Below are 144,179 nucleotides of genomic sequence, written 5' to 3'. Positions count from 1 at the left end.
GCTCACAGGACCAAATGAGAGTCATATTGCTGATTTTAAGGCTGATTTGAATGCCTCTTTTGAGATGTCAGATTTGGGGCATTTGCATCATTATTTGGGGATACAATTTAAGCAGTGTGATGGAGGTATTGCTTTGTGTCAGACAAAGTATATTGAGACATTGTTGCGGAGATTTGGCCTTGAAGACTGCAAGCCTATTGCTACTCCAATGGAGACAGGTTTGAAGTCGAGTCTTCATGATGCTGGAGATCACTTTGATGTCACACTCTATCAGACAGCTGTTGGTTGCCTCATTTATGTATGCATTACGAGGCCGGACATTCAGTTTGCAGTCTCACAGGTGAGCAGGTTTATGCATAGCCCAGGGTCTCAGCATTGGAAGGCAGTTAAACGCATCTTTCGCTACTTGAGTGGCACCATACATCTTGGGTTGTTTTATCCCAAGGGGGGATCGTTGCCGCCAGATTTACATGCTTTTTCGGACTCAGATTGGGCTAGTTGCTATGACACAAGAGTGTCCACAAGTGGTTTTTGTTTCATGCTCGGTAGCTCATGCATATCTTGGTTGAGCAAGAAGCAACCTACTGTGGCCACTTCTAGTTGTGAAGCTGAGTACAGGAGGGTAGCTTTCACAGCTACGGTTGAGTGTGTGTGGCTCAGACGGCTTATGGCTGATTTGGGTGTTGGACAGGAGTCTGCCACCTCTATCTACACTGACAGTCAGAGCGCATTGGCAGTTGCGAGAAACCCAGTTTTTCATGCTCGCACAAAGCACATTGAGGTGCATTATCACTATGTCAGGGAGAGACTCTCAGCAGGAGAGATCAGCTTGGCCTATGTGCCAACATAGGACAACCTCGCCGATCTTTTCACAAAGGCGCTTCCTCGTGAGAAGTTCGAAGCTTTCCGCAAAGCTTTGGGCTTGCTCCCCTTTGTGGACTGATCTACTTCGGGCATGGCACTCCCCTATACATGGTTGCCAGCTCTCGTTCACACCATCACTCCCAGGGGGGATTTGTTGCCATATATATATAGGCAATGATGTGTGTGAACACACTTAGGACCGTCGGGGCACTTTTTCCCTCTTTAGGAGGTTTTTTCCCTCGGCTTGTATATACGCCCATTCTTCTAGGGCTAACTTATCTTTGTACATTGACACAATCTAATACTTTTTATGTTGTGTGCATTCTTGCTTCTTCTTCTCCAAGCTTTGTGTGCTTTCCTGCAACCCTAATTCCAACACTACTGCTCAATCTTGTTCAGACAAAAAGCCTCGTAGTAGGAAAGCAGCTATCGGCCCTAGAAAAGGCAAGGTAACATCACGTTGGATTTCTAAAATATTATTAGCAGCCTAAGGGTACTACGAAGGGAATGGGTCCCTAAACATAAGCTGAATTCCTCTGCATTGCCTATAAAATCTTGTAAGCCAAATGTTGCCACCCCAACGACAATTCAAGACCGTGGTGGTGGTAAGGGAAAGGTAACGGAGTACTCCACACCACTTCTTCCAGAGCTAGTTTGGATTCCCAAATGATATCGATCGATACCACCTAGCTCAAGAAGGGCGGAGTCACAGGAAGCTTCTAGCTCCTCATGCCATTCATACATTGATATAGAAGTTTTTGCACGCTCTACACCTACCCTTTTGTCAATAGCCACCAAGAAACCAATGAGTCTACATCTCCCCTTGTAAATGTATCGTCGGAAGCCATATCCTCCGTTCGTTCATGGGAGCGTACACTGCTATCTTTGCAACTTTGAGGGTAGCAAAGCAAATGGAATGGATGGGCAATGAGTTGTCTAAATGAATTGCCTGAATGAGTTATTTATACTGGGCAATGGAATGGACAGGTAATGATTTGTTTGAACGACTCATAGAGCTCAAGAAACTTGATGAAGTAAGGCTACACTCAGTGGTGGGCATGTATGTCAAGAAATAGAGAAGGAAAAGGTGGTTTGATGCCAACATTAAAACTAAGAGGAGGGGACCGAGTCCTAATTTATAACCTCAAGGGAAACGAAAGGAAATTAAAGAGAGGGATGGGTCCTTTTAGGATCTACAAACTCATGTCTAGAGGGGCAACATGCCTTAAGGCCCTTGATGGAGTCTAGATAGAAGGATTCCTTAATGGGAGTAAACTTAGAAAAAGTACTATGGGCCGCTTTCCTATGAACATGCCTTAAGGCCCTTGATGGAGTCTAGATAGAAGGATTCCTTAATGGGAGTAAACTTAGAAAAAGTACTATGGGCCGCTTTCCTATGAACAACTTCAAGCCATTCACAAGGCTAAAGAAAAGAGAAAACAAGAGGCTAAGATGAAGAGATGAGCCCAACGAGAAGCTAAAGCCTAGGTAGAAAAAGAAAAGCAAAGGAGAGGTATTATACTTATCCACATGGTAGAAATACATATACCAATCATGAGGAAGAAGAGGTCAAACCTACAAGGCTTTTGCCAAGACTTCCGTGTTGTGAACACACTAACCATAGCCAAACTTGCTTTATAGGATATAGGAGCATGAAGAAAATTAATGTCATATGAGGAAAAAGAGGTCAAACCCACAAGGCTTTTGCCTAGACTTCCCTATGAACACACTAACCATAGCTAAACTTGCTTTATTGGATATAGGAGCATGAAGAAACTTAATGTCATATGAGACTTGGGTCCCATCAGGAAAACTTACCCTAGATCCAACGCAAGCTCTAGTGCAAACTACCTCATGCCTTAATAATGAATGCAAAGGGATGTTAAAGCTTAAATTCCATATCAATGCTTATTCTTATGGAAGATAGTTTCTATGTTATGACTGTAGGGGCAATGCCAGAAGATATCATCCTTGGAAAGGATGGATAGCCAAACATGGCTGCAACATAGATTGGACCATCAGGATTACCATAATCAAGCTTGCGCAATGGATGGTAAATGTTCTTCTCACCAACAAAGGAGAATTGAGATAGATCTCTACTGAGATCCACAAGTTATTAATGCTATTAAAAGTAGGTCTCATCGAGCTAGTAAGTGCAATTATCCATAAAACGCACGGCCTTATCCAATAAACCCTCTCTCCACATACCATAAAACAAAAAATCAGGGAGTCACAATCTCGACCAAAGGAGGATAAGCTCTGTCAACTATCGAGAGGGCACCACAAGATGCAACAAAGGCTAGTAACCAATATTTCCAATCCCGCCACCTCACTCTCACCCCAGTCTCTCATAAAGTCCCAAAAAGGAACTAGATCAAGCAAGTGTGAGTACCAAAGGCATTGAGAAAGTCAACTTGTGTGCCCACTAAATAGCCAAATCCCAAGAATAAAAAGCCTAAAAATAGGTGTGGATTCCAAGGAAAAGTATCCCAAAAATGTTGATAAAATTGGATATGACAAGCTAGTGTAGATTCCTAAGCTAAGAAAAAAATCATACATAGAGATGGGTGATTGCAGAAAGGTCACTAAATAGCCCAAGGATTCTACCAAAGAGCCAAATCTGGGTTCCACAAAGATGTAATCCGCATGAATATGCAACCCTCCTAGAGCAACACAACAAAAGTTAACAAAGTCATCATCATGCTCAAGGACCATGCATTGATATGTCACACCAGAGCAGGTATGAAAGCCCAAAAAGAAAGATAAAGGGAAAGATAAGCTAGAGACACATGGATTGTGGAAGAGCAGGAACAATTTCAAAAGAAAATCCAAGAACTACATGGTGTCAATGTGATTGTAGATCAGCAGTACTAGTTATGGAGGAGGCTGGAAGATCTCCATAGCTATGGATAAGAGAGAGAGAGATGTAACAAAGATCAAATGATAAAGAGAGTGCGATTGCACGATGCAATGATTATAGATTTGATTGAGATATCACCATGTACATTGATTTTGTAGGCATAAAGCCTTATCTTTGACCCATTGCAATGGCACAATGACATCACCACTTACTACATACACACATAATATCTAGCCTTTAGAGGTTGTTCACACACATAACACATATAATATCTAGCCTTTAGAGGTTGTTCACACACATAACACATACTCATGCATAAGCAAGACTTTGATCCCAACAAACCCCCCCCCCTCAAGGGATTGCCTCATACTGTGTCAATGTAAGATTCCTCCCCAGCCTCTCAAAATGTCCAGCATCTTCCCCTATAATCAATCCCTCTTCAGAAATATAAAAGACCTTGTTTCTAACTGTTTTAACCTAGAGAGAGAAAATATTCTAGAGAGAGAATATTCAGATTTTTAATATTTTTGGATAGAAAATTATCTCATCTTATTAAAATAAGTTTCCCTGAAACAGAAATTCAAAAAGAACTTTCCAATGTGCAATTGGAATTAATTGGAAATGGGTATAAAGGACCTTAGCCTGAGGGTCTAGATTTTCAAAAAAATTTGGATTATGGTCTAATTAAGGTTCCTATGGGCCAATAGCATCAATCCATGTGTAGGGAGGAGATAAATCCAATTTGTAAAAGAAGATACCCAAAAATGAGTAAATGCTCACATAAGATGAAGAGTTGAAAATGTACAAGGTTTATTAGTAAAAAACTATGAGCAATATTAAAAATATGAGATATTTGGGTATAATGATTCCATTTTGACACATATGTAAGGAAGGGGAGTTATTTAAAGGCGGTGCATATTTCACATAAGATGAAGAGTTGAAAATGTACAAGGTTTATTAGTAAAAAACTATGAGCAATATTAAAAATATGAGATAATTGGGTATAATGATTCCATTTTGACACATATGTAAGGAAGGGGAGTTATTTAAAGGAGGTGCATATTTCACATAAGATGAAGAGTTGAAAATGTACAAGGTTTATTCGTAAAAAACTCTGAGCAATATTAAAAATATGAGATAATTGGGTATAATGATTCCATTTTGACACATATGTAAGGAAGGGGAGTTCTTTAAAGGAGGTGCATATTTCACGTAAGATGAAGAGTTGAAAATGTACAAGGTTTATTAGTAAAAAACTGAGCAATATTAAAAATATGAGATAATTGGGTATAATGATTCCATTTTGACACATATGTAAGGAAGGGGAGTTCTTTAAAGGAGGTGCATATTTCACATGCTTGAATGAGTTTTAAACTCATAAAAATTGAGATATTTCATCTTTCCTCTCTCCTCATTCAAGTCTAGTTCCAAAAAGTTAGCTTAACTGACCTAAAAATGGTAAAAAAATTGACCAAACTGATTTAGAAAATTCTAGAATCAGTTTGTTTGGTTAGGAGCTCAATTTTTCCTATAAATAGAAGCCTCCCCCTTGTTGAAAAATATATAGTGTTTATGCATCGTTACTCTACTCCACCTAAGCCAAGAACTGTGAATTCATTAATAATTCACTAGTTTTTCGAGCTTCCCTCTTTCTTCAATCCCCATTAGTGGCTCCATCAATATACTTAACCAATTGATTGGTTGGGGGCCTCTACCGTGAACAAAGAATCAAACAATTTGTAAGGTAAATGGTGAATTTTGATCTTTTCTATAATTCCTCAACGTTTCTCTCTTCTCAACCCCTCTCAAGCTTGAGAAGCTTAATTGGAATGGTTTTTGAATTCTATTAAAGTTAATTGATGAATGTTAGTGAAGAGTTACATAATTTGATGAATGCTATTGAAGTTAATTGATTAATGATAGTTAAGAATTACATAAATTTCCATTTATGCTTAATTCTAATGGTTTTTATGTAATTTCTCTCTCTCACTCAAGAAATGGTCATACTCATGACCCATTCTCAATCCAAATGAAGCTTTTCATAAAGCTTTTCCTTAATCCAAGATTAAGCTATGCTTGAGGCCAAATTAATGGCTTATTTCTATGCTTTTAGTTTATGTATATTGATGATTCAATCCATTATGGATTGATGATCCAATTAGAGACCATTCTAATTATTTCCTTAATGATAAGCTTTATCCCTTAGAAAAATTGAGATTTATCAGTCTTAGCAGCGGAGCTATGGTAAAATTTTTATAAAAATTACGCATAAAATAATTTCATTTGAAGCATAAAAAGAGGACTTCCTATCATATTCTAAGAGTTATCATCCTAGATTAATTGAAAGAATTTCATTGTAATCATGGAGAAATTGAATTTTTATATTATGCATAAAGGATAAGTTTTTATATCAAAAGTGTTACTTTTATCATTTTTATTTTCATGCATAATAGAAGTATGCATAATGGATAAATTTTTATATCAAAAGTGTTACTTTTATCATTTTTATTTACATGCATAGAAGTATGCATAATGGATAAATTTTTATATCAAAAGTGTTACTTTTATCATTTTTATTTTCATGCATAGAAGTATGCATAATGGATAAATTTTTATATCAAAAGTGTTACTTTTATCATTTTTATTTTCATGCATAGAAGTATGCATAATGGATAAATTTTTATATCAAAAGTGTTACTTTTATCATTTTTATTTTCATGCATAGAAGTATGCATAATGGATAAATTTTTATATCAAAAGTGTTACTTTTATCATTTTTATTTTCATGCATAGAAGTATGCATAATGGATAAATTTTTATATCAAAAGTGTTACTTTTAGCATATTGAATTTCATGCATAGGGATATGAAAAAAATGATTAATTTATTATAGAAATGTTTTTTTAAATGATTATTTTATTGTAAAAGTGTTACTTTTATCACATTTGAAATTCTTGCATAGAGGTATGCATAAAAGATGATTAAAAATGTTACTTTTATCATAATTGGATTTCATGCATAGAGTTATGTATAAAAGATATTTTTATACTAAAAGTGTGATTTTCATCATAAATAGATTTTATGCATAAATTAGATGCATAAGAGAAATTCTTTTATTCTAAAAGTGTAATTCTTACTAAATTGAATTTATGCATAAGAAGATGCATAAAAGATTGATTTTAATTCAAAAAGTATCATTCTCATCTAAATTGAATTTATGCATAAGAAGATGCATAAAAGATTGATTTTAATTCAAAAGTGTCATTCTCATCTAAAATGAATTTATGCATAGGAAGATGCATAAAAGATTGAATTTTAATTCAAAGTGTCATTCTCATTTAAAATGAATTTATGCATAGGAAGATGCATAAAAGATTGATTTTTATTTCGAAAGTGTTAGTATTCTTAAATGGAATTTATGCATAATTAGATGCGTAAAGAAATTTTATATTAAATATAATAATTCCCTTATATTCTATAAATAGATATGGAAAGGGATAGGATGCGATAAGAGATGTATGAGATGTGATAAGATGTATATGAGAAGAGTTATGATGTGATAAGATAAGTTAGGATGTGATAAGATGAGTTAAGATGTGATAAGAGACCTATGGGATGAGTTAGGATGTGATAAGATGAGTTAGATGTGATAAGAGACCTATGGGATGAGTTAGGATGTGATAAGATGAGTTAAGATGTGATAAGATGTGTATGGGATGAGAAAAGAAGTGTATGTGATGAGACAAGATGCATATGAGATGAGTTAGGATGTGATAAGATGAGTTAAGATGTGATAAGATGTGTATGGGATGAGATAAGAAGTGTATGAGATGAGATAAGATGTATATGGGTTGTGATAGGGCGAGAATGGATGTGATGCAAAAGAATAGATGTGAAGGCATATGAGGCTATATGAATGGAAATGTAGAAATGGATGAATGTATGTGGATGTAAGAATGTATGTGGATGTAAGAATGTGAAAACGGATGTATACATGTAGATGTAGATGTATGGATGTGAATGTGATTATGGATGTGGATGTATGCATGGAGATGTGGATGTATGGTTATGTATGTGGATGTGGATGTGGATGTATGAATGAGGATGTGAAAATGGATGTATGTGGATGTGGATGTATGAATGAGGATGTGAAAATGGATGTATGCATGGATGTGTATGTAGAATAATGAACGTGAATGTGTATGGAAAATAATGTGTCGTCGATATGAGTAAATGGATGAAAATGAATACACATTGAATGGAATGTAGATGAAGTAAAGTGGATTGTGGAGGGATAATGTAGAAAGACGAGAGTTCAATATAGAAACTGTATTTTATGACTATTTGTAAATGACTGTTTTATGTCAAGAATGCTGGGGAAGCATTTTGACCGTCTTGTGGATTAAGGTTATGGAGACCTAGCTGATAAAGTTGCAACTGCTGACGGAGAGTCAATGGAGGATGTCTCGCGTAGCAAGGTCGGCCGAGGTCTTGACCAGCCTCGGTTCGATTTAAATGGTGAGCTTCCGGTACGTCTCGCGTAGCAAGGTCGGCCGAGGTCTTGACCAGCCTCGGTTCGATTTAAATGGTGAGCTTCCGGTACGGTGGATTAGGGACCAAGGAAGCGGCCTATGAGTGAAGCGCTAGGTCACTTGCGAAGGATCCTAGAGGGTGCTGACCATACGGTGCTTGGGCTCTGGGTCGCTGAAGATACCCACACGTGCGTCGTGGAAGATATTAGAACAAGGAGTAAGAGTTGTTTTCTGAAACCGGGCATGGATCTGGTTGATTGACCTTGCTGGTCCTCAACGGATGAGTCCATGGCTCTTTTATATGGATCTGTGGGTTGATCTTGCTGATCTTCCACGGAGATTCCATTCTATTATATGAATATATTGCCGGTTACTATGAGCTAGGAACTATGGAAGAGGCCCCTGAGTGAACAGGTGGTGAGCGTTCTGGTTGCCAATGATGCCATAAGTATACCGATGAATGAATGACTGGAAATAAGGATTCAACCAGAGACTGAGGATTGTCATCAGTGACATAATAGTTTTATTAAAGGATTGTTTTAAAGTTAGCTGATGCTAAGAAAAAGGCAATTTCATATTGGGTGTGTAAGTGGTGTGACTAGTTTTATGTTTGCATGAACTTCCGGCTAGGGGGCCTTGGAACTCTTTTCCTTGGTACCCGGGACAAAACCTAACCAAATTCCTAATTGGATCCCATCACTACAGTGGTTGGGAGGTTGGCTAACCCATGGGACTGGATGGGGTTAGGCTGGACTGATGGATCCGTAAATTGAGACTCAATTTCTGTTATTACGATAGATAAAGTAAATCCCGGATAGTAATTGTTCTATGGATAGGAATCAACGGCTGTGCCTCTTGATGGGGAAAAAAGCGTTGATCCCAATGATCCAAGTGTAAGTTTCTTCCTTGATCCGACCGAGTATCTTTATAGGTGCAGTCGGATCAGCGTGATCAGTAATGATCTTGACTACGTTAGAGTAAAACGTTATCCTGGTGGAATCGCCCGTGCTTTCCGGGTAAGGGAAGTTTTTCCGGGTTCGGTTTTGGAAAAACCGACGGATTAGTCTCTTGTCCGGATATCCGTGGACGAGGCCCCGAGTGTGGGTCCCTGCCCCGCGCATAAAGTGCTACTTCCGCTGCTAGTACCCCGAATCCGTTGCTCGGTGGGAACAGGGATCTCACAGTCAAGGATAAATCTTCATGGTTCTAGTTTCTCATGCCAATAATGGGTTCCCAAGGGTAAAGACAAACAAAGGATTAAGTCACACACACACATACACAAAAGACATAGAGCAAATTATTACATCTCATTTTAGGGGACATCCCGGGCAGAGTACCCTACACACACATCTTGGACTAAAAGGTCCATTCATCATAACAATAGTTAGCTTTCTCTTCGAAAATCTCTTCTAGCAACATTTGCAATGATCTTCTTGGAATAACAATATTTCTCAAGATGATTGTTCTCACCACAAATACCACAAGATTTAATGCTAAAGCAATCCTTTTCCAAATGATTAATTTTACCACTCAATTTGTAGGCTTTACCTTTGGAAGATCCCTTGAACTTTGCAAACAAACCCTTGTTCAGTGGGGATAGCTTCAGTTGATCTTTGCTTCTTCTTTCTTTCTTCTTTCTGCAAGGCACTGATAATTCCTTCCAAGGTTGGATCATGTAAATTCTTCAAGGTTGTGACCGGGTTATCATATTCTTTAGGCATGCTTTTGAGAAGCACTGCCATGGCATCATCATTGGTCACTTGTGAGACTGAACTGTAGAGCTAGTTGAGTCATAAGACTCCTCATCTTGTTAACGTGAGCAGCAAGAGATTCACATGTTCTCATTTGTAGCTCAAAGAAAGTAATCTTCAAAGAAAGCTTAGAGTTTTTAGAACTAGCTCCAAACAGTAAATTAAGTTTGGCCCATGCTTCATAAGGTGATTCAAGATCAGAAACGTGATTCTCTAGCACTCTCTTGAGGTGACTTCCCTAGTAGATTCTCCTTCATTGGATGCATTAGAAGAAGTACCTTAATTGGTTTTAACCAATCCCCATAAGTTCTCTCTCATCAAGTGAAACTTGATTTTCATTTGCTGGGTGTGAAAACCTTGGCCATTGAACTTGTCTATAAGCATATGAGAGCTCATAGCCTATGAGGAGGGTCTTACCTCTTTGACTCAAAGGGTGGTGTCTATTGTCCTTACAAGATTGTCCTTACAAGATAACTAGGAGTGGAAATGCAAGAAAATGCACAAATATTTTAAAAATCCCTAGAATTTTGATGTATTGTAGAAACTTTAATTAAATACTTTTACCATTATGTTCCCAAAACCTTAAATTTGCTGATGATAAGGATGTGATCTGCCCTTGTAAAAGTCATGGTATAAAGAAATAATTGAAGATTGAACTTCATCAACTCAGCGGACCGCTTGGAGAGCTTCGAGAACTTTGATGATGGCACAGTAATTGTGATACTTCAGCACAAAATAATTGTGATGATCACGACCGCTAGACTGTTGGAAAGGAGATCATAGACCATTGCCTCGACCAAATTAGATAGCTTACATATAGCTGCACTGAACTTGTCTCACAGATCAACTCGAGATGGCAGGGTAGATAGCAATCAAGAGATGGTGCTGGATGAAGGTAGGTGAGGATGAGCAAATGGTGGTAGAACGGCATGACAAGGAGACTGACAGCAAGAGAGGGCACTAAACAGAGGTAGGTGAGGACGAGCAGATGGCAGTAGAATGGCACAGTGAGGAGCTTGACAAACTTGAGGTCGAAGAGCAATGTAAATGGAGAGCCAATCATTGAATAGTGACCCAAAGGGTGGTTGAAATCGAGGTTTAGCAAGAGAATTCATGAGTAGATGGATATGGTGGCAGAGTAAGACATGGGCGGAGTGTAGAGAGCCTAGCTCTGATACCAAATGTGATTGGCAGATCAGCGGTACCAGCTATGGAGGTTGGAAGATGTACATAGCTATGGATAAGAGAGAGAGAGATGTAGCAAAGATCAAAGGAGAGAGAGAGTGCAATTGCAATGGCACAATGATTATAAATTTGATTGATTATATCAATCCTTCAGCACGTACATTTCTTTTGTAGGCATAAAGCCTTATCTTTGACCCTTATCAGTGGTACATCAGTGTACAATTCTTTTTTTCACAAGTCAAGTCACTTGTGTTGGAGATACAAGCATAAACATTCAGTGAGTTGCCTATGCGAGATGCGATAGGGCATAAGAGTCAAGTCCAAATGGGTCAAGAGGAGCAATGGAGCTAAGTCCTTAAAAATTCAGTGAGTTGCCTATGTAGGATGCAGTAAGCTTAAGAGTCAAGTCCAAATAGGTCAAAAGGAGTAACAAAGCCAGTAGAAACAATTTTAATGAACCTCACTATCTAAAGCCCCATACCCTCTACTCATAATTCTGCTAGCATTGCATACTTAGTTAGGACGTTATTTTCAAAAGAATTTAGGTGTCAAACCTAACTAACACATGCATTAGGCACTCTTTTATTCATTGGTCTCCCAATACATGACAAAACTGTATCAAGCATGATTAGGGCACTAACACTACATGGTATGGCATTAAGCACAAAACTTGTTAAGACCCAGGCATCAGCACTTGAAAATTTGCAAGGGTAAATTATTAGACCATAACAATCTAACCCATAATCAATCCTAATTCAAGGATTTCTTGATCCAACTTCTTGGATTGCCCACGATCACGGATCAACAATCCTATTCTACAATTGCCCACAATCCTACTTCAAGAATCACCAAGTTCTCTCTTGAATTGGTCTCAACTCGACCAATGTGATCATGGAATTCAACTCCAATGATGTGACATTGTGCCACATCATCAAGTGGGTATAGAATCAAACACTGAGACACCTCAAGCTACCCTGTGCTGATAACCAAAATTGACCATGCCCCTGACTACTATTCTTGTTTCCAAGGTAGGCCCCTAACCATTATTGATATGAGGATTAGTCAAGAAGTATTGCTTTCAAACAAGGTGTATGCAAAAATATTTGGTGTTGAGGTAGCATAAACATGGGTAGATTGGGTGTTGGGAAACACCAACATTAGTAGGGTTTATGTGCAAATATTGGTGTGCTTGGGGTGGCAAAAATTGAATGCATTGCCTAATTAGTGAAACAAATAGCAACAAGCATGGTAGATCAACAGACCTTATTCCCCTTAAATGGCAATACAAAAGTACGATCGTCCGACTCACGAATCAACAAAAAGTAGGATTGAAAGACATAGGTCAATCTAGCTCATGGATTGCCTACATAGAACGATTGCCTCTACAAGGTTGGATCGTTGACTTTGTCAGATCGTTAAGCTGATTGGATCATAACGATCCTAGTGCATAGTCGTTCTACGATCCTTGAAAATAGAGAAACAATTGCAGTATGCATGCCCACTGATGCAAGATTGAGGTAGTGGTATGTGGATGTGTATGCCTTGCACCTAACTACCAATGAAGCTCTACAGAGCTAGGAAAAGTGCTGAGGTGTAGATTAAGAACTAAGTAAAATGACTATAGGCACCCCTACAAAAGGGAAAGGTAAGAAGATAACAAAAGAGAGCTAAGGGGCCCCGCCTGAACCCTATATCTCCTTGAAGCTCTTTGAAGCCAGGAGAGCTACTTGGAGGCTGAAAGCCTCAAAGCTGTGGGAAATGTGACCCCAAACTTCCAATTTTGGGATCCACCAACCTTCATGTACTATTCAATGGCTGTCCCCACACTAGAATGCTGCAAAGTGGAATTGGAGGATACACCCACTATTGCAAAAGATTGGGTTGCTACCCTTGTTTAAGGTGCCACCCTACAAGATAGACTTGGCCTGATGTTGGCAAAAACTATCCACTATTTATAGAAACCTTTGTCATATAACCCATTAGGCCCATAGAGCAATAAACGATGCATAATGAAGCTCACACAGGAACTAGTAAGGCAATCTTTCAATTCACCTATGGTCACACCAAAGAATGAGACTTCAAAAGGATAAACAAGCTAGATGGATGTAGGGCTACTCACCTGATTTAACGGAGCTCACAACAGATAATACATGTTTCATAACAGATAACACAAGCTGCACTAGGAGGATACTATATTATTGCATCTGGTCATGCCATGTAGGGTATACTACATGTATATATCTTTTTACAAGCCACATCACACACAACCTAGATGGATGTAGGGTTACTCACCTGATTTAACCAAGCTCACATGTGCCCTAATCTCCTTTAAGCAAAAGAACCGGGAAGAGTTGATCTATGCAGAGATTAAAAGGGTGTTGGCACTAAAGAACCCAAAAGACCCTTACTTGGGAATAGCACCCCTGCTCACATGGGTCATATACCAAGCCACAGACTCACTAAACCAGCTCCTGCCACCACTCATAGCCGCTAGTGCTAGTTCCCAGCAGAAGACACCCCCCAAGGATAAGAAAGACAAGAAAGATAGAAAAGACTAGGCGATGAACCACCGTGAACAACCACTACCCAAGAAGCCCAAATTTTCTATATTGATGAATAAGGTAAAATAACCTTTGAATCTGGGTCAGAGATGGAGGCCGATCCCAAGGTAGAAAAGGGTGCCTAGCAAGAAACAGAGAAAGCTAAAGACCAAATATAAGAAGGCAAGGAGGCTAAGGCTAAGGCCGAAGAATATAAACAAGCTATATTAACAGCACACCCTACCCTATAGCCTCTAACACAACCACCACTGACACAAAGTTGAGCCACCCACTATATAGTTTTCATGTAATTGCAGAGTGAAAAGCAGTTTTACAAACTTTTAGAGAATGTAGACGGCCTAGTTGTTAGTAGTTGTTGCAAATGAAGATGCAGATGCTATCGCATTGCCAAGCTTGTGTAGAAAACATTATCTATAGTACACTATAACTTTTGCAATCACACACAACAAAGATGCATATGTATGAGAAAGTCTTAAAGAAAGCATAAGATGTAGGGCAAAAATATGCACAAGAAGCCAAGACCATCCATGTGGACAGATTGTCCTTGAAGATGACATCCAAGAAGCCAAGACCATCCATGTGGACAGATTGTCCTTGAAGATGACATCCAATAGTTAAGGACAGATTGTCCTTGAAGATGACATCCAATAGTTAAGGACATAACTAGAAATAAAAGAGAAGGAGTCTTCAGAGCTCACACACAAGATAGCCCTACTAAAAGACCACTTGGACAAGTCCATATTGCTCCCTGACCTCCTATGCATGGCAACAACGAGAGCCCTAACACAATAGAATGAAACTAATAAGGTATAGCTTGGGCCTAGCTTTTATTTCCCAAGGGATGATGCTCAATGAGCCACTCTTCCTATTTTGCAATTTGCCAGATTATGCAGGCAAGTCCCCCAAGTTTTGGAGGCTCATGTAACAATGATGTTTTTCAAGGGACCCTAGCCTTGTAGATTTTTTTTTTGACTTAGATCAATCTCAGATGTACCCCTGGTCACAAACTACATTTCATGGAACCTCTTGACTTAGTAGAAGAATGCATTAAGCTTATAGCCAAAGAGTACATGACAAGAGTGCTAATGGATATGGTCATTTGCAACAAGTTAGACTTAACATGGCTAGAGGGCATGGGAAAGTAGATGACTGCAAATACTTACATAAAGCTAGTGGATATGGAGTGCCTGACATATGCACCTACAAACTTTCTATTGCTATATATCTATGTCCACTGACTGCTTAAGTTGAGTTTGCAAATCAAATAAAATGCTTGTTTCTTTGGAATTGAACATGTGGCATATCCTCAACCAATCCTGCAAGAAGAGCAGGGAGAAGTTGAAGACCTCCTCAAGGAATTGGAGCATGTAGAGAAGCACAAAGGCCCAGAAGAGTCCTACAGCTCCAAGGACGGGAAAGGCTCCAAGATAAGGACAAGGGAGATAAGAAAGCAAGGAGACAAAGAGCTAACACAAGATAAAGACAAGGAAGGCCTAGGATCGAGTGATCATAGACAAGAGCCAAAGACAAAGGAAGACACCTAGGGCCACCAACCAATTAAAGAAAATCAATCCAAAGGAAGCTATGGCCACCAAACGAAGAAAGCTACACAAGGATTGGAAAAGGCTAGGGAACACAACAAATAACCAACGAAAGGAGAACATCCTATATAGCCTCAACACGTTGAATTTGAAGACCTACCTCCTTTTATAAGCTTGGTAAGGAAGTAGCATAAACCTCAGCACTACCCCAACCAAACCACATTGAAGATCCTCATCAAGGCCTTTCCAAGAGTTATTCCCATGGAGGAATTGTGGCCATAGCCCTTCATCCCTTAGCACACACTAATATTGGAACAAGAAGAAAGTACGAGAGAGGAAATTTCGGATGAGGAGGGGGAACTGCTTAGTAACTTGAAAGTCAACCTGTTGCTTTTAGTAACTTGAAAGTCAACCTGCTGTATAAAATAAAAAGTCAAAGGTATACCATTTTCATCTACACAATAGCCCTCCACAGAGTATAGTCTCGTGAAATGCCAGATACCTAGATGGAGATGCCTTTGCTGAAGGAGTATTTAGAGTCTAGATGAAAGCAATGGAATATAGACCACATAGAATATGAAAGGGCGGGCTAACACAACCCGCTCAAAGATAACTTCTTCAGGCACCATGGAAACCAGCCAAGATGAGACTCATATGGTTTACCAGAGGCCAACAATATAGAAACATGTACCATAAGGCACCAACTCAGTAGCGAATAGATCTACAATGCATGCTAAACAAAAGGATCTAGTCGTGAGACATAAGTGACCAACCCATTTTTTATCAACTTTCCAAAGCAACCCTCTGCGTTGCTAGGTGAAGCCATCACTGAGCAATGGTGGATGCTTGAAGTCGTGACCATATTCATGGAAGACCACAAGGAGTCTGAAGACCTACATGCCGAAGTAACTTGTAAAATCTTCCACACATCGGCCATTTTCCTAAAGGTTTAATGAGATAAAGAGCTCTCGGGGGGGGGGGGGGGGTGGCACATATATCATGAAAGCAAAGTGTAGAAATTAGCCTTTGACTTTGCCACTCAACTTTGAGGTAGATTTACAGTTACTATGACCAAGTTCACTACCTCCCGTCTCATCACCAAAGGATGTTCGAGGAATGTTTTATGACAAAATTTTTCGAGTGCAGCATGTCGAAGTTCTTCTAACCTTTTTCTATCAATCCTCTTCTTTGACATGATGCCACCATCCATAACTTCTTGCTCACACTGCTCCATGTACAATGACGCTTTCGAGGACAAATGCTAGCCTAGGCAAAGGGGGGGTTGCTACTCCTTTTTGTAATCCCCACCCTAGCCTTGATGTTTCACATTGTACATGGCCAAAGGCCTACCATTGTAGCAAAAGCCAAGTATATATAAGGCTTGAGAACATGATTTGGGCACCCCATAAGCCAGCCTATATAAGGCTTGGGTTTGTAAGGAGAACATACTTTGGGCACCCCATAAGTGTGGGCGGTTAGGCAAAGACAAATTGTATATAAGTGACTTATGGGAGTGTGTAAAGAAACCTTTTAACAACACAATCTACAATTAAGCTCAAGCTTGGGAGCTCCTTTAATCTTACTCATCTTAATCTCTTCTTAATTCTTGCATACTTTCATGTTTATGTTTGTCATTAACTATGGAGACTTGATGAGTCACTTGCTTGCATATGTGAGTGTTGGACTCATCTTAATCTCTTCTTAATTCTTGCATACTTTCATGTTTATGTTTGTCATTAACTATGGAGACTTGATGAGTCACTTGCTTGCATATGTGAGTGCTTGAGTGAGTGTGTGTGTGCTTGAGGTAAGCTTGCTTGATTCTTGCTTATGATTAACTAGATGTGGAGTCTGATTGAGAGAGAGAGAGAGAGAGAGAGAGAGAGAGGAAGCTTTCTAGATTCTCCCTCATGAGTGATTATATTATAGAAGTCTAAGCATTGGTGGATTAGTAGAACTTGAGGGCTTGACCACCCTTGATGTTTCCATTCCCACGTTCAATGTGCATTCCTTCTCTAGATGGGTCATACTAATTAGTAAAGGTAATGCTTGCAGTGAAGATACAACTTCCTTGAACTTCTTTCATCTATGCTCAAGCGGTGGGTGTTTTTTTACACTCAGGTGACGAGAAATTAGCCTAGCTATTTGATGAAATGAATTGGTGTTTAACTATATTTCCAAACCATACAATACCTCCTAACCTAAGGGCCAATTTCCATGCAAGTAAAAAATCAACATAATTGACAACTAGTTGCAACTAGTAGAGGTAGCTCAAAAATTTTATATGTTGAGTTCACAATCATCATAATTGTGGGTGTTTTTGTCTTGGTCTCATATGATTATCTCTGAAGTTAGTAGTAGTATGAGTTGAGAAAAGTACGATGAAAACATGTCTAAATGTTGGTGGTCCCCCAAGTAAAGCTTAACAGGTTTTACAAGGGAAGGTGGGAAAATTAATGATTAAAAGAAAGTAAGAGGTTTTCTTAATGAATGAAAGAAAGAAAATAATAGGTTTTCTTAATGAATGAAAGAAAGAAAGTAATAGGTTTGCTTAGTGAATGAAAGAAAGTATTAGGTTTTCTTATGATGAATGAATGAAAGAAAGTATTAGGTTTGCTTAATGAATAAATGAATGAACAAAAGAAAGTATTAGGTTTGCTTAATGATATAGGGTTGAGGCATGGTTGGGAAAATGAATGAATGAAAGTATTAGGTTTGCTTAAAGATGTAGGGTTGAGGTGTGGTTCGTGAGACAGACCTAGAATTCAAAGGCTACAAAACCCTTCCAAGGGCATTTATCCTTTAAAAGAAGCGTAGAAAAGTATCACCCTTCAAAAGAAGAAGAAGATGGTGTTGAAGAAATTGCTAAACATCTGAACACTCTTTGCAATTAAAAAATATAGAATGTTACTCAAATTTGAAGATATTACTTCAATAAAGTTTTATTAGCCACAATCACTAGATTTGTGGGCATTTTTGTCTCATTTTCTTATCTCCAAAGTTTTTACTAAATGAGTTCAAAGCGCGGTGGAAACATAGTCTAAGTGTTGATGATTTCCCAAGTAAAGCCATAGCATATCTTTTTCAAGAGTTATGCTCCCAAGTGATTGAAAATGACATGTTTTGTAAGGGAAGATGGGAAAATGAATGAATGATGAAAGTATTAGGTGTGTATTAATGATATAGGGTTGAGGTGTTGTTGGTGATAGGGCTAGAATTTGAAGGCTATATGGATCCCTTTCAAGGCCATTTATTCTTTATAAGAAGGGTAGAAAAAATCAGTCTTCAAAAGAAGAAGATGATGTTTTAGAAATTCTTAAATACTCAAACACTCTTTGCAATTAAAAAATACATTTAATGCTACTCAAGTTTGAAGACATTACATCAATAAATTACTTCAATAAAGTTTAATTAGCCACAATTTTAAAATATATTTGCATGGTCTTCCAATGTCTTCACAAAGAAATGGAGGTCTAATATAGCCTTATCAGCCGTAATATAGTTGCATGGCCTTATAATGTCTTCATTCACAAAGAAATGGAGGTTTAAGATGAGCCCTTTAAATGAAAATTTGGGGTTACCATTTAAAACCAACATTTTGTGATTCACTAGTTTTAAGGTCCCTAGAGTTTACAAAAAAAACATTTTTCTCAATAAACAAGGAAACTTGAAGGTTTAAAACATTAGATGTTTTTGTTGAGAATTTAAAATTTTGCTATCTAAAACTTGTGAGTGTAGTGATAAGGAAAAAAGAGAAAAATTGATGGCTTCCAAAGGTCATACGAAGGAAAGGAAAAATATCTAGGTTTATCATAAGAAGGAAAGGAAAAATATCTAGCAAGCTCTTTAGGTTTATCCTTGCCAAAACATTTGACGAGTCATGCATTTGGCTTTCATATCCAAAAATATTCAAGCTCATGAAGATTTACAAAATGGAAAGGTTTTGGAATTCTTATGAAAGTTGGAAATTTATTTATTTTTGGTGATCGAGAAAAAATCAACCATAAGGTGATACTGAAAAAAAAAGGAAAAGAAGTTGGGATGATCATAGGACTTATACAAGAGGGGGAAATCTAAAGGCCATATGTTTATCAATTGTCCTCTTTTATCAATTGTCATATTCTAAAATCAACCTTATGGTGGTACTGAAAAAATAACAAGGAAAAGAAGTTGGGGTAATCAAAGGACTTATACACGAGGGGGAAATCTAAAGGCCATATGTTTATCAATTGTCCTCTTTTAGAGAAAGAGAAGCATGTAAAGCCTTGGATAAAATGTGATATTGACATCATTAGTAACACCGAACTATCAGAGCCATGTCATCGAATTGTCTCAAAGAAAAATTAGTATGCTCTATTCCTATTAGACATAGATATTACCTCTTCTAACACCTTATTTCTCCTAAGGTGGCTTGTGCATTGGGATTGGATACTCCGTGGCTTGCACTCCCTTGTAATCCAATAACGAACCAAATCTCCAAAGGTCATTGACAAGGTTTGTTAGGTTTCTTGGATAAGGAAGACTTTTCTATATCTCCTCTTTAAGGATGTGATGTTATTTTAGACATGCCTTGACATACAAAGCTTTGGCCCATTTTTTATGCATATAGCATAGTGGCAAAAAATTAAATGCCAGCCTATGCTATGCGACATGGTAGTCTAAAAAAATAACGAGTAACATTTTAAAAATGTGTTAGATTTTCTCAAATTAAATATAGCAATTAAATATAGTACAAGGTATTTTTGAAGCTCCTTTTAAATTTTTTTTTGGGCGTTATTTTTTAAGCTCTGTTTTTTGGTGCTATTTTCAAGTTTATGTGAATGCAAGCTAGTGTAGGGGGGCCAAGTTAGTGATGGTTAAGAAAAAATGAGTATTTTGAGGGGGGGAATCATTCGAGCACAAATTTCAATATTTTGGAGGGGTCATTTGAGCACATTTTTGGATTCACACAATCACGGTGAACTGAACGACACCCATATTGGTGGGGTCATCTTTGTTACATATCATCATACTCTATGGAGAGGCATCATTTTTTGAACGATTAAGCATGATCAAGGGCTAGATGTGTCACACCTTTTACAAATCACATAAGGAGATATACACAAAAGTGCAAGAATATGACTTTTTTTTGGATTGACACAATGAAGGTGAATTGAATGACACCCATACTGGTGGGGGTCATCTTTGTTGCATATCATTTTACTATATGGTGATGCATCATTTTTTGAACAACTAAGCATGATCACAAGGGCTAGATGTGTCACACTTTTTAGCAAATCACATAAGGACACATACACAAAAAAGTCTAAGAATATGACTTTTTTGGGAACATTATTGGGGTATGATATGTGTTGTAATTGGAACCCATCACATTATAAGCTCCTCTACCCTGTCCTTTGCAATAGTTATGCTCCCAACTAATTGGAAATGGCATGTTTTACAAGGGGAGGTGGGGAAATGAATGAATGAATGAAAGTATTAGGTGTGTAATAATGATATAGTATGGATGGTTGGTGACATGACTAGAATTTAAAGGCTATGGAACCCTTCCAAAGGGTAGTTCTCTAAAAACATTGCCCTCTCCAAAAAGAAGAAGTTTATGTTGAAGTTTGCAAGAGTTATGTTCCAAACTAATGGAAATTGCATGTTTTGCAAGGGCAGGTAAGAAAACGAATGAATGAATACAAGTATTAGGTTTGTATTAATGATATAGGATGGATGGTTGGTGACATGCCTAGAATTTGAAGGCTACGGAACCCTTCCAAGGGCGTTTATTCCCTTGGAAAAGGGTAGAAAAACATTACCCTCCTCTCCAAAAAGAAGAAGATGGTGTTGCAGTAATTGATGTATGTCGGAACATTGTTTGTAATTAAAAAGTACTACTTAAATTTTGAAGATTATACGTCAATAAAGTTTTACCAGTCGCAATTTTGAAATATAGTTGCATGGCCTTCTGATATCTTCACAAAGAACTAGAGGTTTAATATGGACCCTTCAAATGAAATTTTGGTGTTGCCTTCCAAATTCGATAGTTGGTTGGTGAGGACGGTTTTACTCCCGAGTGAATTGTCCTTCACCAAATTGGGATGGGTAGTTTTGGCCCCATTTGAACCTGGCATTTTGTTACCACCAATTTGAGGCATGTCTTAAGGCCCGGTACACACTAGTAGAGGGGCACCCGAGTTGAGTGTCTAAAGTGTGGGCATGCAAAATACACATGGGCACCCATGTTACACACTCATAACTGCCCATCCAAAAAGTTTTGTTTCACAAAAAAAGCAAAAAACTGAAAAGGGAAAAATTTGTTAGGTTGGAAAATGGGGCGCCCATCTTTGGGCAACCTTAAGTGGCTGCTCGAGATTTTGAAAAACTTGGGCAATACATGGCAGTAGGCGTCATGACTAGGATTGAAGTCTAGTATTCAACTTGGTAGTGTGTAAGGGGGGGAGTGTCTGCCAAGCCTTTTTTCGAAACTTTATTGGCTACATTAAAAATTTCTTGGCGGGCACCCTCGAGTGTGTATCCAGCCCAAGACAAGACGGTTGAAGGGCCCTAGGGTTCACAAAAACATTTTTTCTCAATAAGTAAGAAAACTTTGAGGATTAAAATTTTAGAGGTTTTTTTGTTGAGAATTTGTAGCCAAAACATAACTAAAATGCCATAATATTTGCAAATATTTACAAGTTGAGAAAATGTCCATTGCAAACTAAATAGAATGTACGAGGCAAAACAAAAATTGTTGCATGCCCAATGCCCCCATTGCATCATATAGTTTTTGCAGGACAAGATTAGGTGCTTGTAGATTGATGGTTGGGTTTGGACAAAAAAAAACCAGGGGTTGATGAAAGCGAAAACCATGTGGGTAGTAAATAGAAGCGGTTGGGAGCACACCTTCTCCACCCTCCTACAATCAATGCGTGTTAGCTGCTTGCCAACTTGCTGCCTTATTATAGCCTACGGCAGCAATCACGCTACACAATGCACACTGCACACACCCACAGTTGCTTTGTGCGCCATTAATCAGTCTTAAGCTTGTAGCGTATCGTTGTGGTGCACTGTACCTCTCTCTAATCCATCACAGCCTCTTTCTTCTGGTTAATCAATCCTCGTTAGCTCGTTTCTGTAGACAGCAGTACCCGTGATGGTGAAGGAGGGCTCTCTCTTAGCTACTGAGATCGTGCCCAATGGCTCCATGAGCTTCTCTGTACGAGTGAGGCGCCGCCTGCCTGACTTCCTGCAGTCTGTGAACCTCAAGTATGTGAAGCTGGGCTACCATTACCTCATCAGCCATGCCATCTACCTCTTGACCATCCCAGCCTTGCTGGTGGCCTTCAGTGCAGAGGTGGGCACCCTCTCCCAGCAAGACCTGTGGCAACTATGGGAGCACTTCGAGTTCAACCTCTTCAGCATTGTGGCCTGCTCTGGGGCCATCGTCTTCATAGCCACCCTCTACTTCATGTCATGCCCCAGGCCCGTCTACCTTGTGGACTTTGCCTGCTTCAAGCCCTCTGATGGGCTGAAGATATCAAGAGGTGAGTTTCTGCAGCATGCTAAGGACATGGGGAAGTTCAACGAGCAGACCTTAGAGTACATGAAGAAATTCATGGAGAGATCTGGTCTGGGCGAAGAGACCTACATGTCCAAGGCTGTGCTCTCCAACCCTCCCTGCCCTAGCATGAAAGAAGGCAGAGCTGAGGCTGAAATGGTGATGTTTGGGGCCCTTGATGAGCTCTTTCAGAAGACTAAAGTTAGACCTAAAGATGTTGGCATTCTTGTAGTTAACTGCAGTCTGTTTAACCCCACCCCCTCTCTCTCTGCCATGATTATCAATCATTACAAGATGAGAGGAAACATACTGAGCTTTAACATAGGTGGTATGGGCTGCAGTGCTGGTGTGATTGCTCTTGACCTTGCCAATGACATGCTGCAAGCGCATGGGGGTTCCTATGCTGTGGTGGTTAGCACTGAAAACATCACCATGAGCTGGTACATGGGCAACAGGAAGTCCATGCTCCTTCCCAACTGCCTGTTTAGGCTTGGTGGTGCTGCTGTGCTGCTGTCCAACAAAAGATCAGAGAGGAGAAGAGCCAAGTATCAGCTAACCAACATAGTGAGAACCCACAAAGGTGCCGATGATAGGAGCTTCAAATCTATCTACCAAGAAGAAGATGAGAACATGCAGAAGGGCTTATCTCTGTCTCCTGACCTTGTGGAAGTTGCAGGCGATGCACTGAAGACTAATATTACCACACTTGGGCCCCTTGTACTTCCTCTCTCAGAGCAATTACTGTTCATGGCGGCTTTGTTTTGCAAGAAGGTGCTCAACATGAAGGAGATGAAGCCATACATCCCTGACTTCAAGCTGGCCTTTGAGCACTTCTGCATCCATGCAGGGAGCAGACAAGTGTTGGATGAGCTGCAGAAGAACCTAGAACTATCTGAGAAGCATCTGGAGCCTTCGAGGATGACCCTCCACAGGTTTGGCAACACCTCAAGCAGCTCCATGTGGTATGAGCTTGCCTACTTGGAGGCCAAGGGGAGGGTGAAGAGAGGAGACAGGGTGTGGCAGATTGCGTTTGGCTCTGGGTTCAAGTGCAACAGTGCAGTTTGGAGGGCCATCAGAACTGTGAAGAAGCCCAAAGTGAGCCCCTGGTTAGACAGGATTGAAAGCTATCCAGTGGAAACACCCGACGTCCAGAGGATCTGAAAGGGGTAATTGTTGTGTAGCCGAGTTTGATCCAGAGGTCATGGGTTCGATCCCTGCTCGCTGCACCTGCATTAAAAAACACCATTCGCCACCCCTTGGAATCTCGAAGATAATGGGATGCTTGCATGGATAGAGTCTTTAATATTTTTCTCTCTGGTATGGTTTTGTTGGAGTCTGCTCATTATGTGTACCTACCTTTTTTTAAAAACCCTTTTAATTCGATACTGAAACATATTAGTAGTGCTGGTTGTGAGTGATCAAAGTCTTTTAATTCAAGTTTAACAGGAACTAATTTGGGCATCTTCTCGAACCCTTCGGAAGTTACTAAACGAAGTCGCCAATAGGGTGATAGAAATGTTGAATGCCCAAGAGCTATTACTTAATTACATAATTATGGATGAGTTCATTCCATTTTCCATTATCTATGGAAGACACTCCCATATCACAAACAACCAGGATATAGTGCTTGGAATTATAGGGGAGAGCAGAATCTTAAGCCATGGTTACAATAATAATGAAATATTTCAGAGCACTGGCTTTCAAGGGAATTTTAACCAATTATGCCACGGATGAATATTTTTAATCCTATCGTTAGGTATCGCAAAACTATCTTTCATTATCGAAAGAGCCCATGCATCTTGATTGGTTTCTGGTTCAAAACGGTATATCAATGGCTATATAGCAGTCCTTTCAGTCTGTGAGAATGAGTAGTCTCACTCAAATTTTAAATAATAACCCTTGAAAATATTGAACTATTGATGCGTTGCAAGGAAGAAAAATGTTTTAATACATTGATTTTGGGTACTTCCATCTTCAATAGTCAAATTGTTTCCAAAGTAGTGAAATTGAAGATTTCAATAGAAAGTGAGGCTGATGAATGGGTTATGCAGTTATATTTGTGGGAATTAATAAACGCAGGACAATAAGGGTATTTATAGACAACAGGCCTGCCCACGAAAAAGGTTGAAAGTTGTGGGCAGGCACTTTTTGATAAAGAATTGTTGGGCGACAAATACCCTTTACAAAAAATCATGGGCATGCCCATGGAAAAGGTGTCTTGCACATCGTGCTAGTCTACCCATAAGTCGTCATGATTTTGCCGCCTCGTGTTCGAAATTTCTATGCTCCTTCAAAACCTCTCTGTTTTTTGCTTGGGAGTGCATGGTGGGAGAAATAAACTATTTGCCACGCGATAGCTTGTGTGTGGAGATATGGTTTGTGCCCACGATGTGGGTTGGTTGTTACACCTGAAACTTGAGCAGTGGTGGTCGGACTCCAGCTAGCAAACACGTCGATGTTGAGGGTGCATGGGTGTGGTCACACTCTTTAAAGAAATGTTAGACGAGCGGGTGCTTGTGGTGATTTGATAGGTTGGCCAAAACTTTTTTGTGGGCTTCCACCCAAGTGTTTAAACACCCTAATTTTAACTATCTCATATTAATGAGAACGTGAGAAGGGACTTTTAGTCATCAATTGCAGTCCTTTTAGTTTGTTAATAGTCGATTATTGGTTCCCTTGACCATGACCTATAAGAATTGGGCTATCCATCGCTTTTAATCCCGCGTAATTCTAAGATCACGGTATTGAAATTTGTGTTGTCAATGTCTATGACATATTAACCATGGACAACAACACATTGTGGTTTGGTGCATGTGTTGGATGGAGTTGTAGTCCCTTGATTCTCATAGATAGTATCGTGAATCTATTCAAATTTAGTTCCTTTTGCAAAATGTGAATGTGAGTTGGCGTAGCTTGATGGAGTCACAAACAACCCAATCCGTTTAAATTCAGCTCCCTGTGTCATCTTGAAACATTAACATTGTGACAGAAACTGAATTGCTCTTACTTAGATTACAAGTTGTACCCATTCTTTCATACGTTTAGTGCCTCTAAGCACTAATTATATCTTAGCACTAATTAGTGCCTCTCATATAATTAGTGCCTCTAAGAACTAATTATATCTTCAAAAGCATACTCTGTCACTTGTTTAGTGGTATCATTTCTCTATCAATAAGGTTTGTAGTGATCTAAATGGTAGTAATCTTTTATTTCTTATCTAACAAGGAAGTGACGTGTGACAAAAACATTAAAGCAAAAAAATAAACCTTATTTTTTCCCTCTATCTTTTTAAATAGTGGGCTACTGACTCGGCTACTACTGGCCCATCTAAAACCTCGGCTATTATCCTAGCTTTAGCTAGGCAGATGGCCAAGCGTGGCTCACTCGGCTATCATCCCGTCATTGTTATTTAGCTAGCCCTCCATTGTGTTGTAGTGTTATAACGTGTCAAATCTTATATGAAACCTATTATTGACGACTATTTTAATTAAAAAACTTGTTATCATCAACTTTACATGCAAGTTCTTTTTTCATTTACAAATTTCTTGTTTTCTTAAAAATAGAAGTATAGAACTTTCGAGTAACACCCAAAAGTTTGTAGGTGTAGTGTAAAAATTTGTGAGTTTTTTGTGACTATTGGAGTGTAAACCTTTCAAAAGTATGATGGCTCTGGAAATAATCATGGATGTATTGGCCTTCTTTGTTAGGCCAAGATGAAAGATAAGCAACAAAACAAAAGCAATAAGTTTAGAGATCAAGATTCTACATTTAACACAAAAATCTACATAGAAAATACAACAAAGTAATGAAGAAATACCATTAAACGATCTGCTAAAAAAAATCATTAATATCGGAATTAGAATTCTCATTACCAACACAACAAAGAGGAGACCGAGTCGGCTTAAACTAGTTATGATCATGACCCATGAGGGCCAGGTCCATGTATTTGCATTTGTTGGGCTCTTGTTTGCTGCAATCATCTATAAATATATTACTTGTAACCTACCATGTGGCAAGCAAAGGAGAGCCCCATTTGGCAAGAAGAGGAGAGAACATAAAGGAGAAAGGAGAATGTTTTTAATTTTTATAAGTATTTTTTATACATGCCTAAATGCATTGGGGCTCACAAGGAGTTGTCACCATCGTCATTTGCTCACTAAATGAGTATATATATATATATATATATATATATATATATATATATATATATATATATATATATATATATATATATATGTATGTATGTATAGGAGAGTTTCACATTTTTGAACTTTTAAAAAGGAACGGTTCTTTTCCACAAGCCTAGATGCATTGGGGCTCACAATTAGTTGTCACCATTAAGTCATTTGCTCATTGAATGAGTTATATATATATATATATAAACACACACACACGTCCACACACGCCCACACACACACACATTAGAGAGTTTCGCATTTACTCATTTGTTTTCCCTAGCGCGCGCGCGCGCGCACACACACACACACACACATGTATTTTTAGGTATGTATATATATATAAATAGATCTCTATATATGCCAACATAAACACATGCATGTGCATGCACACAACGCACCGCACACACACACATGCACACAAAAAACACACACACAGACACAAAAAAACACATGCACACACAATCGCATGCAAGTGCACATACACAAATATGCACACTTACACGCACACACTTACTTAACCTCACACATACACATACATGCATATAAACTCACATATTTATATACACGCATACACACACTAAAATACACAAATACACGTGCACACACATCGATAGGCACACATGGATTCATAGATGCACATACACATATTTGCATGTGTACATGCATACATAGATGCACATGCACATGCCAAAGAGCTTGAGAAAGATGCAAAACCAGTCAATAAGCCTCCTTATAGGCTTTCAAAGGTTGAGCAGGAAGAGGTGGCAAAGCAAGCGGAGGAACTTTTGGAAATGGGGTTCATACAACCAAGCCAATCACCCTTCACCTCACCCATTTTGTTGGTGAAGAAGAAGGATGGATCTTATAGAATGTGCATCAAGTATAGGAATCTCAACAAGATCACTATAAAGAATCGATATCCCATTCCAAGGATTGATTATTTACTTGATGAGTTGAAAGGAGCAAAATATTTCTCCAAGATAGATCTCAAGTTCGGGTATCATCAAATAAGGATGAAAGATGGAGATGAGTTTATTAAGATGGCATTCTGGACTGAACGGGGTTTATTTCAATTCATGGTTATGCCTTTTGGATTATCAAATGCCCCAACCACATTTCAAGCTCTTATGAACAAAGTTTTGAAGCCATTTCTCTACAAATCAATTTTGGTCTTCTTTGATGACATACTTGTGTATAGCAAGTTAAGGGAAGAGCACTTGATGCATGTGGAGCAAGTGTTGAAGGTGTTGAGGGCAGAGATGGCACTTGATGCATGTGGAGCAAGTGTTGAAGGTGTTGAGGGCAGAGATGGCAATGAGCATACCGAGCACGACAATTCTATTCCTATCATCTTTCCTACAGATCATGAGGATAGTGTGCATTTGATTAGTGATGTATCCATTAGCACACTTGAGGATAGTGATACTCTGTATATAAATCATGGAGACACCTATGAACATAGGCCTGAATTACTAGTATTAGATGCATCAGGCTATTCTTTTAGGATTTATATTTGTGGAGATATCGTTGATAGGACTCCTACTATTAGTATTCACACCATTCCTGGCACTATTCGTGTGGATAAAGTTCATATATTTGGGCAATCAGGGATAGTGCATAAGAGAAGTGATGATTTCATTGATGTCAGACATCATAGTAGGATTATGCACATGGACCATTTTGTATAGATCTTGATTATTTGCATTTGATCTAGAAATCTCCTTAGATCCTATATTATTGGAGATAGATTTATCATGGGATTTAGGTCACATAGGGGAATCATTGATGGAGATAGACCATGTTTATTATGAGGATGACCTTGGAGGCCTTAGGGATGCCATAGATGATGACTTAGGAGATGCTACCATTTATCTTTCATGTGAGGATACCTCTTTATTTTTTAGTGATGATTATGATGATGGTGATGATTATATTGATATCTTAGATCATCATACACACATAAAGGGTTTTTGCACGTAGGAGGTAGTGTATAGTTTGGATCATGCCCATACACCTATTGACATAGTGAATCATGTCTTTGACATTTTGAGTGATGTTACTTGGGATGACAGCATTGGTTCACTCTTATCCTCACATGATGCGGGCCTTAAGATATGTTCTTTTGGCTCTACGGATGTCGACTCGACCCTACGTTCTTTGGAGCCAAGTCATTTTCCTTTGGATGCATTCTTTGCCATTTGAGGAGCATAGTTTTTGGATATGTGGTTCAACATTCAGATGCATCTATGCCATATTTCAGTCTTGGCCTACACGATGATTCTTTTATGCCAAGACCATTTGACATTCTGGCCAGGAGTTTCGAGCTTTTTCGGTGGATACCTTTTGTGCTAGATTTACACTGCGGTCGTGAGGATGGGCTTATGAGTTTCCCTTTTGACCCTGGAGCTACTATTTCTTTGGAGTCCACCTTTTCTTTTGATCCAAGAGCTACTACAATCTCAGCTTCGACAGTTTGGGATGTATACCATACATGTCCTTTTGATCTTGGAGGATACTCGACTAGCTTCATCATCGACAGTGGTTCCTTATTCTCTCCACTTGTACGAGATTATCGTGGGACCATTGCTTTAGATTTTGCATGCCTCGGATTTCCTTTCGTCGATCCAAGCGATTGCATAGATAGCTCATATGGGAGCCCTTTATGCTTTCCATTTGACTCTGGGGGTCATATGATTCATGTATGGGTCTTCCTCTACATCGACATTCAGTCATGGATGTGATTTTTGGCCTTTGTCCATAGCCACTTGTATATGTCTTTTCTTTGGGCACAACCACCCTTCGATTTTGAGGATGAAATCATTATAGGAGGGGATGGTTTGTAATGAAGTAGTTTTCATTACACATGCACATGGGGAATGGGGCCTAAGCACTTGGGATTAGGGACATTTACATGTGTACTTTTGGGGGGCCTTGGGCTATATTAGGTATAGGGTTCATGGACATTGTACCCTTTTTTATCATTATACTTTCATGAGTACTCTTACTCTTTTGGAGCTCTAAGCTTCCATGGTGAACTTCTTCCTCTTGAGAAGCTATGTGTGTACTCCATTATGACTGCAATTGGTGCTACTCCCTATGATGAGTGGACATGGCTTTAAATGTAGACATGCCAATACTCATGTGATAGGTGTTGTTGTGACAAAATTCAGCTAGGTGCAGTCATCTATCCCATGAAGCTTGAATGTCATAACAATAGTGTCTCAAATAGATTTCGAGCCATTTATTCACCGTCTCGATTTGGCCATCCATTTGTGGGATGATAGGTACTTGGGGTGAGTGTAGTCCCCATGGAATCAAAGACACTCTTCCAAAAATGGCTCATGAACTTGACATCCCTATCGCTTATCACTTGCTTAGGCATTCCATGCAGCCTAAAAACATGCTCCATAAATTGTTGAGCCACCATAGAAGCTATATTTGTGGGTATGAAATGAGCTACTTTTGTCAATCTATCCACTACACATAGATGCTATTCCACCCTTTCTTAGTAGTGGGAACCCGGTAATAAAATCCATGGCTACGTGTGTCCACTTCCCTTCTAGAATAGGCAATGGTTGCAACAATCTTCTCGGCAATTGGTTCGGTTCCTTGTTTTGTTGGCAAGGCAAACACTTTTGCACATATCCATGCACATCCTTCCAAATCCCTTTCCAAAAAAAAAACTCTTTCGTATCTTTTCATAGGTCTTGAACACTCCCAAATGACCCGCCATGGGCGAAGAGTGCATCTCTTGTAGGATTTTCAGCTTGAAGGATGAGTGAGGGACCAAATAGACCTCAAAATGTGGATATTCATCACATAACCCTTGCTGTAATTTTTGAAACATTGGACCAGCCATGTCATCAACCAAATACTCCTCTTGTATCTCATGAATCCAATCACGATGCACTCCCGAAATGGCATGGACAGTGTAAGCCCACATCCTAGAAAGCGCATCTGCCACCACATTGTCCTTTCCGGCCGTGTAAGAGATCTCAAAATCATAGTTTTGCAAGGTAGCAAGCCATCTCTTTTTCTTTCGAGAAAGGTTTTGTTGGGTGAGGAAGTATTGGAGAACCCGATGAGATCAGTCCTTACTTTGAAATGCCCACCATACAAATAGTGATGCCACTTCTTCTAATCTTGTGCATTCGTCCAACACCAGCCTTCACAAGAAAAATGGTAAGATATGCATGTGTGTTAACTCTGGAAAAAGTAAATGTAGCCATGGTAAGAGATCATCATCCACACTGCCATACACTGAATATGTGCTTGAGAGAGTGGTAAGAAAAGAAGCCTTCATCTTCTTAGAAAGGTGCCGACAATACAGATTATCTGAACCCTAAAAGGTGCAAGTTTATGGTGAGACAGGGTGTAATCCCAGGGCACATGGTGTCTAAAAACAAAATCTCTACAGATGAATGAAAAATTTAAGTGATCACAGAACTTGAAAGATCTGAAGCACCAAAAGCAATCTAAAGATCCATGGGTCAACCAAAGGATATTGTAGATGCTTCATGTTCATGTATTGGGAATAGCTAGACTATTATATGCCCTATTGGTATGTATTGTGAGGGCTGAGGAATTCAAAGAGTCATTCTGTAAGCTTAAGGAGGCCTTGATAATAGCTCTACTTATTAGAGCACTAAGGTGGAATGTAATCTTCCATGTATACATAAATGCATCATCTTATGCTATAGGATACATTTTATCTCAACCTAGTGAAAAGAACATGGACTTTTCTATTAGTTACATGCAAGTAGTAGACAAATAAACTATTCTAAGAAGAATTATACAGCCATAGAGAGGGAAGGCTTAACAATGGTTTATGTAATTAAGAAGTATCTCCCTTTATCTTTTTGTGAATAAATTTATATTTTTTGTAAACCATTAGGCTTTGCTTTACCTTGTGAGCAAGCCATGCACCACAGGGCAAATTACTCAATGGTCATTACTTCTTCTTGAGTTCAATTTCACGGTGTCACTTCACAAAGCAATGTTGCATGTCAGAGCTGATCACCTGTCTAGAATTTCCAATGGGGAGGGACCAACAAGGGTCGAGAATGATCTTTTAGATGTGTCTTTATTTCAAATAAGCTAAGTGCTATGGTGGAGTTATGAAATTGTTGAGTATTTGAGTAATGGACTTTCCTTATATGAGACCATGTCCCTAAGAAGAAAGCATCATTTAGTGAAAGCAGCACCCCCATACACCCTCATTCCAAGACAACTTTATAGATGAGAGAAAGATTATGTCTTAAGATTATGTGTATGTGAGGATGAGCATGCTTATATTTTAGAACAAGCTTATGTTTTAGAACAAGCTTATGCAAGAGTCACCAGAGGAGGATACTTTGGATAAGACATCACAGCCAGAAAAGTCCTATATGTAGGACTATGAGGGGGTTGACACTCCTCATCATGTACTAGAATATGTCAAAACATTATAATGAGTGCTAAAGAGTGGTTCACCCATTCCCCAATAAAAGGAATCATGTCCATAAGACCTTTTGCCAAATAGGGCATTGACTTCATAGGACCCATTAGCCCTATTGCTAGAAGCACACAAGTGTGATACATCATCATGATACTACATATTATGTGGGCTGAGATTAAGGCCATATAGTAAAAGCTGACATGAGAAAATGACCGCTAGCCCATAGTAAAAGCAAACATGAGAACGACCATTAAGTTCATTTATGAGCATATCAGTACTAGATTTGGATGTCCTTTAGAGCTAATTAGCAACCATGCTCTTTAGAGCTTTTACTATGGGGGCTAACGCTATAGTAAAAGCAGACATGAGAATGATCGTGAAGTTTATCTATGAGAACATCATCACTAGATTCAAATGTCCTTTAGAGCTAACTAGCGATCGAGGGACCAATTTACCTTATGCAGTGTGTAGAACCTCTCATCCACTTTATGGGCTTATAGAACTGTCTATAAAACTTCGACTAGGACTACACATAGAACCTAGTATTTGGACTTGATGCTATACTCCTAGTAGAATTCATGATCCCAACTTTGAGGGTAGCAAAAAGCAAATGGAATGGATGGGCAATGAGTTGTCTAAATGAATTGTTTGAATGAGTTGTTTGTACTGGCAATGGAATGGACAAGCAAGGAGTTGTCTGAATGACTCATAAAGCCCAAGAAACTTGATAAAGTAAGGCTACACTCAGTGGGTGGGCATGTATGTCAAGAAACAGAGAAGAAAAAGGTGGTTCGATGCCAACATTGAAACTAAGAGGTTTAAGGAGGGGACCTAGTTCTACTTTATAACCTCAAGAGAAACGAAAGGAAATTAAAGAGAGGGATGGGTCCTTTTAGAATCTACAAACTCATGACTAGAGGGGAAACATGCCTTGAGGCCCATGATGGAGTTTAGATAGAAGGATTCCTTAATGGGAGTAAACCTAGAAAGCACTATAGGTCGCTATCCTATGAACAACTTCAAGCCATTCACAAGGTAAAAGAAAAGAGAAAATAGGAGGCTAAGATGAAGAGACGAGCCCAACAAGAAGGTAAAGCCCGAGCAGAAAAAGAAAAGCAAAGGAGAGGTATTATACTTGTCCACATGGTAGAAATACACACCAATCATGAGGAAGAAGAGGTCAAACCTACAAGGCTTTTGCCAAGACTTCCGTGTGAACACAATAACCATAGCCAAACTTGCTTTATTGGATATAGGAGTATGAAGAAAATTAATGTCATATGAGGAAAAAGAGGCCAAACCCACAAGGCTTTTGCCTTGACTTCCCTATGAACACACTAACCATAGGCAGGCAAACTTGCTTTATTGGATATAGGAGCATGAAGAAACTTAATGTCATATGAGACTTGGGTCTCATTAGGAAAACTTACCTTGGATCCAACTCAAGCTCTAGTGCAAACTACCTTAGGCCTTAATAATTGTTACATACCCGTAACGCCGCTACGGGCGTTACCACAGGAGGGGACGGCCTCTAGCTCACCACCCAGCCATAGAGGAAGAAATGAGGATTTCCCCTCATCCCCCAGGCTATATAGTGTGTGGCTTGCCGTCCACACTAGCCTGGCCGCCCATGACTCCGCATGGGCATCCTCTCCCACTGAACCCCGGATGGCCACATCCGGGGCCATCCGGTCTGCCCCTGTCGGTCATCACAGGCATTACAGCCTACGTGACAATAATGAATGCAACGAGATGTTAAAGCTTAAATTCCATATCAATGCCTATTCCTATGGAAGATAGGTTCTATGTTATGAGCGTATGATCAATGCCGAAAGATATCATCCTTGGAAGGATGGATAGCCAAACACAGCTACAACATAGATAGGACCAGAATGTGAGCACGAAGTGCGTTTCTCTGAGCAGGGTTTGGAACATGTTTTTTTCACAATCAATCTCTCTCTATACCCTTGTCTTCTCTCTCTTGTCACCTCCTCCCTACTCCCACCTCCTACCCCTCCTCTCTACTCCCACTTCAGCTCAGCTCAGCCCAGCCCACCTCCTACCCCCTCCTCCCAGTGCAACCAACTCTCTCTCTCTCTCTCCCCCCTAGAGGTCATTTTTCAGTTCACCGGCATCAACAGAAATGCCTACATGATTTTTAGGCAAAAGAACACCATGAACTCTGTGTTGTCTAGCTTCCATTTGCGATACAATACCAGAACCAGCATGGACATTGTTGTGGACAAGATTCATGTGATCTCGTCTTGACAAAGCTATACTTTTTTCTAAACATCAAAAAACAAACCAAATTTTGAAATTTGATTTTTTTTTCATCATTTATGAAATCTATGGAAAATTAATGACTTATTCAAAATTTTATTGGATGATGGACATGAATGGAGCAACTAGCCTAGAGCGAGTACAAGTTGTTGAGAATGGTCGTAGAGGGAGAACAGAATCGGGCAAAAGCTACCCAAAACACCCTCATTGCAAGGGCTAAAAACTTAAATAGAAATTGAGGGAAAAGTAAGATTGGACAGTGCTCAAGGCATTGGCTTTACTATTGGGTATATGGCTCTTTGAAAACAAAACACCTCCTGCAGCAACAAGCTCTCAATAGCATAGGGGAAGACACTTGCATGTGATGTTGCAAGGGCCTCTTCAAAGCCACACCCACCTACATGCAAACTTGCTTGTGATGTTGTAGGTGCCATTGCCACCATTACAACCACCTAGAGGTGCAATAGCCCACCGTGATGTTGTAAACACCCTTATCAAATACAACAATCTATAGGAGGAGAGTAGATTAAGCCATTTCTTGTGCCCAATAAGGAAGAACCTAAGAGAAAAAACCTTGGCCCTTAAATAGCTACACCATATGTCCCCCCCTCTTCTAGAAGGCAGCATAAAGCTTTGAAATGTAGCCCTTAGTACAATAATGTTTTTTGTTTAGCATGTGTGTGGTCTTAACCTTAGTCGTAAAAAACATAAAATGAATTAGTACAATAATAATTTTTGTTTAGCATGTGTGTGGTCTTAACCTTAGCTGTAAAAAACATAAAATGAATTAATATATATAATATGTGGTGAGCAAATTAGCATGTACTTAGAGAGAGAGAGAGAGAGAGAGAGAGAGAGAGAGAGAGATCTCCAAACACACAGGAAGTTGGGGTGCAGGGATTTTCTAATGTAATCACACAGATCGCATCATAAAAATTCATATAATTTATGCTCATGCATACTTGCCTTGTGCTGAGGATTAAGTTTAGGACTTTCCTGATGTAATCACATGTCACATTATAAAACCTAGAAATATGCCCACATGCATATTTATCCTAGGCTCACATGCCTCATGTGTTACCAATAACACTAGAATGAGATAACATGTAAGCGACCTTAGAATCTAGGGTTTAGGTTTTTTTTGAAAGAAAGCACTTGAACTTACATTAAAAAGAAGAAAGTGTATGCTCATGTGGCATTACCCAAGACACGCTCACATTCAATTACCCTAAAAGTATGTTTCGGCTATGTCACATAGTCATATATTATTGCATATCTAGTAAGGCTCCAATGCTATATTATCCTAAGGAGGCCTTGAGAGAGAGAGAGAGAGAGAGAGTAGAACAACCTAGAAGAGAGAGAGTGTAACATGAAAGTGAGATACGGAGGGAGGGAGAGAGGGAAGGCATGTAACAGAGAGAGGGAGAGGATAGAAAGAGTTTGAGGTAGCATGAGGGTACATGTTGAAGGACGAAGAGAAATAGAGAGAGAGGTAGAGAGATAGAGTGTGTGTCTCGGGGAGAGAGAGAGAGAGAGAGAGAGAGAGAGAGAGAGAGAGAGTGTGTGTGTGTGTGTGAATATAGAGAGGAAGGGCAGAGGGAGAGAAAGGGAGAGGGAATGAGGGAATGAGAGAAAGGGATAGACAGAGCTGGAGACAGCCTAAGGGTGTATGTTGAAGGACGAAGAGAAATAGAGAGACAGGTAGAGAGAGAAAGTACGTGTAGCGGGGTGACGGCGCGCTCCGGGATGCATATATGCGCCTAGTCCACCAACTTCAGCGTCGACAGCATGGCGCCGCCTACTAACCAGAACAGCGTCGTAACCACGGCTCCAGAGCATGTCTACCCTCTTCAAGATTGCCTACTCGACCGTCGATGTGTGCGCCAACGCCGCCCGCATGTGCACCATGATGGCCCGCGCCACCAAGCTCTCCGAGGCACTCTTTCGCATAGAACCAGATCCCCGTCTCCTTGCCTTTCGACGCCTCCACACTTCGCCAGGCGTTTGCCACCCTCAACTCCTCTATCAGGGGCATCCGGACTCGCCTCGACGGCCTAGCCCGCTCCGTTAATACCATCGCCTGCATCTCCGCCGACGTCAACCAAGCCGTCGGCCCCCTCGACCCCCTCCTTCGTGCTCTTTGCACCACTGTCGGCCGCCTGGGCAGCCAGGAGGTCCATAACCTCGGTAGCCTTGCCATTGGCAATCTAATGCTTGTTGCTATGCATCAAAAGTAGAACTTCTTGGAGGAGCTGGCCCTTCTATCTTGAACTATGCTTTATGTATTTTTCACTACCTATTAGTCTTATGGTATGGGACATAAAGATTAATCCTGTCTGAAGGATTCTGATGCATAATTATGTCTATATTTATGTGTGATAATTTTCGGTGGTATGGGACACTAGAATTTATTACACATAAAATTTCTTGATATAGTGTCTATCTATCATAATTAGAGAAGATGCTAGAATTTGTATATTGTAAGACATTGATCTCCTTTGCTCGCAATAAGCAAACATGCAACTGAGGTCAGTTGCTTATCTAGGTAGAGGGATGTTACATAATGTCCACCCTTTAGCTGAAAAGGAATACTCGGATGCTACTTTGCCCTGCTAGTGAATTGGTATCATGTGTGACCCCACATTAAATACTAGTTACCTAGTGTTATTGGTATAGCTTGAGACCATGCTTGATAGGTGTATGTTGTTAAAGTGTAACAAGTAGTCCCATACTTGTGATGATCTCTAGTGCTTAAGTTATTTTTGTAAAAGTGGAAAAAAAAGCCTTATTTTGTATGCATAACTATTACTAGCTCCTTAGACTATATTTTCAATACAATTCTTAAAATACTCGTGTCCTGAAAGGAGGAGTTGCACGCACGAGGGTCGAGATTGCACCCAATAGTGTGTTCATGGTAATGTTTACTTTATCTTATGTTTTATGTTATGCTTTAATGTTGTCAATTTGATTCAAGTCTATGCTTGATTCCTTGATGTATAAGTGAGTTTGATTAATTCTTCAAGAAGTACATAAGGTCTTGTGATAGATTCTATCATGAGTTATGACCTAGGAGGGCCAAGGTCTATGTATTTGCATTTGCTGAGCCGCCCACTTGGCAAGAGAAGGAGAGAACATAAAGGAGAATGTTTTTAATTTTTATAAGTATTTTTTACACATGCCTAAATGCATTGGGGCTCACAATTAGTTGTCACCATCAAGTCATTTGTTCATTGAATGAGTATGTATATATATGTATGTATGTATATATATATATGTATGTATGTATGTATGTATATACATATATATATATATGTATGTATGTATGTATGTATATATATATGTATGTATGTATAGGAGAGTTTCACATTTTTGAACTTTTAAAAAGGAACGGTTCTTTTCCACAAGCCTAGATGCATTGGGGCTCACAATTAATTGTCACACCATCAAGTCATTTGCTCATTGAATGAGTTATATATATATATATATATATATATATATATATATATATATATATATATATATATATATAAACACACCCACACACACATTAAAGAGTTTTTAATTTGCTCATTTGTTTTCCCTAGCACGCATAGATGCACACACACACACATACATCTGTATTTATAGGTATGTATATATTATGTATATATAAATAGATCTATATGTATGCCAACATAAACACATGCATGTGTATGCACACAATGCACCGAGCACACACACATACACAAAAAAAAATACACACGAACACAAAATACACATGCACACAAATACAAAAACACCAGTTAATAATCGACGTGCCGAAGGTGGGTCTCGCCCACTATAGTGTCTGTTAGAGGTCCTCCAATGCTACCCAGCAGGTCCTTAACTCTTTGTCACTTGGAGTAAATCAAGCAATATAAGCTGATAATAAAATCAATTATAAAGAAAAAAACTTGCAATATTTAGCTGAGGTGATGAGCTCGATTTCTTGTTCCATGAGTGTGGAGGCCTCTGAGAGGAGCTCGACTGAGGCCGCGTCAACGATGTGGAAGGCGGCCTGGTTGATGAGACTACGGGCAACAAGCATTAGATTGCCAATGGCAAGGCTACCGAGGTTATGGACCTCCTGGCTGCCCAGGTGGCCCCGACAGTGGTGCAAAGAGCACGAAGGAGGGGCTCGAGGGGGCCGACGGCTTGGTTGACGTCGGCGGAGATGCATGCGATGGTATTAACGGAGCGGGCTAGGCCATCGAGGCGAGTCCGGATGCCCCTGATAGAGGAGTTGAGGGTGGCAGACGCCTGGCGAAGTGTGGAGGCGTCGAAAGGCAAGGAGACGGGGAGCGAAGCTATGGTAAAATTTTTAGAAATTAATACATAGCTCATTTTTATGCATAATGTGAAAAAGATCTGGTTCTATGGGAAAGAGTGCCTCGGAGAGCTTGCTGGCGGCGGGGGCCATCATGGTGCACATGCGGGCGGCGTTGGCGCACACATCGACGGTTGAGTAGGCAATCTTGAAGAGGGTAGACATGCTCTGGAGCCGTGGTTACGACGCTGTTTTGGTTAGTAGGCGGCGCCATGCTGTTGACGCTGAAGTTGGTGGACTAGGCGCATATATGCATCCCCAGCAGCTTGGAGCACGCCGTCACCCCGCTACACGTACTTTCTCTCTCTATTTCTCTTCGTCCTTCAACATACACCCTTAGGCTGTCTCCAGCTCTGTCTATCCCTTTCTCTCATTCCCTTTGGGAAACTAAGATGAATGAATTCTTAGAGTTAATCCAGGGGAGAAAAACTATTGAATAGTATCACCAGGAGTTTGCTCTTCTCCTCAAGTACTCACCACCGCAAGACGAAGAGCAACTCATGGCCAGGTTCATTCGAGGAATGAATGAACCTTTGGATACCCTGGTCAAGAATGCCAAGCCAGTTTCCATGGCTGAAGTAGTAAGCATGGCGAAGGACTTTGCCAAAGCCTTTATTGTTAAAGTCCCTCCAAAGCCAGCTCCCTCATCCTTTAAGAGGTTCCAAATACTGGGAAGTTCTTCCAACCTTCCGCCTCCAAAGAGACACCAAGGTCCCAACCAAAATTAGGAGATAGGAAGTTTCAGAAATGAAAGAAGACCTTTTCCTCAAATCTCTTTTTCAGGAACTCTCGCTCTTTCTAGAATGCAGAGGGAAGAGCTTCGAAGTGAAAACAGGTGTTTCGGTTGTCAAGGGTTTGGGCACCAGCTCAAGTATTGCCCAACTCCTTCTATGGGCCAAGGAAGACAAGGTCCTCGAGTTTAGAGACAGACTCCTTCGTATCAATCCAATCAGGGTCCCCCGCGCGCCAAAATCAGGGCAACCCCAGAAGAGTGCCAGCTCAGCCTGCAGCCTCCATGCAAAGTAGTCTTAGAACTCCCTCCCAGAATTGGGGAAACCAAAGAGAGAGAGTTCCAACTCAGACTACAATAGCTAGAGCCGTCACTATAGCTGAGGAAGTGGAGGAAGAAAAAGGATAGATCTATGCCACCATTGAGCATTAGGAGTAGAATCGTCAATTCTCAGTCCTCCACACTCCAGTAGAGTACTAGGGTAAGCAATTCAAGCTTTTGATGATTGACTTAGGTAGTAATCATTCTTTTATTTTCCCAGGACGTCTGCGTAAGTTAGTCCTAAATCAAAAATCAAGGAAACCTATGCAAGTGAAATTGGCCGGTGGGAAAGATTCTTTTCACACACCTTGAGGCAGCAGACCCTATTCAGTTTAATCTAGATGGGAACGTAATAGATTGCTAGTTCTTTAGAGTCCTACCCTTGGGAATCTATGATGGAATCCTTGGAATGGATTGGCTCCATAAGAATGAGGCTGCTGACATTCACTGTCACAATGCAACCATCTCTTTCCTTGACCTTCATGAGAATAAAGTTCAAGGAATTGGAATTTTCGGATCCCCAGTGCTGCAAAATTAGTCAAAGATTCTAAATTGTTAAAGGGACTCAAAAAGAGGCAAGCTATTTATGTCGTTAAGATGAATCTGGTAGACATAAAATGCAAGGCTAAAGAACCAGAGTGGTTAAGTGATTATGCCGATGTGTTCCCAGAAGAGCTGACTGAGATGCCTCCGACTTGCGAAGTAGATCATGAGATCGAGTTAACCCCCAGTAGCCCAACGTGCTTACAAAATGCCAATCCCAAAATGCATAGAACTTAAGGAGCAGTTAAGACAATTGTTAGAGCAAGTATTCGACCAACCCAGTGTTTCACCTTGGGGTGTGCCCGTTCTCTTTCAGAAGAAGAAAGATGGAACGTTGAGACTCTATATTGATTTACAGAGGATTAAACGAGTTACAATTAAAAATAAGTATCCTATCCCCAGGATTGATGAACTTTTGGATCAATTAAGTGGAACCCAAATGTTTACAAAGATAGATCTCAAACCAGGTACTACCAGATCAGAATCAAGGAACAAGACATCTTGAAGACAGCATTCAATACTCGCTATGGGCATTATGAGTTCACAGTCATGCCATTTGGATTGACTGGTGCCCCAGCGACGTTTAACTGTCTCATGCAGGATATTCTCAGAGAATACTTGGATGATTTTGTTCTTGTCTTCTTTGATGACATCTTGGTATACTCGAAGAATGCTGCAGATCTCATGAAGATCATCTGCGCCGCAAGGTCCTAGAAATCCTAAGGAAGCACCAGCTCTTTGCAAAAAAGAGCAAGTGTTCTTTCTCAGTTGACTAGGTGGAATACTTGGGATTCATAGTGTCTAAAGATGGGATTTCTCCTAACCCCGCAAAAATCCAAGCAATCGTAGGCTCTATAGTTCCTAGCTCATAGTACCCGACAGATAATCACTTATAAAAATTAAGATGGAATCCTCGTTGAAGATCACCAAGATCAGCCATAGATCCATATAAGAGAGCTATGGACTCATCTGTTGAGGACCAGCAAGGTCAACAACTAGATCCATACTCGGTTTCAGAAAACAACTCTTACTCCTTGTTCCAATATCTTCCACGACGCACGTGTGGGTATCTTCGGTGACCTAGAGCCCGAGCACCGTATGGTCAGCACCCTCTAGGATCCTTCGCAGGTCACCTAGCGCTTCACTCATAGGCCTCTTCCTTGGTCCCTCATCCACCGTACTGAGGCTGGTCAAGACCTCGGTCGACCTTGCTACATGAGACGTCCTCCATTAACTCTTCGTCACAGCAGTTGCAACTTTATCAGTTAGGTCTCCACGACCTTAATCACAAGACGGTCAAAATGCTTCCCTAGCATTCTTGACATAAAACAGTCATTTACAAACAGGTCATAAATACAGTTTCTATAATGAACTCATGTCTTTCCAGATTGTTCCACATCAATCCATATTATTTAACCCAATTCCAATTCATATGTGTATCCATTCTTGACCAGATACATCATTTTCCATCCCATCACATTAGATTCATTCACTTCACATAACATCCATTCCTATCTTTCTTAATTTACATTACGTCTCATCACATCGATTTCTCATTACATCTCATTCGTTCACATCTTATTTATTCATTCACATTCTGATTCACATATCTCATCTCATCCATTCGCTCATATCGACTTCATATCCATTCAAATACATTTTTGCATTCATTCTTCTACATACACATCCACATTCGTACATCCACATTCACATCTACATCCATACATCCATTTTCACATCCACATCCACATCCACATTCATACATCCACATTCACATCTACATCCATATATCCATTTTCACATCCACATTCATACATCCACATCTCGTCCGTTGGGAAAATCTGGTCGCAGTTTGTTTTGGAAGTATATCCATGGTGGCAAGAATGTGCATCCAATCCTCAGAGTCTTTCGGCTCTGGGAGAGGTGCAAATTCCATACTATCTCTTTTATCTTCCAATGCCTTGTTATATGTCTGGCACAAGTGTACTATTGTAGATCTAGAAGTAGTCACTGAATTTTCTCCAAAGGGTCGCCCACTCATTGGGTAGGTCTTCTAAGTGTGTAGGTTCACCTTTAGCGTTCGATTCTTTTTTCGAATATACATGTAATCCGTATCCCAATCATGGATCATTTTGGTTTCTATCGCATGAAGGGTCCTCCTAGGATATAATCGTAGGAAACTAGCTATTGACCAAAGTTCATAACAACAAAGGTGTATTGAAAACTGGTTCCGAGAAGCTTAAGAAGTATGTACCTAGCCCGAATCACGTACTTGATGATGAGCAATTGATCTCTCTAACTCAAGGCCAGATGGTACTCCAACCTGTGGAAATCCTTGACGTTCGGGAGAAGATTCACAGGAGCAGAGTCCTTAGAGAATTCTTAGTAAAGTGGAAGTTCTTCCCTCTAGAAGACGCCACCTGGGAGAAAGAAAAAGAGTTGGCGAAGGATTACCCCCACTTTGTGAGATGAGGACATCTCGCATTTTTCAAGTGGAAGAGAATATATGATTCCTCCTCAGCTTGAATATCAAATAAGCCTCTACTTCAATCCCTTGTAATCATTCTATGTTTCTGAATACAAAAAAATATCATTTTCCCTTGTTTTGCGCCAGTGAGATAAAAATTTCTAGAGAGTGGTAAATCAAAATTGGGATATTTTTGGATAAATAAATTCTACAAATATCAAAAAAAAAAATTCGTGAAACAAAAAATCAAAATAAATTTTCCAAGGTGCAATTGGAATTAATTAAAATTGATTCAGAAGACCTTAGCCTAAGGGTCCAGATTTTTGAAATTTTTTTGATTATGGTCTAATTAAGGTTCCTATGGACCAATAAGATTAATCCAAGTATTGGGACAAGATAAATCCAAAGAATAAAAGAAAATATCCAAAAATGAGTAAATGTCCACATAAGATGAAGAGTTGACCAAGTACTAGGTTTATTAGTTAAAAATTATGAAGTATTAATAAAAAATGAGATATTTTGGAGTAATCATTCATTTTTGACACATGTGTAAGGAAAAGGGAGACCTTCAAGGAGGCGCCTACTTCACATGCTTGGATGAGTTTAAAACTCAAAAATAATAGAATATTTTTATCTCTCCTCTCTCCTAGATCAAACCAAATAAAAAAGGGAGCCAAACTGGTCTAAAACTTGTCCAAATTCAGCCAAACTGAAGCTGGAAAATTCTAGAACTGAATTGGACTCAGTTAGTGGCCTCCCTCTCCTATAAATAGACCCTCATTTCCTTTGTATTATAATCTGTGAACTAAACTATGCCGATATTACTCTAAACTAAGCTTAATTTCTATTATTCTCTAAAAACCTCTACAAAATTGGAATCAAGTAAATTAGAAGGTAAAGTGTTATTAAGAGACTAAGGTTATGTAAAAGGGGAGGAGAAGAGTGTGTGTGTGAAGGGACTTAAGGTCCACTAGCTCATCTATTTAAAGGTGAAGCTAGGAGGTATTTTTTATTGAGCAAGAAATAACTTAATTTTGAAGCTTTAATGGTGAGCTTCAATGGCTTTGAAGGGAGCAGCCCTGGTTTTTTCACTGTAGCAAGGGCGTCAAGTCACCATTAGGAGTAAAAATTGAGTTGTAGCTTCTTCAGACCTTGGGCTTCAAAAGCCCTAAACCTTGACAGCTTATAATCGCCTGTATAGCCGATGAATCTGCGTACGGCATCAGCTGCACAGGGAAATGTGCGTTAGCTCACTCAGGCGGTAATGTCGCGGTAGCGAAGGAGGCTCTTCGTCGATTGGTCGTACTACGAATGTGTGCGCTCGGCTATCCTCTACATTTTTCCTGATGAAAACATGTTGAGATATTGCCTCCACGAGATGCTGGAAGGCCTCCACTGCCAGGAGGTTCAGCTCCACAAAGGAAACGATAAGAAAATTGACCTATTCTACACCACAAAGGTGACCTACTCTTGCCAAGCTCTAGATACCATGATAGAATTTCGTGGTGCTCATGCTAGATCATTGTGTGGAGAAATGCCTCCTAGCTTCACCTTTAAATAGATGCGCTAGTAGACCTTAAGTCCCTTCACACACACACCCTTCTCCTCCCCTTTTACATACCCTTAGTCTCTTAATAAGTGTGGATTATTGTCTTTTTCTTATTAAAACTCCAAATGCTTCTCTTCTCAACCCCTCTCAAGCTTGAGCTAGTGGACCTTAAGTCCCTTCACACACACACCCTTCTCCTCCCCTTTTACATAACCTTAGTCTCTTAATAAGTGTGGATTATTGTCTTTTTCTTATTAAAACTCCAAATGCTTCTCTTCTCAACCCCTCTCAAGCTTGAGAAGCTTTAATTTGAATGGCTTTTGATTACTATTGAAGTTCTTTTATGAATTGTAATAAAGAAACACATAAATTTTCATTTATGCTTAATTTTAATGGTTTTTAAGCATTTCTCTCTCTCCCCCCAAACAAAGGTCATTCCTATGACCTATTCTCAATCCAAATGAAGCTTCTCATGAAGCATTTCTCTAATCCAAAAGTAATTTCTATGCTTGTCTGATTGGAGGCCAAAATAATGGCTTTTTAATGCTTTTATGATATTTATTTCATAGAGAAATTATGAATCAATCCATAATTGGATAATGATCCAATTAGTGGTCATTCTAATCATATCAATAATATTAAACTTTATTCTTTCAATTAAATTGAGAAATATCAGTAATAGCAGAGCTATGGCAAAATTTCCATAAAATAAACACATAAAACATTTTCATTCATAATATGAAAAGAGGTCTTCCTGCCATATTCTAGAAATCATTATCCTAGATTAATTTAATGATTGTAATCATGGAGAAATTGATTTTTATGTTTATGCATAATTAGTAAATTAGGAAAAAGAGAAATTTCTAGTAATTTATTTTTATGTTAAAAGAGTAATCCCCATGACATTGGAAATCCATGTATTCCAATGATTTAGAGAAAAAAAATGGAATGCTAAAATAATGTATATTTTATGAAAGATTTTAGTTAAATTAATCTTTTTGTATAGATAAATTTTTATGAATGAAAGAGGAATTTCCACCATATTGAAATTAAAATATTTAAATAAGGAAAGTATAATTCCTAGTGCAAAGGAATAGATTTAATTTATGGAAAAGAGAATTCCCATGATAATTGGATTGCACTCATTGAAATGAGAAAAAGAAGGATTTCAAGTTTATTCAAAAAAATTAGGTATTGATATTTTAATTAAAAGATTAATTTCCATGATGTTTGAGAAAAGATGGATTTGAATTAAATTCTAATGTCAAAAGATGAATTTTCATCATAATTCTACCTAATTAATTAAGGTTGAGAATTTATGTGGGAGAAAAGGAATATCTTGGATATTTGAATTGGTGAAATCACTAAATGGATATTTACCCAAAAACTAGATGTTTAGTTGAAAGGAAACCTGGTGAACTAAACTGAATGAATTTAGTTAGACTACGTAAGGTCAGACAGTAAACCTAATTGTCCTTCTCTCAAACTGAATCAGACAAAAACTTCGTGACCAATTCCAGTTACTAAATCCAAAGAATAGACTACCAGAACTAATCTAGTTTTTTCCTGACCAATCTCACCAAGAATCTAGTTGGATAAATGGATAAAATGACGGGTAGATTACTTTCATGAGAGATCAAGAATCCTCATTATGAAACTGTGAATTATTGGAAAAAGGGTATTTGGAACCGATCTTAAACTGGAATCTCACTTGCATTGGAAACTCTGTTTTTCATTCAAAGGACTGTTTTATGCCAGAATGCTAGAGGAAGCATTTGGCTTATGTTTTTCTAAGAGGAGGTTTGTTGGAACAGCTGGCGGGGAGTCGTCAAGGGACGTCGCCCGCGACAAAGCTGTCGAGGTCTTGACCAGCCTCGATACGATTAAAATGGTGCTCTTCCGGTACGATGGGTGAGGACCGACGAAGCAGAGTGAAGTGCTAGGACACCTAAGGAGGATCCTAGAGGGTTCTGACCGGGCGATGCACGAGCTTGCGGTTGCTAGGACACCCAGGCGTACGTCGAGGAAGATATCTGATGGACAAAAAGGAAGGGTTTTTGGGAACAAAAATTTGGTACTGGATCTCGTTGGTTGGCCAGTTGGTCTTCAACGGAGAGTTCAGAGGATGCATTTTTGTAATACAATGGACTTGGAATTTTGGAAAATGATGACTCGGAAATATTATGATTTTATTCAAGGATTGTCTTAAAGCCAGTCGAATCTGTTATAAATGGTAATTTCATATTGGGTGTGTACGTGGTATGCCTATTTGATTTTTGCATGAATCGTCACACGGCTAGAGGGCCTGGGAACTCTTTTCCTCGATACCCGGGGAAAAACCCAATCAAATCTTTATAAAGGAATCCCACTAATTCAATGGTCGGGTGGTTGGCTAACCCATGGGCCAGAGGATTCCTGAGAAATAACTAGATACAATTAGTTACGTTAATCAGTTTAAATCCTGAGAAGACCTTGTTCAGTGGGAGGGGATCCCACCAATTCAGTGGGTCGGGTGGTTGGCTAACCCATGGGCCAGAGGATTCCTGAGAAATAACTAGATACAATTAGTTACGTTAATCAGTTTAAATCCTGAGAAGACCTTGTTCTGTGGGAGGGGATCATCGGCTGTGCCTCGAAGATGAAAAAAAGCGGTGATTTTGTGGACCAAGTGTAAGTATCTTCTTGATCTGACCATGTGACTTTAGGTTTGGTCAGATCAGTTTAATTTAGTCAAGACGACTCGTTAGAGTAATCTCCTAGTTAAAATATTTTTCAAGCTTCTTGGAGGAATCGCCTGTGCCTTCTGAGAGAGGGGAGTCTTCCGGGCCCGATCTCGGAGGGACCAACCCCGGGCTAGCCTCTCGTCTCGGACATCTGCAGAGGCGGGCAAGGCCCCGAGTGTGCAGGACCCCCGCCCCGCGCGGGAGGCCTGTTGAAATTAAAGCAATGTGATGAGCTATGGTGGATCAAACACTAGAATCAACATCATTAACAAAGTGATATGAGTAATTATCAAATAATTAAGATGTAATTAGTGAGTAATTAGTAAATAATTAAGATGTAATTAGTGACAAATAGCTTAATGTAGGCATGGATAATAAAAAACCAGCAAATTCTCATTAGGGCAATGCCTCAATTTATAGAGTCTACATCCAAGCTTCTAATCCCACTGATTTCTCCTTGATTCACTCCACCTCTCCCAGAATATCTCCATCTCTTTTGCTTGATTCTCTCCACCTCTTCACTTTTCCCAAAATATCTCCCAGAATATCTCCACACTTCCTAAATCTTCTCATGCTACCCTTTATTCTCTCCCAGTAGATTCTTCTCACCTTTTAACAGGTTCTTTCACATTTACACATTCTCTTTTACAGCCTCTAACCAAGGGCTTGTTCCCGCACACACCCTATTCACTTGTATATTTCAACACCTCCCCTCAAGTGAATACTCTCTAGCACACCTGGACCCTATAGCAAGTTTCCCTCTTACTTGATAGCCCGCGACCGTGCCTCAAGTCCCTAAACTCCATAGTCCTTGACACTCTCTCTCTATGTGTCCAAGGCCACTATAAGTACCCGCGACCTTGACTAAAGTGCTCACACATACATCTACCACGTGGCCTACATCATCGGTGGCTCAGAGGTGGTTTTACTTTGTTGGGGTAGGTTACATTGGGTTGTGGGGTCTCTCTCTCTCTCTCTCTCAGAAAAGACGATCCGACTCCACTTCCTTTGGAGCCTCCATGAAGTTTGCCGATGTCGTTCCTTCTCCACTGGGTTTGCTATAGCAGTCTCTTGCCATGTGTTCTGGCTTTCCACATTTGTGGCAAGTGAAGGTCCTTCCTCCTACTCTGCCTCTTCCTCATACTCGTCCTTGAGAGAATCCTCTTCGGGTGAAGAATGCTTTTTCTTCTCCTGCTGTTGAGTCAAGCCATTTCTTCTCTTTGCCTCTACTCTCTTGCTCTAGAAGAGCTGCTTCTATCTCGTGTAGCTTCAATTCAGGTACATTCTTTAGTGTTGCTACAATGTTTTCATATTCTGCTTTGTCCACACTCTTCAGAAGTACAGCTAGTGCCTCATCATCTTCTACCTTTTTGCCAATAGAGTTGCCTGCCAGCTGTTGCTTAATGCTTTTATATTTGTTCAAGTGTGTGATTAAAGGTTCACTTTCCTTCATATCTAATTTGTAGAATTGCATTAACAGATTTATCTTTGAATTTTTTGCTTGTGTGCCAAATAATTTATTGAGTTCATCCCATGCATCTTTTGCCCATTGTATCCCTGTGATGTGATGAATGATTTCATCATTTAAATTGAGTGCAATAAGTCCCAATGCTTTTTCATTCCTGCTCTTCCACTCATTTTTTCCTCTTGTCTCTGGGCATTCACCTCTTCCCTCAACTAAACCCCACAGATTTTTCCTCATGAGCAAATACATGGTTCTTGTCTGCCATGTGTAAAATTGCTCCCCATTAAATTTGGCTATTTCTTGTGCTGTACTCATGGTGATGTGAAGAGGGTCTTATCTCTTGATCCAATTTCAAGATTCAAGGGCAGTGTCTACCCTTTTACAACTCAATCTGGTGTTTATGAGATGATTACAACAAATTTATCAACATAAAATCACCAAAAATTACATTAAATCAAGGGTAACCAATTTGTACAGGATGGTTGGAGTATCAAACCAACTCCGAATTGCAATCTGAAGTTATAGGGATCTGTATTAGATACCTAATGGTTAATTTGAACCCTCAATTGTACCAAAATATAGTGATTAGTATTGATTAATCATTGATTAGCAAATTAATCTACTATTTTGTGTGCAAAAAATAGAGTATGTGGGGAGTCCAGATCTGGTGCCTTAGACTTCAAATGAGCTCAAATGCTTTCAAATCCATCAATAGAAATGAGTCTAGTAGAGGATGAAGCCAATAAACACAAGATTTGACCAAATATTGAAAGCTTAATCTCTGTTTTACCAAAGTCACCTGCAGATTTGATGAAGAGCTTGGATCTCACTGTAGACTTGATGAAATTGAATTCTATCTTCACCAGCTTGTAGAACATGCTTGAAAACCCCCGGGGCTAAGAGGAATTAGGTTGATTTGATTTGATGAAGTGAAGATCTTTGATTTGCTTCTGTAAAAAAAAGGTGCCTGAGAGAATCGCGATTTCTCCCAAACGCATCGGCGGTTTGCTACATCGTTTCGACTGGCTGGAGCACAAGGCTTATGGCTAGCTATGGTTAAAAGCAATAGGGCTAATTTTAACTGTGCAAGGAGAATGAACTCCTCCATTGGCTAGGGGTACAGAGGTGAGTTGAAAAAAAGAGGAAAAATTATAATTTTCTACTAATCCTAATTAGCAAAATAATTAGCAAGATGACGGGCTCACAAAATTATGGATTCTAGGCATGGCTCTGATACAATGTTGAAATTAGAGCAATGTGATGAGCTATGGTGGATCAAACACTAGAATCAATATCATTAACAAAGTAATTAGCAAATAGCTTAATGTAGGCATGAATAATCAAAAACCAGCAAATTTTCATTAGGGCAATGCCTCAATTTATAGAGTTTACATCCAAGCATCTAATCCCACTGATTTCTCCTTGATTCACTCCACCTCTCCCAGAATATCTCCACCTCTTTTGCTTGATTCTCTCCACCTCTTCACTTTTCCCAGAATATCTCCCAGAATATCTCCACACTTCCTAAATCTTCTCATGCTACCCTTTATTCTCTCCCAGTAGATTCTTCTCACCTTTTCACAGGTTCTTTCACATTTACACATTCTCTTTTACAGCCTCTAACAAGGGCTTGTTCCCGCACACACCCTATTCACTTGTATATTTCAACAAGGCCGACGCCGCTTCTGCCCGTCGGGCAGGAGCCCCGAAGCGGGCAGCGGGCGAGACCTCACAGAGAAAGTGTTGGATGATGGTACAATGGATTTACAGTATGTGAAGACTGAAGAGCAGGTGGCCAACATCTTTACAAAGCCACTTAGCAGGGAGAAGTTTGAGTACTTCCGTACTATGTTGGGAAGGAGTACATGGGATGAGCTTAAGGGGGAGTGTTGAGAGCTTTGATAGCCCAAGCTCATCTACATCTTCATCTATGGCAGTACATCATGAGCTTGAGAGGGGCTGTTGAAATTCAAGCTCGATGTGAGCTTGTGCTAGTTGCACTATGTGCTAGCATGTTAGGTAGTAACATGTGTGAGACATAAATGACCGTGTCTAGCTAGTCATAGTGTGTGGACAGTAGCTAGGGTTAGCTATATGTGGATAGTAGCTAGGGTTAGCTATATGTGGACACAACACAAGTAGTGTGTTGTAGCTTTTGGATTAGGGTTAGCTGTATGTGGACACAACACAAGTAGTGTGAGATGGGACATGGCTTCCCTCTATGGTTAGGGTTTGACTAATACATTAGGGTTTTCTCTTGTGTGTGTGTCTCCTCTCCCTCTACCTGTTTTTCATCACCTCACCTATAAATAGACCCTCATTCCTTTGTATTTTCATCTTTGAGCTATACCATGCCAGTATTACCCTAAAAATTAGTATATTTCTATTATCCCTTAATTTGCCTCTTCTCTTGGGAGCTTGGAGCTTCTCTCTCCTCCAACAACTCTTGATTGCTCTTCTCCTCTTGGTGGCCAAAGGATTACTTGGGGGCTTCACTTCAAAGTAAAGAATCAAGCCAATTTTAGAGGTAATCCTAATTTTTATGGTTTTTTTTCAATTATCTCAATGACTTTCTTCTTCTCAACCCCTTTAAAGCTTGAGAAGCTTTAAAAGTAACGATTCTCTCTTCAAATCAAGCTTTCCAAAGATTCATAATGTCTAATAGAATTATGTTAATCTTTTTGCTTAATTATAATGTTTTCTTTAAGAAAATCTCTCTCTTGATAAGATTAATCATCTTTATGGTGGCTAGATCCTTAGTAAAAGGATGTTTTTCAATGGTAATCTTTTGTTTCAATCTAAACTCTAGGCTTGATGAACTAGAGAATGAGAATTGATATTTTCATGATTTTAAATTAGTAAAAATGATGGTTAATTCTTTTTAGATTAATTATTGACTACAAAAAATTAGTTTAACTCATTCTAAATGGGAAGAGGATTATACCAACAATTTTGGAAATGAGAAATATTTAATTTAGTTTAATCAAGGAGAATAATCATTTATAATTATGACAAGTATACATAGTTTAATTTTAAGTTTAAAAGAAGAGTTTCTATCATATTTTCATTACAAGTTTTCATTCAATTAGAAAATTGAAAATTATCAGTAATAGCAGCGAAGCTATGGTAAATTTTTTAGGAAAAAAATATATATCTTATTTTATGCATAATACTAAAAGAGGAATCCCTACCATATTCTAGGTTTAGAGAATTTAAGGGAAAAAAAAGAATGATTTTTATCATATTCTAAAAAATACTTTTTTAGTATTTATGCATAATTATTTAATTAAGAGAAAAGAGAAAATTTTGATAAATTTATTTTTATGCATAAGAATTTAGAAGTAAAAAGAGGAATTCCCATGACATTTGAGATTCAAACATTTAAATGTTAAAAGAGGGATTTTTGAAATATTCCAAAATATGGATATTTGTATTTATTTAAAAAGAGAAATTTTCATTGTATTTAAGTAGAAAAAGGTCTAAATTCATTTTGATGTTGAAAGAAGAGTTTTCACCATAATTTCACATAGGAAATTAGGTTATACTAATGTTGAAGATTAAATTGGTGGAAAGAATATTTTAAGATATTTATATGTAGATAAATCAATAAAATGATATATACTCAAAATTGGATTATTGGAAGAAGGGTATTTTTATAAACTCCCGTTATTCTTGTATAGAATTATTTCTTAATTCTATTGTGAATGTGCTCAAGGTGGGGCAATGAAAGACAATGGTGAAAGCCATTGCAAATGTGGGCCCAACACAGAATGGATGAACTGGCGGCTCATACCAACCTCGCCATCACCCAATTGGAACTATCTTCTCCATTTGGTGAACTGGGCACGAAGTCAATACAAAACCTACAATGGGGTGCTGGCTGCATAGACCACGGGTACAAAACCTTTTTGTAGGGTGTCCACATAAAAAAAAACAAAACAAAACAAAAAAACACTACCATGGCCATATACCAACTTCAACCACAACCGTACCAACTCCAAGCCATGGCCATACCATTCTACATCTCAACTGCCACCACGACCGTACCATTCAATATTCCATTTGCCCACGACCATACCAACTCCAAGCCATAGTTGTACCATTCTTCATCTCAACTACCATGATCGTACCAACCAAAAGCCACAATCATACCATTCAATATCCCATCTATGACCGTACCAAATTTTACCATGGTCATACCAACCCAATGCTATGCCTGTACCAAACTTTGCCATGGCCATACCAAATAGAAGCATATGTTCATACCCTAGAGATGCCACACCCGTATAGCAACCTTTGCCAATCGTGTCCTTTCTGCAAACCTATAAATAGGGGTCCACCAATTCATTTTCTTCACTCTTTGATCTCTCCCTAGAAAAACTCTTGCAAATCTTTTTCTTGAGCTTGCACTTCTTGTCTCATATCCTCCACTCCATGGCAGAACACTCAAACTCCTCCCTTGAGCTCTTCCCTGTTGAGAGATGTAATCGTGGTGTTGTGTGTATGTGGGAAAGAACCCTAGAGGTGAAAGATATTGTGGCAAGATAAGAATGCCACATGTAATATTGTATGGTGTGTGAGTGTTGACCAAAAGAGTGGAAAAGGAGTTGCCACATGGATGATGGTGTAAAGTGGGATAAGGCTAGAAAGCCTATATAATTGTATGGTTCACTTGAGATATAGTGTAATAGAATTGAGTGTTGAGTGTGTAATCTCTCTCTCTCTCTCTCTCTCTTATGGAGTTCTTAGTGTGAATTAATCCACCTTAATTATGTTCTTTAATCTATATCTTTCACCACCATTATCAATCCCATTTTTGGATTGTTAATATGGTATCAGAGCTTGGGTGGGCTCTTGGTCATTGGTGAATATTTACGTATAGTTTTTCTTGGTTATGAGTTCTTTGATTAAGCATTATTTTCAGTTATATGAAAGAAAAAATATGCACACTCATATTATCATTTAGATTTGCATTTGTGAGGATTTGAGAGATTTGGAGCTGCCATTCTCAAGTTTGAGAGGAGATTTGCAACAAGGAGGTTGCATAGAAGCTACCCAAGAGTTGTAAATGGGATTTTTGCAACATGGGAAACCTGCTCATCATCATGGAAGTTGCAAATCAAGATTTCAGCATTATGAAGACTATGGAGTCTTCATCAAACATCAAGGAGAAGTTGCCAAGAGAAGATATGCTGCTGATTATGCCTCAAGAAGGTTGGTTTTGTGAGTTTTGCCTCATAAATTTTTTGAGAAGGGTTGCTATTTTGGGATGTGAATCCCTTGGTACCTTGCAATTTGGCAAGAATGTAAGGTGCATGCTTGTTCATGTAAGGTGCATGCTTGTTCATGTAAGGTGCATGCAAAGAGGCCAGGCGGCCAGCTCCATGAACAAAGTTGAGAAAATGCTAAAGCAGGAGTTGAAAACAGGTCACATAGAACAAAATCGACAGTTTTGCTGCCAGCTGGACATGGACTCATTGGAACAAAGCGTAGAGAAAAAGCGAGCACAGCAGAGAGGCAAACTTCTAATGCAGTGAATGGAGAGCAGCCGAGCAAACTATTCAAGGAAGAAAAGTGCATACGAGAAGAGCACAGAGTGCCGCATGAAAGTAGAAGTGACTGAACCAGTAGGAAACAAGAATAGGACCCGAGAGCAGTAGAGAAGCTTCTTGACATGGAAGATCACAGCCACGAATGAAGTTTAGCTATGGCGCAGTGTAGGCAGTTTGGGGAAGAAGAACAAGACTTTGAGATGCAGTCATGTGGGTCCACAATGGCCTGCAAGGGAGTGTAGGACCATGCGATTAAGACTAAGTGGGCCAGAAGAAGCAGCAACAAATGGTAGGTGCATTCAAAAAAGCTGCATGCCATTTGTTATGCAAATGACAGCCAGAGATGTATTTAAATTAGCATAGCTAGAGATGCATTTGAATCAGCATGTGCAACAAAACAAAATGTAACAAATTGATTTTCTTATTGGGCTTGACCCTTATTAAATTTAAGGGAGGATTCACACACACCTTCATTAGTTGAAAACTATGAAGAAGCATTGAAACATATTCACACACACAAATAGGAACTCAAATGTTTTTTTATTTTTAGCCAGCTTATGGGGACAACCTTGCCCGAGCCTGTGTGCTCAAAACGAGGATTTTTTTGTAATCACCCACCATGGTATAAGGGTTGCCCTGCCCGAGCTCACCAAGAAGCTCAAAATGGTTATTGTGATGTGTGCATGAGCGATGCACGTGTGAGGTGCATGCACATGGGTTGGTTCCCACCCGAACTTCTATGTTCAAATCGGACTCAGTGGTTCCCCTGTGAGCGAGTCGGCTCAAAATGGACTAGTTCTATTAAGAGATAAGTATCTCCAAAAATAGAAATTCTAATTTAGGTGATAGGAGGTCGTATTTAGAGTACTTTTACATATTTACAGTCTATGTATACTAAAAATGTGAAAAAGCAATGTGTTTCTAAAGATGGCGTGTTTGTGGCTATATATAGACATTTTTGCCTATTCTACCCGTGCTAGCTTGTAGACCAGATGCTTTCGGTTCTTTTGACTGGTTATACCACCATATTTTGAGTTTTTGTCAGATAATTATGGTTGAAACAATTTGCTGATTCTATTAGGGTCTCTACACAAGAATAACTGTAAGAAGGCAGCAAGTAACCTCAAGGTAATCCTAGAGCTTGAGATGTACATATCCCTTCATTCTTATCTAATCTCTTAGAAGAGAAGGTTAGATTGCTATGGTCTTTCAGAGGAAGAGACCAAAACTCCATAGCTTTTATTTTAAAGAAAGAATAGTATGCCTAGCCCTACTGAGAAGGCTATTTTTCCATAGACCTTCGAAAGAGAGAAAAGTCAGAGTACAAGTAAGAGGAGATAAAGCTTGGGGATGATCTGATGATTTCAATTGTAAGTGAGGGTATTAGAAGACTCTCTATTCTCATATATCAAATTTTGAAACTCTTATTATGATTTCAATTGTAAGCGAGGGTATTAGAAGACTCTCTATTCTCATATATTAAGTTTTGAAACTCTTATTATTACGAGCAAAGACAAATTTCTATAAGGTATATATATTTTTTGTTTTTCAATTATATATCATTCTTAGGGGTTGAGGTATGGCCCCGACTTCTCTATTAATTGTTAATAGTGATCTATTTGATTGATTTACTAGTTAAAGTTTGTATTCTTTTAAACAGCAGCATATGCCTTAATAAAGAATGTCTTATCTCGCAATCTCAAGTTGAAATGCTAAAATCTTTGTGAAAAGGATTGTTTTCTTAAGAAGGTAACATGGATTTTAGTCCTATGGTTTAGTTGAGTAAATGGATTGTTATCTTGGTTAGATTAAGGTACAGGTACAACTTCTCCTTGCCTTGATGCTGCCTTGTTCTTGTGTTTGTGTAGCTGGACAATGGAGATGTTTTTAGTAAGGCCCAGAGTCCACCCATGGTATCCCTCATACCATTAGGAGAATGAGGTTCGCTAATTGAGGCAAGTAATTGTGATGCTGCCTAGTTCTGAGGGCCTAGGCTAGTGCGGTGAATTAGCCCACCCTAGTGTGTAAACATCCCTATGAGGGAGCAGGAGGATCGAGCGACGGAGCCTGGGGGGGGGCGACAGGCTGGCTTGAGTCCTTGCCGGGGCGACCGACGATGAGGTGTATAGTCCCGTAGGGTTTTGCCCAACATGTAGAGGAGGCTAGAAGGTCAAATTCTAGATCATCGACGGTATAAAGGAAAAGAATAAGAGAGCCGGTTTGGCTTGTATGGAATCGATTCATGTATAAACTTTTTTTATAATTCTTGTCTTTGGCATTATTGTATTGTGGAAAAAGGCTGTTTTAACAAACCTTGTGTGAAAAGGGTCTTAATTAAGGAGCATATTTATTTATGTCAAACAAACAGTGTGGTAGAATTAATTAGAAAATAAATTGACACGTGAGTAGGGTGGAAAGTGGGAGGATGGAATGCCCCAATGGCACCATCCTATTGTATTGTGGAAAAAGGCTGTTTTAACAAACCTTGTGTTAAAATTGTCTTAATTAAGGAACATGTTTATTTATATCAAACAGTGTGGTAGAATTAATTAGAAAACAAATTGATGCGTGAGTAGGGTGGAAAGTGGGAGGATGGAATGCCCCAACGGCACCATCCTATGAACAGGTGGACCCGATTAATCGGGTAGCTTTCCAACAGATTAAGTGAAAGCCCTATGCTAGATAAATAGATTCACGAGCAACCCTATTCTAGGAGACTAGGCAGTGAGTGGCTGTGCCTTGCATGGATGAGGAAAAAAGCATTGTCTCTCTAGGAATCAAGATTAGTAGTTGCCCAAATTATGATCAATTACCCTACGGGTAATTACACTTTTAGAAGACCACGCTCCCCCTGGTGGGATAGGACTAGGTCTTACCTACAAATCGTATCCTTGAATCTTTACATGGTCAAGGTGTCGACGAGTAGGGAATTTTCTCCAAGCTAAGACTTAGTAGACTATCTTAAGTGTTTCCTATTGTTAGGATGTTATGACTAGCTTGAGGGCTAATCAACGTGCATGTGCCGTTAACATCATTGCCCGCACAGCAGGGAAATCTAACCATACCATGATAGAATCTTCAAGAGGAACAATGGATATTTCAGTTTTTGTTTCAGCTTCAAATCCCATTTTGGTTTCATATTCCCATTCACTCTCATCCTCTTTTTGTCTCTCAGCATTTTTAATAGTATCCAATGTGTACAATGGTACACTCGGTCCTCTGATAATTCTAACTGAGGTCTATTTGGAAACTTGCAAATCCCATACAGTCCCGTTTTATGTAGCTCTTGATGTCTTTGTATAGCTCATTTCACCTTGTTCAGAGCCTTTGGTTGTATGGCAAGATTCCCTAATCATGTATTTGCAATGGGACCCCAGTGAGTGAGTGTGGAGGGATTCTACCAACTTGATTAAAATCATGCCTTTCTTTAGTTATATTGTGTGGAATATCACACATCTTGTCCTAAGACACATTTAGAGAGTCCCTACTCTTAGACCTCATTGGGAGGCTTATGGTATCACACGTGACATTCAGAGGACTTTTTGGAGGATATTGTGGCATTCTTACAAGAGGATAGAGATATCCTCCTTTATCTTTCTCTTTCTACTTGATGGCCTTGCCAACAACTAGTGGAGATTGGTCATCAATGTTAGCCCAACATGCTTGAGATGTGAAAGAGCTTTAGAGATAATCTACCATTGCTTCACGCTTTGGATTGTGATAGAATCTCTCCCTAGAAGGATGAGAAAGGATAATTTCTTTTGGTGCTATCATTTGGCTAACACCATCGGCCCACAACTCAGGTATGACAAGAATGTCAAGGATCTGGTCATTATGATCAATCAGAGAGTTTATTGTCGGTGCTGTCTTAAGGACATGCCGCCGAAGTCATAATACCTTCCCTAAACATAGAGGTTGAACGTCATATGGGAAATCATTACTAGTAATTTAGCACATTTGGAAGGTTAGATGCATTGAGGCCATTAAGGGAGATTTGGCTTACGAGTCACACTGCAATTGCAATATTTGGAGTGATATCCACACCCTCATTTGCAGGTTTATGAGTCACAGTGCATTTGCAAGATTTGGAGTGATATCATCCACACACTCATGGGCACCTAGGGATCTTCGAGGAGTATGGAGAGAAAGTGTGGCTAATTTATGAGAGAGTGAGAATTATAACATTTTTTTCACTCCCACTCATATGGGGCCTTCTTGGTAGCACATGTAGTGGATTGGTTGAGATTTCCCCCTTGTTTGGTTTGAAATCTCCCTCTTGTATATTTTTTCATACTTAATAGAAGCCTCTTTTTTCAGGAAAAAGAAGAAGAAAAAAGCCATAAAGGGTGAAAGAGGTCTTTCTCCATAAGAAATCTGGTGGCTCTCTAGACCTCAAGGACTGTTGATTACTCGGAAACCCAATCCATTTGTGATTATGTGGTCCCTTATTGCTTGTAGTACGGCACCACATGCTATTGTCAAAGTGGAAAAATACATGAGTTACGCTAGATTTACATTATACACTTTGCAAAGCTGCTAGGTTTGAATGTGCTTATGTGTGATGACATCATATGTGAATGCACATGGAGGGAATCTTGGAGTGTAGAAAATCAAGGTTGCTAGCTAAGCTCCTAGCAAAGAGCCATGCAGGAGGTTGGAGCCAAGTAAGAGGATACCTCAATGGTGATCCAAGAAGGCAACATGCATGTGATTATATTTCCCCATGTGCAAATGAGACCATGGATGGAAGGTTATTAGCCTAGTACTGGTCCAAGGAGGCCACATGCCTATGATTATGTTTCCCTATGTGAAAATGAGAGCATGGAAGGAAGGTTACTAGTACAACTGATGAAAAAACTTTAGTAGTGAGTAGGTTAGAGAAGCATTATAGCACCTTGTAGCTCATTCTTAGAGATCAATATAAAACCGAGCACTTGAAGACGTGGCATGTGTGCTCAAACATGTCCACTTGATATTGTCCAAGCGGGGGGCTTTTTTTGGCAAGCATTTTCTAGTAAGCGCTTTTTTGGGAATTGGGCGAGTGGACTCCCAAAAGATACCCTCCCCCCTCTATGAAGAGAGAGAGGGGCAAAGACAGTTGAAGAGAGCAATATGACATAATTATTTGAGAGCCCAAGGGATTCACTCTTAGAAAACTTATGATATCACGTGAGTGTACAAGAGGGGGGTTTTTTGAAATGAGGCATAAGCTTAAAAGGTAGCGGCGGTAAGGCCATGTATTTAGGTGAATACTAAATCTTAAATTTAAGTTAGGGGGGGAGGGGGCCCCGAGGTGGATGGGGAGAGATATAGCAACATTAAGGATATGTCATAAGTACTTTTGTGATGAATATAGTTGTATAAAACTCTTGCAATGTTTTGGTAGCATTCTAGCAATACTTTTAGCAATGAAATGTTAGAGAAAAAATCTAGATATAAGGAAGGGGGGGTGACATAGTCATTTTTAAAGGTATCTTTATAATCTTAAATAGGGAGGCATTACCATCTTATGGGCATCATGTATAGGGGGTTTTCTTGAGGTTCATGCATGCAAGTGACATACCCCTTTATTGTGAGTGAATCCCCCAGGTTTGGCAGGGAGAGGGTGATAGAGAGCCGGAGGGAGTGAAAATAGAAAAACATGACAACATTACATCCTCTACATCAAGGTCATTGCTTTAAACTGAAAATAAAACCAAGTTCATTCACGTGTACAACTTCCAAATACGGAAATGTGAAAACCATTATCTTTACTACTATGGGCCTCGCTTGTCCTCCATGGTGTAGGCACACAGTAAGTGGACGGTGTTCGCCACCACTTTGGCCTTAACTTGAGAAATAACATCATTATTTCTAGGAAGTGGTAAGGATGTGAGACCTTTCCATGCTTGTGCACCATCTATGGTCTTCTTCTTGACCTCCACATTGGTGGCCTCCCTTTGGATATGCGTAGCAACAACTTCAATGCTAATATTTGATGAGGCCATCACAAAACAAAATGAAGGAGGGGTGGTGTACTCTACTAACGTTGGCTTGGTGGCAATGGTGTATAACAAAGTGCTTTGGAGCTTACCTCTATATTTATAGTAGTGGGAGAGATGCACTCTACTTTTTCAACAAACAAAATAAAAAACAATATCTGTGTTTTTTAATGTTAATAATAAAGGCATCTTTCCTCGAATTTCTACACCACAATAATAAAGTCATCTTTTGAACTTGTTTGGGAAAGAGCGAGTATTGGAGCCCCTTCACCCTCTGTCTTCTCTCCTCTTGTTGTGCAGGACTTAAAATCGATGAATGCTCATAATGTGAATACCATTCATCAAATACATGACAACATTCTACAAGATCGGACCTTCTTGAAAATGAACAACCCATAGCGAGAGGGGGAAGAGGGAGGGAGGGAGGAGAAAGACATTGCACAATTGAACTCTCTACAATGAGGTTACTTCCACAAAGGTTACATAGGTCCCAAAATACTATAGGTTAACTGATTATCCATGCATTCAATTGTCTAAATTAGGGTAGGTTCTATTACGAGACAAGGCATTGTAAAGCTCAAGGTTGGAGTGGCTTAAGCCTAACACACGTAAATAAATGAAGTACAAGTGCTTGCATGCAAGATACGGCTTCTTCTTGGATTCTCTATCTACAAAATCTGGACATGTACAACATGGTTTGGCTTTCACATGCACATCAAATTTTTCCATGAATAGACATTGGTGGGCCTCCATATCCTCCTCTTTCATTTCACATGTCACAATCGTTAGAAGATCCTGCATGTTGCGTGAAAACTCTAGTCATTTAAGAGGTAACACAATTGACCAAATCCAACTATCTAAATACTCTACATTGGTAATATGCTACCTTGGATCATACACATGACAAGCCATGGTAACCCAATCTGATGTTCATCGGGTCTGGTCCAACTGTATCCATGCATGTCGTAGGTTGCCAGAGCCGGTCCGTTGCATTCGATTCACCAAATCCAACCCCAAAGTGGGTCACATGGTGGATATATTAAAAGCATATCACTTCTCACCTGAGGAACCTTGACCCAGAAACCTGCTTCCGTGGAAGAAGCCGTAATAAGTGCACTCTTGCTTCAGCTTCAGAAGTGTATCCAAGCTAAAGCTCTCCTTTGCAAGCCCTTGCCCTGACCTCCAAAACCTAAAAATCAAATTGTTCAAATATCATAATTTACTTATCTAGATTTTAATAAATATTTTACACAAACATAATTCCCCAATCATATTAGTCTATAGCTGTTTCCACTAGTGGTCCCATCTCCTTTGCAATGTTGATGAACTCTTGTTTCCCAATGAAATGTGGGAAACCACCTTCTTGCACTAGTGCTGCCATTACGATTTCTGCCACACACATTTGTACCTTCCTTGCCCCAGCATTGTGATCTACCCCTAGCACCCTAGACACCATTTGTCTTGTCCTATCAGTTAGTGCCTTTGATGTGCCTGACTATACATTGTGTTGATGGAAACTGATGTGTATCATTAATCTACTCATCATCTCGTCGGAGGGTAACACATGATAGATGTAGCAATTTCATGTAGCAATACACATCATTGGCACTGAGAAGTAATGTCAAAGGAGCCTTCTAGATGCATTGCTACACTCCTCTCCAGCGGTTGGTGACTTTAGCATGCTTCCAGTAAAATGTGATGTATTTGACACCCTGTGGTTCTTTAAACGCAGGAAAAGTTCATTCACACACTTCAAACTACCTAGGCAATGACTTCTCGACATACTCTAGAGAAGGAAGTGTTAGAGGTTTGCATCTTTGACCACCAGTGGGGATCATACTTATGCTCCATGGAGTCCATTCCTGAGCATGTTCCCATGGAGTCCATTCCTGAGCATGTTCCCATGGTTGCTGGGAACTTAAATGCAATATCACCATTATATTGCCTAGGAATCTCCACGGCCTTGATAATCTCTTTGACATTCAACAAAATATTTGTTAATGTGTTTCCCTTTTTCATGCTCCAAAGGTATTCCAAAATGCTTTTACCATCTCCTCTTGCAATAGTGGATGAGCCAGATGCATAAGTTTTGTTGTTATCTTGAAAGGGGATGCATAAATCTATCACATTAATCTAAGTTAGAAGACCTTTGGGCAGGCTGTCTAAGATGGCTGTTGGTTGTCCATTTGAGTTCAACAAATCATCAAGTAATTGGCTGAAAAAGAGAGTCCTCAAGTATATAGAACTCCTCCCCCTTATGATTAGAGGTTGCCTCAAGAGAGATATGCAACTCTTGGGACCCAATATTTACTAGGGCTTACAATTCATAGAATGAGTGGGGAACTACTTGTTCTTGTAAAAACTTTGCACTCAAGAACTCGTCCATTGGTTAAAACTCAGCTTCTTCTTAGAAGACGTGAATGTGATTATACAGCTCATTGTAAAGAGGAACAAAAAAGAACTACACAAGAACAAGAAAGAATGACACAAACAACAGATACCAAGTACAAAAGTATTGAATGGTGATTAACACCCTTAAATAAGTTGGCCATTTTTACTTCGATCGTTTTAAAATAATTAATGTTTTTGGGAAAAATATTAATCTTAAAAAAATATTAATTTCAAAAAATAGCATCCCTATATTCTCTCCCCTCTTCTCTCTCCATCACTCCTCTCTCCTCTTCTCTCTCCATCACTCCTCTCTCTCTCTCTCTCTCTCTCTCTCTCTCTCTCTCTCTCTCTCCCTCCTCTCTCCCTCCTCTCTCCCCTCTTCTCTCTCCCTCCCAACACTCTTTCTCCTTCATCTCCCTCCTCTTTCTCTCCTATCTCTCCCTCATCATGGTTTACAAGAACATCAAGAAGCCTAAACATCATTAAGCTATAAAAAATTTGATAAGTACATTGAAGAAGTTGGAACTATGAAGTAGCGCCAGCATTATTACTACATTGAAGAAATTGGCATTATGAAGTAGCACCATCATTATTACTACATTCAATACTTAGGAAACATACTCATTAGGCTCTACGATGCGCAATCATTGATTGGGACGAATTCCTAATTAGTTGCTCGTTCTCTTTGTTGATGACTCTATATGCCCTCCAATAATAAGCAATTGCACTTCATATTCTGAGCTCGAATATATCTATCATCATTGCAAGGCTTTTCTCCCTTTTCTTTGATTATTTGCTTTAATTCCCATATCTCTCTACCTTGGTAAGTCGGGATTATTTGAGTCCTTGTACATCTCATCAAGCACCATGTATCCTTGAAAGATGATACACTCCATGGTTAGCTCCTCTGACCTTGACAAAAGCACAAGAGAGCGGTGACACATAGGGTGGCGTGAAGACACGTTTAAGATTGAGGGGAGGCGTGTAGAAGGAAAAGATAGAGGGCATGTTGACGGGGGAGAGGTGGGGCACGAGTGTTGTGCATTGATGGAGGAGAGGTGGGGCGCAAGGCACATTGACGGAGGATAGGGAGGGGAGGGGGCGCTTGGGTAGATGGATTACAAAGGATTTTGTAAGCCCTCCACAAGCCACGCAATGTGGCATGTATGCCACAAGCCACACCACTTAGCTTGTCACACACACAAGGTGATTGACCTATGGCACACCATGTGGGTGGCCTGCGTGCCACAAACCACGCCACATGGACTATGGCATGCAGCGCTGCCATATGGACTGTACAATCCATGTGGTTTGCCATGTGTAATGCACATGGACAAGTATTACACATGGCAACCACGTGGACTGCGTAGTCCATGTGGCAATCACGTGGTCTACGCAGTCCATGTGGCTTGCCATGTGTAATGCACGTGGACAAGTACTACATGTGGTGCCAAATCAATGGCGCTATTTGTAATCCTTGGCCACATGCATTACACGCGGCAAGCCACGTGTGATGCACACACCTGAGCATTACACATGGCTTGCTATGTGGACTGCACAGTCCACGTGGCAAGCCATATATAATGCTCAGGTGCGGGCATTACATGTGGCTTGTCGTGTGGCGTGTGCTATGTACCACACACATGGAACAAGCCGCGTGCTATGCCACATGGCATGGCTTATGTGTCGCATGGCCTGCATGGCTGTCCAATGGCTTTAAAGCCATTGGACAGCCAGCGGCTCACAAAGACCTTTGTGAGCCCTCTGCCCAAGCCCCCCCTCTCTCAACGATGTCATTCCCCTTAAAGCCTTCTCCCCTTAAAGCCCTCTCACCCCTCAACTCCTCCTAGTATTCATAGCATTCTTGGTAGCATTCGTGTGGATAGAGTTCATGAATTTGAGCAGTTAGGGATAGTGCATGAGAGTAGTGATGATTTTTATGTGGTTAGACCTCATAAGAGAGGCAAGATTGTGCATATGGATCTAGATAGCTTTGTATTTGATCTAGATATTTTTCTAGATATAGTGACTAGAGAGGTTGACCTATCTTGGGATATAGGTTACACATAGATTCCATTGATGGACACAGACCATGATCATGATGATGACTTTAGAGATTTTGAGGATGACAAGGTTAGTGATTTGATGGATGATGCCACTTTCATCTCATGTGTGGATACACTATCTAGTATCAGTATTCAGTGATGATGATGATGCTTATGGTGATCCTCTTGATCATGCCTTTACTTTGGAGGACCACAAATATGCATAGAGTTTCACACATGAGGGCATGTTATACATTTTTAGATCATGCATATACACACATTGATGTAGTGGATCATGCCTTAGATGATTCGAGCTATGCTATAGTGGATGATGGCATTAGTTCACATGAGTTCTTACATGATGTCGACTTTGAGATGTGTTTCTATGATTGTCTACATGACCCTAGTTTCTTTAGAGCCAGGGGACATTCATCTTTGGGTGCATCATATGCCACTTGGGATATATGGTAGATGATTATATGGCATACCATATGGTCACGAGGATGGGATTATGAGCTAATCCTCAAACTTGAGCTTTACTTTTGACCTAGGAGCTATTGTCACATTGTATTTGAGGGTCCGTGATGTATACTTCATTTATCAATTTGACCCAAGAGGACTCATACATGGTCTCGTTATTGACATTGGCTTCTTGCACTTCCCTTTTGACCCTAGGGGATATTCAGCTATTTCCATCATCGACAGTGATCTCTTACACTTTCCTTTTGATCTAGGTGGGAGATTGCTTAGCTTCATCATCAACGGGAGGCCCTCATCCTTTCCATTTAACCCTAGGGGTCATACTACTCATGTTGTAGTATTTGGGCCTTCCATGAAAAGTGACTTAGTCATGATTTTTGTTTTTCATATGTAGCCTTTTGTATATATTTTATTTTTGCATGACCACCCTTTGATTTCAAGGAAGAAATCATTATAAGGGGATGGTTTGTAATGAAGAAGCAACAACTTTAGATTAGGTCTAGGACCTTGGTCATAGGCTCAAGTATAAAAGGGGGCTCATAGACCACTATTGTATTGTTTTGACATCTTTTGATATTTGGTCATCTTGTCTCTTGGAGCCTCATGGCTATTATACCTTGGCTTATGGAAGGCTATTTCCATCCTTTGGTGAAAGGCTAAATCACTTAGGCATCATGGCTATTTGTATGAGATTATCTCCTTAAACTTGTATTAATCCATGATTATTATCCCAATTTCAGCTTCATGATCACTCCATTCAAGATGAGCAATCAATATACTGTTGTAAAAGACTTGATTGGGGCTGATGCACATGAGCAGGTGCTTACACAGAATACAAGTTAGTCCTCTCGCAATGGGTATGTTGATAGACCATGGAGGAGTGGAAGGCTATGTCAAAAAATCAATCTTATAGGTTTAGGAAGGGCATCACATAAATGTAAAGAGAAGGTTGATGAGTCTCTTGGTATGCCAAGAGACTCATCAACCTAGTGCATTCATATGTTGGTGGGCTAGTGGCTCAGAGAAGAGCCTTGATGAGGAGTTTAGGATTTTAGGACACCTAGTGCAAGGCTAAGGGAGCATAAGGACACCAAGGATAGATCTAGGAGCATGCTAGTCAAGTAGGGTAAAAAAACCCTATTCAGAGATTGACGTATGATGGTTATGTAGCTCACCATTAAGCATACATAGCAAAGGTTGTGCGGGAGGTTGAACCATATGTTTTAAGGATGTTATTGGGGACGTGGATATTGGGAGAAAGCCATGGATGAAGAAATGGCTACATTAGATGCAAATAAGACATAGGAATCATTGTGTTTGCTTGAGGGTGAAAAAGGCTATTGGATGTAAGTGGGTCTATAAGGTGAAGAAAAACTCAGATGGAAGCATTAGTAGATACAAGGTGAGATTGGTTGCCCCACAAAGGTTATGCTCAGACCTACCACATTGGTTATGAAGGAGACATTCAGCCCCATTGTCAAGATGCCAACTATGAGAGCTATTATTGCAGTGGTGGCTACATCAAAAGGTTGGATTTTGTATCAGATGGATGTAAAGTATGTGTTCTTGCATGGTGAGTTGCAAGAAGAAGTCTATATTTGGACTAGCCACTTGGTTATGAGGATTTGAGTCACCCAGATTATATGTGCAGGCTACATAAAGCTTGTATGGCTTGAAGCAGTAGACACTGAGAGCATAGCAGGATAAGATTGCACAATATCACCACCATTAACCTTCATATGGCAGATATTGATTATTCACTCTATGGCTTGAAGCAGTAGACACTGAGAGCATAGCATGATAAGATTGCACAATATCTTATCACCATTAACCTTCATATGGCAGATATTGATTATTCACTCTATGTGCAAAAAAGTGATAAGGGGATTGTGGTCTCTTCACCATCTATGTGAATGACTTGATTGTTAGGGATGATAATGAAGAGGAAGTTGAGAATATAAAGGATCTTCTCAAGAAGAAGTTTGACATGAAGCATTAAGGTGAGTTGAGATACTTTCTTGGCATTGAGGTCATTAGGACGCCTAGGGGCATATGGCTATCATAGAGACAACATGCATTAGACATGTCCAAATATGGTATAGCTGGCTATAAGCCCATTTTTGTACTATTGGATCAGAATGGCAAGCTGACTGAAAACACAAGTGAGATTTTGGAGAATGCCACTATGTATAGGACGATAGTGAGTATCTTGCTCTACATGATGATCACCAAGCCAAACATGAACTATACAGTTGGATTGGAGAGCAAGTTTATGTAGGTTCCTCGAAAGACACATTTGGATAGTGTGAGGTGCACAACACTATGCTATGTGAGGCCCACAGTGGATTATGGTCTCTTCTATGAGGTTGGTATATAGTTGCAGAGGTGTATGGATACACTGATACAAATTGCACTGGTAGCATCCTGGATAGAAAATCTACCAATAGGTTTATGTTTTTTTTTGGGAGTGGTGATGTTACATGGAGAAACAAGAAGAAGCCCCAATAGTTACCTTATCAAGTACAAAGGCAAAGTACATGGGTGTTGTGATGGCAACATGTGAGGTAGCTTGGTTATGTAAGCTACTTGGAGATTTGGGGCTTCATGTGGACGTGTAGATTGTTGTCATCTATTGTGATAACCTTAGTAGCGTACAATTGGCCAGGAACCCAATGTTTCATACATGAACCAAACACATAGAGGTCCATTTTCACCTCATTAGAGAGAAGGTCTTGGTAGGAGATGTTAATCTCATGTATGTCAGCACAAAGGAGCAAGTAGTTGAGATTTTCACCAAGGCCTTGGGAGAAGAGAAACTTTATAGATTCCACACTATGCTTGGAGTTTTGGAGATGGAGTTGAGCTTGAGGGGGTGTTGAGATGTCAAGATTAACACAAGAGCTGACACTCATGATGTGCACGGGTGACCGTTCCACCTTTACATAACTAGCACATTTGGTAGCTAACACAATGGTTCTTTTCCAGTGATTCTATAAATGGACATAATCAAGTTTGAGAGAAGAAGAAAATATTTTTCTCTAGCCGAGGGCACTTTGCGATCCTAACAATGCTTTCTGGTAGGTCTCACTTATATTTCACTATCACTACTATTATCATTATGGCTAGTTAATGGGTGCTCATTTCTTTCATTTACAATCGAGTTAGAGCATACTTATTTTGCTAGCTCACCTATTTAGCATGTTCACATTATAGGGGACGGCTTGTACATAGTACTCTAATACTTATGTAGGTTTTACTCTAGTACTTATGTTGGTTTTCTCTAGTACTTGTACATAGTACTCTAGTACTTATTTTGGTTTTACTTATCTTTTGTATACCCTTTTTAAGAGAAACAAGAAGAAGAAGATTTCAACCTTCCATCTTTGTGTGTGTGTTATCCATTATTGTGAGAGTGTGTGTGTGTTCTTGCAAGATCTCTCTTTCTCCTCCCCCAATATTTTGAATGATTATGTCCTAGTTTTCTTTGATGATATTTTGGTGTATTCTAAGGATATGAGTGAACATAAAACACATGGAGAGAAAATACATATTCTTCACATATGAGGTAGAATATCTGGATTTTGTTGTCTCCAAGATGATATATTTTTTGATATTGTCAAAGTTCAAGTAATAATAGATTTGCCAGTGCCTAAGACTCTTAAAGAAATCTCGGTTTGTAACTTAGTTACAGGAAACACAAAGTAGTCTTGGGAATTAAAATTTCAGAAACTACTCATCTGGAACCCAAAACAGGTCATGTAAGATATGAAAATCTATCTCCCAAAATTTTTAAAGAATTATTAGACCATAAAATTAATTAAAAAAGTCACGAGGACGCGTGGATGTTCTCACATAATAAACACACGTGCATGGGAACTTGGGCTCATACCCATGGACATGACAATAGTAGAAATGTGGAAACTACCATAGGATATTTAAAAAAATAGTTATAGAATTCACCACCATCAAAACAAAGAAGTATTAGTAAATGGATTATGGTTTTTTAAATAGATTGGGTTGAAAGGTGCATATAAGCACATGGTAAATATGGTCTAATTTAGACATATGGCCCTTACAAGAGGTTAAATTCAAGGGGGAGGTGTCATGCACCTAAGTGTGGGAGCCCGAATGAGGGAAATAGTAAACCACATGAGCCTTATTAAGAGAGAAAGGGACCTCATATTTAATTTTTTCTTATAAATTAAGCCTAAACTGAAACTTTAAAGCACTTTTTCCATTTGAACAATAGGGTGTGGCCGTTGCTCGAGCTCCTATGATGGTGCTTCTTTTTTGTCTGCTGCTGCTGCTGCTAAGATTGTTTAGAAGTCAATGACGTCTATAAGTTGAATACTCCCTTTGCACACCAATGTAGGTTGCTCCTCGCCTCTCTGGGTGCTACTTTTGACTGTAGCTCCTTAGCTTCTCATTCCATAGTAGCTCTTCTTTAGCTAGTGATGAACATGATCTTGTTGTTAGTAGTGGCTACTCCCCAACACTATCATCAAAAGTATTAGTGGTGGACTATACCGACACGATAAAATAGTCAAGGCAAACATTAGACTGGATGGATCCCCACCATCAATGCCTTAAGTAGATATACGGGAACGCTGACACACACACACACACACACACACACACACACATGCGTGCACACTAAGTTAGAGTTGAGAGAAAAGGCGAACATAGTAAGAGAGAGTTAATCAATATAGCTGAATTGTATCATGTTGATAACGTTACAAATGTGCACTTGAATTGTATTATGTTAATAAGGTTACAATGTTTGCTCATTCACCTAGTGGATGCCACTAACTAGATGAACTACTAGGCACAATATATAAGAATGCATAATTGCTCAAGAATGTTAGTGCTCAAAGAATAGCTGACTCAATACGTAAATGCTCTTGAGAAGTCCATGCTTTTACAATTAGCTTGACTATTACAATTAAGAATCTATGTTAACCAAAACGTACTACCTTGCATAAGAGAGGGAGAGAAGAAGAGAATGAAGCCATGTAAGGATCTATTTGGAGACTTACATTTAGCCAACCCTAATGAGGGTTAACTCCCCTATGTGACACCGCTAGGGGCTCACTCCACCACCACTTGTGTCACCCAAGTGGAGATCCACAAGCTAGGAAATGAGCAAAGAAGGGAGCTATAGAGAGCTCTACCTCCACTCAATGCCAATGTGCATGAAAGAGGGATCTTGAGAGGAAGACAAGAGAAGGGAGAGGAGAAGAGAAGCTAGACTAACACCATCCACTCCATCAAGCATTCACAAACACAAGCATGCAACCATAACCGAGAGAGAGAGAGAGAGAGAGAGCAAGACTCAATTGAGACAAATGGGATTGTCCCTTTTCATATTCCATAAAATCATTTATACATGAGCTCACTTTTTACAATGGCCAACTGCCCATTGTAAAAATCCGCTTCCTAGCTCTATGTACATCTAGCTCACAATGACCAAAATTACACAAGCTGTAAGCTCGGTCATCCCATATATATTTTATCAATAAGTGTTTAGAGCAGTTAAAAAATGGTAGATTACAAGAAGAAGTGAAAGATCCCTGCCCCCTCCGCGCAACGAATTCGGGGGTGCTAGCAGTGGAAGTAGCACTTCTTGCGCACAGGGACAGAGCCTCTCACTCGGGCCCTTGCCCCACGGATATCCGGACAAGAGACTAATCCCTCGATTCTTCCAAACCTGGAAAAACTTCCCTCGCTAAGAAAGTACAGGTGATTCAAGGATATTTTTTATTCTAACGTAGTCAAGGTCATCTCACTAACCAAACTGATCCGACCGAACCTGTAAGTCACATGGTCAGATCAAGGAAAAGACTTGCACTTGGATCATAGAAACCAACACTTTTTTCCTCATCAAGAGGCACAGCCGTTGATTCTTTTCCATAGAACAAGGACTATCCGAGATTTACTTCATCTATCATACCATAAAAGAATTGAGTCTCATTTTAGGGATCCATCAATCCAGCCTAACCCCATCCAGCCCCATGGGTTAGCCAACCGCCCAACCACTGTAGTGATAGATTCCATTTAGAAATTTGGTTATGTTTTGTCCCGGGTACCAGGGAAAAGAGTTCCCAGGTCCCCTAGCCGGTGCTTCATGCAAACTTCAAGATAGTCACACCACTTACACACCTAATATGAAATTGCCTGTTTCACAGATTCAGCTAACTTTAAAACAATCTTTTAATGAAATTGCCAGTTTCACAGATTCAGCTAACTTTAAAACAATCTTTTAATGAAATTGCTTGTTTCACAGATTCAGCTAACTTTAAAACAATCTTTTAATGAAATCATAGTATCATTGATCATAATCCTCCAAAATATCCGGTTGAATTCTAGTTTCCAATCATTCCTTCATCGGTGTACCTATGGCATCATTGGCAACCAAAACGCTCACCACTTGTCCACTCAGGGGCCTTTTCAATAGTTCCTAGCTCATAGTACCTGAAAATATATTCACCTATAAAAATCTAGATGGACTCTCCATTGAAGATCAGCAAGATCAACCAACAAATCCATATAAAAGAGCCATGGACTCATCTGTTGAGGACCAACAAGGTCATCAACCAGATCCATACCCGAATTTAGAAAACAACTCTTACTCCTTGTTCCAATATCTTCCTTGACGCACGCGTGAGTATCTTCAGTGACCCAAAGCCCAAGCACAGTCATTTAAAAACAGGTCATATACAGTTTCTATAATGAACTCTTAATCCACATTACTTAATCCAAGTCAAATCATATGTATTCCCATCGTCCTTCATCCCTCCAATCACATCATTTTCCATCTCATCACATCTTTCCACATTTATACTCATCACATCTCATCCACTCGCATCTACCCATATCCATATCCATATCCACATCTCATCACATCTCATCGATTCATATCTACCGATCCACATCACATCACATCCATTTCATCTCATATTTCATTCATTCACATCTATCCTGATTCACATCCCATCCATTCACATCACATCTCATTCATTCACATCTATCCCGATTCACATCACATCACATCCATTCACATCACATATCATCCATTCACATCTATCCTGATTCACATCACATCCATTTCATCTCATCGATTCATATCTACCGATCCACATCACATCACATCCATTTCATCTCATATTTCATTCATTCACATCTATCCTGATTCACATCCCATCACATCTCATCCATTCACATCACATCTCATTCATTCACATCTATCCCGATTCACATCACATCACATCCATTCACATCACATATCATCCATTCACATCTATCCCAATTTATATCATATCACATCACATCCATTTCACATCACATCTTACCCATTCACACTTATCCCGACTCACATCCATTCACATTCATCACATTCATTGTATCCCCATTCCATCACATACATTCTATCCACCTTACATCACGTCTCCATCTATCCACATCATCATATCCCATTCATTCCATCCACTTTACATCACATCCATATCATATCTCATTCATACACATCCCATCTCATTCATCCACATCCATCCAATCATTCACATGCACGACTATCCACATCTATCCATACATTCATATCTATCACTTCACATCCACATATATTCACATCACATTCTTTCACATACACATCCACATCCATTGACTTCCCATCTCACTCTTTCACATATCCTCTCATCTCATCATTCACATCCACATCCATTTACTTCACATCTCATCCATATTCATTTTCATCACACCACATCCTATCACATCCCATTCACATCTTATCACATTCATTCTTATCCTATCGCATCCTATTTACATCTTATCACATCTATTCACATCCTATCACATCCCATTTACATCGTATCACATCCATTCATATCCTATTGCATCTCATTTATATCTTATTACATCCATTCACATCCTATCGCATCCCATTTACATCTTATCACATCCATTCACATCCTATCGCATCCCATTCACATCTTATTCCCATTTACATCTTATCACATCCATTCACATCCTATCGCATCCCATTTACATCTTATCACATCCATTCACATCCTATCGCATCCCATTCACATCTTATTCCCATTTAGTAGCTGTTCCTACTTCAATACCGATAATGGGACTTTTTCTAAATTTTTGCCAATTGTTTGGCTTAGATAAAGGTTCTTTTTCTTGACGACTATTTCCATATTCTTTCTCAATTTCTCAAATGAATTATATTCAATATTCCTCTTTTGAATAAAAGAATTCATGGGATTTACAAAAATCAATTCTACCCATATTTCCACTTTTGATAAATATTCATAAATTGAATTATACTAAAAATTTCTCTTTTTTCCATTTAATTTCTTGGATCTAAAATATCATGGGAATTCCTCTTTTTACATTTAGATGCTTGAGTTCTAAATGTCATGGGAATTCCTCTTTTATCATCAAATAAATTTATCTAAAAATCTTCTTTTCTTTAATAAAAATATTCAATATTCTAAATATACCAAGAATTTCTCTTTTTCCATTTAAATGATTGCATTCCAAATATGATGGATATTCCTCTTTCATCATTTAAATTTATACGTGCATAAGATAATTTTAACTAAAATTTATTTTAAAAATTAAATAAAAATATCCATTAATCCTAATATGACAAGAATTCTACTTTTTCCATTTAAATGATTGAATTTCAAATATGATGGGAATTCCTCTTTTATCATTTAAATTTATTCATGAATAAAATAATTTATCTAAAATTCTTCTTTAATTTTTAAATAAAATATCCATTATTTAAATATTCTAACTTTTCTCTTTCTCCATTGGAATACATGGATCTCCATTATCATGGGAATCCCTTTTTTATCATAAAAATAAAATTACTAAAAATTTCTCTTTTTCTCTAATTAACTATTTATACATAAATATTAAAAATTAGTTTTTCCATGGATATGACGAGAATTATTCATTTAACATAGGATGACTAATCCTAGAATAAGGTAGGAAGTCCCTTTTCACATTATGCATAAAAATGATTTATGTGTGAATTTTCAAAAATTTTACCATAGCTCCGTTGTTATTACTGATAATTTTCAATATTTTCTAAAAGAATAAGACTTAATAATAGGATTATGATAGAGTAACTACCATTTGGACCAATATCCAATTTATGGACTTAATTCCTAAGTTTACCATAATTTATGTAACATTAAAGCATAAAAAAGCCATCTCTTTGGCCTCTAGCTTTGACTAGCATAGAGTTTGATTTTAGAATTAGGAATTACTCCATGAGAAGCATCATTTGAATTGAGATTTGGTAATAGGAATGACCATTCTTTGGGGGAGAGAGAGATATACGTAAAAAAACATCCTAAATTAAGCATAAATGTAAACTTTATGTGATTAATCATTAAAATTCATTAGAGAGCTTCATTTGCATTGAAAAACTATTCAATTGAATACTTCTCAAGCTTGAGAGGGGTTGAGAAGTGGAAAACATTTAGAAGATTAAGAAAAAACCATAAAGTAACACCTTACCTCTTGTTTTGCTTGATTCTCTATTCTTAGGATAGGCCCCCAACCAATCAATTGGTTAGTATGTTGAGGAAATCTCCAAGGAAGGTTAAAGAGAGAGAGAGAAGCTCCAATCTCTCGAAATTGTAGAGGATTTTTAGGGGATAATAGAAAATATACTTATTTTAAGGTAATACTGGCATGGTCTAGTTCACAGATGAGAATACAAAAGAACGAGGGTCTATTTATAGGTGAGGGAGGCCACTAAGTGAGTCCAACTAAGTTCTAGAATTTTCTAGCTTCAGTTTGGTTGAATTTGAGCAAGATTTAGACCAGTTTGGCTCCCTTTTTTATTTGGTTGAGCCAGGAGAGAGGAGAGATAAAAATATCTTAATATTTTTGGGTTTAAAACTCATTCACATGTATGAAATAGGCACCTCCTTGAAGGCTCCCCCTTTTCTTACCAAGGTGTCAAAATTATATGATTACTCCAAAATATCTCATTTTTTTAGTAATATTTCATAATTTTTAACTAATAAATCTTGTACTCAGTCAACTCTTCATCTTATGTGGGCATTTACTCATTTTTGGGTATTTTATTTTATTCATTGGATTTATCTCATCCCAACACTTGGATTAATCTTATTGGCCCATAGGAACCTTAATTGGACCATAATCCAAAATTTTTAGAAAATCTTGACCCTTAGGCTAAGGTCTTTTAAATCTTTTTTAATTGACTCCTAATGCACCTTGGAAAATTTATTTTAATTTTTTGTTTCAAGGAAACATGTTTTTGATATTTGTAGAGTTTATATATCAAAAAATATCTCAATATTGAATTACCACTCTCTAGAAATATTTATCTCAATAGGCAAAAACAAAGAAAAATAATATTTTCTTGTATTCAGAAACAGGGAATGATTACAGGGGATTGAAGTAAAGCTTATTCATTATTCAGGCTGAGGAGGAATCTTACATCCTCTCCCACTTGAAAAACGCAATATGTCCTCATCTCGCAGGTGGAGTATGATCTCTTTCATCATCTTCTTCTTCTTCAATTGCTTCCAGTGTTACTACCTTGGAAGTGGACGGCCGATTTGGGAACATCTCTCTTCGACCTGCCCTATTCTAAGGCGGAGGTCTTGCATTACTTTGGATTGAAACTGCGGGTTGGTTAGAGAGTCTACCTCTGGGATTTCCCTAATTTTTGCGGAAAGAAACCTGATTACTCTGGAAGGAAGGAGCTAGAGTCTGGAATCTTGGTCCCTGATTTCCCCACCCCGAAAACCTTGATCCAAAAGGAGTTGGGCAATCCATACTGCAATGTCCAAAACCTTGACGGTTATAGCATTTCACTTCCTTGTTCAAGGGTGGAACTTCTAAAGTTGAATTCCAGGGGATTGAGTTCCAGGAAAGGGACCTTTCTTCCATTTTGGAACTTTCCATATTCTGAGCTTGACCTTGTTGTCTCTTAGGCGGTGGAAGGTTGGAATCACCTTCTGGAGCTGGAAATCTTTTGAAAGATGATGGTGCTGGCTTCGACGGGACCTTGACATCAAAGGCCTTGGCAAAATCCTTCGCCATCTGCACTACTTCGGCCATGGAAACTGGCTTGGCATTCTTCACTAGGATATTCAAAGGTTTGTTTAGTCCCTGAATGAACCTAGCCAACCATCAGCTGTTCTTCATCTAGTGGTGGCAAGTATTTGAGGAGGAGAGCGAACGCTTGGTGATACACTTCAATAGTTCTGCTCCCCTTGGTTAACTCTAAGAACTCGTTCATCTTGGTTTCCAAAAAACCGGGAGGACATAATCTCTTCCTTAAATTTTGAGATCATTCCATGTCTGAGTGTTCCGATCCAGACGGTTTGTCTCGCATTGGTTCCTCCATGCCACTTTGGCTGTTTCTACTATCTTCAGCCTTGCAAGAGCTATTTTGCTCTTTTTATTTTACCCGGTGACATCGAAGTACTCTTCCATTGCTTCGATCCACTTCTAGGTTTTCCCCTTCACCCTTGAAAGGTCCAGGTTGCGATCTATGAAGAGTTTTACGAACATCCAAGTTGAGCTCTTCCTCATCGAGTTGGGGGTTATCATTCCTACCACGACGACCTTGATCCATGACCCTATCAATACGAAAATTCTTTTAAGTCCTTTTATTTATAATTCAAATAGGACTTTAGATCTAATTGATTCTGGGGTTCTTTAGATTGGTCAGTTTCCCACAGAATCTTGGGATAAAGATCCCTTCTAATAGAAGAACATACAGAACTCATTATCAAAGAATAATTCATTCATATTCTTAACATAGTAATGGTCCATCAGACTGTAAATTTCATCTGAACATTCCTCCACAGGAATTTCAGTTATGCAGGTTTTCAATTTGTCATCCCTTAACTAGAGTCATTGTCAAGGTCAACAGTAGCAATCTATCAGCACAATCCACTAATCTCATAGTGATTTGCTGAAGTCACAATCATCATTCGAGTTATTATCATCATCACTAGGATTCATCCCATTCATTCTCATTATGGCTTTGTTAAACTTATCTTCTTTCAACAAGAATCCAAGAATCATTATCTTCTTTCAACTAGAATTCAAGAATCATTATCTTTCAATCAGAATCCAATTTAACTCATCAATTCTCAACCAAAATTATAAAATAATATCAATCAGCATTCGAATTCATCATCTGGATAGCATTTTTGCTTATAATTTCAAGGTCTTAGATTTACTCGTATATACTGCTAGTAAAAAGCTGCACTTATACCCTCCATATATGCGGGTAGTCACGGTCCTTGGAATTATAAGGTAAATACCATCATGTACGGGCCTCAAGCAAGTTAGGGATTCCATACAATTACGGTACTTCCATATGAAGACCCAATTACAAATTTATGAATCTACATTCTGAATATCAATTTGTATGAATTTCATCACACAATTATAATCTTTTACTGGTACTTCATAAATTTTTGACATTTTTGGTTTTTTGGTTGATCCACTTTAGCCAATTTGCTTTGATACCAACTCAAAGATCCCTGCCCCCTCCGTGCAATGAATTCGGGGGTGCTAGCAGCAGCGAAAGTAGCACTTCTTGTGCGGGTCAGAGCCTCTCACTCGGGGCCTTGCCCACAGATATTCGGACAAGAGACTAATCCCTCAGCTCTTTCAAAACCAAACCCAGAAAAACTTCCCTCGCCCAATAAGCACGGGCGATTCCTCCAAGATATTTTTTATTCTAATGTAGTCAAGGTCATCAATAACCAAACTGATCCGACCAAACCCTTAAGTCACATGGTCAGATCAAGGAAAAGACTTGCACTTGGATCATAGAGACCAACGCTTTTTCCTCATCGAGAGGCATAGCCATTGATTCTTTTCCATAGAACAAGGATTGTCCGGGATTTACTTCATCTATCGTACCATAACAGAATCGAGTCTCATATAAGAAATCCGTCAGTCCAGCCTAACCCCATCTAGTCCCATGGGTTAGCCAACTGCCCAACCACTCTAGTGATAGAATCCGTTTAGGAATTTGGTTATGTTTTGTCCCAGGTACCAGGAAAAAGAGTTCCCAGGGGCCGTAGCCGCCGCTTCATGCAAACTTCAAGTGCAAACTTCAAGATAGTCACACCACTAACACACCCAATATGAAATTACCTGTTTTACAGATTCAGCTAACTTTAAAACAATCTTTCAATGAAATCATAGTATCACTGATCATAATACTCCAAAATATCGGATTGAATTCTAGTTTCAATTCATTCCTTCATCGGTGCACCTATGGCATCATTGGCAACCAAAATGCTCACCACCTGTCCACTCAGGGGCCTTTTCAATAGTTCCTAGCTCATAGTACGCGAAAATATATTTACTTATAAAAATCCAAATGGACTCTCCATTGAAGATCAGCAAGATCAACCAACAGATCCATATAAAAGAGCCATGGACTCATCCGTTGAGGACCAGCAAGGTCAATCAACCAGATCCATACCCAAATTCAGAAAACAACTCTTACTCCTTATTCCAATATCTTCCTCGACGCATGCGTGGGTATCTTCGGTGACCTAGAGCCCGAGAACCATATGGTCAGCACCCTCTAGGATCCTTCGTAGGTCACCTAGCGCTTCACTCATAGGCCGCTTCCTTGGTCCCTCATCCACCATACCGGAAGCTCACCATTTAAATCGAACCAAGGCTAGTCAAGACCTCGGTCGACTGTGCTACGCGAGACGTCCTCCGTTGACTCTCTGTCAGGTGTTGCAACTTTATCACTTAGGTCTCCACAACCTCATTCACAAGACGGTCAAAATGCTTCCTGAGCATTCTTGACATAAAACAATTATTTAAAAACAGGCCATATAAGTGATTATCTGCCGGGTACTATGAGCTAGGAACTATAGAAAAGGCCCCTGAGTGAACAAGTGGTGAGCGTTCTGGATGCCAATGATGCCATAGATACTCTGATGAAGGAATGATTGGAAATTAAGATTCAACCGGATACTTGGAAGTTTATGATCAGTAACACTAATTTCTTTAAATGACTGAATTAAATACATTTGAATCTAGGAAAAAGGAAATTTCATATTGGGTATGTAAGTGGTGTGACTGGAGTTAAATTTGCTTGAAAATCTGGCTAGGGGGCCTGGGAACTCTTTTCCCTAGTACCCGGGACAAAACCTAACCAAATTCCTAATTGGATCCCATCACTACAGTGGTTGGGGAGTTGGCTAACCCGTGGGACTGGATGGGCTGGACTGATGGATCCGTAAATCGAGACTCAATTTCTGTTTAGTTCGATAGATGAAGTAAATCCCAGACAAAAATTATTCTATGGAAAAGAATCAATGGTTGTGCCTCTCAATGAGGAAAAAAGTTTTGGTCTATATGATCCAAGTATAGTCTTTTTCCCTCATCTGACTATGGGACTTACGGGTTCGGTCAGATGAACTCAGTTAGTTAAGGCTTTTGACTGTGTTAGGGAAAAGTTATCCTGGTGGAATCGCTCGTGCTTTCCGGGCAAAGGAAGTTTTTCCAGGTTCGGTTTTGTAAAAACCGATGGATTAGTCTCTCTTGTCCGGATATCCGTGGGCGAGGCCTCGAGTGACCCTGCCCCGCGCAAGAAGTGCTACTTCCTCTGCTAGCACCCCTGAAATTGTTGCGCGGTGGGGACAGGAATCCTTACATGGGGTTTTGTATAGATTCTTATAAAAAAATGCCTTCCATTGTGCTTCCTCCTCAATAGCTTTATGATGGGAATTAGCCACAATCTCCTCTGTGTTTAGGCCCAAGCCGGCGGATTGGGATGAAATCTTCTCTTGTGGCTTTGGTTCTGGGTGATGGCGCTTTGGGGTGAAGAGGTAGGTGAGGATTGGGAGGGTGGAGGAGACTGGCACTACATCAGGCCCCTGTAGCTAAATTGCCTTGGGGAGTTTGTCCCATATCTGGGAACATGGTACACCACCTTGGTTAGTAGGGACGTGGCCACGACATTTCCTTGGGGGTTGGCATAGATGGAATGCAACTCCCTATGCAGGTATTCTACCTAGTTAACGGGTGTGGGCCCTGGTGGACCCTTGCTAGTGTGGAGAGGCTGCACTCGCTGAATCTATATGTCCATCGGGTTATGAGCAAAAAGGATAGGGCCCTGGCTCTTATGTGATTTTGGCCCATTCCACCCCATCCTTGGTGGTGCTACCTTGGAAGATGCTCTGCGAGTTAGATGTGTGGCATTGGTGAGATGCATGTAAGAGGCTGTTCCATCATTGAGAGGTGCAAGACATCTCAAACTGCGTCAAGACTTAGGTGGACGGTTTGGGTCTGTCCCCTGTGGCATCCAGAACCTGTCTAGTTGCGGCATTGGCATCATAGGTATCTATGAAATAGAGGAAATTGAAAAGGTCTGGGCCGCAAGGTTCCAAGGTTGGTAGCCCGCCAAGCCCAATCTACTCCAGGCAAGTGATTGCTAGATTGGCAACATCTCGATAACAAGGCCCTGTGTAGTAAAGGAGCTTGTGCTCCACCTTATGATTGTTCTTCATAAGGCTGTGGACAGTGTGTCCACCACTGACCTGCTTCATCAAATTCTCCCCGAGGTGGGACAACTGTGTGGGATGCTAGCCATACTCCTCAAAGCGCCCCCCAACTGGGCACTTCTTCTTTCGGGGAGTATGGGGGAATGTTAACAATCCAAAAATGGGATTGATCATGGTGACAGACATAGATTAAGTAACATAATTAAGGTGGATTAAACCACACTAAGAACTCCATAAGAGAGAGAAAGAGAGAGAGAGAGATTGCACACTCAACACTCAATTCTATTGCACTATATCTCAAGTGAACCATACAATGATACAGGCTTTCTAGCCTTATCCCACTTTACACATCATCATCCATGTGGCAACTCCTTTTCCACTCTTTTGGTCAACACTCACACACCATACAATATTACATGTGGCATTCTTATCTTGCCACAATATCTTTCACCTCTAGGGTTCTTTCCCACATACACACAACACCACGATTACATCTCTCAACACCCCCTCTTAATCGAGGTGTTCCACAACTCACCCACCATCACCCATATCAATGTAGCATTGCACAACCGCAATCGCTACCTCTCAACATTTGGAGCTAATATTTTTATTCTAACACTTTCATAATGTTTCTAGCCTTATCATCTCACTCTTCTCTAAGGCATTCTCTTTCCTTCTTGAAATCTATATTAAAAGAGACACATACATGGCTTGGGAGAGACCTTATAAATTTTGTAAGGGAATTATCGAATTCCTCATGTGCTTTTTCAATCGCATAATTTGTGCAATCTGTCTCTAATGACTCTTGTGTAGAGAGTATGTCTTTCTCTTCAAGGGGGAAGCGATACTCCTAAAGTTTTTGTATTATGGTTAATTCTTTAGGATTAGCATTATGAGGTTCAATCACAATCGGTGATCCTATATGACACTCGACCATGCTAAGCATGCTCTCCTAAGCTTGCTTTTTACATTCCACATATGTCATGTGATCATGATTTTCAATTTGGAGTAATTGGGCGAGTTCTAGTTTCTTGATTGGTCTGTGAGGTGCACCTAGTGCCGAATCAAAACTTGTTTCATCCTCACTTAGCGATGTACTAGAACTTGTTTCATCTTTTGACTTTCTTTAGATCGTTAGGCTTTCATTATGTTTGCCCATGTGATGAGAACGAATTTTCTTTCGGGATTTTGTATTATTTGCATACATATGAGTGGTGTGGTTTGTGTGGTAGCCTTTGAGGTGGATGCTTCTGCATCGTGTGTAGCTTTTGGCTCTTTTGGGGTTATATCCTCTACAATCTCTTTTTCCTTGTCCTTTATTTCAGCTTTGGTTTTGATAATTTATTTTCCCTTGTCCTTCTTGGGTCTAGAAGGTTTTGCTTTTTATTTTGGTTCTTGTTTAAAGCATGTTCCTCTACCCATTTCGAAGTATTTACTTTTGCATTCTTTTTTGCTATTTCTCATGCCTTGGCTTGTAAGCATGTAAGCACATTCAAGGGTACCATGGACAATTTCCCAATTTGTACACTCAAGATGTTAAGAGTTATATTTTGTGAGACAAGTTACACTGAAGCAACTCGCTTTGGGCAATCTTGGAACTTGTGGATCAATGCCACATCGTTCACACATGGGTTGCAAAGTGTCAATGACTATGGACATGGAAGTATTCCAAACTGTGCAGTCTGCCACTTTGTGAGGTCCATGACAATAGAAACGTTGAAGTATTTGCTTAACTTCTTCTTGAGCGGTTTCTACCTTTTGGACTGTTTCTGTTTGGTGCACAGGAGATGGAGGTTTTGAGTTAATTGTTAATGAATTGGGACATATGGTTGTGTTATGACTAAAGGAGTTTTGCAATATATGTAGTATAAAAAAACAGGTGCCTTGTATGCACAATGGGATTGGGATGGTCGTAGTGAATACAAGGCATTTCGCTCATCCCTTGAAGAGGCATTAAGGATGTTTGGTTTTGAAGGATCTCATCCTCTCTTAGAGATGTTGGTTATAAGCTTTTAAGCAAGGCTACATAGAATTCAAGGAATGACAACTCCGAGATCAATTTTTTGTTAGCCATTGCTTCACTTGGTTTAGATAAGGAACATCTCGTATCATGATCATCTTTCATCATGTTGTCATCTAACCGTATTGCTTCTTTATAACATTGATCAAACGTTTCCGGATTGGATACAATGATCAAGTTGTGCAAGCTGTTATTCTTTAAGCCCATCATGAAACATGTCTTCAATTGAGAATCGTTTAGTTTCTCCCATGGCTCACATCGTGAGTCCAAGAGTTTTATTTGAAGGATAAAATCCCGAATGGTTTCATTCTGTTTTCGCTTAATTGAATAGAGTTATGTCGCTGCACTCCACTGATCGCCATGGATAAAGACGTTTGTCAAGGTCCTGAAGTTTGTCTTGATAGCCAGCATCAATGTGATGAACCATCGACTAGCCTTTCCCACTAAGCATAGGTTCAACGCATTTACCTTGGTGGGGCAGTTTGGATTTTGGATTTCCAAAGGCTTCACATCTTTGTTCAAACATTTAAATGAATTTAATAGGATCAGTTGTTCCATCATATTTGCCCATAATTTTTGAGATCTATATGACCGTGTTTTTGTATGAGTCACTAAGGTCATGACTGAGTCCTCTTGTGGTAGGTAGGGACTTCACTTAGTCCTTGGGCAACCCCCCTTCCTAGATTAGTCAATATATCGAAGGTGTGGGAATCTAAGGGTTGCATAGGGTTGGTACCTAGCATGTCTAAAGGCTTAGGACTTATGATAGTGCTAGGCAAGGGACCAAATCCTGGTGGGATTGAAGTGACATGGGGTGTAAATCTCGATGACACTCTTGTTGTTGGCATGGTGAATGGTATTGGGAGGTGCATTTGTAGCATGGATTTCAATGGCTCAAAGATGTTAGCCATTGGGTTCAGTGAGGGTGTTGGCCCACGTAGTCCCTCTATCGTTGCTATGTCTAATGCCGCCAATTACTCCTTATTAATGAGCAAGCACACGTGTTTTTTTTTGGCTTCTTATAATTTATGACAGCCTGTTACAACCCATTATTATAGCCTCAGGAGACCTCGCGTACCCTATGTGAATCAAACGAGTGTCCATTTGGCCAAATTAACTGACGCTACACGGACGTGAATGACCTGAGATATTCTTCGGAAAAAGTGCATGCTATTAGCTTCCCAAATGGAAGAGGAGGTCCTAAAACCTATTTTCCATCAGTGTCTCAAGATGAAATTTTTTTTCGAGATTTTTTTCCCTGTTTCGTAGCCCAATTTTGAAGGTGTTCTAAAAGGAATTTGAAAAAACTCTATATGAGAGTTGTAGTATTTTTGGAGTACTACAACTTTGTCTCTCTGAGTCTTTTGTGATTTTGTCGTTTAGACCCTTAAAAAGTAGCCCAAATATATTCGCAGTCCTTTTCGCACTGTTTTGGGTGATTTTTAGTGCTTGAGGATTGTTTTTTGCCTCAATTTTTGGGTTAAATTTTGAGGCTACTGGTCGGAGGCCAAAATGATGGATTTTTTCTTCAGACACTTAGTCCCAATTTCGAAGAGCTCGATGCCGGCTTTCTGATGAGCACTAGAGCGCCTTCAACGGATTCACGATTTCGAAGATACGAGCCTCCAAATAGGACTTTTTTTATATAAAAAATTTATCAACGGACCCCTCCAAATAGGACTTTTTTTATATAAAAAATTTTATCGACAGACCCCTCCAAATAGGACTTTTTTTATATAAAAATTTTATTGACGAACCCCTTTTCATGTTGTGCAATAGCAGGGCGTAGTTCACATTGTGAAACACACTTCACATAATAAAGAATTGAATTTGATTTTTTTTTGTGTTTTGTTTGTGCGTGAGGACTTAAGGCATGAGACCCTTAAGCTTTTTTTTCGCGCGTGAGGCCTTAAGGCATCACCAACTCATGACTACCAGGCGTAAGTACCCCAGGAATCACCCTGCCATACAAACCTAACTGAAATAATCATAGGTGGCCTCAAACATACGTCATATACCGCACGTATTAATATTTATAGTGGTGTCACCCACGATATTAACCTAGCCGGCATGACGTAAGAGTAATCTAGGCATCCCCAAATTACTCTCGAGGGGATAAATAATATTTTTCTAGAGCTGTTTTTTTTTCGCAAGCATGAGGCCTTAAGGCATGAGACCCGTAAGGCATGAGCCATTTTTTTCCGGCGCGTGAGGCCTTAAGGTGTGAGACCTTCAAGGCATGAGACCTTTAAGGCATGAGCCTTTTTTTTTAAAGAGAGTCTAGAGGAAAATTTGAATTTCCTTGTTTGGGGGAGGGGGAGGAAGGGGGTATGAATTTCCTTGTTTGGGGGAGGGGGGGAAGGGGGTATGAATTTTAAATTAGGGAAATATTGGCATTTTTCCAAAAAGGCAAGTGGGAATAAAAAAAGTCAACCCTTTTACGACACACCCTTACACCCTTCATGACTCCCAAAATGGACAATTTGACAACTCATTGGCATCTTCTCATTAGCCTTAATGAGTTATGTAAAAAAGTGTTTAGAAATTAATCAAATATTAATCCTCCCACTAATCTTTCCCCCTTTAAGACTAATTAAGAACTCTAATTAACAACTAATCACTAATTAATTCACACCATTGAGCACATCATTGGATAGAGCATGAAATTGCTAAGCTAATGTGTAAATTATTGTATAATTAGAGATTAATTAAATGGTTAATCGATTTCTCTTCTCTTTAAGCAAAATTAAGTAGCAAAAGAGAGAAAAATTCATCCAATTTATGAAGAAATTGATGTAATTAGGTGTTTTGATATATCTTGATGCTTTTAAAACACTCAAAAACACTAATTTTGACCTCTTACATGATCAATTTGGACCCAAAAACACATTTTCTAAATTTTTCCTCTTGAATTGGATTAATCACCCTTGATAAAACCATTCAATTAAGAAAGATTAGTCGATTTCAAGGATTTTTTGATGGTTTTGAGAAGTTTTTTGAAAGATTAAGCTACTCCTAATACTTGTTAACACTCTAATGCATACAAATCAAACAAAAATCATACATTAATGATTCTAACTCTATGTTTAACTCTAAAGAGAAGCTAAAATTCACTAAAAATTGCATTCTTATGCATTATTTAATGGAATGGATGCAAACTAAGCCTAATACATTCCATGTGTAAGCCCTAGGAACATTAAAAACAACAAATCAAGCAAAAAATTATTCTTTACAAAATAAAAAAGTGAGTTATTTCTCACAAAATTGCACATAAATCTCCATCAAATCCACATCTTTTTCATGGGAAACCATTAATCAAGAAAATGGAAAATGGATAATGTGTAGATTAGAGAAAAACGATGGTAAAAGATAAGGGATAGCTCCCTAATATCGGTGCCAAAAATGTTAATGGCCCACCCTAACCCTCCTTGAAACGCATCCAACAAGAGATTACCTGGTGAATCGCAAATGTCGTGAGGATATTTCCAATGGCCGAGCTCGTAACCCTTAAGGTCTCCAAGCTCTACAACTCCTTGAGAAAGCAATTCCATCGCGTCTCTCGTGAGCGTTGTCACATTGCCATCGTTTGCACTACGTGTACTCGTCCCTCCTCTCACCTCATATGACTCACACACACTAACTAGCATTAGAGAGAGCAAGAGGATTAGCAAGAGAAAGATTCTATTGCACAATGGGAGAGTATCCTTGTATTATGAGATATATTCACTTATATACATGGCCAGAAGTGTTCACACTCACTTAAACTGTGGTTGGTCGGGTACTTTAAGCTTATAAGAGGCCTATTGCTATTACAATGACTACTCTCATAAAATATCCATGAACTACATGACTTAGGACTTCATCCTAACTTACTTCCACATGCTCTTGAAGCGAGAATCGCCACATAAGTATTTCGTCACACCATTACAAGCGCCCGTCCAAGTTATACCTTTGGACACCATTGCTTCATATCTTGAATGTATGACCTTTTGGTGTATCTACGTTGACTCCTTGATATAAGATAATGGTAGTAGCTCTTGTCAACCCTAGGAATGGGTTAACATTAATTCAAATCACTTGCATTATTTCAACTTCTTAAGCTTGAAAATGACATCCAAAGCACAAGTGCATGAGATTCCCACAGCACATAACATGGTGTCCAAACTAAATGCATCAAAGACACATAAGGAAATCAAATACAAAGCATCATGCAACACTAATGAAACTCAAGACCGCATTAAAGAAGTAGTTAAAGAGCCAAGAGTGAAGCCAAAGAGCAAACAGCAAGAGCCAAGAAGCAACCGACAACAAGAAGCAATAGCATCGAACACAAGAACCAATGAGAACAAAGCCTACACCAAAGGTAACATGAAGATGAAGACATACAAAAGGTGGATAAAAAGAAGAGCAAGGAGATCTCAAGCCAGTAGTATTAAGCAACATCGAGCTACCAACCACTACCTTAACCAATATCAATTCAAACCAAATCCAAATGTTGTAAGCCACCAAATGAGTAGACAAATCTATGTTTTTTAATGCACACTCCAAAGAGTACCCACCATAGAGAACCTAAGGGAAATGATTCAATGTAATCAATCTTGACCATCTTGATGTTTATCCACCTACATTAAGGGGGGGTGTTGAGAAATGTGGTGCCTTGAAGCATAAGAGATGGTAGGGAATGATTATGAGTAAGCATAAGCAAAAGACTAGGATTTATCCCACATGAGAAGGCAAAGCCAAATGTGTACCCACCCACATGAGAAGGCAAAGCCAAATGTGTACCCATAAGAGATGGTAGGGAATGATTATGAGTAAGCATAAGCAAAATACTAGGATTTAATGCACACTCCAAAGAGTACCCACCATAGAGAACCTAAGGGAAATGATTCAATGTAATCAATCTTGACCATCTTGATGTTTATCCACCTACATTAAGGGGGGGTGTTGAGAAATGTGGTGCCTTGAAGCATAAGAGATGGTAGGGAATGATTATGAGTAAGCATAAGCAAAAGACTAGGATTTATCCCACATGAGAAGGCAAAGCCAAATGTGTACCCACCCATATAATACGGGTCATTTTCAAGAAATGAAATGAAGCAAGCTCTCAAGCCTCTTTATGAGTACAAGTATCCATCTTGTAACCTAATTGTGCTTGAGTATTAAGCTTATTTAGCATAATCTTTTCATCATCATGTGTGTAATTAGGCTACACCCACCTTAGTTTAGCCCACACTAATCAAGTTTAGGGTCTAAATTAGCAAGCATACCACAACCATGCTTGAGGTGCCATTGACAGTCCTGGATTCTTTTTTTCCTTTTTTTCTTTGAGAGGTTTCTGATACAGAAGATGTCATGGATATGGTTTTTTAATCTTGTAATTTTTAAGCTTGGATCCCTTGTGTCATCTTGCAATGTAACGTCCCTTTCCTCGTCTAAAGAAGACAATAGACATGCCACACTAATAATTCCCAGTCAGTGCAGGCTATGATGTATTCATTTGAAGGATTTATTTGTTAGCTTAAGAGGGTAGTCCCACACTAATCAAATGGTTAATGCCACACTTCATTCACCATCTAATGGAGGTGGATTAAGTGTTGTTTCTTCTGGTATGGATCTCATTGGATAGTTGACCACTATAGGCTTTGACATCTAAGAGAGCTCACCTTGGCACATTCACATTGCTTGCTTAGTAGTTTCCTGATGCAAGTTGCATTAATTTTGTCAGTGTGTCAAGCACCAAATGTCCTAGTTGAGCCATGTGGCACTCACTTCTTGAAGGACTTCCTACCACGGTGAGTTTGGGTATTCTACATAGAAATCTAGTGGGTTAGGAGGTTCACCTACAATTAGATTAGTCTCAACTGGCATTTGTTCCTAGTAGGGTTGGTTCTCTAAATCTTCTAGCATTTGAAATCAAATCAAAGCATTAATCTACAAGGTTAAGATAAAATCATCTATTATTATTCTAGGATCGATCACCCTTTCTACTATAAGACTTGCTTTTAAATGGTTGTAGGGATCTCCCTTAGGTTGCTTAAAAATGGTTTGACTACTATAGGAGCGACATTTGTAGTTCTTCTCATTTCATGGGCTATGTGAGTTCTAGCCATTGTTTCATTTGGTTTGGCTTTGCTCAAGAGCCATTGTGACCATATGCCTGGGTTCAACTCTAGGAGGTGCCTGAGTATAGGATGGTCTTACTCAGGTACAAAGCCTAACACCTCGTAGCATGATCATCTTCTAGCATGTTGTCATCTAAAGGTATTGCTTCTTTACAACATTGATCGAATGTTTCCGGATTGGATACAACGATCAAGTTGTGTAAGCAGTTATTCTTTAAGCCCATCATGAAATATCTCCTCAATTGAACATCATTTAATTTTTCCCATGACTCACAACGTGAGTCCAAGAGTTTTATCCGAAGGATAAAATCTCTAATGGATTCATTTGGTTGACGCTCAATTGAATAGAGTTATGTTGTTGCACTCCACCGATCACCTTATCTGGAGAAGCCGTGTATAAAGGCTGATTTCAAGGTTTTGAAGTTAGTCTTGATCGCCAGCATTAATGCGACGAACCATAGACTAGCTTTTCCCTCTAATAAGAATAAGTTCAATGCATGTACCTTAGTGGGGCAGTTGGGATTTCTAAAGGCTTCACATCTCTATTCAAACATTTGAATGAATTAAACATGATCTGTTGTTCCATCATATTTGCCCAAAATCTTGGAAATTTGTACGGCCGTATTTCTATATGAATCATTGAGGCCGTATTATGTGAGTGCTCTTGTTGGAAGACTCACTGAGTCCTTGGGCCACCCCCCTTCCTAGACTAGTTAGTATGTCCAAGGTGTGGACAAGAGTTGGTACTTATAGAATTTGCAAGAATGTTAGACAAGGGACCAAAGCCTAGTGGGATCGAAGTCATAGGGGGGTGTAAAACCTGATGACACGCTTGTTATAGGCATGGTCAATGGCATGGGGAGGTGAATTGGTGGCATGGATCTCAATGGCTCGAAGATGTCAACCATTGGGTTCAGTCCTTATGTAATTACAGCAGAGTAGGCAATCCCTCTATTGTGGCCATGTTAGAGTGCCTAAATGCTCTTAATAAGCAATCACAGTTTGTTTTTTTAATACTTTCCCAGCCTCGAGGGGCGTACTCTTCGTTGGATTCGAAAAAACCATATGCTAGGAACTTCCTAGATGGAAGAGAAGGTCCTAAAAACTATTTTCCATCATTGTCTCAAGATGAAAAAAAAAGTCGAGAATTTTTTCCTTGTTTCGCAGCACGTTTTTTAGGGTGATCCAAAAGAAACTTTGAAAAACTCTGTATGAGGAAGTTGTATTTTTGGAGTACTACAACTTTGTTTCCTTGGTTCGTCTGTGATTTTGTTGTTTAGACCCTCAAAAAGTAGCCCGAATATAGCTCGTTGTCGTTTTCGCGTTGTTTTTTACGATTTTTCGTGGTTTTTGGGTTGTTTTTTGCCTCGATTTTCGGGTCGAATTTTGAGGTTGTTGGTCAGAGGTAAAAATGATTGATTTTGACTTCAAATGACCAAGTCCAAAATCAAACAGCTCGATGTCAGTTTTTTGATGAGCCCTAGAGCGCCTTCATTGGATATACGGTTTAGGAGATACGGGCCTCTAAATGGGTGGTTTCCAAAGAACTTCTGTTTCATGGCGTAAAACACCACGCGTGAACTGGAATTCACATGAATTTTTTTAATTTTTTAAATTTTTTGACTCGTGAACTTCTGTTTCAAGCTGTGAAACACTCTTCACGCATGAACTGGGCTTCACGTGAAAATTAAATTTTGATTTATTTATTATTATTATTTTACCGCGTGAACTTCTATTTCACACCGTGAAACACTCTTCACGTGAAAATCAAAGTTCACTTTATTTTATTTTATTATTATTATTTTTTTACCGCGTGAACTTCTGTTTCACGCCGTAAAACACTCTTCATGCGTAAACTGGCCTTCACATGAAAATTAAATTTTAAATTTTTTAATTTATTTTTTATCACGTGAACTTTTGTTTCACACCGTGAAACACTCTTCACGCATGAACCGAACTTCACGTGAAAATTTAAAAAAAAATTATCGCATGAACTTTTGTTTCACGCCTTGAAACACATGCATGATCTGGACTTCACATGAAAGTTACATTATTATTATTTTTTCACATGAACTGGTTTTTCACGCCGTGAAACACTCTACACGCGTGAACCGGACTTCACATGGGATTAAATTTTGATTTTTCTTTTTCTTTTTTAGAGTCTAGTGGGCAATAAGAATTTTCCTTTTTAGGGAGAATATTTTTTGAATTTAGATTAAAGAGATATGGGCATTTTCCCAAAAAAAAGTAAATGGCATCAAAAAGGTCAACTCTTTAAAATGACATACCTTACACCCTTCATAAATGACCCCCAAAATGTACAAATTGACAACTCATGAGCATCTTCTCATTGAATGCTCATTAGCCTTAATGACTTATGTAAAAAGGTGATTAAAGATTAATCCAAGATTAATTCTTTCACTAATCTTTCTCTTTTATACTAATCAAGGACTCTAATTAACCACTAATCCCTAATTAATTCACACAATTGAGCACATCATTGGATAGAGCAAGGAAAAACTAATCTATGTGCATCAATAATTCTATAAATTAATCTAAATTAGGAGATTAATTAGACTCTTAATTATAGTCACCTTTTTAAGGTAAAATTAAGCAAAAAGAGTCCAATTTCTCTAACTGATCAAACAATTGATGTGATTATGTGTTTTGATGCATCTAGATGCTCTCTAAACACTCAAAAACCCCAATTTCGACTACTCATGTGATCAATTTAGACCCCAATTAACACATTTTCTAAATTTTTAGCCTCTTGAACAAGATTAATCACCCTTAATGACAAAAACCAGTCCATTAGGAGAAATTAGTCAAATTCAAGAGTTTTTTGATGGTTTTAAGAAATTTTTTGAGAGATTAAGCTACTCCTAATGCTTGCTAACACACTAATCCAAACAATTTCAACAAAAAACTCACCATTAAACTAGAATTAATGATCTTAGATCTATGTTTAAACTAAAGAGAGCTAACATTCACTAAGAAATGCATTCTCTTGCATTGTTTGCTGCAATGGATGCAAACTAAGCCTAGTACAAACTATTTGCAAGCCCTAAGAACATGAAAAACCATAAAAACAATAAATTAATCTAAAAATTAAGTAAAAAGCATTCTTTTCAAAAACAAAAAAAGAGAGCTATTTTACACCAAATCTCACACAAATCACCATCAAATCCACATCTTTTTCATGGAAAATCACTAATCAAGATAATGGGCAATGGATTATGCATAGATTAGAGACAAAATGATGGAAAAAGCCAAGGGATGGCTCCCCGACAGACAACGGTGCCAAAAATGTTAATGGCTCACCCTAACCCTCCTTAAAACACATCCAAAAAGAGATTACTTGGTGAACCGCAACTGTCGTGAGAGGATCTTTCCAATGGCCAAGCTCGTAACCCTTGAGGTCTCCAAGCTCTACAATTCCTTGAGAAGCAATCCCACTGCATCTCCCGCGAGCGTTGTCACACCACCGCGTTGCACTACGGGTCCTCGTCCCTCCTCTCACCTCACCTCACTCACTGGTCAGCACCCTCTAGGATCCTTCGCAGGTCACCAAGCGCTTCACTCATAGGCAGCTTCCTTGGTCCCTCATCCACCGTATCGGAAGCTCACCATTTAAATCAAACCGAGGCTGGTCAAGACCTCGATCGACCGTGCTACGTGAGACGTCCTCCGTTGACTCTCCATCAGCTGTTGCAACTTTATCACTTAGGTCTCCACAACCTCATTCACAAGATGGTCAAAATGCTTCCCCAGCTTTCTTGACATAAAACAGTCATTTAAAACAGGTCATAAATACAGTTTCTATAACGAACTCTCGTCTTTCCACATTGTTCCTCCACATCAATCCACATTACTTAATCCAAGTCCAATCATATGTATTTCCATCGTCCTTCATCCATTCTCATTCAATCACATCATTTTCCTTCTCATCACATCTTTCCACATTTATACTCATCACATCTCATCCACTCGCATCTACCCATATCCACATCTCATCACATCATATTCATTCACATCTCATCCATTCATATCCACCCCGATCCACATCACATCACATCCATTTCACCTCACATCTCATTCATTCACATCTATCCTGATTCACATCCCATCACATCACATCCATTCACATCACATCTTATTCATTCACATCTATCCCGATTCATATCACATCCATTCACATCACATATCATCCATTCACATCTATCCCAATTTACATCATATCACATCACATCACATCCATTCACATCACATATCATCCATTCACATCTATCCCAATTTACATCATATATCATCCACATTCATTTTCATCACACTACATCCTATCACATCCCATTCACATGTTATCACATCCTATCACATCCCATTTACATCTTATCACATCCATTCACATCCTATTCCCATTTAGTAGCTTTTTCTACTTCGATACCGATAATGGGACTTTTTTTAAATTTCTACCAATTGTTGTGCTTAGATAAAGGTTCTTTTTCTCAATAACTATTTCCATATTCTTTCTCAATTTCTCAAATGCATTATATTCAATATTCCTCTTTTGGATAAAAGAATTCATAGGATTTATAAAAATCAATTCTACCCATATTTTCACTTTTCATAAATTGAATTATACTAAAAAATCATCTTTTCCCATTTAATTTCTTGGATCTTAATATCATGGGAATTCCTCTTTTTACATTTAATTGCTTGAATTCTAAATGTCATGGGAATTCCTCTTTTATCATCAAATAAATTTATCTAAAATTCCTCTTTTCTTTAATAAAAATATTCAATATTCCAAATATACCAAGAATTTCTCTTTTTCCATTTAAACGATTGAATTTCAAATATGATGAAAATTTCTCTTTCATCATTTAAATTTATACATGCATAAAATAATTTTAACTAAAATTTCTCTTAAAAATTAAATTAAAATATCCATTAATCCTAATATGACAAGAATTTCACTTTTTCCATTTAAATGATTGAATTCCAAATATAATGTGATTTCCTCTTTTATCATTTAAATTTTTTCATGCATAAAATAATCTATCCAAAATTCTTCTTTAATTTTTAAATAAAACATCCATTATTTTAATATTCTATTTTTTCTCTTTCTCCATTGGAATACATGGATCTCCATTATCATGGGAATTCCTCTTTTATCATAAAAATGAAATTACTTAAAATTTCTCTTTTTCTCTAATTAATTATTTATACATAAACATTAAAAATTAGTTTTCCATGGATATGACGAGAATTATTCATTTAACATAGGATGACTAATCCTAGAATATGGTAAGAAGTCCTCTTTTCACATTATGCATAAAAATTATTTGTGTTAATTTTTAAAAATTTTACCATAGCTTCGCTGCTATTACTGATAATTTTTAATATTTTTTAAAAGAATAAGACTTAGTAATAGGATGATGATAGAGCAATTATCATTTGGATGATGATGATAGAGTAACTATCATTTGGACCAATATCCAATTTATGGATTTAATTCCTAAGTTTACCATAATTTATGTAACATTAAAGCATAAAAAAGCCATCTCTTTGGCCTCTAGCTTGGCTAGAATAGAGTTTGATTTTAGAATTAGAAATTGCTCCATGAGAAGCATCATTTGAATTGAGAATTGGTCATAGGAATGACCATTCTTTGGGGGGGAGAGAGATATACAAAAAAAAGATCCTAAATTTAGCATAAATGTAAACTTTATGTGATTAATCATTAAAATTCATTAGAGAGCTTCATTTGCATTGAAAACCCATTCAATTGAATACTTCTCAAGCTTGCGAGGGATTGAGAAGTGAAAAACATTTAGAAGATTAAGAAAAAACCATAAAGTCACACCTTACCTCTTGTTTTGCTTGATTCTTTATTCTTAGGAGAGGCCCCCAACCAATCAATTGGTTAGTATGCTGAGGAAAGCTCCAAGGAAGCTTGAAGAGAGAGAGAGAGAGAGAAGCTCCAATCTCTCCAAAATGTAGAGGATTTTTAGGGGATAATAGAAAATATACTTATTTTAAGGTAATATTGGCATGTTCTAGTTCACAGATAAGAATACAAAAGAATGAGGGTCTTATCCCTTAACTAGAGTCACTGGGTCAAGGTCAACGATAGCAATCTGTCAGCACAATCCACTAATCTCATAGTGATTTGCTGAAGTCAAAATCATCATTCCAGTTATTATCATCATCACCGGGATTCGTCCCATTCATCCTCATTGTGGCTTTGTTAAACTTATCTTCTTTCAACTAGAATTTAGGAATCATTATCTTTCAATCAGAATCCAAATCAACTCATCAATTCTCAACCAAAATTCTAAAATCATATCAATCAGCATTCGAATTCATCATCTAGATAGAATTTTTGCTTATAATTTCAAGGTAGATTTACTCGTATATACTGCCTGGAAAGAGCTATAGTTATATCCTCGGTATATGCAGGTAGTCACAGTCCTTGGAATTATAAGGTAAATACCATCATGTCTGGGCCTCAAGCAAGTCAGGGATTCCATACAATTGTGGTACTTCCATATGAAGACCCAATTACAAATTTATGAATCGACATTCTGAATATCAATTTGTATGAATTTCATCACACAATTATAATATTTTATTCGTACTTCATAAATTTTTGACATTTCTGGCTTCTCGGTTGTTCCACTTTAGCCAATTCGCTCTGATACCAGCACAAAGATCCCTGCCCCCTCCATGCAACGAATTCGGGGGTGCTAGTAGCGGAAGTAGCACTTCTTGCGCGGGACAGAGCCTCACTTGGGGCCTCGCCTACGAATTCGGGGGTGCTAGTAGCGGAAGTAGCACTTCTTGCGCAGGACAGAGCCTCACTTGGGGCCTCGCCTACGGATATCCAGACAAGAGACTAATCCGTTGATTCTTCCAAAACTGAACCCAGAAAAACTTCCCTCGCCCAAAAAGCACGGGCGATTCCTCCATGGGATATTTTTATTCTAACGTAGTCAAGGACATCACTAAACAAACTGATCCGATCGAACCCGTGAGTCACATGGTTAGATCAAGGAAAAGACTTGCACTTGGATCATAGAGACCAACGCTTTTTTCCTCATCGAGAGGCACAGCCATTGATTCTTTTCCATAGAACAAGGACTGTCCGGGATTTATTTCATCTAATATACCATACCAAAATTGAGTCTCATTTTAGGGATCCATTAGTCCAGCCTAACCCCATCCCATGGGTTAGCCAACCACCCAACTAGTATAGTGATAGAATCCGTTTAGGAATTTGGTTATGTTTTGTCACGGGCGTACCAAGGAAAAGAGTTCCCAGGTCCCCTAGCCAGTACTTCATGCAAACTTCAGGATAGTCACACCACTTACACACCCAATATGAAATTACCTGTTTTACAGATTCAGCTAACTTCAAAACAATCTTTCAATGAAATCATAGTATCACTGATCATAATCCTCCAAAATATCCGGTTGAATTCTAGTTTCAAATCATTCCTTCATCGGTGTACCTATGGCATCATTGGCAACCAGAACCACCTGTCCACTCTCAGGGGCCTTTTCAATAGTTCCTAGCTCATAGTACGCGGAAATATATTCACTTATAAAAATCCAGATGGACTCTCCGTTGAAGATCAGCAAGATCAACCAACAGATCCCCATATAAAAGAGCCATGGACTCATCCGTTGAGGACCAGCAAGGTCAATCAACCAGATCCATGCCCGAATTTAGAAAACAACGCTTACTCCTTGTTCCAATATCTTCCCCGACACACGCGTGGGTATCTTCAGCGACCTAGAGCCCGAGCACCATATGGTCAGTACCCTCTAGGATCCTTCGTCTCGCGGGTCACCTAGTGCTTCACTCATAGGCCACTTCCTTGGTCCCTCATCCACCATACCAGAAGCTTACCATTTAAATCGAACTGAGGCTGGTCAAGACCTAGGTCGATCGTGCTACGCAAGACGTCCTCTGTTGACTCTCTGTCAGCTGTTGTTGTAACTTTATCACTTAGGTCTCTTGACCTCATTCACAAGATGGTCAAAATGCTTCCCAAGCATTCTTGACATAAAACAGTCATTAAAAACAGGTCATAAATACAGTTTCTATAACGAACTCTCGTCTTTCCACATTGTTCCACATCAATCCACAACATTACTTAATCCAAGTCCAATCATATATATTCCTATTGTCCTTCATCCATTCTCATCCAATCACATCATTTTCCTTCTCATTACATCTTTCCACATTTATACTCATCACATCTCATCCACTCCCATCTACCCATATCACATTTATACTCATCACATCTCATCCACCCGCATCTACCCATATCCACATCTTATCACATCACATTCATTCACATCTCATCCATTCATATCTACCCCGATCCACATCACATCACATCCATTTCACCTCACATCTCATTCATTCACATCCCATCACTCTCTTTTACACTAATCAAGGACTCTAATTAACCACTAATCTCTAATTAATTTACGCAATTGAGCATATCATTGGATAGAGCAAGGAAAAACTAATCTATGTGCAACAATTGTATAAATTAATCTAAATTAGGAGATTAATTAGACTCTTGATTGTAGTCTCCTTTCTGAGGTAAAATTAAGCAAAAAGAGTCAAATTTCTCCAATTGATCAAACAATTGAAGTGATTATGTATTTTGATGTATCTAGATGCTCTCAAAACACTCAAGAACCCCAATTTCGACTACTCATATGATCAATTTAGACCTCAATTAACACATTTTCTAATTTTTTAGTCTCTTGAATAAGATTAATCACCCTTAATGACAAAAACCAGTCCATTAAGAGAAATTAGTCAAATTCAAGAGTTTTTTGATGGTTTTAAGAAAATTTTTGAGAGATTAAGCTACTCCTAATGCTTGATAACACACTAATCCAAATAATTTCAACAAAAAACTCACCATTAAACTAGAATTAATGATCTTAGATCTATGTTTAAACTAAAGAGAGCTAACATTCACTAAGAAATGCATTCTCTTGCATTGTTTGATGCAATGGATGCAAACTAAGCCTAGTACAAACTATTTGCAAGCCCTAAGAACATGAAAAACCATAAAAACAATAACAAATAAAATTTAAAATTAAGTAAAAAGCATTCTTTTCAAAAACAAAAAAGAGAGCTATTCTACACAATCTCACACAAATCACCATCAAATCCACATCTTTTTCATAGAAAATCACTAATCAAGATAATGGGCAATGGGTTATGCGTAGATTAGAGACAAAACAATGGAAAAATCCAAGGGATGGCTCCCCGGCAAATAGCGGTGCCAAAAATGTTCAGGCTCACCCTAATCCTCTTTGAAACACATCCAAAAAGAGATTACCAAGTGAACCGCAACTGTCGTGTGAGGATCTTTCCAATGGCCAAGCTCATAATCCTCGAGGTCTCCAAGCTCTACAACTCCTTGAGAAGAAATCCCACCGCGTCTCCCGCGAGCGTTGTCACACCACCGCGTTGCACTACAGGTCCTCGTCCCTCCTCTCACCTCACTTCACTCACACACACTCACTAACATGCATTAGGGAGAGAGATTAGCAAGAGCAAGACTCAATTGCACAATGGCAGAGTATCTTGTATTATGAGAGAAATTCACTTATATACATGGCCATAAGTGTTCACACTCACTTAAACTATGGCCGACCGGGCACTTTAGGCTCATAAGAGGCCTAATGCTATTACAATGACTACTCTCATAATATATCCATGAAGTACATCACTTAGGACTTCATCCTATCTTACTACCACACGCTCTTGAAGTGGGAATTGCCATAAATACTCTGTCACACTATTACGAGCGCCCGTCCAATTTGTAGCTTTGGACACTATTGCTTGATATCTTGAATGTATGACCCTTTGGTGTATCTATGGTGACTCCTTGATGTAAGATAATGGCGGTAGCTCTTGTTAATCCTAGAATTGGATTAACAGTCATGCTCTACATCTGCACATCTTTGGCATAATCTTTGGCATAATCCTTCTTTTAGGCTTCATCGACATTGACCCTATCCCTTTTTTCCCTTCCCCCCTCCATTTTTGTACTCATCATTGCCATCTCATTTGACCACATCTTCCGTGGGATGGATGTGTATTAGAGGTGGGGGGATGTTAACCCCTTTCCATACACCATAGCTTAGCAATACCTACCCTCTCCACATATAATGGTGCACATGCATATGTATATGCATGTCACTTAGTACATATCATATATTTTTCCTTAGGATATTGGGTAACATTGAGCTTCATGTGTATCTTTTGGACTCACCTATTCTCGCCCATGTGGCAATTGTGTATATTGGATGGCCCTATATTTTACTATTTATAGAGGACATGGGTAAGGGAGATTTCATTGTCTTCTAGTCCAATTTGTGGATATTCCATCCTCATGTTCCTTCTTGAGTTTATCTCCTCCTTGTTCTCTTAGCAATTGAGCTTAGAATGTGGTGTGTTTGGGTGCTTGCTCACTCTTGAGCACTCCCCATGTGTGAGAGGCTTGTGGTTGAGATCTTGTGTATGGGTTGTCCATCTCTCATTTCCATGTGCTGATCATTTACTTGAGCTTAGGCTGTGAGTGAGAAGTGCGTATGGATGAGAATGTGTAGTGTGTAGTGATGGTGTGAGTGATGGTGTGAATGTGTAGTGTGTAGTGATGGTGTGAGTGTGTTGACTTGCTTTCTTTTTCCTTTTAGTTAGGTTCATTCTTTAGTCAACAAAGGAGTAAGTCACAAAAATTTGTATGAGCTTTTATAACCATTGCAGATAAGAGCATGAGCAGGATTTGGCACGAGCGATTTGGTCATATCAATTTTATAGTGCCAAAAGAGATGCACAAAAAGGGAATGGTAGCTGATTTGCCTCCATTTTTAGAATTACAAGAACCATGTGAGGCTTACATGATGGGCAAGAAACAATAACACAAGGTATTTCCATAGGAGAGTAGTAGACTAGAGATGGTACTACATACTGATCTCTGTGTGGTAAGATGTCTACTACTGCATTGGGGGGATCTCCTTACTTTATGCTATTAGTCGACGATTATAGTAGGAAGATATGTGTTAATTTCCTTTGAGATTAATGCTGAAGATTTTGGCTAGTTTAAATAGTAGGAAGATATGGGTTTATTTCCTTTGAGATTAAGGTTGAAGCTTTTGGCTAGTTTAAATAGTAGTATAAGCTTATGGAGAATGAAACATGAAAGAAGGTGAAAAAGTTCTGTACATACCAAGCAAAAAAATCCCTTTCAAATGAAATATGAAAGCTACTACAAGGAGAAAATTTTCTTTTAAATGAAACTTGATAGCCTACAAGGGGAATGGCATCAAATACCAACTCTGATAACTATCAAGGTAGCACTTGCCTTGGCTGCATTTGAGATGACAGACTTGCCTTGGTTGCATTTGAGATGATAACTATCAGGGTGGTACTTGCTTGAGATGACAGCTTTAGGTCTTATGCATTTCTGTTTGGGGATTGAGATCTGGCAGGACTTAGGCAAGATCTTCATATCACAGCAGAAGTATGCTTGGGAGATCCCCATAGAATTTGGCATGACCGACTCCAAACCTATGTAAATGCCTATGGAGGTGAACATGAAGCTTTCTGCAGAAGATTCTTCACCCCATTAGTAGACATCATGAGGTATAGGAAGCATGTGGGGAGTTTAATTTTTCTTACTAACACTAGACTTGATATCAGCTTTACAGTTGGTGTTTTGAGCAGGTTTTCTAACAAGCCATGAGAGAGTTATTGGGAAGCAAGGGATGAGATTACTTAGGTACATCAGAAGTACTCTTAAGTACAGCATCACTTATAGCATCTTATGGGTTAATGTGATTCAGATTGGAATCATAGAGGATTATGATTCCAAGAAATCAATTTTTGGATATTATTTTTCACTTCATATTGGTTCTTTCTCTTGGACTAGTAAGAAGCAGCCTACAATGGCACTTTCTTCTATAGAAGCTAAGCACAAAGCAGCTTGTTTTTTTTCCTATGAAGCAGTATGGCTGAGGAGTGCAAGAGTTGATTGAGGACGAGATAGTGGAGATGGAGTATTGTTATATGGATCAGAATTGCGCCGATATCTTCATTAAGGCTCTAAGCAAGGACCAGCTCACTTGGCATCTTCATCAACTTGGCATTGGGCCAACAACATAATCTATTTTCGAGCATGTATTAAGGGGGGGTGCTAGTATGCAGTCAATACACCTCTCAGCATGTATCTCACGTTGATGTTTGGTACACATTTGTAAACGCCCCCATTATGAGAAAAAGCCATTGGTGCACGTGTCTTGGGAACCCCAGCTTAGTCATTATTGTGACCATTGATGGTTAGGAGAGATGGTCAAGGGTTTGAGCATTAGTTGGGGCCCAGTGCAGAGCCCCGGTTGGGGGTCCCAAAGGGGGCCTTTGGCCCCCCTGGTGGTGGGGGTCCAAGGACAGGAGCCCCTGGTATTGCATTGTTTATTGCACTTTGTTTTTGCTATCTATCTTCCTGTTCTACTATATTCTTACGCATGCCTACATGTACTTCACTTATATTTTCTTATCTTTTTCTTTCTTCTTTGTCTCATGTGTGGGCTTCATGTTTATGCAACTAACCCAGGGGATTCACTCTTAGAAAACTTGTGATATTACATGAGTGTACAAGAGGGGGGTTTTTGAAATGAGGCATAAGCATATAAGGTAGAAGTAAGGCCATGTATTTAGGTGAATGCTAAATCGGAGGGGGCCTTGGTAGTACTTACTTTCATGGTGCATGTATCGTAATGATCTAATGACATCAAGAAATGATCACAACATGCTTCAATAATGATTCAAGTAGATTGTCGTGATTTACAGTGATGATTTTCTAGTACTTTAACATCTATTTCTTGGTAGCATGCATGAGGTACTTACGTTCTCTCAATAAGGTTCAAAGTAACATACTTTAATCTAAGGAAGGTGGGTGACATAATCATTTTAAAGATATCCTTATAATCTTAAATAGGGGGTGTTATCATCTTATGAGCATCATATATAGGGGGTTTTCTTGAGGTTCATGCACACAGGTGACGTCTCCCTTTATTGTGAGTGAATCCCCAGGGGCAACTAATAAGTGTGTAAAACCTCTCTATTAGTTTCTGAGACTCCTTTATTATCTCTCTTATGCATATGTTTCTCCTTATTGCCACACGTGTTTCCTTTATTCTCTCTTTGATTTCTTTGCTCTGTATCTCATGTGTGTCCTTTACCTTTATTCTCATGTGTGTCCTTTACCTTTCTTTGCTCTGTATCTCATGTGTGTCCTTTACCTTTATTCTCACATCATAGATGTTGCATCTGCCAATATACAAACCCTCCACAGAAAAGTCCGAGCCTTCAGAGGAACATCCAATTCTAATATCAATTTCCATCTCTTCATCCAAGTAATAGGATTCCATCTCACTGTCCAGATTTTGTTGTAGTACAGCACATTCACGTCACTCCATGTGGTGAAACCTTCTCAAATCTTTGAAAGGAAGTCTTACGAGACGAGGTCACCATCTTGCCCTTTTTGCAAATGTACGGACATACACACGTAAGCCGCCTCTAGCCCAAAATGCAAAAGACGTGAAAGAAAATTGCTTGAAGTGCATGTGAAACGCCTTTTCACTAGAGGTTCCATTACACACTTCTTTATACTCACTAAGAGTAAACTTCTTTATACTCACTAAAGAGTAAACCCTTGGAGATGTGTTATCTGCGAAGGGGGAGAAGATCGACTGTCGATGAGGTGTGCGATGGGTCGTTGCCTGCTTAAGAGCAGCCCGCCGGCCGTTTTGGCTGCAGTGCAGGTCTGAGGAGCTGGGGCTTCTTGAACCGAGGGCAGCTGCGGCTGCGTTGACTAAAGCACAAAGGCTAAGCAAGGAAATCAACCATTCAAATGATATTATTCGTCAACGCAGCTGCAGCTGCGTTGACTAAAACACCAAGGCTAAGCAAGGAAATCAACCATTCAAATCATATTATTAGTCATGCGCTCCTCTTACAAAGAGAGCTCCCAAGTACATCTTTACATAACCTCATGTCCATTAATTTTAATGACACACTTGTCACACTACATGGGATAATTCATGTGGTTACCACATAAGCACTTTCCATGATTTCTCTACAACTTTTCCATATCTACTTTCCAACAAAAGTTTGAAGCTCTGGAGGATCATAATATTAAGCAAGAGACCCATGATTATTGAAGACAATAATATATTCATTGAATCGTGATTATGCATGATAATGTTGTCTCATGATTATGAACACTGATGATGACTAAAACACAAAGGTTAAGCAAGAAAATCAACAAGTCAAATCATACTATTACTTATGACCTCATCTCTAACAAAGAGAGGTCCCAAGTACATCTTTAAATAACTTCATGACCATTAATGACACACTTTTTACACATCATGGGATAATTCATGTAGTTAGCACATATGCACTTTCCAAGTGATTTCTCTACACTTTTAACAAAGTTTGAAGCTAGGGATGATCATAATTAAGCAAGAAACCCATGATTATAAAAGATAATATTACATTCATTGAATTTAATAAACATACACATTGCACAAAAACTCTAATTTTACTGTATAGACAAGTTCAATGGACTCTTCTACACTCACACACAATATCCCTTCATCTAGTGCAATACATGTGCCTATATTAAATTTATAGGATCAATAGCCTCTTCTAGACTCACACACAAGATCCCTTCATCTAGTGCAATGCATGTGTCCATAATAAATGCATAAGTTACATGCGCCACTTGCACATGTGATCCCTTCATCTAGTGCAATACATGTCTCCATGGTAAATTTATAGGATCCAATGGACTCTTCTAAATTCACACACAAGATCCCTTCATCTATTGTAATACAGGTGTCCATAGTAAATGCACACGCTACATGAGCCACTTGCACCAAACATGTGACTCATAATGACACACCCATTTGCATCCACTTAACAATAAACCCATTTGCATCCACTTAACAATAAACATGTGACTCATAATGACACACCCATTTGCATCCACTTAACAATAAACCTTACTTTAACACTACACAATTTGGCATTGCCTTCAAACCCAAATTTCAACAATCTCCCAAGTCTCTCAATGACAAATTGGGTGAGGCTTTAAAATTCCAATAGAACTTTGTGCTAATGGGGGCCACTTAATGCTTGTATGTCATGGTCTCTCACTCTCACCCTTACGTATCTTGAATGCATTGCAAGAACAAGAGGGACCATGATGTACAAGCGTAAAGTGACCATTAGGTATTGGAATTTTAACACCTCTTCCAATCTGTCATTGAGAGGCTTGGGAGAGTGTTAAAATTTGGGTTTAAAGGCAATGCCAAATTGTATGGTATTGAACTAAGGTTTATTGTCAAAGATTATCGATGGATGCAAATGGGTAAAGAAAAAGAAAAACATGTGACCCATAATGACACATTTTCGTTACCCATTTGCATCCAAACAAGTAAAGAAAAAAACATGTGACCCATAATGACACCTTTTTCTTTACACATTTACATCCACCAATAACCTTTAATAGCAAGCCTTACTTCAACACCATACATTGTGCTATTTCCCGTTGAACCCAAATTTTAACACTCTCCCAACCATTGCCTTTATAGCCAAATTTTAACTCTTTTTCTTTACCCATTTACATCCACGAATTACCTTATGACATAATAAGTCTTAATTCAACACCATACATTTTGGCATTGCCAAATTTTAACACTCTCCTATGTCTTTTAATGATGAATTGGAGGAGGTTTAAAATTCCAATAGAGCTTTGTGTTACATGCCTAATGGCCACTTAACTCTTGAACATCATGGTCTCTCATGCTTACGATAACTTAAATGCCTTGTACCCAAGACCTCAAGAACAAGAGGGATCATGCCTAATGGCCACTTAACTCTTGAACATCATGGTCTCTCATGCTTACGATAACTTAAATGCCTTGTACCCAAGTCCTCAAGAACAAGAGGGATCATAGTGATCCCCCTTGTTAGCATCTTGCACATCATGGTCTCTCATGCTTACGATAACTTAAATGCCTTGTACCCAAGTCCTCAAGAACAAGAGGGATCATAGTGATCCCCCTTGTTAGCATCTTGCACACTCCAAGGATCATGCTTTGAGGACCTTATAGAGCCAAAAGAAGATATGCCATCTTCTTGTAAGATCAAAATCTTGGTGGATTTGTGATGATCATACTTTTTGGTAAAATGCAAATGTTTGTGCCAAACATAAAACATTGATAGTATTGCCTATTTTAAACATATTGAAAATCAATGCTCCACCTTGTCATGTTAACTATGTAGGATTCGGGTATAGTTCTACAGTGTAAGATCCCCTTTTATAAGAAGGAGTTGATTTGTGCATGGGTAGCACGAACACCCACCAACATATCCAAGAAGGTGATAGGCCATATGTGACCAAATGGTTAAGAGGTAGCTTAGGTAGGTTTAGCATCATATAAAATAGGCTAAATGCAAGTGTGGGGGGTGATATAACCATATCACATTGCCCAAGGGTAGAGCGATATTTTTTATGGACATATGGTCCTCAAGTTATAAGGCTCGAACGGCGAGTGCCCAAACAACCTCAAATGGGTCTGGAAGGCATGCCAAGGCCATACATCTTATGTTTAGTCTATTATTATCTTGATTAGGTGATGTGTTTATGGTTGGTTGGGTCTTGTTAGACTCAATATAGGGCCAGTATGGTAGTTTTCATCATATCCAAATCATTACTTTGTGATTCACCTTCATTACTATCTGCGCCCTTCTTTCACTGTGTATATAGCCTCCATCTCGATGTCTTTTCAAATCTCCATCTAAGCTTCCCCACATGAGAGATGGATAAAAGGCTTTCGCCATCAATAGTTATCTTAGTTTTGCAATACTAATTTTGGTAGCTATAAAGGGGAGTTGAGGGCTAAAGCATGAGAAAGAGCAACATAATCATGGTGGATCAAGGAGACACATAAGATTGATTAGAGACATGATTAGCACACATGTAATGATAAGAGAAGTGATGAAGAAGCTTAATGAAACTCGAGTATCATAAGGGAGTAAATCAAGTCATACACCTCCTCAATCATCTCCTACATTCTCTCCCCTAAATCTAGGCCCAAAAGTCAAGCCACCATACTCATTCCGAGTCGACGAAAGGTCATCTACATGTGTGGATGCTTTTTAATGTAAGCATTGTATTTATGTTTTAGATTTTATGCTCATATGCATCATCAAAGCATAGAATATTCTCTTTCGCCATATTGTTTAAGGAAAGTTTGCTCGTGTAAGGCAATGCAAGAGTGTAAGTAATAATGAGAAAATGTTGAAGTAGGGTAGAGTAGGCTCCATTGCTAGATTGGAGATGAGTTACATCCAATATTTGAATAGTTTTGATGGTACTTGGCTACCTCCTTCAAGCTATGGAACACAAGTTACAACCTTAGAGCTTTCCACTTTCCTCTAGATCATGTGATGACTTATTTTTGATAAATCAAGCAAAGTAAAATACTCATACATTTAAAGATCAAACTCACATTTTTGTGGACCACATATTTTTTAGTTTGTTTAAGTCCTTAGGCTACTTGCCTCTTGAACCAACCTTCATCACTTGATTCTTGGTGCAAGATCACACCCACTTAGGGTGTGGGCTTCACAACCGTTCGGGATGCAACGCCCAAAAGGTGAGTTGTAAGGGCATTCTCTTACGTGGACCAATAGCACTAGGGACCTTTACATGCCATGGGTGGCATTTTCAAAAACCGGACCAATAGCATTAGGGACCTTTACATGTCATGGGTGGCATTTTCAAAAACTTATGGGCGGCATACCAAGGTCGGATGAAAATCTATCCGCCATCGAAATCAGAACAAAGGGCGCTCATTGGGCATTGAGCCTGTGACCCCACGGATAGAGTATAATTGCCTTAACATTAGACCAATCAAATGGTTATGGTTGGAACTAGTGGCCTTTACTATATAATCTATTTGTCGAGTTGTGTGAACTCCAAACGCTTGGCCCTCAATTTCATTTCCTGTGGGGCGCCCGCTTGTGAAACCCCCCTTCTTAGAATGGAAATAAAACTAGTCACATGACAATGAAGAGGGAGACATCAAATACGAAAACGCTTTGCAATTTAGTGATGCCCGCTCGTGCGTTCCTGAACAATTATGAATTAGATCTAGTTTTCATTTGTTTTGCAAACTTAAATCGCTTAAGTAAGCATCATGATCAACTGAAGTAGTATTCATTCATGGTTACATCCTGAAAGGTCAAACGATTAACCCAAAAAAAAACATATCAATTGTTAAAGAACCGTTTGAGTCTTTTTTAACATGTATATAAATGTATGTGAGAGAGAGAGAGAGAGAGAGAGAGAGAGAGAGGGAGACACACACAGACACAGAGCCGGAAATCTCTTATTTAAATGAATACAGTATTCAACCTTGCCATTCTGCTTCGAAACCCAGATCTGCAGAAGAGCACCTCAAGCTGACAAAATGGCAAGGATTTTCCCCAAAACACTCGAGAAGGAAAAGGAAGGAAAAAAATTCAAGCTAAACTAGCGATTTCAAATAAAAGAGGAATGTATTCCCAAACACAAATCCGACCCACTTCAGAGTGGAGAAAGAATCTCCAGCCCAAGTCTAGTTCTGCCAAAAGCACTCAAAATGAATGATGGGTTGTTGAGATTATAACAGAAGAGATGCGGCCCAAAAGGAAGGGAGGCAGTAAGGATAGAGGGAAGTGGCTTGACGGAGGGCAAAGAGTGCAGGGTTTCAGAAGAGGAGGAGCTTGGAGAAGAGGAGGGAGGTGAGGAGGAGAGAGGAGAGAGGAGGGGTGAAGCTGGGGGGTCCAGGGGCAAAGCTAATGTCCGAAGAGGGCCCTGATGCAGGGTTAGTTGATATAGAAGAAGAAGCAGATGGAGAGGGGGAGCCTGAGAAAGGAGAGGGCGCAGGCGCAGGTGAAGGCAGGCCAAAGAGATCCTCAGGCAGCAACACCGCATTGATGGCGAATATACTGCAAGGCTTTTGATTGTAGAGAGTGCTTGTGATGTTGGCCTTGTTATAGCCAGTGAGAATCTCCACTGTCCCCTGCTCATCTGTTATGTTGAACTGGTACCTCCCACCTCCATTGTAGGTAGCAAACGTGGTGGTCACGTTTTGTGAGCTGTGCTGCAGCGCATCTAGAGATTGCCAGTTATTGAGGGCGTGGTACTCCAACAGGCTCATCTTCTGCTGGTCTGTGAGGTTCTTCAAGAGTTTAGAGGCTGGTGGGCTGTTGAAGGCCTCGTTTGTGGGTGCAAATATGGATATGCCGACCTGTGTCTGATTGGCCTGGTTTTGGAACTTCTCCCCGACCGTGGTTTCGATCAGGAGATTCACAAAGGTGCTATAGTCCCCTGCATACACCAATATTTGGGTTATGTTGACAAAAGAAGGAGCAGGTGCAGGTGCAGGTGCAGGGGATGCCGAGGGGGAAGCAAGAGGGGCTTGTGCTGCAATGGTAGGTGTGGGGGCGATGGCCATGGAGGCAAGGACAAGGAGAATTAGCGCAAGGGAAGGGATGAGGTTGAGAAGGGGGTGAGATCTGGGAAATGCAGGAAGCTCCATAGCGATGGATAATGCAAAGAATGGAAGAGAGCAAAGCGGGCTCTCTCTCTCTCTCTCTCTCTCTCTATGTATATATTGCTTAAATCAGCTGTCGCATAGCCAAGCAGAAAAGCACACGCTGCATATTAAGCTTAAGGTCGAGGAGTTTATATGTGTGTGTTTGATTAAGAGCAGCAGCAGGGTGACCCGTGAGTGAGTAGGAAAAGGATGAGGAGGGGGCCCACACCAAAACCAACCCAGCTGGCCAGACAGAGAAGCGCTGCAAATATGGTGGAGTGTACCGGCTTACGCTGAGCATATATGACTAGGGTGGCAAATTTTCAAACATATTTCGAAATTTTCCTCCCCGTATGAAAAATACTCCCCCAACTCCTTGCATTTTAATTTTTTTCTTTTTTCTTTTTTCTTTTCCTTGGGTAGGTAGATCGGGCGTGGCCGTTCCGGTGGTTGTGTTAACACACACACACACACACACACACCGCCCCACCATCGCCCACCACCAATGCCCACCCCTCTAGGTGAAATAAAGCTTGTCTGTCACCCATTGTCTGTCACCCAACGCCTTTAGTAACATCACCTCTTTAACCCAATCACACATATTGAGCTCACCAGCCTCTCCACTTCAAAATTGAGATTCTTCCCCCCCCCCCCCCCCCCTCCCCCCCCACACACACAAAAAAATAAATAAATAAAGGCTGAAGAATTGAAGTACCCCTAGTATTAGTGTACTTTTTAAGGTCGACGTGCTCTCTAGGGCCTTCACACGTGCACCTCACCACGGCTCTTAAAAAACGGCATTCTAGTGTATTTGTACCCAGAATTAAGAAAATCCGGTTGAGATTTTAAGTAGCCCTTATTTTAAGGAATGATTTTCATATTTAAGATTTAAAACCGGCATATTATAGAACAAAAACCGGATAGATTTAAGATTTTTGTTCTTATTTTAAAAATATGGTTTTTTCGAGCCCTGCACCTCACCTCCATAGTTTTTTCCCATGATTTACCGCTAAAATTAGACAAATGCCAAGATTATAACTAACGTGTGTATTATTTTTGTCCCTTGAAAATAAAGACAATGTCAAATAGTAACTAGGATTTTTAAATTCTAGCAAGTGTCAGAAAAAAACCATCCTTGAGTGTAATTTTCATGGCTAGAATTGAGAAAAATCGATTGTAATTTTGCTCAGCCTTGAATTTAAAGATATTTTTTAGAATTTGAGTTACAAAATCGATTAATCGATGCATTTTGTCAATAAAAACTAATTGAACTTGAAGGTTGTCCTTTTTTTCACTACTTTTAAAAAAAAGTTTATTTCTAACACTAATTCTAGCCATGTAATATACACTTGAAACTAGGTTTTCTGAGCTCTTTACACGTTGCATTGGTTTGCTTCCCATGCTAGGCTCTAGAATTGAGGCAGAGGGTGTTTTTGATTGCATATCAAGGGTAGTGGGCACCTTGACTTGTGATATTTCATGGTGATTACATGGTTTTTATGATGGGTTATTTTTATTTTTGCTTATAACCGTGTTGATTTTATTGCATGTATCAATAAGTCTAGTATAAGTCCCTTTGTTTTATGATGGGTTATTTTTGTTTTTGCTTGACTTAATCAATAAGTCTAGAATATGGCCCATTGTTTTACTCTTTGTTATAATTAAAGTCTCCCTTGAATTTAGTATGCTTTACTCTCTCTCTCTCTCTCTCTCTCTCTCTCTCTCTCTCTCTCTCTCTCTCTCTCTCTCCCCCCCCCCCCCACACACACACACAGAGTCACTCACATGAGAATCTTTTTAGACAAATCTAACCCAAGATAAATAGGGCATGTTATTGTAACTAATCACTTGTTTAACCCGTTATAAGGATTTCGTTTTCAATGGACTGAAAAGGATGAGCAAAGTAGATGGGAAAACATACCTCCCACAACAGTTTCACCCTTTTGTTAAATTCTCCCACAAATAATGGGTAAGCTCTAAAATTTCTCAAAACCACACTTGGAATATGAACTTAGGTCATCACGCTATTTGATTTTGAAACCACACAATGTAATTGATTTTGAAACCACGTGTGCATAATCACATTTGAAGGTTATAATCTTTGATATTGAAACCACACTTGTGCTTGATGGTAATGGCATGCTGTTGATTTGGAGATCTCACTTGTCCAATAGATGCATATCAAACTTCAAAGTGATGCATCTCACTTGTGCTTGTTTTGATGATAATGGCATGCTATTGATTTGGAGATCTCACTTGTCCAATAGCTGCATATCAAACTTCAAAGTGATGCTATAGATTCTAAAATGTGAAGGCTCAAGCCTTTATTGAAAGGATTACCTATTCTTTGATTTCCTACCTTTTGGATCCAATCTAGAAAGGTGACTTCGAGGGTATGGTGTTCTTAAACTCAAATTTTCTAAATTGGAAGCATTTAGGTGAGTTAATTGTAAGATTTAAGAGTTGTTCACATGGCCACTTGAATGGATCTTGAATGCTACATTTCCATTAGCTCTAGTGGGATTTCTATACATTTAGGCAATCAGAGACACTGGTGACTTATATGAAATGAAAATCACACGAACCTAAGAAAGCCATTTTGCACATTCTTAAGTTGTTTTTGGAGATTCATAAGTTGTTGTGGGTATATGAAGAAATATTCATTGCCTACAACTAGAATAGCAAATATATAGCTAGGAGAGCTATATATTTGGAGCATCTAATCGAGCTATCAGTAGCCTATATTTTTATTATAGCCCAAAATTTGGTGTATCACATTGCAATTCATAGGCATGCATAAAAAAACCTAGCGAATCTATAGGTGAAGAATAGAGTAAATAAGTGTCAATTGATCATGAGAGAAAAATGGACAAGTCAAATATAGCATAATCTGAAGGCGAAGAAGATAATAAACAAGAATGATGCAAATGTTCATGTTAATTAAGTTTAAACTAGCATGCCAAACTCTTGGAGGTCTATCTCTATGGTAAAAGTTTCTTCAAGTTTACATATTTACCTGCATTAAAGACAATTTCTACCTAGATACTTATTCTATGAAATATTGGAATTTTGTGCAAAGTATTTATCAAATCAAATCTTATAGAGGGGAAGTTTAAATGCATAGAATGCTGAAGATCATATAAAAGAATGATGCCTTCATATGGATATTATTGAGATCTACAATGAAATACCATTTGTTGTGTTCTTTTTTTAAACACAAAATGTTACATACGTTTGGAAAAAAATATGCATTACGCTTTCATCATCATCTCACTTGTGTTTAAGTAAGGGCTCCCATTCTCCCATATCTTGATATGTAATATATTTGAAAGAGTGATGCGTGCCACACTGCTAGATGAGATGTCAAGTGGAGGGTGGTTGTGACTAGGACAACTCAAAGATGACCATGTGTATGTTGGGCCAATAGTGACATGTTTGTCTTTAGAATTTATATGCACTAAAGTTTTATGTGGCCATTCGACAGATTGTCATGATTGTGATCTTCTAGCTTAAGACTCTTTCTTTGGAATAAAATATATTCCCATAGAATATCAATAGTAAATCCAAAAGTAAAGTTCACTTGTGGAGCATATGAATGCTTTAATATTGTCCTTGATACATGCTTGCATATGCATGAAGACTACTCGTATGGATGTTTTTTAGAGAAGAAGGAATTCTCATTGATCTAGTTGGCTAGTTAACTCTTAAAAGCTTAAAGGGAAGGATGAGATCAATGAGGTTGACATTCGGTCTTTTATGTGCCATGTAATTGAGTGTGTGAAATTGATAGTTAAGCTAAACATGTAAAGGTAGGGTGTGAGAGAGCTTAATGAGATATGGACATCAATGATGGGGGATCACCATGATTTCTTTCACTAAATTGCTTGAAAATAGAAGAAGCAAAAAAAAGAGGAATATAAAGTCTTAATTGACACTATTTATGTCATCTTTGGAAATAGAATATATATTAATGGTTTGTAAAAAAGTGATTATGATATGCTTATTAAGAATTGTAAAAGATTCATATTGTTATGGTATGTGATAGGTTCATTATAAAAGAAATGTGTGAAAGTGATGTTCACTTACTATATCAAACCTATGCATCCTAATCATTTGGGCTAATTAAAAAACTTAAAATTCAAGAAAGTGAACTATTTTATATATGTATTAAGAAGTTTGGTCACAATTCAAAAACTAAGATGGAATTGATCAAATACATATATACAGTTGAGTTTTACCCATTTTATGATAGCTTTTTAAATGATTACCTTTTGTTTCTTTGAAAAATTTTCAAAACAATATCTTAAAAACAAAATGCACTATGGTTCCAATTTTTAAATGTAAATCAAACTAACATAGACATAATTTGAGCTTCATTTTTCAAACATATTTGTGTTACTCTAGTTTACTCTTTCATTACTTAATAGATTTAATCAAAAGAAGAATGATAATTCATCACTAAAAATCTAATTGACAAATTACTAAAACCCACTAAGGCTATTTTTTTCATTAACACATGGAATTAAGGGTGTAAATCTTAATTAACCTATCAAAATAATTTTAGTTATATTTCCTCTTATTCTCTTGTTGAATAAGTATCTAGGTAGAAACTGTCTTTAATGCAGATAAATATGTAAACCTACCTCTTGTTGAAAGCTTTCAAATTTGATTGTAAAATACCTACATATATAGAATCATAGAGACAAACTATAACTTTGTGAACTAAATACATCCCTCGATGGTTGTGCTTAGATGATACATTTGAAAATATAATACACAGACACATATATAATGCACACACACATACAAATAACTATATGTTTATGTAATGAAAATATCATACATGCACGTGTGCACACACACACACACACACACACATATAAATATGAAAATATATGTACACACACACGCACAGTGCACACACACACACACACACACACACACACACACACACACACAAAATATAACATTTCGGAGATTTTTTTTCCTATTGGTTTTTGAAAGTGGTAAGCAAGTTCTAAACTCTCTCTCTCTCTCTCTCTCTCTCTCTCTCTCTCTCTCTCTCTCTCTCTCTCTCTCTCTCTCTCATGGCAAAAATTGATGAGGTCCTTTTCTTTATGGCAAACTACTCTTTATAACTTCACTTAATGCTTTGAGATAGTTAATAATGGACCAAAATCCTTTGAAACATTAAAGGTTGATGCATTTACGAGATAGAGTACACAGAATGGCTATCCCCAATAGTCATAGTACCTTTAAAAATAAGAAGATCCAGGTCTCCGTCGTTAACCTCAAAAAGATTAATGTAGGCATGGTAAATGACTATTACCCGCTACCATTCACGGAGCATGCACTCGAACGAGTAGAAGGAAAGAAGCCCTACAGCTTCCTTGATGGGTTCTCGGGCTATAACCAAGTAGAAATAGACCCAAATGTTGCACATAAAACTGCATTTGCCATAGAGTGGGGTACTTATGTATACATAGTTATAAGTTTATTCACTTTCCAAAGCCTTTATGTGCACAACACACAAGGAATACCTTAGGGAATTCCTTGAGGTTCTCATGGATAACCTTTGTGTAAATTCCAAACAGAAAGCACATCTTTGGTGTCTTAGAAAGGTACAAGAAAAATGCAGATTATACCAAACATCCCTTAACCCATTCAAATGCCAATTTTTGGTAAGGGATGGAGTAATACTGGGCCACATTGTTTCTAAACAACATGGCATCTCCACCTTGCTGATGACAACAAGGTGAAGCTAATTCTTGAGCTTCCACCACCCAGCAACTTCAAGGGTGTCCAACATTTCATGGGACGTGCCAAATACTATAGACAATTTATAATCATGTATGCCGACATAGTGAGACCCTTGTATAGGCTACTCATCTTTAAGTGGACAAATGAGTGCTAAAAGACCTATAACACTCTCAAGAAAGCCCTAACAAGCACATCAATTCTAAGATCTCCAACTGGGATCTTATTTTCCATGTGTGCATAGATGCCTCGGCTTTTACAATTGGCTACATTTTGGCACAACCAGGTGAGCACAACATGGATTTCCTTGTTAGCATTTCCAACCGCCACAATTGAATAATACTAAACAAAACTACACCACCACAAAACGAGAAGGACTCTCAATGATCTATGCCATGAAGAGGTACTACCATTATTTGTTAAACAAATTTGTATTCTTCGTAGACCATCACGCACACTTCTCTACCAAGTCAATAAGTCTTGCTCCATGGGAAGAATAACCCGATGGCTCCTGATCCTTCTAGAGTTTGATTTCATGATGACCCTACAGAAAGGCTCACAACATGTGCATGCCGATGATCGCTTGTCGTGCATCCCCAATAGAGAACTATTGGTTGGAGTAGAGGACGAACTTCCTGATGCCCCGCTCTTCAAACTCAGTGTGGTTCCAGAACATGGCAAACAGATCACCCATTATTTAGCTAATGGTTTTTCCTCCCAGTAGAGACCTCTCAATCGATAGGGCACAACGGCTTGTCAAAAGGCAACCCCTTACCAACTGATTGCAAAAGGCAACTGCACAAGTTCAGCCAAGACGAAAACATGAGGTTTTATCCTCAAGAATTTGAATACGCCATCCTTGAGAAAGCCCACTCTGGGGGGTAGCTCAAGGACATTTCTCAACAGACACACCATCACCAAAAAAGTTCTACATGCCTACTTTGTTTGGAGATGCATCCGAATTTGTAAAAGGTTGCGATGAATCCTATCCCCAAGCCAATGGTCAAGCGGAAAAGCACCAATAAGATTATCTATGCTATCTTGACCAACACTATGGAAGCCTCACGCAATGACTAGGAACAGAAGTTATCAACTGCTCTTTGGGCTTACAAAACCGTCTACAAAGTCGACATCCACACGACACATTTTATCTTGACATACGGAACACACGTTGTCATGGCCATGGAATTCTCGCCTAAAGCAAGGTTATGCCATCAACTGGGCCGACCACTTTCATCATGAGCTCCACAATATCTTCATCAACCAGACCGGCAAGTTCGGGGCAGCTATGATCGTCACCAAAGTATGCTACTACACTACCTCCTAGGAAGTGCTCCTCGAGCCTTACAGTTACCAAAGCATTGCCACCCCAAACAGGCCCTCTCTGCACCCCACCCCAATAGTTGCTTCCTCCCTCACCGACTCTCCAACCCACGAGGCAGAAGCTAGACCAACAAGCCACTTCGAGCGAGACCTTTGTAGAATTTTTAGAGACAAACCTCATGGATACTCCCATCAGGCCAGCAGCCATAGGCCCAAGTACCAATCACGGTCATATTGAGCCTGCCTTGTTCAAAATCCCATCCCACACAGCACCCTCGAAAGTGCCCGGAGAACAGTCCAATTCAAAAGCATGTCCTTTTTCACATCCCATGAGGCACAAAACATCATGGAGGCACACCGCTAGATCTAGGAAGGCAACCTAGCTTTAGTCGAAAGATTTTCATAGGCCCTTTTCCACTCACAATGCCACCTCCCAAATTTCCCAACTGCCTTCGCCTCCCTTCTCAGAACCTGTGGTAGGGAACGAGGACATGATAGCTTATATGGCTCGACAAAAGGAGCAAACAAATACGGCATAGCAAGCCCTCCACCTGGAACACGCCGACGTCGCCCAGCTGGAGACCAAGAAAAGTGCAGTTCAAGAAACTTTCATCAAAGCTAAAGGCTAGACCCCAACCATAGCAAATCACAATAAGCACTGATGAGAAGAAGGTGGATTGCTTGATGGATGTGGCCACACTGACCTCTTGAACCTCGCCATCCCTCCCCAACCCAGGCCTCCTCAAGCTACAACACCACACCGACCTCTTGAACCTGGCCATCCCTCCCCAACCACCCCAAGCCTCCTCAAAGCTACAACACCACACCCTCCAACACAACCCTCTAGCACAACATTTTCCTCGACAAGGAGATCTCCATCATCCTCTCCAAGGTCCCTTACGCCTCCCACACCACCCTCTCCAAGGTCCCTTATGCCTCCCACACCACCCTTGTCATGCTCTTCTTCCAAAACTCCATTTTTCTCACCGAGCCCTCCACCATCTTCTGCTTTCCTCACCATGTCCTTTGCCTAAGCCTCCAATCCTGGTGTCACGTCCTTAACTTCTCTAACTACCTAGACAAGGGGGATTTGATCGAACTCTTTGTCCATAATAGTTATGCCCATACCTCGCCTCCATTAACATCATCACCTAGGGAATCTAGTGGATGCACACACATGGCCTCATGCCATTGATGACGCCTATTTGGACATCTCACTGTCGAGGCAAGCACTGCTTATACCCCCCTTGGAATCCGTGTATTATACCATCGCATCTGGAAGCAACTACAATTGATGCGGACCACCAAACACCACCTCTTCAACATGGTCCATCCCCAGGACATCTCTGCGAGGAATCTCGAGAAGCCCTGGAATTTTATCAATCCATAAAGCTTGCACTTGAAGTCAAGGATGAAGAAGAGGACACCACGAAAACTACTAAGGACAACAAAGATGATGATGTGTAGGTGGTCCCAATGTACCTCACCAAGGCCCTTCATCATCAAGCGGTTCCTCTTCAGCTACACCTACTTTGAGCCCCTCAACTAAAGGCAAAGAGAAGGAACAAGCCTCGGCACCTTTCCCCCTCAACCAGACCCTTTACCTTAACTACACCTCTCCTCGCCTTCACTTCACCACTTGCCACTCCTTCCCCTCAATATCCCCACCTGCCTCTCGAATCGTTGTCACCCCCCTCATCTCCCAAGCCAACCCTAGCACCCTCCTCTCTTGGGGACGTCCTCAATGAACTTGACCAAGGCCTCAATCTCACAAGCCGACCACCTTTTTCTCCCACCACAGATCTTGGAAGAAGGTGAGATCCTCGAAGCCCCCATCGAAGAATTGCAACAAATGCAACCCCCTAACTGTCCATTCAATTGGTGTGATCCTCTCGACGACATAGACATTGACCAAGCACTCAAAATATTAGACTAAAGGCAATGCCCATACCCTACCCTACCCCCAATACTAACCAGATGAGTGGTCGCCTTGACATAAGCCTCATCAAGTTTTATCTACAGCAGAAGTTCCAGCAGTGGTCACGATCTCATCGCAAGTGGGACAGTGGAGGATATAAGCAACCATAGGCTAGTGCCGCCCAATCACGCATGCTCTTATAAGCAAGCAACTTGTGTAGTAGCGACGTTCGTATCTTCTAAAGACCGGATATTGGAAGGAGTACTACTATGCCCTGTAATATCTCAGGATGAGTCCACTTTACTTTCCAGTCAAATGCAAATGGACTTGGGACACCTGGGACCTTTTTTACCAAGAGCTAGAGAAGAATCCCAAGCTAGAGTTTAACTTCCCTTCGATCCACCCCTTGTCGCTTCGCACTATGCACAAGTTTATCCAAGATTATGATGTTGTGCCAGACCCAGATTTGATGGCCACACCATCCACTTTTTCAATCTCATCATTGTACTTTTTGGTAGAATTCCCAGAATGGTACGATACGACAAAGGTCACGAAGGCCAACAAGACATGGCTTTCGATATCAACAAGGGTCTCACACTTCGCCAAATGCTCATCTCAGCTACTACAAGTGAGTACAATGGATGTAAAGCTGGCACATGCTCACTTTTGAGAATATATTCAAGTTACAAAGCCTTCCATCAAACCACCCAGTACACGAAGTTCCGCTTTGACTTCTACTAAAACTTTCGTGGCTTCTACCACTAGTCTCCCATGGAGCTTCACCAATTCTGAGGACAGAACTATGATTAGGAAGGGAGATATATTAACCACATTTGCTAACATTACTCCAAAATCGACAACTTCTTCAAGCCATATTTTTGTACCGCACAATGCGCTTCACATAAAATGATTATGGAAAATCTCTGAGCTTACAACTTGTGTAATGTCGAAAGATAGTCAAATACTGAGCTTACGACTTGTATAATGTTCGTGATGTACATTTAGGCTAGGAAAGTAGCTTAGACTAGCTTATTGGACCCCTGACATTCATTGAGCAACCGAGCATTGTACAAATGAGTATTATATATAAGACATTTTGACCAATAAGAAAACACATAATCCCATTCTTTAAGTCTTCTTGCTGTTGTGATTGAGTTGCTTATATGCTCTTCTCTTGTTCTTTGTTGCATGCATGTTTATGGATTATGTGGGTGAGTGATGGTGTTGATGTATGCTCTCTTCTCCTTCTATCCTTCTCTTGTCTACTCTTCCATGCTTTCACTCATTGTGGCATAGAAGTAGGGGTTGAGATCTCTCTCTTTGCTCCCCATACATTTGTATAGCTCCTTTGTAGTGGCAAGGAGGCAAGGTTGAGAACACTAGCTCTTCACAAGAGAGTTACTCTACGAAGAGTGGCTTAAGGTGCAAACTAGTATGACCTTGCATTCTCCTCTCCATCTCTCCATTTTGCAAGACTTGAGTGTTCTCTCCAGTGGACAGGAGGTCCATAACCTATAGAGGTACACCCGTCCCAGAGACAACTCCAAACCACGAATGATAAACCCTTCTAAGGTCTCTGTGATCTAGTGATTGGATATGGCAACGTCAATTTGTACAATCCTCTAACTAGTGCCCCTCAAATGGTGTAAGCACCCTCTCTAATCCTTCGTGAGCCTCTTCCAATCCAACAATGTGGGGAAGAGAGAGAGGTTGCCAACCAGTCCACTGAATATGTGTAGCTTCCTCAAGAGCTCTACCCTACTCATCCAAGGTCAAGTCATTTCACATAATGGGTTGGTTGTTAGCCTCAACAACTAACTGCACAGATATGTGAACCAAGAACCTCATCATGCAATCCCAAACTCGGAGAAGGCATCTAACCAAGGGGGAGGATGGGGGCCAATCCTCTACCTCCAAGATTATAGAACGTGGGTTGTATATCCACTCACCTCTCCTGACCGGAGAACACGTCGTAACCTACTGCATGAGAAATTCGTTTCATGGCTCAGTGTCCCAAAAAATCCTCGAACAATTATCTTACAAAGCAACGCCTTACATTGCATCTCTGGGTCTATGATATTCAATCCCCCCACTTGCTTGGGTAGGATAATGGTTTCCAAGCAACTCTAGCCCTAGTGTGAGAAAATTCCGAATGAGACGACATAACCAACCAATGCATCTCGTATGAAGAAACCAACAAGAAGTGAGAAACCAAGCACTCACCAACAGCACTTGGTTAACCAGGCTCTAGATGCCAAATCAAGCTTCTTACTTCTCCAATGCTAAAGTTTGCTTTTAATACTCATACTCCAATTCTGAAGTTTGCTTTTAATACTCATGAGCACATGCATAAACTGTTGTGCTCGGGGAAGCCAAGGTATCTGACAATGCATCCTCTCAATCCAAGTGAACCCCACATCCAAAGCCCAATCTACCTGCGGAGAATCACTAATCCCACAGACTTGTGCCAATTAATGGTGGCTCCTATTGCCAAACAAAACACCTCCAAGGCTGTCCGGAAGTTTGCTTTTAATACTCATACTCCAATTCTGAAGTTTGCTTTTAATACTCATGAGCACAGGCATAAACTGTTGTGCTCGGGGAAGCCAAGGTATCTAACAGTGCATCCTCTCAATCCAAGGGAACCCCACATCCAAGCCCCAATCTACCTGCAGAGAATCACCAATCCCACAGACTTGTGCCAATTAATGGTGGCTCCTATTGCCAAACAAAACACCTCCAAGGCTGTCCGGAAGGCACAAAGACATGCATGTGAGGCCTCTAAAAACATCGCGGTATCATCTACTAGCTCCGAGTCCAATAACTCTTCCTTTTGTATGTAGAGGCAAATTGAAGCCCGAGACTCTTGGGTAGGCCGAATGAACTTGCTCATAGCCTCCGCCACTATGAGGTATATTAAGGGAGCTACGAGGCATCCCTACCGCACCAAGCGAGAAATCTGAAAACGCTCACCATGTCTCCTGAATGCTAAAACTATGCCATGGCCCTTCCTATCCAAGCATGAGACCCCTTTGATCCAGTCCTAGGAAAACCCCATATGTGCCATCGTATCTTCCAAGAAGTCCCAATCATCCACTCTGCCATATGTTTTTTCAAAGCCAGCAGGAGGATGGCAAGGGTTGTTGGCTAGATTTAGCCCACTCTACAACTTTCCAAAATGAGAGGATAGCAAATATACTCCTTACTTGGAGAAACCTATGTTGTGTCACATAAATAAACCTTTGAAGAACAGGCTCTAACCTCATACTCAATGCTTTAGCTAAGATTTTATATGTAGATCCAAGTGATGAACCTCCACTATTTGATGTTGGTCTTATCCCCATCTTTTGGGATAAGGTGGATAGACCATCTGTGAGAAAGGGGCACATCGTACATGTACGCCACATTGCCTGTAAAGAAACAGCGATCTCATCCCCAATATGGTCACAAAATGATATAAAAAAGGATGGGGAGGGACCACGTCCCCTAGGCATTCTCCTTTTGTTGGAAGAGCCTGCAATGCATATCTCGGCTCATCTTTCAAGAAAGGCCCAAACTTTCAGTTGTGCAACATCTCTATGCCGAGAGGGAACCTCTGCAGAAAGCAAAACTCCATAAAAAAACTTTGCGATACTCCTACTATGGGTAGGCCCATGTGCTAAGAAGTGTTTGTTGCATCTGTCACCCATCTGTGCGTTAGCATACAACGAAAACTCTGCCCGCCTATCCATGGCCCTCTGTAGACAATGCATATCTCGGCTCATCTTTCAAGAAAGGCCCAAACTTTCTGGTGCGCAACATCTCTATGCGGAGAGGGAACCTCTGCAGAAAGCAAAACTCGATAAAAAATCTCTGCAATACTCCTACTATGGGTAGGCCCATGTGCTAAGAAGTGTTTGTTGCATCTGTCACCCATCTGTGTGTTAGCATAAAACGAAAACTCTGCCCACCTATCCATGGCCCTCTGTAGACAATAGGTCTGGGATCCAAGGAGACTAGATGCTTCTCGGATGCTTCTCATGTTACCTCTGACACACAGCAATCCTGCACTTGATAGCTCTGTCCTTGTCCAGGGCTTCATGTTCTTGTCCAAAGCAACAGTTAGATAATATTGGTTGGTCCTCCGCAGGGCCAAAGCAACTCAGTCGAGGGTCAGAATCATCACACGATCTCCAAATCCCTCTAACCTCATGTGAAATCTCTGCATCCAAATAAACAAAATCAATTATACAGACACGAGGGGATGCCATCTGATTCCCCATCTCCCTAAAACACAAAACAACCGGCCAATGATCTGACTTGGTGGTGCCAGGCATGATAGCAATGGTGCCTCCCCTATCCAGGCCCCAATCACCTACATTAAACCTATCCAATCACCTACATTAAACCTATCCAATCATACCAAGATACATACATCCCCGCTTCTGCAGTTATGCCAAGAGTAAGATAAAGAGTTAAGCCTCCTAGTCGTCCTCTGTCCACCAGTCCCTGCCATAGAAGGAGAGCGTGAATCTTTTCCATGAGGCTCTCTCCAAGGGGTGTGTTCTACCCTCACGACCACCCTTTTTGTCAGAGGACTGCTCAACCATGTTAAAATCCCCTCCCCCTATTCCCTGATCTGTCTAGGGGAGGAGGTTTGTGATGGTGTTCCAAAAGGACATCCTCACATTAGGTGCATAAATATTGATGCCCAATTTCTGACCCTCATGCATAACCATAATCCACTGCACCCTAGCAGGTATGGTAACAGCATATCCAATAACATGAGGCATAAGTGACGATGCATAATACCATGTACCGAGGCCCTGAGATCCTTGTTGCAGTGGCATAGTGGGAAAGTATCCGGTAACCCTCATGACCTATTAAGAAGACCAAAATGGGAAGGTCATCCCAAAGGCTGAGGAACTCTTGTGGCCTGTTGGGGAAGATAAGGGAGGGGAGGGGAGGGGAGGATGTGGGTAGGGGAAGGGGAAAGGGAAGAGGAAATCGCTATCCATATAGGTGGGAGTGAGGATCAACTGGAGTCGACCAACGGAAAACCTGGAAACATTCCTAGATGCCCATATTGTATGGACACAGGAAGATTGGGGTTAGATGGAGCTTTTAGATTGGCCTAGCAGACACTTCTTCCTCCCAGGTTGCAGCCAGATGGAAATTTAAAATTGGCCGATCGGACTCTTAATCCTCCCAGATTGGAGTCAGATGGAGCTTTAAGATTGGCCAATCAGACTCTTCATCCTCCTACGTTGCAGCCAGCCTCCTGATAACCTGATTCAAATTCAAACCAACCCACTTGCAAAGTCCTAGCACCAAGGAAGAGAGACCTTGGCAACCCTTGATCTGACACAGTTTGGCATTTTGACACGCAGTTTTATATCCCTTGGAGTGCTTAGGATTCTGCCCCTGCCCAATCTTAAAAGAGTTTCTTCTTTCACATTACAACAAATCAGCAGGGCAAGCATATCGTGTGATTGTGCGGCAGCCGGGACCACATTTTTACCATTGTCTCAGCCATCCCTTGAGAGTTCCCCATCTGCATGCAACACAGTGTTATAAAGTCTTCAAGCTATTGATGACAGTGTAGCTAACCCCATGGATTCTCAGGTAAGCTTGAGGTGATTTCTTATGCTGCACTGTTCATGGTGCAAAAGTCAGCTCATGATTTGGTTGTCATATGAGAATCTAAACGTCTTTACACGAGCATGACCCCTCCTTAAACTGATGTATGCAATATGCATCTGCAATTATAACCTCCCTTTTCTCAACCTTGGATATGAATTTGGCAGCATTATGGCAATCAGCACACATTCTAAGGTTCTTTGATACCCGGATGGTTGTGCCCATAGGCGTACATAGAAGTCCCAAAGCTATGGCCAGTCTTTCGCAGTGCCCACATAGTGCATCTTCATAGCCTTCATTTGATAACAAAGTCAGTGGATCTAATTCCTGTTGCAGTACACACTCGTCCTTCTCCATCTGAGCGCTCAATGACTTTAACTTTGCATAAATATCATCGCTTTGTGGATGGCTTTTATCTCCAACAACAAAATCATGCACCTTGTTGCCAATCTCAATGAAAGCCTTCCCCGGTTTCTTCCAAACCCTTGCCTGTTTTTTCAACTCTTCTACTCTGTCTGCGTTCTCCCACATGCCAGCATTTACATAAATATTAGACATAAGTACATAACTTGCTGGGTCTTTGGAATCCAATGCAGTGACATGACGAAAGCAACGCTCACCCAACCCCACATCACCTTTTTTCCTACAATTGAAAAGCAAAGATTTCCAGCCCACAATGTTGGATTGGAATGGCATGTTTTCAAGCAAGGATTCTGCCTCCTGTAAACGCCCCGCTCGACCCAAAAGGTCAGCCATGCACACAAGATGTTCCACTGTTGGAGATATGCCATACTCTTCTGTCATTACGTTATAATGATGCCAGCCTTCATCAACCAGGTTCACATGGCTGCATGCAGACAGAAGGCATACAAATGTAACACTGTCCGGTCTACACCCTTCTTGTTGCATGGTCAGGAAGTGCTTAAAAGCCGTCTCATAATTGCTATGCAAGGCATATCCTGCAATCATGGCATTCCATGAAACGACATCTGGCTTTGGAAGTTTGTCAAACACCCTCTGAGCATCCATGAGACTCCCACATTTGGCATACATTGCAATAAGAGTATTCCCAATAAAAGCATCCAAGTCCAACCCGCTTTCAATGATGCTAGCATGAATAAGCTTGCCCTGATCTAAAGCTGCTATGCTAGAACAAACCTTTAAGATGCTAACAAAGGTGCCTTGGTTTGGTTCCACTCCTGCATGTAGCATGTCATAAAAAAGCTGCAAAGGTTCTTGACAATGACCCTGCTGAGCATATGCGTTCATCATTGCACTCCAAGTTACAACATCACGATCTGGCAACTTGTCAAACACACTCTGAGCTTCCAATAACCTCTCACATTTGCCATACATGTCTATGAGAGCATTGCCAACAGTAAGTTCTGCCTCGAGCCCACTTTCGACTACGTGACAGTGGATCAGCTTGCCATGTTCGAAAGCGGCTTGACTGGAGCAAGCTTTCATGAGGCAGATAAATGTGACCCTGGTTGGCTCTAAACCATCCAATTGCATGCTCTCGAACAGTTGCAGCACAGCCTCCCCATGCCCACTTTGTGCACCTCCCAGGATCATAGCATTCCATGTCACAGTGTTGCGATTTGGAAGTCGGTTGAAAACCCTAAATGCATCCTCAAGGTTCCCACAGTTAACATACATAACAATTAGGGCACTGCCAATGAACACATCCGATTCAAAACCTCGTTCGACAATCTCAGCATGTATCAGCATGCCATGTTCTACAGCTATAGAGCTGTTACATGCTTTCAATATGTTGAGAAATGTCACAGAGTTCGGATCAAGGCCTTCTTTCAGCATGTTCTCAAAAAGGCAGAAAGCTTCCCGACTGTGCCCAAGCTCCGCACACCCTTCAATCATTGCACTCCATGTCACCACATCCCGCAACGGCATGTTGTTAAACACCAGAAGTGCATCGTTGAGGCATCCACATTTGCTGTACATGGCAATGAGGGTGTTGCCAACCTTCACATCTGCCGTAAAACCTGTGTCCACAATGTGGGCATGTATCAGCTTGCCTTGTGCCAAGGCGGCAGTGTTTGCACATGCCTGTAGGACTGCAACAAAAACATGCCCATCTGGATCTATACATGCTTTTTGCATCTGGTGATACAACCGGACAGCCTCTTCATCTTGGCCATTCTTGGCATTGGCAGAGATGACGGCACTCCATGAGAACACATTTGGATTGACTAGTTTGCTGAATGCTTCGTTTGCCTCACGCAAACTCCCACTGGATGCAAACATCCGAATGACACTGCTCCCAATGAAGGCGTCGGACACATAACCCAGCCTTTCAATCAGGCCATGTACTTCTCTGCCTGCTGTGAGATTTTTCGTGTCAATACAACTTTGGAAAAGACGGTTCAAAATGGCTGGAGAAAGAGGGGACTGTGGCTGATCCGCTGTCTGACTCGCACCTTTTGCCAAGTTTTCAATAAATTCATAGCTCCCAGCTTGCCTGCACAGTTGCAAATTCCTACAGGCTCAGATAGGACTAATGTTGAGGTGATACTACTTATTTTGAGACATTAAAATGCTACCATAACAATAAGCTCATAATGCTGAACTCAGAACCTGAATTGATTTTTGCTAAGGTGTCGTGTGTTCACGGGGGCATCTTTCATGTATGCACTGCGCAGATCATCTTGCAGCTTCAGGTGCTGCTGCAGATGCAAAGTCAAATATATGAATGATAAAACATAGGACATGAAGCACGAAAAGAGGGATTTTTCCCTTTTTTCTAAAGGAGAAAAAAACTACCTTCTGTACTATGGCGGCCTTGCAGGAAGGGTGTGCAGCAGGGTTTTCCCCTGATTCTGATGTTGTACTGCAGATCTCATTTTCTCTCAAGAGAACGGGAGGGGGCGCAGCTGCTAACATCGTTGCACCTGCAGGCATGACAATGATGATGCGTAGAGAGAGACGGTTTCTTTTTGCGATGTAATATTTGATGGGTGAGAGTTGGAAGTAAGACTCGATCAGGAGACCTTCCCGTAAGGACACTGCTTGGTACAAATAAAAATCTCATTACCAAAACAAAAAAAAATGATGTAAACAAGCATTTTTCAATCTCAATAATTTTTTGGCCTTGTTGAAACCTTTTGATGCATTTCAACGATTGCCGTGCAATTACGATGCCTCTTTCCAACCATAGATCTCTCTTGAAATATGTGTCATATAGCTATTCTCTCTCTCTTTACTCCTCCTCAAGCCTAACACTGTGGCACCTTCCCACTTTCAATCTTTCTCTCTTCGCTTCTCCCAATTGGGGGTGTCACCTCCACCTAGCCTATAGTCTACCAAAGAAGGGAGCTCATAGTAGCCAAACGCGCTATAGACCTACCTTTTCCTTCTCCTCCTCCAACTAAACGAGGTGGTTCGATCTCTCTTTCTTTGCTTCCTACCTTTTCCTCCTCCTCGTCCAACTAAACAAGGTGGTTCGATCTCTCTTTCTTTGCTTCTCTCATCCCCTCCCGCCTAGCCTATGGGGGGTTAGTCCTTCTAGCAAAGAAGGGAACTGATATAGCCAAACACGCCATTTATGCAAGCATATCAAAGCTCTCCTTTGTGGATGCTTCGTCATGGCCAAGAAGACCCCCAACCACTCGACAAAATGAGTGGTCCATTTACTTCCTTGAACAAATTAACATACTTCGAGAAGAGAACGTTGCACCAAAGGGGGCAGCTTCATGAACTGAAAGATCAACTCGCGACCCTGGAAAATAAAGTGAGCTAGGTAATTGATACCTCCCATATAGAAGAAAGTGTTGTGAAGGGAAAATACAATACGAAGGAAGACTTCCTAGAGATGGTTAACAACATGAAGACATTGGTTGAGGATGACTTGCAAGAGCAACTCAAGTCCAAAGTCATAGCTATTCATCATAATAACTAATTAGTAGTATGGTACGATTGATACTATAAGAGTATAAGTTAGTTTTATGGGCAGGGCCATTGATTTTTAAGGGTATAACAAGTACCCACACACTGGTTTAAGGGTATACCAAGGTACCCACATAAAGGTTTAAGAGATCTGTCCTTATAATGCATTGAAGTTCATGCACACTAGCACCCACATAAAGGTTTAAGGGATCTGTCCTTCTTACAATGCATTGAAGTTCATGCACACTAGCACCAAGATATACAAGCTTGTTGTTGGCTCTTGCATATTTTAAATATATAGCTTTTGTTTTTATTTTAGTAGCATTTTATTTGGAAGCATCTGACGTAAGCTTTTATTCTATAGGATTGTTGATGTGACACTATAGTTTCCAAGTCAGCATGCCATGTGGCACAATTGATGGACATATTGTTCACATATAAACATATCATATGCATGACAAACATACCAAGCACATAATTGACATGCCATTCACATATAGGATTGTTAATGTGACACTAGAGTTTCCAAGTCAGCATGCCATGTGGCACAATTGGTGGACATACCATTCACATATAGATATATCATATACATGACAAACATACCAAGCACATAATCAACGTACCATACACATGATAAACATTCCAAGCACACAATCGACATACCATACGTATGACAAACATACCAAGTACATAATCAACATACCATACATATGGCAAACATACCAATCACATAATTGACATATTATACACATTATAAGCATTCCAAACATACTAAGCACATAATTGACATATTATACACATTATAAGCATTCCAAACATACTAAGCACATAATTGACATACCATGCACATCATATGCATTCCAATCAAGACATACCAAACATATCATGGACATACCATACATAAGACAAACATACATAACACTTCATCATATCATGGACATACCATACACAAGAAAAAACGTACATAACACTTACATCATGGAAATTCCAAACACATTATGGGCATGTATACACATCATGCACATACCAAACAAATCATGGGCACAACAAGCTCATCACCATGAATACACCAAACTCATATACACCATCACATATAAAATCACAAACGTTGTAGCTCGTCCTCCTTCTCCGCTATTGCTATCATTGTATGCACATTATTGCATGCATGTTGTCCTACTCGTGCATCTCCTTGTGCTACTACTCCTCCTCATCCTCTTTCTCCTCTATTTCTCTTCTCATGCTACTCCTCCTCCTCCTCCTCCTCCTCCTCCTCCTCATTCTTCTCTACTTCTCTTCTTATGCTGCTCCCATCTAATCACAGACTTTGCAGCTCCTCCTCCTCCTCCTCCTTGTTACATAGTGTCCACCCTTTGGCTAAATGGGGACACTCGGACACTAGTGTGCCATGCTAGTGAATTGGTATCGTGGGTGACCCCGCGTTAAATACTAGTTACCTAGTGTTATTGGTATAGCTTGAGACCATGCTTTTGATGGGTATATGTTGTTGAAGTGTTACCCTGCTTTTTGACGATTGTGTGTACTCGAAGTGAAACAAGTGGACTATGACATGGTCAAAGCGTAACAAGTGATTTATGCAAATGATATGACATGCTAGATGATCTGTATAGTGATATGCTCATTGATGTGTATAACAAGTGGTAAGACAAGCCATGCTAGATGATGTGTATAATGATACTCTCATTGAAGTGTAACAAGTGGTGAGTGTATGTTGTGTTTGTATATATCAACGCTTCATATTAGAATTAATTGTTGTGATAGTAATTAATTGAAATAACTAATGTGTTTACGCTTGTGAGATAGGTGATGAGCAGTGTGTGTGTTGCACATGGAGGATCTTGTCTATATCATCTAGTATTATCATTATTTTAGAGCAATTTTCATTTTTACATTTAACATTTGCACCATTTATCTTTCCACGTCTCTCTTTCATCATGAACCCTCTATCCTCAACCATTCAAGAGCAAATGTAGTCACTCCAAAACTAGATTCTAGTTGAGAAGGAGTGAGAATGGATCTAGAGGATAGGTTATCCTACAAGAAGAGGCATAGACATGCTAGTGATGCATCTTTAGAATCTAATGGTGACCAAATTTAGAGAACTATGTAAGCTACTCTTAGAGCTTAGGAATCTAGGAAGGAAAGGAAAATTAGTTGTAAACTTTTACCTTTCAAAATTTTGATGGGGCAAGAAGGATGCTTGCATAAAACTTTCTTGGCTTAGTCAACTTGATAATTACTTTTCAAGGGAGAAATTATCTGAGAAGGACAAAATCAAGTGTGCTACCAATCATTTGGTGGTCAATGCAACATTATGGTGGAACGTGACTAGAACCAACAAGCACAAACCAAAATCTTGGAAGAGACTTAGAAGCTCATTAAGAAAAATTTCTTGCACTCACAACATAAAGCTAGGCCAAGTCAATGATGGTCTATCTTCAGATAGCTTGAGAAAGAGAATATATTCGCTTATGTGGATAGATTTTGGTAAACTTTGTTAATACAGGTAATTGAAAAGGTTTACACCAAGGATCAAAGAAACTTTGTTACAAATATAGGTAATTGAGAAAGTTCGCACCAAGGATCAAAGAAAGAAGTTTATAGCCGGTTTGAAACCCACAATTTGATCAGAAGTGAACATGTTTCAATCGCACTCTCTTAGCTCAGCTATTTCCTTAGCCTTGAATTGTGAAAAGAAAATAGCTTTCCCAAGGAAGCAATAACACCTCAAACCTTAACATCAAAGTTCTTGAAGCCTAAAACCTTTCCAAAATCATTTGATAAACCTATCAATGGTAATAACAGAGGTATTGATACCAAGGTTGATGATTCTTAACATGCTAATAAAGATGATTCAAAGAAGTGTTTTAGGTGCTACGAGATTGGACATATTGCATCGAATTGTCCACGAAAGTCAAAGAATATTTCACTTGGGATAAATATGATCAATGATGACGAAGAAGAATAGCCCTACTACGATGAGTATTCTGACTCCTAAGGTAATATACTCATTTCATTTGATTATTTTTTATAATAAATTTTATTTAAGACTTTTTGTAAACTTAAAGGAGAGTTTTTATGCATAAAAAGTAGAACTTCTTAGAGAAACTGGCCATTCCATTTTGAACTATACTTTATGAAATTTTCATTACATATTAGTCTTGTGGTATGAGACACAAAGATTAATCCTGTGTGAAAGATTCCGATGCATATCTATCTCTAGATTTATGTGGGGATAATTTCTAGTGATATGAAACACTAGAATTTATTACACATAGAATTCCTTAATAGAATGTCTATCTGTCATAATTAGAGAAGATACTAGAATTTGTATATCATAAGATATTGATCTCCTTTACTCACAAATAAACAAACACGCAACTAAGGTCATCCAGGCAGGAGGGATGTCACATAATGTCCACCCTTAAGCTAAACGAGGATGCCTAGACACTAGTGTGCCATGCTAGTGAACTAGTATCATGGGTGACCTCGCATTAAATACTAGTTACCTAGTGTTATTGATACAGCTTGAGACCATGCTTAACGAGTGTATGTTGTTGAAGTGTAACAAGTAGTGCCTTTCTTGTGACGACTATGTGTGGTCGAAGTGAAACAAGTGGACTACGTTAGACAACTACACATGGTCAAAGCATAACAAGTGGTTTATGCAAATGATATGCCATGCTAGATGATGTGTATAGTGATATGCTCATTGAAGTGTAACAAGTGGTAAAACATGCCGCTAGATGACATGTATAATGATACTCTCATCAAAGTGTAACAAGTGTTGAATGTATGTTGTGTTTGTGCCTATCAACGTTTCATATTAGGATTAACTGTTGTGATGGCTATTAAATGGAACAACTAATGTGTTACGTTTGTGAGATAGGTGATGAGCAGTGCGTGTTGTACATGGAAGATCTTGTCTATATCATCTTGGATTATTATTATTATATATATATTACTTTGTTGGACATGTGACAAATGGTTGTATATATTATTTATGCATGCTTGTGCATGGCGTTGCTATATTACTAGCACATATGTTAGAAGAGTTTTGATTATTTTACACTTAATGTGTGAATAAGCTCTAGTGTTTGAGTTATTTTTGTAAAAGTGAAAAATCAAGCCCTATTTTGTATGCACAACTATTATTAGCTCCTTTAGGCTATATTTTAAATACAATTCTCAAAATACTCATATCGTGAAAGCGGGAGCTATATGCATGAGGGGGGAGATTGCACCCAATAGTGTGTTGATGGTGATGTTTACTCTATCTCATATTCTATGCTATGCTTTAATCTTATCAATTTGATTCAAATCTATGTTTTTTTCCTTGATGTGTATGTAAGTTTGATTAATTCTTCAAGAAGTACATGAGGTCCCATGATAGTTATTGCATGCATGTTGTCCTACTCATACATCTCCTTGTGCTACTCCTCCTTCTTATCCTCATTCTCCTCTACTTCTCTTCTCATGAGGCTCCCATATACTCTTTATTAATCACAACTTACTTCCTCTCTACAAGGCTCTTGCACCATGGAAAAGATGCAAGAAATAACCACTTGTCATGGGGCTTTGCACAACCACACTCAGGAGCATAAAACAGCTCAACCGAGAAGCTAATGTTCCATGACCTAGCTCACAAACGTAAGGGCAGGGTGTGTCACTCACCTTATGAATACCTGTGCTTGGGATCCTTGTAGGTTACACTCATAGGAGCACCTAAGAGCTCCACTCCGTTGCCACCTCTGCACTCCAAACATAGCTCAACCCTCCTCTCACTCAATCTCTCACATACACAATAGGCATATAACAGCTCTAGTTGAATTAGGAAAGAGATTAGGCAAGAAGGAAGAGAGTAGAGAAGAAGAGCACTCTATTGATTATGCATAAGAGAATGAATGGTGAGAATATAAATTAACTCTTATCTTAGCCCCAAGCATTCACATCTTTGCCGCCCATACTTAAAACATAGATCCATGGCTACCTAGGCTTGTGCAAACACTTAATCTAAGCATGCAATATCAATAATTAATCTGTCATGAGAATATATTTTAAGTCCTCTAGAAAAATATTATTTATCCCCTCTTGAGTAATTTGGGGATGCCTAGATTACTCTTGCGTCATGCCGGCTAGGTTAATATCGTGGGTGACACCACTATAAATATTAATACGTGCGGTATATGACGTATGTTTGAGGCCACCTATGATTATTTCAGTTAGGTTTGTATGGCAAGGTGATTCCTGGGGTACTTACGCCTGGTAGTCATGAGTTGGTGATGATTTGTGCCTGTTTAATATTTGTGGGATTAATTTAATAATTAATTGGGCTTATATTTTCAGGTGATGAAGACTATGGGAATTGAAGAGTTTACTTTGGAAGAAATGTCTTGGTTCATCACATTTCATTTTTGGCAAGCATAGTAGCTTGTAACCTTATCAAATGATTTTTCCATTTTGAACTTTAGGAAAGATACATTTATTTATGTGGAATTTATTAAAGCCTATGGCTTTACCCTAGTCCCAATTTGACACTCTATTTTTGTTAAAGAAGAGTGCCGTGCTCTCTAAAAAGCACATCTTGTATTTTGGGGGCTATGGCCTAATTTTGGTGAAAAAGAAAGCTAATAAAGAAATACTCTTGTGTGGGGGAGAGGCCACGCACAAGAGGGGGAAGATTGCACCCGATATGGTCTTTTTGAGCTAAGTATTTTTGTTTAAGTGTTTAATTTTTCAATTGCTTTGATCTAGTTGAAGCTTACAAGCAATGGTTTTTATGATTGAATTAATTCTCTACTTTTCCACAATCAATTCCTAGAATAAGATTCCGGTTGCAGTGGTATGGTGTGCCTTTTATAGACAAGCGGTGATCGCACACGTAAAATATGCAATATTAGCATTTCGAATGCCAATGGCCCAATGAAGTGACAGTTGCTAATGGATGTCGTCGACACTGGAGAGGTGTCCAATGAGGGTTAACATGACCCCTTCCTAATGCAAATTCCGTCCTCGGAATATGTCGATGAAGATGTGTCAAGGTCGTATGTTGGGTACATGGTGACGTTAGAAATGCCGGAGGTCCTATAAGGTCTACAAGGCTACATGCTACCAGTGAGGTGTTCTTATGTAAAATAATTAAAATCGAAGCCCAATGCAAACACCTAATCAAGCAGTTAGTACATATTATCATGTCAGTCAAATTTTTCTAATTAAGATAAGGGTAATATCAAGGTTGGTTCAAATTTGATCTATACTAAGATGGAGCAAAGAGCATTCCTTGGGTTATGACCCTAGTGTCTACACACTATCACTTTGGTGAAACTATCTCTAACTATTATCTAGCCTCATAAATGAAACTACTAAGTGATTATTACATGCTTTCACCTTGATTTTTTATTTTTTAAAATTAAAATTTAATAATAAGTTAAAAATGTAAAAGTAGAGCTCACCTTGTAGAGACCCAAACAATGGCCCAGAGACCCTATACAAGAGTATCTAAGAACTGCTAAGTACCTCTGCAGCGATGGTTTTTTTTAAAGGCCTTTATTGGTAGGTTTTTAGCCACCACAAGGTCTCATCCCATGGAGATCAAGGCTACAATCCCAAGGCTCCATCATTAATTAAGAGCCAAAAGTCCTACCTAGATAGCGCATGGTGATGATTATCTTCTTGGGTTGTTTTTATAGTTTTGGTTTGTTTTTGTTTTTTTGTTTAAACTAGGTTCACTTTCACAATTCACCTAGAAGGCACACCAAGGAAGGTGGATTACTTGGCATACTTTTAAAAATTGATCTTACAATGGATTGAATTAGGACCAAATCTTGAATGGTTATCCAAGTAATAACTAGAAGGCACATCAAGGAAGGTGGAGTACTTGGCATACTCCTTTGGCATACTTTAAAATCGACCTCTGAAAGGATTGAATTAGGACCAAATCCTGAATGGTTATCCAAGTAATACCTAGAAGGCACACAAAGGAAGGTGGAGTACTTGGCATACTCCTTTAGCATATTTTAAAATTGATCTCAGAAAGGATTGAATTAGGACCAAATCCTAAATGGTTATCCAAGTAATAACTAGAAAAGTGATAGACCAATCACATAACAATGCAAATAAGCACTTAAAGACACATTAAATTGAGAATTATAAAAAAGATTGAAATTCAAAACAATAGCATTAGTTGAGGATGGGTTTACAATACACCTGGTTAGTTGTATGGTTGGGAAGTTGGTCTTAGAAATTATACTTGTAATGTTGAGAACTTCCCTTGTGCTTCTTGTGAACCTAAAAAAATCTTCAAAAATTAGCACAATAAATCATCATTAGATAGTTGTAACTCATACATTGGGTCAGACTCAATGTCAGCTCATTATCCTCATGATTTGCTTCTAATATATATGTCTCCTCTCGTGTATGAGGCAATGGTCTGAGTGCATCCTCATTGTGATATGGCATGGGTTCTATAAGTAAGTGAGCTAGTATAGCTACCGCTAGTTATACTAGTATAAGTAAGTGAGCTAGTATAGCTACTGCTAGCTAAGTTGTCTAGGAAATGACTCACCATACTCCAGAAGGGACAAGGAGTCGGTAACATTATTTCATATAATGACGGTGTAACTGCATAAGCTCTTGCCCTCCTCCCTTGCTCTACAAGCTCTTCATGTGCATTTCTTACTTGATAGGGTCCTTCCATTGCGTAAAGTACACTCACATCATCATTTCGTTGTGGTATCTCTTCTACCATGGACTGCAAGAGTCATGTCCCATAGTGCCTAAAATAAGTTCTACAGTGCCATCATAAGTAGGACACTATGTACAACATGTGACATCACAACTAAGACATGGTGGCTCCATAACATCGCTCCCCTAGTGGTGCATAAAAATAGCATGAGTGGGTTTGGAAACGAGGAATACTTAGTTGCCCTTGGTCGTACCAATCTGGGTCTAGGATAGGGTCACTCCCTTGATCGTACCAATAGGATGGGGTCACTCGTATCAATCCACAAAAAGTTCATGCTCATGGCCTGTAGTAAATAGCAAAGTCGTACTTCATTCTCTTATTTTGACATGTGCTCTTTCTCATCATCTTTTTACAAATTTTATGGTTAGTCGGATTTTTAGTATGTGTATAGGTGCTATATTGCTATACATGTTGTTGCAAGCTATATTATCATGGGTTAGCCTTTTCCAACCGGCTCCCTGATATGGACATGAAATTTATCGAGGAGCAAAACATGGGGGCTAAATATTTAGGCTTTATGGAAACACCCCCCTTCCTACTGTGTAGTCGTCCTTGGACTTCACAGAGGCTTATGTAAGCTTTTTATAGACATCCTCTTTAACTTTTATCCACTTGGGACTCTTGGTCTAGGGCACACCCAATTGTTGATATTGTTGAGAAACCGAGAATTAAAGGTGGTAATATGATTTTGTAAGCACGGATAGGACTTGCAGGTTCTTGAAAAGGTGTTGACACATTGATGTGACAACTTGCTAGGTAGCAGGCCTATCCTTGAGTAATGAGCTCTCTGAAGTACTTTTAAAAATGGAGGCTAAGTAGGCGTTGAAGAACTTGTAGAGACCTCATGGGAACTGGAGGCTTTGTTAGAGTCTTCTTTTCTTAAGGGGTAGGCCATCTTTTGAACAGCTTGCGGAATACAGTGGGATGTTGGCAATGAAGGTATATCATTTTGTTTTTCCTTGCCTACTCTAGCATAAGGGTTGGTAGATATTGTTGATTGGCCGACATATGTGTTTGTGAATGATGAGGCTATAAACATCTACATCCTCTTCGGTACCAAATCCATGGGTTACCCTCGTAGTAGCCTTGAGGTTGAAGAAGACAAGTTGGAATCCATCGAGAGTTAACTTGTGGTTTGGATTGATTTTTGTTGCAATAGGGCCTCAGTTTTTTGATAGTGGGTTAGCAATTGACAATTGGTGAAGAGGTTTTAGGCACCCATTTAAGGGCAAGTTTTGGCTTTCTTTGTTGATTCTTTACTGGTAGTTGGTTCTATATGGAGGTAGATACATGAAGGACCTTATCGTGGTGAAGTGGATGTCGATGGGAAGTGGTGGTGAAGTGGATGTCGATGGGAAGGGAACGACATTGGATCGTGTCAATGTTGAGGCTTTGTTATTGCAGCATTCAAATTCTTGTTGGCTGGTTCAACACATTTGATGTGGAGGCAATGTTCGTGGAGTGTAAAAATGTAGGATTAGGATTTTTTGCCATTGAGACACTCCTTGTAGCCCAGTCGATTCTACATTGAGGTGCTATCATCCAGGTCCATCCTAGAATGACATGTTCTTTTAAATTTCATGTGGGCATGACCAAAAAGCTACCACCACCAAGTGCCTGTTATCACCATAGATGATAGTTCTAAGCAAACCAAGTACTCTGGTATTTTTAGCATTTATACCCTCTATTCTCATGTTAGACTTTTCAAGTTGAGGTTTACCCAACTGATTCTATGTAGCAAAGGAGAGTAGATTGTGACCAGCACCCATATCAAGCATAGCATTATAGAACACTTTACCATAGGGGCTAGGCAACTCAATGGGTGTTCTGAGAGCTAGGATGTGATCCTCCATGTTGTTTATTACCTCTTCAACATAAGCTTGTGCAATAGGTCTAAGGTTTGCTTCTTGACGTTGTTGAAGTTTTGCTTGTCTTTCCCTTGCCTCCTCTTGGGCTTGGGTCTTCTTTTGAGTGGCCCTTTCCTTGGCAGCTTGTTTTTCATGAGAAGCACGTAAGGATTCTTTGGTGAGAGGTCCATAGTATTTCAGCTCCATTAAGGAAACTAACAATTTCAACTCCATTAAGAGTCTCAACACATATAGTACCTTGTGAAGTAACTTCACAAACCCTGAATAGTCCTTTTCCAATATATTTGAGCTTTTTCTTTTCAGCCTACGGACCTCATAAATAAGTACAAAATCTCTTACCTTGATCTCCTTGTCCTTGGCTATACATAGACAGCCTTAGGATCTTCTTCTAGTTCAGCCAAGTCTACTTCCTTGACCTCTGTAGGCCCGTTTATAGACTGTTTTATAGACTGCTCCACTCCCACTTATGGGGTTACGTTCGGCATTATCAAACACTAACTTTCATTCCCCTATGGTATATGACTTGTAATGCTCAGGTGCTGGGTGAAAATCAAGCTCATTTTCCTTTCCTTCATCAACTGCTTCAGTTGCAGCCTTAGCCTCTCGTTCCTTCTGTGCGAGTTCACGATTTTGTTTCCTCCTAGCTTAGCATCTCGATTTTGGTTCATCAGAGACTTTCACCTTAGATATATCAATTGGGGGTGGCCTACAATACTTGACCTTTTGTAACTCCTCTCCCCAATCGTCCTATAAGCTTTTAATGTAAGTCTACTGCACCCATGTACTAGAACCATTGGGTGGTAGTTGTTCTTTCTTGCAGCCTTCTATGATGATTCACTGCATAGCGTTTACATCTCCACCATCCTCGGAGATGCTCCTTGGTGTTTTGAAGAAATTCATCCCTTTCTTTAGATTGGGAATCCATATCATATTCGGAGCAACTCCATGCAGTTTCTTTTGATGTTGTTAGCTCTGTTTTTCTTGTGGTGGTAACTAAGTAGCTCACTTTCAGTCTCTGTTTCAGACTTCACTACTTTTGGTGTTGCTTGATCTTGATTCATCCTATGTGGACTCAACTTCACTATAGCCAATCCCCTCAGCATCAAAAGATAGAGCATAAATCATTCCTAGGGGCACAACCTTAAGGAGCTCCTCCCATCAGGTGTAACCCATGAAGATCCTCTAGCTCCCTAGCTACTATCGATTGTAGCCATAGTATGTATCCATTTTAGATCATCTTTAGGCTCAAGAGCTTGTTTTTTAGCATCTTTGTAGGGTGGGTCCTTTTGACTAAGTGTCAATGTGAATCCAAGGAGTCGTATGAGCCCCAAGGTCAAATGGAAAAGATAGCAACCATTGATTTGGCATACTCATCCTCTACTTGGGTTCTTGGCTCTTCTATGACTTGAGTCGAGAAAATTCCATAGTAGAGTTGAGTCTTGTGGATTTCTACAAATGGTGGTAGTCCTATGCTGAGTTCTCCATTTAAAAGAGCTTTCAATGCTCTAAAGAGTTTGAGATCTATACACAAGCACATAGTCATTGTGGTCTTTGTTTTTAGAAGCCATAAACTCCAACAATTTAGGGATGTTCAAGGGAGTACCCATCACCTCTGCCATATGAGGGTGCTGGTGATATTGGAATTTCCACCTCTTGAATGGGTTTAGGGTTCTCATACTTAAACATTCTCCTAAAGAGTTGAGAATTTATGCTTAGGATAGGTGAGTTCTCACTGACCTTCTCAAGGATGACACTAGGTATATCCAAGGGTTTGAGGGTTACGATAGGCTTTAGGTTGTTTGGATGAACAGTGTGAGAGATGTTTACTTATTTTGGTCTTGGTTCTAACTCCTCTTGAGTATATGTGACCATATCCTTGAGCTCATGAAGTTGTTCCAATTCTTTTACATGGTAAGGGTATGAACTGAATTTCTCTTTGTTTAGTTTCTTGAGGGCCTACATCCTTTCCTTTTTGGTCTCCTTAGTTTGTTCGAGTGGCTCTAGTTTTCTCAGAACCAGCATGGGTGTCCACTGAATCGGGATGCTCATCAATCACAATATCATTCATGTAGATTGGTTCGTCAGGTGTTCCCAAGTTCACTCGTTCCATTTTCTCCATTTTGCCCCCTTTTATGGATTTCTTTCTTTTATGGCCCCTCTTCTTTTTGGATCCCACTACTGAAGTAGCCTGGTTTTCTACTTTCTTTTCTACAAAACAGGTGTGTTTTGAGCCATGACTCTCGTTGTTGCATTCACAAGTGGATATGATTTCTTAGAATTGATCTTTGAGTTCGACCACCCACTCCAATCATGTTGAGAGGCATGATGGTAGGACCATTTTGTTGATTTGCAACCACCACTTTCATTGGGCAACTTTTGATCCAATGATCTATGCCACAATGATTACAGATTATAGGTGGCATGCTAGAAGATGCAACTTGCATGATGGTTTTTGATGGGACACTCACAGAGACTCGGTGTGGTCCCTAACAATGATAGCATTGAAGAGGCATTCTCTTGATAGTAGAGTTGTTGATGTCTCGACCTCTTCCTACTTTGGCTAGTTGGTATACTGGTTTGACTCCACCACTACATTGTAGTCCGAATAAAGATCTATTGAGTCCTGAGGGAGTCCTTAGCGTCATGTGAGGCACTGTCCAAGTCAACCTCATATTTTGGACACTCAAAAGGTTCCTCGAAACCTATTTGATTCAATGGTGTGATTCTCAGGGGTGGAGGTTGAGGTCCCAAAACTAGTGGAGGTAACGATACATTTTGCACATTGTAAATCCCCCTTGTAAATAAGTGGTTGTGATGTTTTCTCAGCATTGGGTTGAGGTGTTGTAGTAGGCATTATAGGTTGTGGCTGTGATGGACCTAGTACGGCCAACTAATGAGGTCTGGAATAATTAACAAGGGTTTGCAAACGCATGCAACACTATGAACCCTCATGACCATAATGTCCATAAAAAGTAAGGGTTTACAAATGCGTGCGACACTATGAAGCCTCATAACCATAATGTCCATAAAAAGTACAATTTGCATTATAGTGTGCCCTTAGGACTGGACACTCACTAGTCTAATGCCCTTGTTGGTAGATTGAGCACCATTAAAGCTCTCTTCTTGGATACATATGTACGTTTTCTGGAGCTTTATTAGCCTTCATTCCCTCTCGGAGTGCTTTCATGAAATTTGTGAAATTCATCTCCGCTAAAGTGTTACCTTAGTTTAGTTGTAGAAGTGCTATATCCCATGACTCTAGAAGCAATAGATTTAGAATCCGATGATAGATCGCTTCATGTTTAAGCCCATGGATGAATCTATCAAGAAATTGCTTATTTGAATAGAGTTCATGTGGAAGGTAACAAGAGTTCACATGCTTGAGACAGCTAATGAAATCTCTAACTAACTCTTCTTCTCTCTCAGCTTTGTGTAGCTATGAGGCTACACCCCATAAGACTCCTTCACGCACAAATTGCTTCAAAAACAATCGCCTACTAAGAGCAATGAAGTTCAAGCGTTCCCTCAACCTTGAGAGTTCTATACCAATTCCCAACCTTACCGTCTAATGCTAGACTAAAGGCATTGATGTTGGAAACCTCATTTCGTTCTTCTAGTGCCTCACACACTTGATCAAATACCTCCAAATGTCTCATGGGATCACCATCTCCAGTGAATTTATGAGTTGGCTTGGCTATCTGGGTAGCCTTTACATGGGTATGTTGACCACCATCTCTCACACAATAGGCGATATGCTCTTCGCTGTCGCTTTTCCCAGGGCCTGTGCAAAAGCAACTGGGTCTGTGGGTAGATCTGGTGCTGGCATAGTAGGAGCAATGATAAGACCAGGTGGAGGTGCAACACGTGGCACTGCATGAGGATGTATTTATCTAAACCTTGGTGGAGGTAGATGTGCTACATAAGGGATGTGTCCTACTAATGCCCTAATAGGTGCTTTAATCATATGGGCATTAAGTGCAATCAATCTCGTAAGCAGGAGTTGGTAGCACACTCACTCTAGGGAAGGGGTGTTTCATGGGTGCACTAGAATGAGATGTGACCCCTCTAGGAATGGCAATACTAGATATGCCAAGTGCAAGGGGGGTCCATGTGTGAAGTGGTGGTGGCTATCGTGGTAACCGTGGGCATATGGCTCAAAGATAATAATGTGTCAGTTCATAGTTGGCGGTGTAGTGCTTACCACTAGACGAGGCAATGTACTAGTAGTAATGTCTTGGGTGGGGACAACTCTAGGATCTAAGAAGGTGAATATCATGCTAGTATGCTCTTGATCCCTTGCATGGCCTTGTGGGTTCGAAGATGTGGGTTGGTCCATGGTATAGCCAAGTGATACTACAAAAGTAGGATCTGTTGGGCTCATAGGAGGTGTTACCATTCGCTCATAGGCATTCTTACTTTGGATGTCATCCCAACTTGCGCTATAGGTCTTTGGATCCTTTCATGTTCAATGATCCTATATATGCAATTACAGATACCCTGCAATTGTTCCTCCTCTGTTGTGGCCCCAGATATTGATTCCCAACTAACACTATATAAGCTTAACCTATATTGAAATCTACCAGAGTCTCCCAGTCATCTGTGAGAAGACGTTAATCCAAGATTTGCAAGCCTAGCTCTTTCCTCGAGGTAGACATAATGTTATTACTTGTGTCGAGACTATCGACAGTACTTGTGCAATCCTAGCTTGGGACTCATTTTAGGCATATTGAGCTATTTGGGCTACTAATCGTTGCTGTGCCACTTGCATAGTCTCTTCTTCCTTTCCTCTAGTAGCTTGGATTAGTCCCTTTACTGCGTGCACTTCTTCTGATGTTCTACCATCAGGCATAAGCACTTGTGAAGGAGGTGGTTCGATAGTCATAGTTGCAGTAGGTGCAACAGGAGTTGCATGGACAGGGATATCAACATGAACGCTCCTTGTTTGTAACAATGACACTATCCCAGGTCTCTCTTTATAGTTTACCTCAACTCCATCATGTGGTTGGTATGTAGTAAGATTTGATTCAAAGGTAGTGGTTGAGACCGAATAGGATAGCTCGTTACATGGTCAAAAAGACTGGTACTTGGCCTGAATGGTGAGGCCTAGTTAGGGTTTTCACTTCCTTGGACTAGGGATCCTTCCATTGACTCGAAATTAGATGAAGTATCACCAGCCCCTAGTGCAGGTCCTTGTACAATGCTAAATTGGGTTCCAAGCGAAGGTCCTGAGTCTAGTGTAAGTTGGTATGCACCTAGCTCGATAGACGCACTATCATCTAAATAGGCCTTTATAAAATACACGCCCAAATTGCAGGTACATGTGGGTATGGAGTGTTTAAAGGTCCTACGGAAGGCTCAGACAAGTTTAATAACTTGGGATTGTCTAAAGTTTTTCCAAAACACATCTGGCACAAAAAATAGTGTACTTTTTTCAGGTTAGTCAAGTGCTACATGCGCTGTGTGTATATATATATATATATATATGTATAGATATATGTATATAGATATATGCATATATATATATATATATATATATATATATATATATATATACATATATATATATATACATACATACATACATACATATATATATATATATATATGCATATAGATATATATGTATATAGATATATGCATATATATATATATATGCATATAGATATATATGTATATAGATATATATATATGTATATATGTATATATATATATATATATATATATATGCATATATCTATATACATATATATATATATATATATATATATATATATATATATATATACATATGCATATATATATATATATGCATATATGCATATATATATATATACATACATATATATATATATACACATATATATATATATACACACACACATATATATATATACACATATATATATATATATATATGTATATATATATACTGCCTACCCGTAGACCTTTTACCTTTTCCTTTTTACTTTTACTTTTTTCTCCTTTTTTTAACTTTTAACTTTTTATGTTGGAAAAGAGTATTCCTAGAATCTTTGCCTTGGGTTTGCATGTATTAAATACATCCAACCACTTAAAACTTACCTAAAAATGTGTATTGATAAGCTTTTGGACTTTTTTGGCTAGAGGCCTAAAAGCCTACATGCATTAAATGCGGCTAGCCAATCAAGTTTAACACCTACTAGCCCAAATTATAGGAGGATTAAGTTAACTTAATCTACTTAATTACACTAATGCAAAAGTGTAAAAAACCTACAAAACGCAGAATTTAATCCGTCTTGCAAATCCCCCTCGAATTTCTGTTTCTATCCCAATTTCTCCATGTAAGAAGTCTAAATTAGAATAAACCCTATGCCTAAAAATCAATTTTGAAGTCCATTTACCTAGATTAATTCAATTTCATGTCCAATTTACTCTTTTTCATTTTCAAAATTGAAAAAAACAAAAAAAGTAAAAATCAACTAAAACATGAAATTAAAAAAAATCAACCAAAACATGAAATGTAGAATTGAAAAACACATAGTTTTTGTAAAAATTGATCAAACTAAATACATATTTACAAATATAACAACAAAATGCAATAAGAAACATAAATAATGTAGCAAAATAGAAAAATTTTTGAGATTTTTCTTATGTTTCTTTCTTGACATAAAAATAGAATTCTCACAAAAATGAACTACACACAAGCATTTAAGATGCATTGTGGCTCTGCCGGTGGGGCTAGTCTGCAACAGTGGGGCCACTTTATGGAAGGCCCTTGCACCATAGAAAAGATGCAAGAAACAATCACTTATCATGGGGCTTTACCCAACCACACTTGGGACCATAAAACATCTCAATCGAGAAGCCAATGTTCCATGACCTAGCTCACAAATGTAGGGACAGGGTGTGTCACTCACCTCGTGAAAACTTGTGCTTGGGATCCTAGTAGGTTTCATTGAGCTCCACTCCACTGCCACCTCTGCACTCCAAATGCAGCTCAACCCTCCTCTTACTCAATCTCTCTCTCACATGTACACTCACAACTACATAATGAGCATATAACAGCTCTGAGCTCTGATTAGGCAAGAAACAAGAGAGTAGAGAAGAAGAGCACTCTATTGATTGGTAAGAATACAAATTGACCCTTATCTTGGCCCCAAGCATTCACACCATGGTTGGCGGCCATACTTAAAACATAGGTCTATGGCTATCCAAGGCCACCTAGGCTTGTGCAAACACTTAATCTAAGCATGCAATCTCAATAGTTAATCCCATGGCACACCTTTCATAGGTAAGTGGTGATAATTGCACATGTAAAATATACAGTATTGGCATT

At 39.5% G+C, this 144,179-nt stretch overlaps 2 protein-coding genes and 2 pseudogenes across 4 annotated transcripts; 1 reads left to right on the top strand and 3 right to left on the bottom strand.

Moving 5' to 3' along the window:
- The first annotated feature begins 22,195 nt into the window (after positions 1–22,195).
- Positions 22,196–24,225, top strand: LOC147636622 (3-ketoacyl-CoA synthase 11 pseudogene; annotated as a pseudogene). The gene has a single exon (XR_015266176.1). The product of XR_015266176.1 is annotated as a 3-ketoacyl-CoA synthase 11 pseudogene (transcript).
- Positions 24,226–38,650: 14,425 nt separating this feature from the next.
- On the bottom strand, positions 38,651–102,489 carry LOC147636621 (uncharacterized; annotated as a pseudogene).
- A 5,020-nt stretch (positions 102,490–107,509) lies between these two features.
- LOC147636620 (fasciclin-like arabinogalactan protein 7) lies at positions 107,510–108,884 on the bottom strand. The gene has a single exon (XM_086800066.1). It carries the CDS (start codon positions 108,715–108,717, stop codon positions 107,884–107,886), a length of 834 nt encoding a protein of 277 aa, XP_086656192.1. The 5' UTR covers positions 108,718–108,884; the 3' UTR covers positions 107,510–107,883.
- Positions 108,885–120,918: 12,034 nt separating this feature from the next.
- LOC147636619 (putative pentatricopeptide repeat-containing protein At3g15130) lies at positions 120,919–126,389 on the bottom strand. Of its 2 annotated transcripts, none has more exons than XM_086800064.1 (3): positions 126,113–126,389; positions 125,927–126,015; positions 120,919–125,810 (listed from the first exon to the last, which is right to left on the bottom strand). In XM_086800064.1, the coding sequence occupies exons 1-3, from the start codon at positions 126,248–126,250 to the stop codon at positions 123,395–123,397; spliced, it is 2,643 nt and encodes an 880-aa protein (XP_086656190.1). In that variant the 5' UTR covers positions 126,251–126,389; the 3' UTR covers positions 120,919–123,394. The 2 variants fall into 2 exon arrangements, with proteins under 2 accessions (XP_086656190.1, XP_086656191.1); XM_086800065.1 differs by having other exon boundaries at positions 125,927–126,012; positions 126,113–126,307.
- Positions 126,390–144,179: the final 17,790 nt, after the last annotated feature.

Source organism: Cibotium barometz, chromosome 7 (assembly GCF_041138505.1).
Source record: "Cibotium barometz isolate CiBa-2024 chromosome 7, ASM4113850v1, whole genome shotgun sequence".
Lineage (NCBI taxonomy): Eukaryota > Viridiplantae > Streptophyta > Polypodiopsida > Cyatheales > Cibotiaceae > Cibotium > Cibotium barometz.
The sequence above is the reverse complement of the archived record's forward strand: the minus strand, read 5'-3'. Positions and strand labels throughout refer to the sequence as shown.

Excerpts from the sequence above, each read along its gene's own strand:
- LOC147636620 (XM_086800066.1), bottom strand. The coding sequence starts at position 108,717 with ATGGAGCTTCCTGCATTTCCCAGATCTCACCCCCTTCTCAACCTCATC.
- LOC147636619 (XM_086800064.1), bottom strand. The coding sequence starts at position 126,250 with ATGCCTGCAGGTGCAACGATGTTAGCAGCTGCGCCCCCTCCCGTTCTC. Across the intron at positions 126,016-126,112 it reads AGGCCGCCATAGTACAGAAG|CAGCACCTGAAGCTGCAAGA; the intron begins GTAGTTTTTTTC and ends TTGCATCTGCAG. Across the intron at positions 125,811-125,926 it reads CTTAGCAAAAATCAATTCAG|GCAAGCTGGGAGCTATGAAT; the intron begins GTTCTGAGTTCA and ends GCAACTGTGCAG.